Below are 144,179 nucleotides of genomic sequence, written 5' to 3'. Positions count from 1 at the left end.
TTCAGCAAAGAAGCGAAAATGTCACAGCATTTTAGTCCTGTGTCAGCCATCGTAGTGCTTCGAAAGGAAGGGGTGGAGTTCACCGCCAGATGCCGCTTAATTTCATACACTGGACTTTTAATACAACTTTGGATAAAAAGTAATTTTACGAAGTGAGACATCACTTTTGGCCATGACTGTACAGATTGTATGTAATCCCACAAAGCCATTTGCACAGTGCGCTTTTGTCAGTTTGTTTTGGTGTGTATTTCTGTTTGATACGTACATTAATTCCTGATTGGCATGATAAGCATTTTATTTTATTTTACCAGGAAGACGAAGCAGACATTTTGGTCTCAAGTCTTCTTCAGTGCGTTAAAGAAGAAGTGCACCGAAAGGTTTTGAGCCGAAACATCTGTGTTTTGTAATCTTGGTGAAAGATGTCAAATAAAATACTAAAAGAACTCTTCATTTGGTTAATTTTGTGAACCGTGGTTTTATGTACGTGTATAATCAACATGTCTTGAAACGATCTTTTCTGTCTCTCTCTGGCTTCTACCGATGTTAATGTTTTGCAGCATCATTAACACCCAATGAAACATTTCTACGAGTGTCCGTACGGCACCACATTTCAGGATTTCAGTCAGAGTTATTATCACTGGAGGACATATTGATTTAGTCTTTGTTATGGCTGGTAAAAACTTCAGGACAGATGAGTTCCCATTTTCCCCTCGAACACGATCATGCATTCAGTGCCGAGACTCCAAAATATCATCCAAACTACATCTTCAAATAACTGTGGATAAGTGTAGCTAAGCTCTCTGCTGGCTGCGATAGCAAAGAAACGGCACTTTGTTCTGATCATTTTCTCTCTTTTTATTCGTTCAGGAATCCCATTTTGTTGTACATGTGGGTGGCTGTTTCTAACTGCAGTCCGGTGTGTATGCCGCATGTGATAAGATGTAGAGAGAGGACACAAGCGGTTATCGTACGCTGCAGTTGTGCCCGAGTCGCGCTACATCTGTGAGCGCATTCACTTCTATATCGGCCAACATGAAAGGCTTCTTCATTACCTAACCCTTCACTACATCTCCCGTCAGACCCTTCTCCTTCTGTACATACACACACCTGGACAGGTAGCATGAAACAAAGCAGTGCTGTTTACAAGCTGACGGTGTTTGAGCTCCAGAGCCTTCGGGACGTTTAACACCTTGCCTCGGCCATTTTATCACCGAGTTACAGAAATGTTTATGGCTAAGCCTAATGATGCTGTGCTTATCAGAGAAACACGCACACGGCTCATTATTGCTGGTAGTGTGCGATGTTGTACACAGTATTTATGGCTGGACGCGAGCTAAACTCAAGGCTACAAAGTGTAGCTTAAAATTGCCACTTTAGCATTGAATCTTCGGCTGGACTTGAGTGGTTTTTTGCCGGTTTTATTTACATTTACATTTATTCATTTGGCAGACACTTTTATCCAAAGCGACTTACAAGTAGGGTGCAGTGGGCAGTTATCACTGCAGAGCAAATGGGGGTAAGGTGCCTTGCTCAAGGGCACTTCAGTCATTTCCTGGTGGCACTGAGAATTGAACCAGCGACCTTCTGGCTACGAGTCCAACTCTCTAACCACGAGGCCACAACTGACCCTATGTTTCATGTTTTATGATTTGCATGTCATTTTGATAGCTTTCATGCACTCTTAAAAATAAAGGTGCTTAAAAGGTTCTTCACAGCCATCGAAGAGCTATTTTTGGTTCCGATAAGAAACATTCAGTCAAAGGTTTTGGTTCTTTGTAGAATCCTCCCTTTCTTAGCTTTTATAATCTGAAGAACCTTTTTCGAGGCAAAGAACCTTTTGGGAAACAGAAACGTTCTTCGGATGTTAAAGGTTCTTTATGGAACCATTTAGACAAAAATGGTTCTTCTGTGTCATCGTGAAGCACATTTATAAGAGTGTGGTTTGCAACGTGATCAGCTATTATACAAAAGAAACACGGCATGATGAGTGAAAACCAGACTAAAAACCAAAACCATTTGCTGCAACGTGGACACTTATCCATACTTTAGGACATATGGATGAATAAAATTCCAAAGCAGGTGGCTTGCATTCCAAAGAAAGGTTTCTCAAGCAAGTACAACGTTTTCAATGACAAAACAATAGATATACTTCAAAATGTCACTTACGAACATTAACCATGGTTTTGCTACCATTAAAACCATGGGTACTATGGTTAAACCATGGTAACCAGAAATTAACCATGGTTTTGTTAAAGTAGAGATAGTTTTACCCTGGTATTTATAGTGAAACTGTGGTCATACAAATGGTCAACAGTGTAGGAAAACATTCCTACTACACTTTTACTATTGTAAAACATGGCTCATTTAATAAACTACACCTGATGCTGCTCTGCTAGGACACCTGTGTGAGCTTGTTATCATACGTCACCTTTACCACTTTGACGTCAGCCAATTTAAAGTAATTGTAAATGATAGTTTTGCTTTTACAGTTTGTCATGTGGGAAGTTGACAAATAAATGCGTAAATGTGTCTTATGGCGTGACAGCAAAAAATGTAGATAAAAACTAGCATAAGAGAGATTTATATTCTAATATGAAAATATAAATATAAAAAATAATTTCGAGATTATTTTCAACATTTTTGCTATGTCACACTATGGGACACACGTATGGTTGTCAACTAGCCATATACCTAACACAATGACATTTTTATGTACAATAAAAGTGTCCAAATCCTACTCACCTGGGGCTTGTCTCTTGGCATGCTGGGCTAATCGATGAAATGGTCGTTTTTCTGTGATCATCCTCCGGCTGGTCAGCGTGACGGTTGGTACTCTGGTTGCACTCAGAGCGGTGGGGTAGAATGAAGTGGTCGAGGTGGATCTCCTCACACCTGACCTGTTGGGTCTCTTCACATGGACCTCGCCAGTCATCTCATCCCAATGCATCTGCTAACAGAGTTCTACAAATACACACCTTGATATTCCCGGAAGCCTGAGAGATCGTCACTTGCTTGTTGGGATACAGGTAAGATTTCCTCTTTCAGAAACCCACACACAACCCGCTGAGAAGACTATGCCGGAAAGATCTGACCTAACGATCTGCTGGATCCGCTTTTTTGGAACGCTTGCCACAAATCGTTTCCTTTTCCTTTAGTTTAGGGAGTCTTTAAAATGCTGCTGTTCTTCTTCAAAATGTATGGGTTTCTGGGTTAACAGTGACATCTCTGTGACGGCTGACAGCATGTAGTGAGCGCATGATCCTCCCTTCCCCTCTCTCTCTCTCTCTCTCTCTCTCAAGGAAAGGGTGGTGGGGTGGCTGTGAGGTTAGCCTCCGTGTGGGCTGATACTGTACTCAAGTGGGCAACATGTGTGCGCATCGGTTTACATAATTATACGTTGGGGACAACGTTATCTTTACAAGTTTGCTAAATCTGACAAAAACTCCCATGAGGGATGTAAAGCACTTGAGTAGCTGTTCTACGTTACTATTCCGAAGTATTATTTTGGAGGGTAATGCAATCGAATGTTTGTGGTGAAATTAAATTACTCAATGCAAATGCCGCTGTACTGTAGCATGTTTCAAGTACGCCTTATCTACATTCACATTTATTCATTTAACAGACACTTTTATCCAAAGTGACTGAGAGAATGAGAGAGCATGTAACTTTTTCAAAAGTTTTATCTAGAAATTAAGTACTTAACAGTCGTCATCTGAGCTCTGTGGTCTCCATGAGGAAAGTTTTTACTTTTGCTTTATTGTAGGCTAATTTTAATATTTTTTAGGTTTTTTTCATAGCTATTTAAATGCCTTTGTCATTTATTTATTTGTAAATATATTTTTATTTTAATACATTCAATAAATGTAATTGATTTTTAATTCAGTTTTAGTTTAGTTTTGATTTGTTTCCAGTAATAGTTTCAGTGCCTCAGTTTATTGCTAGGCCAACATAATTTTTTTAAGCCTTTCAAATAATATTTAGACCCTTGTTTTATACGATTTCAATTTAAATCATTAAATTTTAAAAGTGAGCGACGCCTGGTTGTTCCATCACAGTGAGGCACCAAATCGCTTGCAAGAACCTTTACTCATTCGGTTCTCATGTGGTGGAATGAACTGCCAGCCTCCACCCAAGCTGCAGCATCCTTCACAACTTTCAAAAAACAGCTCAAAACATACCTGTTCCGCATTTATTTGACTAACCAATAACTGTCTTGTGTCTAAAACAAATTAATCTTTTTCATTCTCTTCCTTGCTTACTTCAGCTTTAATCCTCCTATAGTAGCATGGCCTTGTAAACTAACGGTACTGTTTAGCGTGTTGACAAAAAGCTTATATGCTCTCCTACTTGTAAGTCACTTTGGATAAAAGCGTCTGCCAAATGAATAAATGTCATGTTATACAGTATACTTATTGTTTAATTTTAGTGAACTTTTTCTGTACTTTTCACACTTATAGGGATGTAAAATGGATGTAAAAGTAAATAATGTTTTTTGTAATGGTCTTTCTTGAAGTTAGGGTTTGGGTTAACATTTAGTGATTCAAATTAGCTTAAAAACTTTATGACAAGTCTTTGATATGCCCTCACCTAGATTTCTAGACTCTCCAAAAAATCCGTAAAAAAACGGAGCGACAAAATCAGCTGGAGCAATAAAATTTTTAGGTAAAATTACAGGATATAAAATCTTTTTATGTAATCTTGTTGCTGGGGCGCCAAAAATAAACTGTAAAATTATGGTTTTCCCTGAAAAATGACACGCTTTTACCATTATTCTTGTAAATTTGTGGTATTTAACCGTATTTAAAAAATACGCAAAAATCTGTAAAAAAAACAGTAATGTTTTATTTTACGTGGAAAATCTGTAAAAAATAACTGAACAATTCTGTAAAAATATGTTTTTTTACAGCGTAGGTAAATGCGTGCATGTGTATCCTGTCCCCATGTGAGCGGTCGGTTCCCCAGAGGAAAATAAACAGTGCTGAGGTGCCGTGTCCAGGCTTCCTCCGGCCGGATCCAGCTGTGTCTGTGGGCTTCCTCTTCCTACTGGACAGTAGAGGCCCCTCCTGGCATTCAGACTTCCTCTCTGACACCTCCAGGGCTGAACATACGCTCGGTCAGGTTCAGCGCCTCCACTCTCACTATTGCTTGTTTCTTGAGTTTGAAGGCATATTGCAACATAGACAGGCTTTGTTTCTTATTGCATCATGATGTTATTAATATTCAGAATTGCTCTGCTGAATAACTCTGCCGACCCATATGCTTTACATTTGTTATGCAGTTGGCATCAGAGCAGATTTAGAAAACACAGTTTTACATCATGTGATGCTTGGATGCTGTGGGTAGTTTCCAGAACGTTGTTATGTGGTTGCCAAGGTGTCCTGATTAGTTTTTGGAAGGTTTTGGCTTGGTTGAATTGTTGCTTGGTTATTATTTGGATTGTGCTTCCCAGAGGAAAACTGTATTGTTCAGATGTTGTTCTATTTTAGGAGATTTGATGGAGTTCTCCGTTGTGTATCAACTTAGTCTCAGATGTTGCTCCTAAAATTGCTTGGGAGAAATGAAAACAGAAAAAATGAGACACGAAGAGCACGAAGGTCGATTGTAGAGGTCAAATAATCTGGATTTGGGTTTGACTTCATATTGAGATCTTCAATAATATTGCCTTTTGATTGCAGACTTGACAAATCTGAGCTCAGTTTGCAGGCCCGGTTCCAGAACCAAATCACTGAGGGTGCTTTTGAAAATAGTGAGGTGCTCACTAATATCTAAATATATTATGTTGTAAATAGCCTGCAATCATAATAAACTAAAAATATTACCACCAAACATGGTATTATCCATATACTACAATATGTCACCTAGATTTAGTAATAAGAACATAATCTGTAAAATTCATAAAAAACGTAAACAATGGCACATTACCAAGAAATAGATCACCTCGCTTATGAAAATTTAAAAGCCATAGTTAAATGATGGTTACTGTAAAACCATGGTTTTGCAATAAGTAATCAATACATAAAATAGCAATTTTCGTTAGGGATGAGATTTAACAAAAATAATTTAATTTAAAACCATGTAAACAATGGGTGTATAACTCGCTCGCAGCGGACACAGCACCTAAATGGAAGAGAAATACAAATCGAAGAGCTAAATGAACGAATATTTCCACAGCCACCACTAAATGGTCGATTGGGGTATTTCTGTAAGCATGTCACATGTAAGGCTCTTCATCACCTAGATCACTCGGCGCCGTCGGCGGCACTCGCTGGGATTTGACCAACATCTTGCTTGTTTGGGCTTTATTTAGCCAATTTCTGATGTCCGTAATTACATTGTTTTAGAACAACATGGACGATAAATGTTTTTATTTTTTTACCAGACAGCTAGCAGAGTTGACTTCCAGAGTGGAACGCTACAAACAGGCAGTGAACAATGAAAGAGACAGGCTCACATGCGCTCGCTGAAGACATGAATCAAATAAAACGCCATTAAAAGAATACAGACATAATGAAATTAAGAGTTTAATTCGAAAGGTTGTGTTTATGTGTTAATTAACTAAGTTGTTTATGTGTGCATCATGCTTTTATTGGATAATTGTAGTTTCCATTATTAATAATACGCTATATACGCTATTAATAATTTCATCTGAGGGTGCTTTTCCTTTGGTTTGAGGGTGCACCCTCGTAGAACCGGGCATGTCAGTTTGAGACATTGTTGACATCTCTTCTGAAACTCAGACTCTAGTAACAGAGACATTTGTGAGATTTAGGACTCTATATTCTTGTTGTCCCTAAATGTGGTGTTCCCTTTTATTGTAAATTTACAGGATTTCTACAGCAAGTGAAAAACACGAAAGCCAAGAAACGGCACTTTTTACTCAAGAAGCTGATTCTCATAATCTGAGAATCATATCTGCAGCACAAATACTTAAAGTCTCATTCCTGAACCTAGAAACACTAGACATATTGAAGGCCTTTTTAACACCACTATTGATACTGGACCTTGTTTAAATGATAATAAACAGTAAAAGAGAGTTTAAAATGAACATATGTTTTTCTAAAGGCTGGTGCTTTCAGCCCTCCGGTCAGTCGCTATGTTTCTGCTACTGAGAAATTAGATTGTGTACAGCTGTGACCCACTGGCCCACACACACGCACACACGCACATGCACACACACACACACACACACACACACTCTGAGCGCAGAAGTGAAAGGGGATGTGCACACAGATGTACCGGCTGTCACTGCCAAACTCCCACAGATGGTGGCCAGCAGAGTGGATATGAGAGTAGTGTGTGTGTGGGGGGGGGAGTTTGGCCATGTGTTACAGGTGGAACTTGTGTAACAGAGGCCTGACTGTAGCGTCTTTTTTTATCCCCATTACCACAAATATTTCAGGGACTTTCCTCGGCCTATATGCAAAGGACAGTATTATTGCTCAGAAGATGCTCCTTCATAACTCGGTTTGTCTCCAATATTTCTTTCGGAAAAGTTAAAATAGGCATAAAAGAACGCGGCATGCAGAACAATGAAAATATTAAATGATAAACATTAAGTTTTTATGTAAACAAAATGCATAGACGAGAAATAATTATTTCATCTTTTGCAACTGGTGGTTTGACAAATGAGTAGGATATCTATTGATAACTGTGCATTATAAAGTTACATGCAAATTCAGCATTATCGTTTTGTTTCTTTATAAAATATGTAACATTCCAAATCTTAGATATAGGAAATATATCACGTCCAACTTCAGACTGAGCACTTCAAGAAAATATAAACGGTTTCATTGTCAGATGGTAATGCTAACATCTAGAAAGCAGGACACTAAAATGACAAACTGCGATTATTTTTTAAATGAAATAAATGCCATTGAAATTCCAAGTAATCACTTTGGTAATCTAAAATACTTTTCGGATGTAACTGTAATTTGATTACCACCATTTAAAAAGTAACTGTAATGAAATACAGTTACTCAAATTTTGTATTTTAAATATGTAACTAAATTACATGTATTTCGTTACTCCCCAGCCCTGCCGATGTGTGTGTGTGTGTACAGTATGTAAAGTGTATGTTTATCCCTCAGTTGTTTGTCATCTATTAAATGCGTTTTTTGGCAAAAGTGAGATAATGATTCCTCTATAATCGCTGCGCTCCTGTCGTCTCCTGCACAGGTGTGATGGTGGCGGTTTGTGACCCAGACCTGCTTTGCTCCCGACGATAAGGTCAGGATGGAGGGGAGCGTTATGCGAGCAGCCGGCGTGTCTTATCTCCTCCAGCCCACGGCAGAACCGGACCGGAGCAGGCGCTTCAGTGAGATCCGCATATCAGCGGCGTCCAGGCTCTCCTCTGAAAACAGATAGAGCGCCAGCACAGGGGAGAGCTTAATTAGGATTTTAACCAGGTAGCTGAGCTCAATGACAAAATAACACTGCTTTCCATTTGCACACATGTTGAGCTCACATGAAGCAAGATGAAGGTTCCAAGTGTGGCCTTCTGTATAATCCAGGTAAATCCAGCTTTACATGGTTTGGGTTGACCATCAGCTGGACCATTAGCACTTCCAAGATGGATGGTTGGGTTGTGGTTGAGCTGGGTATAGTTGGGTACATTGATGGGTACATTGATGGTTTAATCGAACGTGAGGAGTGCATTTTTTGGTCATGTGGTTGTGCATTGGCATATAGTTTATATTTTCATGTTTTTATAACGAAATATACACTTACATATACATTTATGCATTTGGCAGACGCTTTAAGCGACTTACATTGCATTATACTACACATTTGTTTCTAAGTATGTGCAGTCCCTGGGATCGAACCCATGACCTTGGCGTTATACAAATGGATAAATTAGGGCCATATAATTTTTTGTTTTCCCCAAATTGGTTTTTTTCCTTTTACATTTTTTTGAGTTCTGTATTTTCAATGCTTTACTACACAGTAATACATTTGTCCATAAAATACTGTATACTATAATATTTGATACATTAAACTGCAGTAAAATTTTTGTGTACTATAGTATATTTAAACCTTACTCTAGTAAATATTAAAGTGTGCTATAGTGTTTACTGCAGTTTACAACATTATAAGTTTATTATTTTATCATCTGGTTCAAATTAAGCAGACTTTTATTTTGGCGGGTTGTCGCGAAGATGCTTGAGTTTCGTTGTGTTTGACAGTAGCTTCACTCAAACAGTGAAATGCTCGTAAAATAAACTCAGAACAACTCTGTGGATGAAGTTCATGCGTTCACATCCTCGTATATTGAGATACAGAAAAATCCACGAGTGTCACGCTTGTAACATGTTAAAGTGTGCAGCTCATTCACTCATAGACATGCAGAACAAGTAGAGGACATATTTAAATAGTAGAATTCCGCCATTAGTTAACCTCACACACGAACAAGCACAACGACAAACGCACTTCACACAAACAAGCGGCACTGTCTAATGCACCTGCCAAACTGTATCGCACGCGTGCTACACACTGTACTGCCCTGAATAGAACCATAACAACAACACAGACACTTGTAATGGAGAATGCTTTACCACCCCCAAATGTCACACAACAAAAAAACAAGCAAAGTCAGACTCCGAACATGATAAATCCTTCTGCTAAACTTCTTATTTTGTGTTCACAGGTAAAACAAAACTATCATGAGGGGTCACTATCAAGGGTGAGTAAAAAATAACATAAGCATTTTCACTTTTGGGTGAACCGTCTCTTTAAAGCCTCCCATTCCGACTCTGGAAAAATGGCTTTTATGAATGACTCCTCGACAGCCCCTGGCTGAACTTTTTCTTTCTCTCCCGTATTTCTCCGCACACCTGCTTGGCTCAGACCGGCCCAGAGAAGCTCAAGATCTTAACCGAATTCTGGAAGTTAAAGCCTCTCCATATGTCACCTCGCACAGATGCACGGCCTCTATCTCCCTCTCGTTTTTTTCACCGCCGACTTGGCGCGAATTCAAGTCTGTCGATGCGCACCTGCCAAATTGAGTGCGGCGTGTAACACACACAAACTCACGTGACACACACACTTTGACTCGTTGTTGATGATGCTCTTGGATGGTGTCCATGCTCGGTTCTGCGAGCGCGTATAGCAACACGTCTATCGTCGCATCTGTCGATAGTCAGCAGATGTCGAGAAGTGCGCATTCCCTCACAAAGTGCGCTGGATACCACCAGCCAAAATGCTGTTAACAAGTGTCATATTTTCACACGGCGCTGGGAGAATTTCTCTGCTCGTAAGAGCTTTTCCATTTAAACCAGGTGCAGGTGGGTAAAATTCCTTTAGCGGCACAAAATGACCATGACAAATGGATGGAGTTGGACAATCTGGAACAGGTGCATGGGAGAGTTTCTCTATGTTCTTCCATACACACTGAACCTTTTTCTCGGGGCATGCGGTGCTCTAGATAGACGCCACCCTGGGTTGCAGACAGATGGAAGTGATGTTTCCCCGCTGAGAGGCTCCTCGCAGCTGTGTGCCATCCACACGGCCAGGGAAGGATGACGGCCCACCGTGTGAGAGAGACAGGCTCTGTGGGTACAATTGTTACAAATGATGCACCGTATGTACACTTACTGTACTGAACTTCAATGTGCACAAAAGTCAAACATTTGGACTTTTTGACTGACTCAATGCACTGTAAAAAGTAATACCTTAGATCTACTCAATAAAATTATGGCAACAGATTACAAGCAATTTTTTTGATTAAATACAACTTATTAGAAATGAGTAAATTTCAATCAATTTTATTGCTTAAAAGTTACACAATAAAATTGAGTAAATGCAAATTGTGACATAATAAAATTGACTTAAGGTTCCAAGGTCTACTTGATTAAATCGCTTACACAATTATACCAGTATTCAGGGACAGGCACTACAATGGTTCAGATCTTACTTATCAGACAGACGTCAATTTGTCCATTTAAATGGGGAATCATCAAATCTAGCGCAAGTAAATTATGGATTGCCTCAGGGATCGGTTTTAGGACCCTTGCTATTCTCCATATACATGCTGCCCCTTGGAAACATTATTAGAAAACATGGAATTAGCTTCCACTGTTATGCAGATGATACTCAGCTATATATCTCATCAAGACCAGATGATTCCTTCCAGCTGTCCAAATTGGCAGAGTGCATCGACGATATAAAACATTGGATGACTTGTAATTTCCTTCTTTTAAATTCTAATAAAACAGAAATATTACTTATCGGACCAAGACACGTGAGCAGAATATTTTGAATTATAACCTGCAAGTTGAAGGCTGCACTGTTACTCCAACAAATACAGTTAAAGACCTCGGCGTTATATTAGACAGCAACCTGTCATTTAAAAATCACATCTCTAATGTCACAAAAACAGCCTTCTTCCACCTTAGAAATGTTGCGAAATTGCGAAATATTTTATGTGTGGCTGATGCAGAGAAGCTTATTCATGCATTTGTGACCTCAAGACTTGACTACTGTAATGCACTGTTTAGTGGTTGTCCTGCAGCATCAATAAACAAACTACAGTTAGTTCAGAATGCAGCTGCCTGAGTTCTAACCAGGTCCAGAAAATACGATCACATAACCCCAATGTTATCAACCCTTCACTGGTTACCCATTAAGTATCGTATTGACTTTAAAGTTCTTTTAATTACTTATAAAGCCTTAAACGGTTTAGCCCCTACCTACATAACAGAGCTTCTACCACACTACAACCCATCACGCTCTCTAAGATCTCAAAACTCCAGACTTTTGATAACACCTAGAATAACTAAATCCACCAAAGGGGGTAGAGCTTTCTCATACGTAGCACCTAAACTCTTGAATAACCTTCCTGATACTATTCCAGGGTCAGACACACTCTCCCTATTTAAATCTAGATTAAAGACACATCTTTTCAGCCAAGCACTCACTAATACATAGCTAATGAACAGCAGCTACGCTAATTATTCTCTTTCTGCCCTCGCCTCGGGATGCCCATCCCGAGGTAGGGAGAGATTCCGCCAGGCCCAGATGAACGTCAAATGCCCATCCCCAACTAGAGATTACGCCAGCTACATCGGAAAATCCCGTGCCATCCTCCTGCGAGAGCCTGCGGACTGACTGACCATACCAGCTCCATCCAAGGCAATTCCATCACCACCCAAGAGAAAAGCGACCATCTGACAGGCCCAGCTCAGACAATTCCATCCCCAACCAAGAGCAAAGACGGACTACTTGTCACATTAATGCTAAATTTACAATACTTGGTATTTAATGCTAAACTTACATCACATGACAGCAGTTTGAAGTTATGGCTGCACTCAGTGACTTTGATTGGAGGTAGCTGGGTGGGTGTTTGTAGGGAGTGGGGGGGCTTGTTGGTTGTGGTTTGGGGCGTTTCATTTGTTGGGACTGTGTGAGTCTGGTCTGGTTGGTCTTGTTTTGTGGTCGATGTCGGACAACAGAGGAATAAAGTTAATTATGCCATTACTACTTTTCCCTGGTTGTTCCTCTGTTGTCTGTTGTTGATCGCGGAATGGGACCGGGTTGGACCTGCACGGTTTCGGCGGGTGGGGCTTCCTGGGTCGCGGCTCGAGGGCTCTCCCTGTTCTTCGTAGACGTTGCTCGGTGGCTTTGGTCGGGGTCACTGAGTGCAGCTATGACACGTCAGAGGAGATCTGGCCCTCCCGGCTGAGCCTGGTTTCTCCCGAGGTTTTTTTTTCTCCATTTATTCATCATTGGAGTTTGGGTTCCTCACCACAGCAGTGCAGTGTTGGCTTGCTCACCGGGAGACTGCATTTATTTATTTATTCATTTATTTATTAGATATTATTTATTATAATGATCTTGCTTGGTCTATAAACACCATGCACTGTGCTGTGTTTTACCTTTCTGTGTTTTTCTTATTTGCTCCTGTAAAGCTGCTTTGGAACAATGCACATTGTGAAAAGCGCTATATAAATAAAATTGAATTGAATTGAATTAAATATTAATAACAAATAATCAAAAAGAATAATTAAACTTTAAATATTATTCAGAGAAGGTAGAATTTACCTAAAAATCATCAGACACAAAAATTTTCTTTTGGGACGAAACTTTTGGAAGAAAAAGTCAGAAACACAGACATTAAATGAAAGAAGCAAAACACACATATAACTCCGTAAATAAGAATAATAACAAATTAATTCTTTCCCTTCTAACACTGTGGCCTAACCAGATGATACAAGAAGCTACGACACTTGAAAAAGCGATTTCGCCGAAGCGGCTAGTAATTCGGCTTTAAACAGCACGGAAAACATATACCCAGCTAACAAAAGTTTGTTATAAGAACTTTCCTTAGAGGTTTTTCATGCTTTTGAAAACGTTTTAAAAACGTTCAGTGTCCAGTTTTTTAATGTTTTAAGAACGTCCCCAGCTAAGAAAAGTCACCATCATGGTGAACAGTGTTTTCTTGAGTTGGGCTCTTGACCCTTGACTTTTATAGGTTGTGTTTTTAACATGCTGTATCTGTGGGCTTTTAAAGTACAATCGTTATGGCAATGCAATGAGAAACTAATTGAGTGTTGATTGGGGATCATTAAAATCACTATCATGTTGTGGTTTGATTCACTGATTTCATCTCATTTGAGTGCTGTGCTGTTGATCATGAAAGAACACTATAAGATCAGGGAGTTTAAGTACATTTTGATATCTAGAAACAGGACGCAAATAAAAACTTAATCTACAGCTGACTGCAACACACAGACATCAAGAATCAGTGTATGAACCTCAGTAATGGTGACAATCACCAAACAAAAATGTTATACTGCAATGCATGCTGGGTAACATCATAGTACAAAACGCATTCATGATTCCCAGCATGCATTGCGGTTTATCTGTTTATCTGAATTAGTCTGTTGATTGTCACCATGTTCATACACTGATTCTTGATGTCTGTGTGTTGCAGTTATGCTGTAGATTAAGTTTTTATTTGCGTCCTGTTTTCACAAATGTTTCTAGATATCAAAATGTACTCAAACTCCCTGATCTTACAGCCGATGATCAGGGCCGATATATCCTGTCAATCAAAAGAGGACAGAAAAATGCAATGATCACCTGTTTGATGTTTAATATTAATAGTCGTTATTTGAATTAATAACATTCAGAAAGTTAACCAATAACTGTCTATGTCTTGTGTGTAAAAATGTTTTATCTTGTTCATTCTCTCCTTTGCTTACTCCAGCTTTAATCCTCTTATAGTAGCATAGCCTTGTAAACTAACGGTACCGTTTAGCGTGTTGACAAAATGTTATATGCTCTCCTACTTGTAAGTCGCTTTGGATAAATGCGTCTGCCAAATGAATAAATGTAAATGTAAGAAATATTAATTCAATCTTCAGAATCCGTATCGATCAGAACCGATCGGTATCGGTGGAGAAATTTAGTATCAGTGCGTCTTTATTGACAACGTTACTTGGTATAGTAACACAATCTCATGGCAATTCATAACTTTTACAAGTTACGAAACTTCTCAGAGAATTTTACGATGTGGCGAATTCGTATAAATTTGGACGATTTTATTCGTTTCAGTATGATCTCCTTTACGATTTTTCTAATAATCTTATGTTTATATGACTCGCATTGTACAAATTGATACGAATGAGCAACCTCGTAAAAAAGTTATGAATTCTAGTGAGATCGGGCTGGGTTTAGTACATTTTTTATAATCACAGTTTTACTCCGATTGGCTCATAGTTGAATTTTTTTAGTAGTATTAATTTAGAAAAACATTGAAGTTGATTGAAATAGTAAAATGATAATGACATATTGATAAAACACAAGTAGAAATGATAAAATATTAAAATGTAAATATTCTCATATATCAATGTTACCAATGTTTTATTCGCATGATTATAGTCAATTGTATGACGTGCTTGGGTGCATCTATTTTCTGTTTCGCTCCCTCATTAAAAGATTCTCAGCTCAGGGAACCTGTTTTGATTCGATCTAGTTTGCCTAAACTGGTTCCTTCCAGCCCACGGCGGGTGAAATAAAATCAATTATATTTTCTTTAATTAGCTCGACTTTGCGTCCAGGCTCATAACTACAATCGATAGTGGGACAGTAAATGAAGCCCAAAGTCATTTGACGTAATTGATTCGCGAGTGGGATCTCAATATCGCATTGCGGGTGTTTGCAAAATGTGTTGCTGATATTATATAGACACGTTCAACGCGGACTGTTCATCTGGCAATGACGTCATGTTCATGCATAGGTGATCTAATGATGTAGAAAGCCTTCATCCGAGCAAAAACTAACCTCTTTGTTCTTACAGTCATTCATTTATAACCATATCGATGCCAGTGTAGTCTTCACAGTGTGAATGTTAATCCTCTCATGTGGAGAGCAGCACTTTCGCAAGCGCTCGGAGAGCATGTGGCCTCTAAAGTCCCCATGTGTCAGGGTCCCGGCACCTTCAGCCCCGTGGCCCCATCTGTCCTCGGGACAGCATGAGCAGCGTCTTGCCTGAGGGGTCTATGGCTGCCCTTCTTCAGAGTGTTTGGTTATCAGACCCCTTCCAGCCACATGGCTCAGTGTGGTTGTGTTTGTTTGGCTTTTCCACGGGCCGTGTGCCCGGAGACAAGCCTGGTGTGAAGAACCCTGATTAAACAACTGCTGGCCAAACTGCAGCCAACCAGGCCCGCGGCCAGAGAAATCTAAATACCCTTCACACCAGCGGATAGGACACACAAACACTATAGAAATGCCATCACGGTCTTCACACACTTGCTACATGAATGTCACAACACATCCCTTTTTTTGTTCGTATGGCGTTTAGAAAACATTTCAAACCAGATTTCTGTAATGATTTTTATCAGTCAAACTGTAAAAATGCCAAAAAACCTAATTCCTTTCATTGCTATACAAGTCCTGCCCCCTGTAACCTCCCTCTCTCTCTCTCTCTCTCTCTCTCTCTCTCTCTCTCTCTCTCTCTCTCTCTCTCTCTCGCTCTCTCTGTCAGACTGCTGTGATCCTCTGCTACAGAGAGACTGTACAAGCGTGGTTTGTGTTCCTGGTCCTGAGGCGGTATATGTCCTATTAACTCTCAGGAGAGCACACACATGAAGAGCAAACCCTCCCCAGACAACCAGAGCTACTGATCCGCCCCAAAACACACACCCCTGCTCCCCTCGCATACCCTTCCTGTACAGAAATCTGAAACACAAACATAATGCTCATGCTTTTTTTGCGAATTTCACAGATATAAAAACGTCATGTTCTTGTACAGGTGCAACGTGTTTTAATACACTACACGGTTTTTAAAAATGCCACATATTGAATTGCCACGTCACAAGTTTAGATACAAAACATTCTGTGTGTTAGATTGTATTATTGACAAAATTATGTTCAACATGGTTGGACATATACATATTTATATAAACAAGTATGTCCACATGTGTTTTTGTGTGTACTGTATATGTATATTAACTGTATGCATATATATATATACGGTATATACATACTGTACAAACTGTACAATTCTGTGGTGCTAATTATTGTGGTAATATTTATTTTCATGTAGCATCAAAGCTTTTCCTGTAGCTCAGTGGTTAGAGCATGGCGTTAGCAAAGCCAAGGTCATGGGTTTGATCCCAGCACATAATCAGAAACAAATGTATAGTATAATGCAATGTAAGTCGCTTGAAATAAAAGCGACTGCCAAGTGCATACCTTGTCATTTCTGCGTACGAGTAATAATACAGAAATGTGTGGAAATATTTTTTAGCTTTTTGGTGTGTACCGTCGATGTATGTGATTTTTGTATTCAGCAAGTTAAACTTCATAAAGAAACAGTAAAAATTAAAGCGAAATAGGGCTGCTCGATTATGACAAAAATCATGATCACGATTATGTTGGCCAATATTGAGATCCCGATTATTTAACACGATTACTCATTAACTTTTAAAACAACATAGAAAAATGAAAACTTGGCTTTTAAACTGTGAATTCAACTGCAAAATAAATGTAAAGAAATAGCACAGCTGAGCCACTGTAAAGGAAAAGGGTGCGCTGTGGATTTATACCACGAGAAAAGAGAGGCAAAAGAGAGACAGCCCTAAAGCGAAACAACTTTAAAAAAAAGTTCATTGTGTTATATATGTATATACAGTATATATATATATATATATAAGATTAATAGACAGTTACACTGTGACGCATTTGTGGCAGAGGTGTGTACAGTCTTTTTTGATTTTGTTTTTTTAAGCAGAATTAAAGGCGAAGTTCACCCCAAAATGAAAATTCTTCATTTCATGTCATATATTTTTGTGAGTTTTTCCAAATCTGTATAAAATTCTTTGTTCTGAATGCTTTGTAACCAAACAGTTCTTGGCCACCATTGACGGAAAAAATGCTTTATACATTTCTTTGTAGAAGATGCTTTGAGGAATGTATACAGGAAAGCAAACGAATGGGGCACTTTTAACTACCATTGTCCTTTTTTCTAATATCCTTCTCTGTGTCTATCAGAACAAAGACATTTATACCGATTTGGAACAACTCGAGGGTGAGTAAATGATGACAGAATTTTTATTTATGGATGAACTGTCCCTTTAAGCATTCCCAATTCTCATTACCTTAATGCAAAAAATAAACGAATGCATCCAGAGATTTCCTAAACATGACAGCTAGACGAGGAACATTGCTGTGCTTCTGAACGCACACGAGACGATGCTCAGTACACGTGTCACTTTAAGACTTTTGAACTGTTGAGAATGAATTGAGGAATGTCATGCATTCCTGTATTCAGCAATCAGAGAGAGAGACGAACAGACAGAGAGAGAGAGAGAGAGAGAGAGAGACAGACAGGAATATGAAAGGCTAAACTCAGGTTCCATCACAGAGACCAATCCAGCCACCCAGCGCTGTTTTGGGAGGTCGAAGCTGGCGGACAAAAGACAGAAAGACAGAGATGCGAGGAGAAAGAGAAATGAGCGACCGCACACAGCATAAAGGGAGCGAGTAAATAGGAGCAGGACTCTAATAGGAATATCAAGGCACTGAGAGGTAAACAGGCTTCTCCAGGCCGACACAAAGGGAATGCGGCGGTTTGGAGAGCGCTGGAGAGAGGTGGCGCTCCTGCGGAGGGCCGATAACGCAGCTGCGTCTGCCTGCAGCGCTGAGATAAGGCTGAGCACTGGCATGTGTCGCCCCTGATCCCAATTTCACACTCAATATTCATCCAGCCTGACAAACAAGCACCATTTAAGATTAAGAAAATAAATATAGACTCCCTCTGCCATTACCTTCTGCGCTCGCCGCTGCTTTTAAAGAGCCGTTAACACACACGCACACACGCAGATGTGCCCGTATAAACATACGTCACATCTGCATGCAAGGGCAGATGCACACACAAAACACAGATAAGGGTGCCAAAGACAGTGTGTGTGTGTGTGTTTGCGGATTACGCAGCACCTCAGGCAGGTCGCAGCTGGCATCCTGAAGTTTCCTTTCCGTGCACACACTCGAAATGTTTTATGTGTACGACCCGGCGAAGAATATATGGCACAGTCTGCTGGGAAATGACTATTGTGGGATTAGTAAACTTGTGGATGCAACAATATCCCACATGTTTTGTAATGGTTACGTTCTAATAGTATAATGGCTTAAAAGTCTGTAGGCTGTTTTATGTCTTGCCCGGCGATGTGGCACATCTTTCTCGAGAGCCGGTGGACTCAGTTCACCCCAAAATGAAAATTCATCCTCATGCGAGTCCAAACCTGTGTGAGTTTCTCTCATCTGCAATACACACAAGAAGATATTTTGAAGAACGTTGGTAACCCAGCAACATTGAACCCCATCGACTTCCATTGTGTGGACACAAAACCACTGTTGACATTTCTCAAAATATCTTCTATTGCGTTCCACTGAGTCATCTACAGGTTTCGAACAACGTGAATAAATGATGATTGAATTTTTATTGTTGTGTGAACTATCCCTTAAAAGTCAACTGCAATGTCACTAACAACCTCTTTTGATCAGACTCGCAAATCTTGAGACACAAATTTGAAATCATTTTCACACATGCACACTAAGATGTGTCTGGTCCAGCTGGAGTTTCCCTCAGTAAATCTGGTCTGGGCCGAGCAGATCTCTAGCGGAGATCCACAGATGGGACGAGAGGTCTGCCAGCTGGCGCGGGGCATCTACTGTCCCACACTGGCTTACGGCCAGAGCTCTGACTGCTGCCCTGATACCCATTCACACTTCTGTTCTGTCTCTCACACACACACACTGAATATTCATATAGTCAGTAAAACAACCCGCGGCGGTTTGTGAGGAGCAGAAGATTTCATTTGGTGTACAACGGCAATTCTGAATAGAATATAGCACACTGCAAAAGTACGTACTACTGTACTGACTACTGTTTTGAAAAAAAAAACACTAAAATAATAACGAATAGCCACCAAACAGTGTTGTAATGTGACATCACTGCGTTAACGTTATCCTTACAAAATAGATTTTGCGTTATTAATCCAACTCGTCTTGACTCATGGGAGTCAAATAATGAGTCATGTCAGGTTGAGCGTATTGCATTGTGGGATACTGTATGATTCACATGCACAGTGTGCTTTAAATGTTTAGTTCGTGTTTTGCAAATTAGTTGATCATCTGGGGAATTTCATGCAGGCAGAAAATTAGCATATTGTGCACAGTGTACGGCATAGTATACTACAGAAACAGTAGGGCGAGTATGGTAGTGTTCCATTCGGAACCAAATGACACACCTGCTGTAATCACCTTAAAGGGACAGTTCACCTAAAAATCGAAATGCTGTCATCATTTGCCTTGATGTCAAATCTGTATGACTTTTTTTCTGCAGAACACAAAAGAAGACGTTTTAAAGAACGTTAGTAACCAAACAACACTGAACCCCGTTGACTTCCATTACACAAACACAAATCCACTAAAACATTTCTCAAAATATCTTCTTTCATGTTCCACAGAAGAAAGAATCATATACAAGTTTTAAATGCCATGAGAGTAAATAATGAATCAATGAACTGTCCATTTAAGGTTCTATATAAATATTTACATCAAAACGGGGACGTACTGTACATAGACATGAGCATTATAGAGATTAGGGGTGAATGTATTTGACTGCAAACATCTTGTTAAACATCTTAAACAATATTTTCCATTTACATTGTACAGATAGTTTATTCTTTTAAACATAAACACACACATGCATGCTTATTTTGGTATCTTTGTGGGGCATGCCATAGACTTCTATTGTTTCTATACTGACCTAATGGTATTTTCTGTCCCCTACTAACCACAAAGCCTGTTTGCATTTTTACATTTTCAAATAAGAATCATTTACATTTGCTCCCCACAAGGAAAGACGAACAAGTCCACACGCACATATATTTTTGCTATGTCACTTAAACATTTGGAGATAAACAGACACGTGCCAGACGGTTGCCCTCTTTCTTGGCTGGCAAATGTGTGATTTTCCCCCAGTGTTGTATACTTGGCTTTCTGGCAGTGTGTTTGAGTGTATGTATGTGTGTGTTTGTATAATTGTGTTTATGTGATCAAACTGACATAGATGTAATGCATACTATCCAGTCAAACAATCAACGATTATGTCTTGTCGTATTTCATTAATCTCTGTTTATTTAATCTGCAGAACATTTGCTGAAATTGTTTTGTGGAAACTCAGAGGATCCAGAAGAACTGCTGATGAAACTGACCAAACGGCAGGAAAAAAACAGCGATGCTTCCATGCAATCCACTTTTACGTGCATGATGTAATGTCTGGTGACCGCGCCGACACGCTCATACTTAAGCATGATAAAATCCTTTAATTATCCAACATCTCAGAATAATTACTTTCCGTGTGTTTGTTGCAATGCATTATGGGATTGTTTTCACAATCAAGCATATATGTAATATGCCCGAATGTATCCAAATGTTGAGAATGTTACTAAGAACATTCTGGAGGAGCTGAACTCAGGTCTGAGGTATAGCTTTGGACGGTCTGTATGGAAATACACTTTGACTTTGTGGTGTGTTTATAAGGCTGACACAGCAGGCAGCTCCACTTGGATTGGATGTGGACGTGGTTTATGGGAATGCCCACGCTTTGCTTTTACGCCCGCTGTGGGTCTGGCGCTCACGGGTCAACTGCAGTCTCACAGACAAACAGAGGCACAATGGAACGCGACACAAGCTTAAAATAGTTTGCGTTGAAAAACACTGATGACTTACTGATGATGTTCTATACATAATATTAATAATGCAATATTTAAATAAATATTCCATATTAATAAAGCAAATAATAATATGATATTTAAATAAATATTCAATATTAATAATGCAAATAATAATATGATATTTAAATACATATTCAATATTAATAATGCAAATAATAATATAATATTTGAATACATATTCAATATTAATAATGCAAATAATATTATAATATTTAAATACATATTCAATATTAATCATGCAAATAATAATATATTTAAATAAATATTCAATATTAATCATGCAAATAATAACATAATATTTAAATAAATATTCAATATAAATAATGCAAATAATATAAATAATCATGCAAAGGAGAGGGATGGCTTGGCTCAACCCAAGTATCATGTGCACATGAGAACCCTAGTGTCATGAATGTCTCTTTATATTTTACTATTTAAAATTTACTTTTTAAAGAATGTGTTTTTTAAATTTATACTTAAATCTGTTGTGGATGTCTCATGTTCTGTCTCTGGCATGGATCCAGATGGCAGCCACAAGGCAGGCGGCTCAGCACAACAAGAGGAGGGGCACACACGCACACACACTCAGCTTAATGAACACTCATCAATTATTCATCACACACACTAACGCACACACATTGATACTACACTGAGTTTATTATTATTAAATTGTAGGGATTTATTTCATCGATTTATCAAGTCGCCTATACAGTGCTAGTACAGAACTCCCTCCAAACATATTTCCATATCATCTTGTGTGGAAGAGTGTATCCTCGGGTTCTGTAAGTGTGTGTGTGTGTGTGTGTGTGTGTGTGTGTGCGTGTGTGTGTGTGTGTGTGTGTGTGTTGTCTGTGGCATTCCCATTTTTGTCTACAAAGCACTATGGTATAGAAGTATGCAGTATGGTAATAGAAAGAAGAAAGGACTTTTAAAAAGCTTCAACTACAAGAATATGCACCAATATGTCCAAACTGTCTATGCAATGTTGTTGGTATTGTGCTCACATTTTCTCCAGCGTTGCATCACACAACGACCGATTAGGATGTTTAAACCTTATTATCGGTTTAATATAATAATATCTGTCCCAAAGAGACAACAGCGGTTAATAATAACAAATAAAAGTCCTGAAATTATGATGTTTGTGGTATTATTTGTTGCTAATTATGATGCAAAAGCGATGCAGGTGAGAGAAAGATTGTGTTTTCCTGATACACGAGAGCGGTTGGGTGGGTGGGTGCGAGATCTGTCCTGTGAAGGCTGATGGGCCGATGACAGCCCCCCCTGAGTGTGTGTGTGTGTGATGGACAGATGGAGCAGAGGAGAGATGAGTGGGCCGCCGGGGCGCGTGGAAAAGGTCGCAGTGCTCTCTAAACAGAGTTTAATGCATCTGCTCCTGCTCGAACCTGCAGGATTGACTGCTCGTGTGTGTGCGTGGAATACGTGGAGAGCAGCGGTGTGTTTAATCGTATGTAGGAATGCTGACACCCCCAAGATTAACTGACCTATGAGGATTCGGAGACAATTATGGAAGGAAGGAGAGAGAGAGAGAGACTTAATGGAGGCTGGTGGTGTTTCATTTCAGTGTCAACTTTGTCTCCGATGTTTTTCCTAAAATAGGAGAAATTAAAACTGAAACAAATAAAACAATTGATCAAACACATGAAGAGTATGGAGGTGTAACATGAATGTAGATTGTAATCTGGATTGGGGTAAATATGATGAGAAATGTTTGAGTTCATATTGAGATCTTCAATAATATTGACTTTTGATTGCAGACTTGACAGATCTGAGCTCAGTTTGAGACACTGTTGAGGTCTTTTCTGAAACTCTGACGGAGACGTTTGTGAGATTTCTGACTCATCTTCTCAGGAGAAATATTTGAGACGCAGATGAGACTTCAGCAAAAGTTTCCATTTGATTTCAGTTGAATTTTATTTGTCTAGGTGATATTAAACATACGTTCTTTCGTGTGGCCCTGTGTAAACCTTACAAGCGCTGATAACCATCAAATGTCAGGTTAATATGAGATCCCGTCTTTAGTGTTTACGTGCAAATGAATAAACCAACAACATGAGAGAAACAGGGTTTTGGTTTTTTGGTCTTAATATGTAAAACCTTCACAAGTTGATAAAGGGGTTTACGTGCAAATCCAAAAACCTATATCAAGCTTTTCATTCAAGACGTAAAGTGAAAACCTGATATTAATGAATTTTTACTTATTTGCACAATGCAATAACACATGGTCACATACAGAAGCATTCGTTGATTTTAGGAACACATTCAAATCGACGAAAACCGACTATAAAAGAACAAAGATGGCATCTTTTCTTTCCGAGATCTTTTCCTACATAGATACCGTGGTAAACAAATACCACACACTCTAAAAAATGCTGGGTTACTTTAAAGGGGACGAGCCCAGCCATTGGGTTAAATTAACCCAGCAAATGGGTTGAAACAACTCAGCATGCAGCCCTCAATTTACAGCCCAACGGTCCGTCCCTTTTTGACCCAATGCTGGGTTTAAAATCACCCAGTGTAGCTCGTACTTGTGTTATTGACGTGAACGTATCGCAGTTCAGGCCCTAAAATACAATAATAAAGAGCCCAGGGGTGGTTTCGGACCCGCGCCAGCATTCTCTAACATAATGTTCACATCACATACAGACAGATTAGTCACCCGGACCAGAGAGTCCGTCTGCAGGGTCTCATTGTCTCTTCTGTGTTCTGCGTGGAGGAATAAGAGAGATTGATGAAGAGAGCCAGTAGCTCAGTACCACAGCCCCGAGTCTCCTCATTAATACCTGAGTGGACGGTGAGAGCCAGAACGTGATCAATAGATCTTTTGTGTGACTGCAGCGTGATTGAGTTGTCAGAGCTGGGTCGCCATATCTCACACCCATCATCAAATCCACAGCACAGCGCTTCGATCCTTCAGACGATGCCTGCAGACGTCAGGTGCTCTGAGGAGAGATCACCGGCTGGATGTCTGGAAGCCGCTGCTCTTTCCTCAGCCGTCAGAGGGATTATTTATGTGTTAGCTGAGGTTTGTTTGACGGGGAGGATCGCCTAGCTGGTTTCAAACTGGTCCACATAGAGGATCAGCTGGACGGCCAGCTGGTGGGGCAGAGGTCAACTGGTCCAGTCATGATATGTGGAGCTGGTGGATCATAAGGTCCAGGACAAATGTTTTATCTGTGACTGTTTTCTACTATTAAATTTGGGCCCAGGACTATATTCTTGCTCCGTATGCCACCCTAATGGTAACAAACCAGCTAGCCATTTAAAAAACATCGCTTAACTGGTTTGACCTGATTATGACCTCTGACCCCATGACCTCTGAGCCACTCTTCGTGTTGTTATTGTGTATGGAGTCAAAGTAATGCCACTTATATTTGCGCAAATAAATAGATATAAATACAAATATTTTTGCAAGCATCAATTAAATAATAGCAAGAGAATATTAAGTTTGAGAAGTTTTGAGGAAACTAATACTGTTTGACAAGCGGCAGTGTTATGTTACACAGTATATTTTTCACCTTTTAGAATAATAGTGAACTCATTAAAACTATCGAATAGGAAAACATGCAATGTAACTCCAAACGTTCTTATATTTCATCATATGTTTAATGTTTGTCATTGCTATTTATAATGTCTTTGTGTCATTTTCTCAGGAAGATTCTTGAGGTCAAACCCTGAGATTTGTTTTTAAACCGTATTGATGGAGTTCACATCTATTCTGACGTCCTACTGACTGCTTTCTCTTCACTATTTAATCCAAGTCATTTATGTCTCATTTTATTCAACATTTTTTAACATTTTATACAAAGGGATGGTTCACAAAAAAAAAGAAAATTCTGTCATCATTTACTCACTCTCTTGTCGTTTCAAACCTGAATGACCAAAGATGATAGATATTAACAAGATGCGCCACTGCCATTCCATGAAATGAAAGAAAGAAAGTCAAACAGGTTTGAAATGGCACGAGTGTGAGTAAATAATGACAGAATTATTATTTTTGGGTGAACTGTTCCTTTAAATAAAATATTCGTTTTTGTAATAAAAAAACGAATATAGATTTACATGTACTGTATAAAGCTAATTTTATAAATGTTAACAAACTCTTTAAGATCAAAAGTGTTTGTATACAACTTCAATAATGTAAACTCATTCTGAATACAAATCTTTTTTTGAATCTTGCATATAGCTGCCGTCAGTCGCATCACAGTGTTTTGTGTTTATGTTGGGATTCTGTGGGTCATTCTCAGTACGACTGTATGTGTCTGATTAGCATCTATAATGTAACAAAGCTTTTTTACAGCCTGCGGTAAGGAGCTGACCCGACGGCTGACCTGTTGTGTGAGCATTGCCTGTTATTCTTGTGTGTGTGATGAATGGCCGTCCACAGCAGGGGAAGCTGAGTTCATGGAGGGATGAGGCTGTCTGCAGGGTGGCTTTGTTGAAGCAGCGGGCAGGTGCCCTATTTAAACACTTGTTAGGAGATGACATGGAAATAAAGACAAATGAAGCCCTGCTGATCACAGAAGCACCCAGTGGAGCAAGTGAGTGATTCTTCACTGCGGACTCTCTTAGTAGTACAGCTCAGCTGTAGATGTGATATTAAGTGTTGTGATAATATCTAGACCGCATCGTGTCCCTTGTTAAAGGAATAACACCCCCCAAAATTAAATTCTGTCATTATTTATTCAACACATGTATATGACTCTTTGTTTTGTGGAACACAAAAGAAGATATTTTGAGAAATGTCTCAGGGGTTTTGTGTTCATGCAACGAAAGTCAATGGGGGTCCGTGTTGTTTGGTTGTCAACGTTCTTCAAAATATCTTCTTTTGTGTTCTGCAAAAGAAAGAAAGTCATGTTTGGAATGACATGAGGATGAGTAAATGATGAAAGAATTATTATTTTTGCCTTTTAACACTTGCATAAATAATAACTTCATTGATAAATAGCCGAGGCCAGCGTTGATCCCGTTAATGCATCACTTAATATTTTTTCTTTAAAAGCAAGAAAAATAGCAACTTTGTTTTCCTTCTTTGTTTTTGCTCTCCATTATCAATCCTGTTTTGGCCTTTTCCCAGTCGTGTCTTTACAAAGTTCCCCCTGCTGCATAAGCAAAATGCCATTATGATTAAAGACGTATATAAAGAAATAAAAGCTAGTATTAAATGTTTAAATATATTACTTTTAAGTTGACAATGCACTTTTATATTTTTCTACATCTTATAAACTCGCTCTTTTTTTTCTTACTGTATATAAATGGAAGAATTTCATCTAAATGACATCTTTATGAATTTCCATCTACTCTAAATGTGCATGTCACATTTATTCACTTTAACATTTATCTAGGTACAAGCGTAAAATCTTACCATGATTTGGTAAACAACCAATTATGGATATTAGTATATTTGTGGATTTCCTTTCTAAAAGCTTGTACTTTTAACGCGAATTTAGATATCAAGCTTGTTACCTTTCTAAAGGCATATTTAAATATTTATTCATATAATGTACAGCCGGTCAGGTCCGGATCTCCCTGTCCCAGTGTTTACATGATAATAGCATCCTTTGCATTGTTTCTTGCAAGATTTATATATCAGTTCTTAAACACAAACTCTTCCATCTCTTCTTTGGTGGTGAACACAAAGAAGGTGCTGTATTCATGATTCATTTTATACTCGGAGGATAAGAGTTCGTGAATTGGAGATTCACACGAGCCGAAGTGTTTTCTCTTCCACCAGTTCTTTGTCTTTAAGGAGGGGCATAAACATCAGCAACAAAGCCTTTTTCCCGCAAAGTTCAGAGGGAATTGGAGAGAAAAAAAATCAGAGTTATTAAAATTCATGTGCGCGGCTCAGCTTCACAGCAGATGTCGGCATAATTAAAGAGAGAAAAAAAGTATGAAATTAATTTCAGGTTTAATGTAAATTTCAGTGATTGGCAGAGCTATGCTAATCACCGCACGTGTGTGAAGAAAATATATACACAAATACACAAACAAACACACACACACACACACACACACACGTATGAGAGCCACACACTCTTGACCAGCAGGTGAAACATGGATGATGCGTTCATTTATCCTGCGTTACGGTGAGAAACACGCTACATGTGTGTTAATGCGTCTTTGTGTCCTCTCATACTCTTCTGTTCTCATGTGCTGTGTCTTCACACATGTCCCCTCACAGATGGAGACAAACAGAAACACCACATGCCAGCTGTCCAGGATGCAATTACGATGGGCTCACTGCCCGAGGAGAAGGGACCGAGTCATTCATAATTCACCACTCATAGAAATAATTCCAAATAGCTGAATTTGGTTTGCTTGACTTTCTTCACATATGAGAAATATTGTAAGTGTGATCTCAAGATTATGCCACGATTTTGCAAAAACTCTTACGAATGAAAAAAACACCAACTAAGGCAAAGTTGCAATTTGGAAGAAAATTCACTCCGTAAATATTCTTCAATTTTATTTCAGACTTCTTTAAAGGTCCAGTGTGTACTTTTTTGGAGGATCTATTGACAGATATGCATTATAATTTACATAACTACTTCTTCAGAGGTGTATGAAGACCTTACACAATAAAGCGTTATGTTTTTAATACTTTAGAATGAGTCATTTCGACCTACATACACCGCGGGTCTCCTTACGTGGAAGTCGCCACATCTTAGTTTTGTGTCAGCCACCTTATCACTTCGATAGTGAGAGGTGAGCGGTGAATTGAGCCGTTGTTTGCAATTCGCAACCTCGCCGCTAGATGGCGCTACATTTCATACACTGGACCTTTTAAACGTTTTCTTGTTTTTCGCAGAAAAAGCACAGATATGCCAGTTTGGGGTGATAGTAGGGTGAGTAGTTTGTGTTTTCTTATCAATAATTTAATAATAAATTGTTTTTCGACATGTTTCCATCTTTACTGCACAATATGTGTGTGTGTGGAAGCAGCAATAATGAATGAATACAGAATATTTTCTTGGGAGCTTTTTAACCTGAATCGTGTGTTTTTCTTTGGTATGCACATACGTGTTCATGTTATCGGTGTTTTGTTGGCACGATAAGATCTTTTTGTTTGTCTTAGCAAAGAATGTTGGAATTGTTAAAACAAAACCTTTTCATAAACATACGCCAGGGGTGGATGCAATCTGTTCCCTTTTAGTGATGGACCTTTATTTGTTTATTAGCAGCATCAGTTAGCATTCAGCACAAATGAATTGTCCTGTTCGCACAGATGTGCTTTCATAAAGCTATAAAACCGGTGAGCATTCCCATCAGCCATTCTGCTCTCAAACTCAGACGGCCTGCCAAATACGGAGAGGTTTTTTTTAAATGCAGTCACCAGCATGATTTCACGGCTGTAATTTCTAAGAACAATTTCTAAAAAAAAGAGAGATAAATAGGATGCAGTTGTGAAAGTTCGTACTTCTGCTTGCATTCATTTTTTTCAGGGTTTTGACACTTTTCTTCGGGTTAAAAAGAGGAAGGACTGTTCTTTGCCTCTAACCCGTCACTTCCTTAACATGTTTGGTTACGGAAGCATTTTTCTTCATTAAAGATAATAAAGTTGAACCAAACCAACCAACTTGATTTGAAAAAAAAAGATCATCACAACACGACCTCAGAACTCATGGCGGCTTATATGTTATGAATCAAAATCTTTTAAGAAAATGAATGACTTTCACTTCTCTTGCTCTGTTTGTGGACCAGACGGGATGCTGACGGTCAGTGCACTCACTGTAGTGCACTCAGTAGAGCTTTTCATCAAGTGTCACCCACCTCCATGCCCGAATTAATTCAGGCATAGCTGAAAGCAGAAAAGTCGAGAGGAGAAGAGCTGGAGAATATTTTCCAATTCACCAGATGTGAGTCATTTCATCTTGTGATTCAAATGAGGTTTGTGTTGTGTGAACAGATGTCCCCACCCCGCCTCCTTTATCAACATTAGCTGATTAGGTTTCAGCATGCAGAACGCGGCGGTGCTGCCTCTCAGGTACAGCCGTCCTCATCTGGGCCCGTGCAGCTGTGTTGTGTGGGTGAGAGAACGAGCGAGCGCGAGACTGTCTCCATGCAGAAACAATAGACGGACCCTTCACCACATCACGCTCTGAATACATCACGTCTGCTAAATAACATCGTCACATTATACAACACATACAAATGCACGCAGGTTTCAATGCAGATGTGCGTTTGGGTGCATATATATTTGGGATGGATACATGTAGAGTTCATGTAGTTTTGAACATATTTCACTTTTTTATTAGATGGTTTTCGGAATTAGTTTTGTTTGGATTAAAGTTGAGGTTTTCAGCAGCACTAGAAATGAGTGCGTTTTCATTTGGTGACGGCAAGTTTAAAAAGCAAACTGTGGTTGGTTATTTTACTTGTCAATCAAGATGACATGTTTTCTCATTGGGCGGCTCTTTTTGACACAATTTTCTATTCATGGTCAGGCTTAGGAGCTTAAATCTGACAACCTTGAATTTTTATGACTTTACACAGTTTTACATGTTTCAAACTGTCATACAGTCGTTGTTTAAAAAGTAAATTTGAACGAACCCACTGCATTTACAAGTAACGTTACTGGCTACATATTTTTGTGCGACATATACTGTTTTTCATAGGGTAACTGCATTCATAACTATTCAAATAATCTGTGCATGTGTATTTCGTGTACAATCAAAAAATTGCTTACCTGTCTATTAAAACACATGTGAGAGTTGGTCGCGAAGCTCTCTCCGTTTAGAAAACGCCACGCCGATATTAATCCTTGTTTTATTTCTTCGTTTTTCCATAAGCCTGCTTGCCTCATTTGGCCTACGTTTACTCTTTTTGGGGTTTCCTTTACTCGCCAAAGCGTAATCGCGATCCATAATAACAGAACAACAGATGCTGCGTCTCAGATGCTGTATAACCGCTTCCGCATTTGCGTATTGCCGTAGTTTCTACAATCGGAAACTGAGGGTAGTGCGGAGCAGCGGATATTAAGTCACTGATATGCGACAAATACAAGGGAGACAAGGGACGGGTCATTATTTTAAATATGAATTTCTCTGGATTTGCACATTCTTGGGAACATTTGGGATACTGTAAGTACACAACTGCATGAAATATATCACACTGTGCAAGTGATTTTTGGATATTTCATTACAAACTTATTCCATATTGTGGCTTTAATTCATTATTTATTTTTCTTGGGTATAGATTTGGATAACAATATGAACCTTGGTAAAATGACCTGGGTCAAATTTTTTCAACCTTTGTCTGCAAGATGGATTTTTAACCATCCTCATTGTAAAAGTTGCAGTGTAAACGGCATCATTTTCACTAGACCTCTTTCAGACATCACACTTTCTTTCCGTAGATCTGCAGACTTCCACCGAGCACACCTGCAGCTGAGCATCACACACCATCCTCATGCGTGCCCTGCAGGGTCAGATATGTGAATATCCCTTCGAGACGGCCCCAACACTCACTCGAGGTGTGTGTGGGTTTATGCACGCGTGTGTTGTGTGAGTGTACTCCGCAGCATTATGTCCGGCGGATGACAGCGGTAACCCAGGGCGGCTAGTGTGCAGGCTGGAGTGCACGTTTGTTTACGCAGCCTGGCGGCACAACAACGAAACCCATTCTCCGTGTGCACCTGTTCAGCAGTGACATCAGCTACACTCACTACACAAAGGCCACCTCTGGCCCGGAGGTCACACCGAGAAAAGAGGCGTGCTGGGAGGAAGAGTGCGGGTGCAGCGTGGAGCCCCCCCCCAGTCCCCCCCCGGAGTTTATCGGATGCGCTCAGCTTTGGCACTCATTAAAAAGCAGCCATTATCCCGACATTTGCACGCATCACATGCAAAACTAATTTACTTTTAAGAAATTAAAAGTTCATTTTAATTGAGCTCGCGCTGCAGTATGCAAATGAAGAGTATATAATGTACACTGATGCAGAGACAACACGCCGGAACTGCGTTAACCCTTTCATCCCTGCAGCAAGAAAAATGTTCTGTAAAAGTCTGTACCATTGAATGAGATGTCAAGCATTTATTCTCCATTTCTCCAACTAAATCGTGTTTTTCGTTTAGAATCTACAGTTTGTACAAAATGAAAGTCATGTCTAAAGAAACATGGAAACGTGTGTGTGTGTGTTTAGAAAATTCATGGAAAAATCCTCTGTAGAATCCTCCGGGGAGCTGTGGCGGACAGGCGTGATGCATTTACTCTCTCCTCAGGTACTGCGTGTGGTCTGGAGGTCACGGCAAGAGGTCATCCGCTGCTGTAAATAACACGCGATGATGTCAGTCGGTCACGAGGCGAGGGTCAGCGCCTCTGATTTGAACCGGTCAGTTGCATCTACATCACCTGGAGTTCAGTTCAGAAAGTCGTGAATTCAACAAGGTCTGTTTGTGAAATGAATTTCTATTGTTTTGTTGATCCGAACGACTCCGGTGAACCGATCTGTAGAAATCGAGCTACAGTCCACCCCGCGATTGATCAATAATCAATACGAAGGCTTTAATGGAGCCGATCGATAAATGCAGGTGATGCCCGCCTGCCTGTTGCGGGACGGAGGGAAAGCGGTGCGCTTAGCTGGCGCGTGCTGGATCTAATGAGGGGAGTGTTGATTTGGCACGGGCCCTAATATGATCAAAGAGCCCATTTGGCTTCCAGCTGACTGACAACAGCGCTGGGCTGGCATGAGACCAGAGGGAGAGACAGTTGAGAGAGACTGTACAGTACACAAACACCCACATGTGCACAACCCGAGAACGTGAGAACGCTGCACATATGGTGGAATGATACTACTGTACCGCTCTCGCACATCAACACGACATGCCATCGACACATGTGCTGTTATGATGACATACACGCTCATAGAAGTGTTATATTCACACACAGGTGTGTGTGTGTGTGTGTGTGTGTGTGTGTGTGGCAGAGCTTTCACACATACACGCGTGAGTAATATTCGATTAGGCAAAAAAAGTGAAATCTTTCCGCAGTGAAGCTGCTCTTCCGCACCTTCCAGGTGTGTGAGAACCTCAGGGTATCACCGCATCTCTGCAGAAATGCCCGCCTCTTAAAACGTCCTCTCATCACGCGCAGGTGTGATGCTTTTTTTGCGTGTGCATTTGCATATATCATTTCTTTCTCTCCTGACCTTTGCTGCGACAGACCAGTGGGACGTTCATTGCCGTGTTTTGCAGCTGCGTGTTTTTATTTGTACGCCAGACTGTTTTGTCAGCATTTATACGGACGGCCCGAGGGCTTCATACGACTGATAGGAACTATTAGTGAGACAGAAGGTCTGATTTCAAATCTAGTGAAATTTCATGAGACGAAACATTATGACACCTCGAAAGCGATAGTTTAAAAGTGCTGCACTATCGCTCTTCTTTTATGAACACACAGAAAATGTTTTTATTGGTACGTTTCTATTGAAATTATATGTGATATGTGTGTATGCTATATATTTAATAATTCTTTCTTTATTTTATATATATATATACTGTATATATGTGTGTGTGTGTGTGATTTAAGTAATTAAATGAATATATATATAAATAAATATATAATATGAATAAATAAATAATATAAATATGTTTCAATAAATAAATAAATCATTTTTATATATTAAAATTTATTTTTTAACATTGTATATAAAAAACTATATATTTTTTCATTATATATATTTTTTTTTTTTCATTGAAAATTCAATTTGCATTTCAATTTTCATTCTGAAGTGTGTCGCAATGCATTCTGGGATTGCTCAGAGCATATGCAACCTTACTATTTAGCCAAACAAGATATCTGAGTAGGTAGCATCAAGGATATTTTAGTTTACTCAAATTAAAAGTTACTGTTCATTGAAATCAAATAAAACATTGACCTAAAAATGATTGGAAAAAACGTAATTAAAGGGAAAATTCTCATGTTAAATAAAATGAAATGAGTTCAAAGCACTGAAGTTATAATAATAAACAAAAACTAAAATAAAAATGAAATTAAAATAAATTAATCTTATATAGCACCACAAAATATGAACCAATGAATTATAAAATGAAAAAACTTTAAATAAAATTAACACAAAAAGTAAACGTCTACAAATAAAAGCTAATTTAAAATATTAATCAGACGAAATAAAACTAAAATCAAAACTATAATAACTCTGGGTAGCATAAGTACCATCTTTTGGAACAGCTTTGCATTTGGACCGTGCATGCATACAGAATGTGATACCTTAAAATAGTTTCGGCCGCTAACTAAATGAGAGCAAGAGAGGAACGGCGGAAGGAAACAAAGAGATCGCAACACACCCTAAAAATACCCGCAACCCCCTCGCACGGCGCAAAACATCCCCCTTTGCTAAATTGGCATGCAAATGTTGTTGGTTTCTTTTTTCATTTTTACCGTCGCTATCTACCCCCCCCACACACCCCCCTCGATCCTTTTGTCTGGAAATTAGTGAAGCAGAGTGCTCGGGCGGCTAATTACGTATTCAAATGAAAGAGGCTCATTAATGTTGCACTGGGGAGAGAGGAGCTGATTGGAAGAGGATGATGGAATCGAAATGAGCGCTCGCTGCATCTGGAACCAGCCGAGCACGGCCCGGCAGATGTCACCTCCCGGGGGTGTCGAGGGAGAGTGTGCGCCTGTGTGTGTGATGGGGGGGTGATCGGTCCGTCGCGAGGGGGGATTTAGGGGGAAGTAGGAATATAAGGGCTTTGTTTTAGCAGAGGACAAAAAGAACGAAACATCCAAGAGCCAAAATGGCCGCTCCTGTACTGTGTGATCAATAGCGCGCAGTGAACCGTTGACCCCAGGCGATTTTAAAGGGGCGTGGTTGAAATGTTTGATAGGTGAAGTGCCCGCAGAGCTATTATGTCGCTGAGAGCATCGCGCTTTGTTGCGTGCATGATTGTGTGTGTGTGTTTGTAGATTTACATGCACTTAGAGGGGCTGTTAGTAATTTCGGATGTAGAGTGCTTTCTTTCCCAATCCGCAGCACTTAGACGTACGCTACACATCTCCGTTGCAGCAGTCAAGAGCCCTGGGGTGACACCACGGATCCTGATTCGTTCAAGAATCAATCTAGGATTCCTTGTAATGCAGATTTGTCAAAAATGCTGAGACAGAATGGTTGAATGTCAATTGATGTCATGACTTTCTCAAGAAGATATTTTGAGGAAATGAAAGTCAATGAGGTTCAGTGTTGTTTGGTTACCAACATTCTTCGGGAGAAGAGAGACTGCGAAATGATGTCCATAATGAAATAATGTTCTTTTTTTTGGCTATCCCTGTAACATATACTGTAAATAACCAAACCTATTGTTTGTCGACCATTTATAAGTGATGCTTTGTGTTTTCAAGTCATCTCATAGTCTGGAAACAGCGACTGGTTTGTTTTTATAGTCTAGCGTCCTCATTCATTTTGACTAGCGTGTAAAACTCTCATTGTTTTATTTCTATTGTTCAGTAGTGCGCATTACGTTGAGCCTGCTGCAGATATGCTTTGTTCCCTGTGTCTCGCTTTAGCTGAAAAATCCGACTGCATCGTGTTTAACTCGCAAACACACACACACACACACACACACACACACGCACACACACACACACACACACACACACACACCAAACCGACCCACCATATGCTCATGTGTCCTTCAGCTGACATCTCCCTTCCCACCTTCCCTTTACACCACACACACACGCACGCACACACACACACGCACACGCACACACACACACACACACAGAGCACTCTGCATCCCTCAGGCCAGGTAAGCTTTTTACACCATTATGCACACAATGCATTTCTGTGTGGATGAATAAATTCATACTACATGCAATAGCCTTCAGTATGTTTTAAAATGTAATGTGCTTCCTCTCTGTCTTCTGTTTACTGTGTTCATGCAGCTTTGGAAGAAAGCATTTTATCCTAGACGTTTTACCTCATAAGTGACTGATGCAGAATATTCTGCATTAGGGATGAACCGGAAAAGCTTCAGACTAGTGACACCAGAAACATCAATGCGTGCTAGAAATATACAGAAATAGAGATGTAGAGCTGCGTGCATAAAAATGCACCTGCCTCTTTAAAAAGGTTGGTGCAATGCATTCTGGGACATCTTTTTCCATTTAGGACTCTTACAGGATATGTTCTGGACACACAAACACACAGCCGTTATACACAAACCATTTTTTCCCGAGCGAGTAAACATTCACAACAGTTCTCAGAATGCTGTATACAGTATGTGCACACATACACGCTCATCCACTATTCATGGCCTCAGCGGTGTGCAGTTCATGGCCCCAGGCGTGTAACCCTGTGCCCTGCAGGTATCATTAGAAAGAGCCTGTAAAGTCATTATTGATCCAGTGGCTGCTAATGTTATTCAGGGCCGTCTCCCAGGGGGCTGCGCTCAGACTGGTGGCCCTACACCTCTGCACTCCGACTCCTCCATCACTGTGTCACTGTGTCCCAGAGGCCCCGCGGTCACAACACCTAATACCAACACATGCACCAACATGCGCTCATATGCACACAAGAAAAACACATACAATTACTTTTGTACAATGACTTACTGCATGGACTTTGTGGGTCATTGCCAGGCCATTTTACAGTAATAGGGCTGCCACTGTGTTCTTATCTTACTAGTCAGTTTAGCATTCAAGGGCGCTGCAAACGATTCTGGGTGATTGCTAGACATTTTTGGGTAGTGGCTATTGTATTGCTAGGTATTCTGGATGATTTCTAGGATGTTTTAAGAAGTTGTTGGGCATTGCTGTGTATAGTAGGTGATTGATAAGAAGTTTTGAGTAGTTGTTATGGTGTTGCTATGTATTCTAGGTGATTGCTAGTAGGCTTTGAGTAGTTGTTAGGACATTGCTATGCATTCTAGGTGATTGTTAGGAGGCTTTTAGTAGTTGTTAGGGTGTTGCTATGCATTCTAGGTGATTGCTAGGAGGCTTTTAGTAGTTGTTAGGACATTGCTATGCATTCTAGGTGATTGTTAGGAGGCTTCGACTAGTTGCTTGGGTGTTGCTTTGCATTCTAGGTGATTGCTAGGAGGCTTTGAGTAGTTGTTAGGGTGTTGCTATGCATTCTAGGTGATTGCTAGGAGGCTTTTAGTAGTTGTTAGGGTGTTGCTATGCATTCTAGGTGATTGCTAGGAGGCTTTTAGTAGTTGTTAGGGTGTTGCTATGCATTCTAGGTGATTGCTAGGAGGCTTTGAGTAGTTGTTAGGGTGTTGCTATGCATTCTAGGTGATTGCTAGGAGGCTTTTAGTAGTTGTTAGGGTGTTGCTATGCATTCTAGGTGATTGCTAGGAGGCTTTTAGTAGTTGTTAGGGTGTTGCTATGCATTCTAGGTGATTGCTAGGAGGCTTTTAGTAGTTGTTAGGGTGTTGCTATGCATTCTAGGTGATTGCTAGGAGGCTTTTAGTAGTTGTTAGGGTGTTGCTATGCATTCTAGGTGATTGCTAGGAGGCTTTAAGTAGTTGTTAGGACATTGCTATGCATTCTAGGTGATTGCTAGGAGGCTTTTAGTAGTTGTTAGGGTGTTGCTATGCATTCTATGTGATTGCTAGGAGGCTTTGGGTAGTTGTCAAGGTGTTGCTATGTAATCTACCGTAGGTGATTGCTAGGAAGTTCTGGGTAGTTGTTAGGGCGTTGCTATGTGTTCTACGCGATTGCTAGTGCTAAGTGGTTGTTTGCTAGCCCATTTTAAAAGCTTCTTTGATATTCTAGTCTCTAGATATGCCTTGGGTTCTTGTTTAAATGTTTTTTAATCCACCAGGTATATCAAATCACAGCACAGACTCAAGTTATTCTTTTCAGTATGGTAAACAGAAAAAAATAGTAACCGTGACGTCAGCCTTAGCTAACAGCAAAAACTGAAACATGTAAAGTCGTAAAGTGCCAGCTCAAAGATTCCAGTGCAGATGTCTGATAGAAATGTGTAATGACCTGTTTTGCACACAGTGACCTCGCTGCAGAGTTGTCTTAGCTGTATCACTTACCTCTGTGTGTGTGTGCGTGTGTGTGTGTGTGTGTGTGTGTGTGTGTGTGTGTGTGTGTGCGTGTGCGTGTGCGTGTGCGTGTGCGTGTGCGTGTGCGTGTGCGTGTGTGTGTGTGTTAGAGTCAGTGTTCCTGTCACCCGCAGGATGTGCTTGAAATCTGTCTGTATACCCTTCCCACACACCCACCTCTCTTTATTGTTCTGACGGAGATGCATGGTGTTTCTAATTTGGCATGCAGACATTAATTCCAGCACAGCTGCTGCCTGCTCTCTCTCTCTCATCATTTCAGTGTCTTCTGTACCCCCCTCTAATGTACAACTTAAGACATACAGTGGACACAAATAGAATTTGTTGTGTAGCTCGTGAATTCTAAAAACAACATGCAGATTTTACATGCTTTATGCTTTAGTCTGAAACGATTTAAAACACATATCTACTCGTTTTTATTGTGAACTGTTATTATTGATATTGTGTATTGAATTGTTTTTGTTCATATTATTTTTCCTGGTGTTATTGTATTTTTATATACTGTATATATTTAATTTTTCTTCTAACTTCTTGTTTCTTATTCCTCTTTACCCCGTCTTCTTTGAGAGGACTTGTCAGTACAAGAATTTAATCGTACCAATGTACAGATGCCTATGAAGGTGAATCTTAAATCTTCTGTGCACACACTTGGTACATGCATTTGGCTATTAGGTGTCCACAACTACATGGTACATTCTTTGGACAGCATGAGGTAAATAATGACAGAATTTTCATTTTTGAGTAAAGTGTTTTTTCCAGTTCTACCATGTGAAACGTAGTAATGGTTTATGTCCTAGATCAGGGCTGGTTAAGGAGTTTAGCTCCACCCAGAGGAAAATGTGTATTGCTCAGATGTCGCTCCTTCATAGCCTGGCAGATTTGATGGCGTTCTCAGTTGTGTTTCATTTAAGTATCAACTAGTCTCAGACGTTTCTCCCAAAATTGCCAAAGGGAAATAAAGAAATTAGAAAATTGTTGAAATTCATGAAGATTATGGAGGTGTAAAATGAAGATTTGAGTTTGATACATTGTTGACATCTCTTCTGAATCTCTGATGGAGACTTTTGTGAGATTTCTGACTCTTTTTTTAAATTTTTTATCTCAGAAACGTTTTCATTTGTTCTCATTGATGTCCAGGAGAGATGTTAGTGAGATCTCATCTGTGGTTTTACTTTCTTATGAGCAAACCTGAACATTTTGTGCATTTGGCAGACGTTTCTATCTGCCAAGTATGTGTCAATGTATACATATTATTTGGATGCATATGTTTTGAACAGGCTTGAGATTCCTTGCAATTTACGGGCAGGTTTGTAAGAGGTGGGAACAGAACTCACCAGCCCTGTCGTAGATGTGTTCTTGTTTGTACACAAACACCAGCAGTGCAATGCCAGCACATGGATGCCACCCACTCGGAGTGGACGGATGGTGTGGTCGGGTGGGTGCCAGTATTAATAATGGCACGAGCAGACCCCAGTATTCCCTCATGCATACAGCGGTAATGACTTATTAGCTGGTAATTAGGAGTGAATGCGGTGGGGAGGAGATTCTGCAGCAGTGGACTGAAGAGTCAGGTGTGTCTCAGGTGAAATCGCTCGCACAGGTGGAGCGAGCGAGAGAGAGAGAGAGAGAGAGGGAGGGATGGGCGGGCAGGAAAAGAGGTGATGCAACTGAAGGAGGGGGAGAGAAACGAGGGAGGGTAAGCGTGGAGCGGCGTTTGGAAAGCTGCCTTCACATCTGCTCGTACATGATGTCACTGATTGGGCTGTCAGCTGTCGGCTTGGACCGCAGTCAAGAACCTCATCGCCTCTCTCTCTGTGGACCTCTGCTTGTTTCTGCTCGCATTCCCCCGAATTCTCGCTCTTCCTCGCTTTCAACACTTCGCCCTCCGGCGGGACAACTTGTTTGTGGTACAAAGGAAAAGGTCACGAGATCATTTCAGTGTAAAAGCTCTGTGATTCTCTTCTGAAGCCGCTGTGATAGTGAGATTGGTCCCAAAAGCAACCTCAGCAATCCGTTTCACTTCTTGGTCCAAGTTGTGAAATTTCACTTAAGTACTGAAAGTTAGTTTGGGTTTAAATCTTTTTAATAAACCGAGCAAAATTGATTCTGCACATGAAAGTCAGTGATTATAATCAATGGACAAGATTAGCTTTAAAGGGGATAGTTCACCCAAAAATGAAAATTCATCATTTATGAATCATTTACTCACCCTCATGTCATTCCAAACCTGTATGAGATATTTTACCACTGAGACATTTCTCAAAATATCTTCTTTTGTGTTCCACAGAACGAAGAGTCGAACAGGTTTTAAGCAACACAAGAATGAATAATAAATTACTAATTTTTTTTTTAATATTTTTGAGCGAACTGTCCCTTTTACTGTATATCTTTAATGTAACTCTGTTAAGATTGTACTACTGTATATAATGTCAAGTTTAAAGATTTAATTGACCAAATGCATACATGTACATGGATCATTTCTGCCATAGTGTTGGACAGACATTTTTATATCTACAGTTATCATCCGATTTACCAGTTTGAAAATATAACTGGTAAATATACCAGTTTGAATGGACATGATGGTTTTGCATATAGTGGTGCAGTACAGCGTTTTTATAGTGAAAATTAAATAAAAAGAATTGCTTGATTTTATCCATTCCAGAATTAACTGGATTGTGACATTATCTCTACAGTATATGACAGGATGTTGGGCAGAAACAGGTGATTTCACATTTTAGGATTATGATATTATTTTACTTAGAATAATGTTCAGTAATAAATCATTCACAATAAAACCAGAATGTATTTTCAAAAAAGTCAAATATCACATATGGGGCTGGAAAGCTTACATTTCTTTATCAGGACATCGTGACCTTTTGCAGTTCTCCAGATCTTCATCATCGCTCCCCATGAATCCCACCTCATCTTCACCTCTCCAGCAGCACAGTGAGGGTTTGGACACATGATCCTCAGGAGACATGGCCTGGTAACCATACGCTGCTTGTTATATATTGGGTCAGGCAGGGAGCCGGGCCCTTGAGCTCTTTCTCCAGCTTGTTTCTGCACCGCAGAGGAGCAGAGCCTCACTGGTCCAAACCAGCAGGAGATTTAGAGATCATCCTGTCAGCCAATACCAGACTCTGTGGGATCCGTGATGGAAAAACAAGGTCCAGGCTGCTCCGCTAACTTCTCGTAAAACAGCGGGCCAATTTACTATAGAAAGCTTGGTTAAGGGAGACAGAACCTATGTGTTAAAGGAACAGTTCACCTCACGTAAAAACTACTGGAGTTGCTGGAAACCCATGTGACGTTTCTTTGTTGAAGACAAAAACGATTAAACGCAGTAAAATACCAGCATTTAAACACAGTATATTCATGTTTAAACACGTTGAAGTGAATTTGATTCATTCCAGATTCATCACCTTAGAATTATAAGGTACCATCTGACAAGGTTATTTTTGTTTACTAAAACTCAAACTTTGAAAACGTTTCTGTTCATTGAAATCAAATCAAATATTGACCCAAAAAGTATTGGAAAAACTTAACTAAAGGAAGAATTGAAATGGTGGTTCAAAAATAAACTGAATTAAGTTTAAAGCACTAAAATCATAATAATAAACAAACAAAAAAAAACTAAAATAAGAACTAATTAATATTATATACCGTAGCAACATAAAAAAAAAAAAAAATTAACATAAAAAATAAATAAATAAAATAAAAGTAATTCATTATCTTAATAAAACTAAAATCAAAATATAATAACTCTGCTATCTGACATTTTGTCAAAATTGAGTCACATATTCTTATGTGACAACTTATTTACTTCTCTTCACGTCTTTTCACGCATTTTTGGGACTTTTTAGAAAAGAAAACGGTTTTGTCTATCAACAGGTATGCAAAAAACTTCTCAAGCTCAATCTCTCAAAACTGCTCAGATATTTGAAACAAGCCTGAAAAAAATCAATGGATGGCAACATTTCAGTCTTTTTCTCCCACAAAGACGTGGCTTTAGAAGAGTTTGAACATTGTGCACTAGGCTTTAATGTTTAAAAACATCTCTTTTGTGTTTTATAGAGGAAATAAAGCCATATTGTGTATTTCAAGAGACAGAAGGATGAACAGCACATCACAAAAATGTCGTTTTGTAAAGAAAAAAGCGCCTTACGTTTTCGAGACGTATGAACAGCCTGTCACTGGAAGATTTGTTTGATTTACTAAAACCAGTTTATTGCCTTCTGTTCTCATGATGGCCAGAGGTGTAAAGAGTACCTGAAAACCATACTTAAGTAAAAGTACAGATACCGTGNTTGCAGTGAAAATGACTCCATTACAAGTTACAAGTCACCAATTCCAAAACGACTTCAGTAAAAGTCTTGAGTATCTGATTTTAACAGTACTTGAGTATTTTACTCATACTGAATGTAGGCTCAAAGCAGCACTAGTCCTCAACACTTAAGAGACACATCAGTGAAAAACTAGAAACAGTTGATTTGTGAGGAGAGCAATCGCATTTATTTTCTTAAATCATAATAAGACTGAACACCTCAAAATGCAACAAATCATGGTCGACACCATAACCTACGTCATTACAAACACCCAAGTCTCATTTAAGCTCAAGTGCTCATAAGTAAACCAAACTCCTTCAAAAAGGTCTCTTCAATATAACGGATAAATAAAATAATGTTAAGTAGAATTAAAAAGTCAAAGCCTTTTTGCACTGGACATGCTGGTTTGGGCCTCATGGCCAGCTGCAGTCATGTCCTCATTTCACATACACTGTTAGCCCTTACCTGCCATTTCTACAGTAATATATTGGCAACACTGTTGCCAGCTAGTTACTGTAGGTGTTTTACAGTAAACTACTGCAATGGCTGTTTGAAGATACATTATAAAGAATCTATTAACGCACTTAAGTCACACAGTCTTAGATGAACACGTGTAAATAGACAGATGAACACAATAAATCTGTCAAGATTTCACCAGAGGAGAATTAAACACAAACATCAATAACATCTTCACATATTACTAGACACCACTTTCACTTTATTTCTGTCACTCTGTAAGATCTTATTTAGGGGCGGTTTCCCGGACAGGGTTAGCCTAAACCAGGACTAGGCTTAGTTAAATTAGGATATTTAAGGCGTTTTTAAAAACATGCTTTACAAACAAACATTACAGTGTGCATCTTGAGACAAAACAATCGCACTGATATATTTTAAGATATGCAAGTGCAAGTTGTTTTCGTATCAAGATGCCACTCATTTTTAAAGTAGTCTGGGATTAGGCTAAAACCCCGTCCGGGAAACCAGCCCATTGAGATTTAACTCTAGTTCATAGTGGTTCAATTATGTTTTAAGTCACCATTATGGCAGATCAGTGTTTGCTTTGGTTGGACTCTTTGACTTTCTTGTAGCTTTAAATGTACACTTATACAATAACACTGAAAGGGACTTTACAGGAACCGCAACTTTATGTTTGCTTAGTAACTGAAGATACATCTGAAAGAATTCAATCATTAAATAATAATAATATAGCATTTAAGATTTATTAGATATGTTTGGTAAAGTGATCACATGTTATAATGGAAAGATCTCTGTCAGAAAATCTTTCTTTGCAATTGAGACACAGTTAGACACTTGACATACAAACCTCATCAATGGTGACAAACAATCATGAATGAGTTTTGTACTATGTACCCAGCATGCATTGCAGCATGAGCTGTTCAGTTGATTGTCACCATTGTTGAGATTCATATGTGGATTGTTCATTTCTCTGTGTCCGACTCATTCTATAGGTTAATATTTTGTCTTATACTAGTGTGAGAGCACTTTTGAAAATTGAAATACTATACATTCTCTTTTACTGGTTTACATCACTTCATGGCAATAGTCCCACCACATGGTCAAATTTTGAGCAAACATGTTATTAAGCGCATCTACTAGAAGTTAGTTCCTTAGTAAGAACTACACAGCTGTTTCGCTAGATGTAGCTGCACCTACACGTACTAGCTGGCACACAGTGTTGCCAATATATTACTGTAGATAGATAGCGGGTAAAAGGCTAACCGTTATAAGACGCCAGCATTGATACATCAACCTGATTACTTCACTCATATCGCTATTAAAGAAAGCCAGTAGTTCACAGAGTTTTTGTAAGTTAGGCAAAATCCACAAGATTGTAGTCACCTCACTGAATGCAGCATCTCGTTAAAAGTCATGGAATATACGTAAAGGTTATCGCAAGAATATGGTGTCATCAAAAGCTAATAATTCATTAGATCATTCAATGTCAGTTGTGAGTAGAAGAGACATTACCAAACACATGTAGCTAAGTCACAGATAAGTTTAATATCTAGACTTAACTAATCATATATGACTCAACAACTACAAAGTAGCCATAAAAGATACTTAAATACAAGTAACTATAGTACATACATCCAATACTTTACACACATGATCGATAGCACATAGTACACGTCCATAAACCTTTAAATGGCCAGAAGAGTCCATAATAGAATATCACCCAGCAAGTATATGACACGGTAGGTGAATGGATCAACATACAGCATTATAACAATTTTATAGTGGCAGGTGTATTTTTGACACCGAAATATAATCACTCGAAGGCTGAGAGACACAAAGAGTTGGAGAAGAGGAGGATGGCTCTGTACATGGCCTGCTGTTGTGGAGGATGATGAAATAAATATATAAATAAATGTCTGCCTGCTTGGCCATGAATATTACATTAGGGCAGCGAGCTGGGAAGTGCAGCTCGGAACATCTGGTCTCATCCGCAGGGACCCTTGTGGCGAGAAACAGCAACTTCCAATGAAAAAGCCAATAAAATAAAAAAGCGCTCTGCATTATTTGCCTGATTTGTTTTGCTAATTAGATTTTACACACCAGAAGCCACCGGTAGGTATTCACTGCAGATATCTCATGTAGGGATACAGGTTTCAGCTAACCCGTGCAAAAAACCAATAGCCTTCGTTTACCTCGAAGTGAAAATTCAGTTCTCGTTCTGAGGTTGCTTTGTTTTTTTGTTTTTTTTGAATAATTTTTCTGATGTTGTTCTCTTTTAAAGAATCTACTGTACGGTTATGGCTAGCTTTGTCCATGCTGAATTAAGTGGACGTGCCCGAGAATTAAACGTTTATTTTCCGTCTGAGAGGTGGACGGTGTTTATGCGGGAAGAGCAGGATGGCCTTGACTCACATTGGAAAGGGCCGCGAGCGGCGGGCGATTGTCACGTGCACAATGGAGGCCAAAGAAAATGTCTTACAGGTGCACGTTGCCAATGGCCTTGTTTATTCACGTTTACACACAGATACTCTTTCAGAACGTGTGGTTTTGTGCGTCAAACTAGAGGTCTTTGTGACGCTGAATGGTATTAAAACGGTAAACTGAACCGTCTGAATGAAAGGTGAACTCATTGCTGAGGTAGAGAGTTATGTCAGGGCCAAACGCCCACTTTAATCTCCGCTGACTTCCAATGTGTAAATAAGGCGGAGGAGCTTTGTGTGAACTCATTCCTCGCTGCCTCACGAGTAAAAGAAGTCATTAGTAAAGTCGTGTGAATCGATGTTGTGATGTGACAGACGGCCCTCAGGACATAGATTCAAAGTCTGTGGTTTTTAGCACTTGTTCATCAAAATTTTTTTTTTTTTTTTAAAGATTTATTTTTTGCATTTTTGCCTTTAATTGTACAGCTGTTCGTTAGAGAGGACAGGAAGCGAAGTGGGAGAGAGAGAAGGGGGTGGGTTCGGGAAAGGACCACTGCCCACTAGGCTATCGGCTCCGACCATCAAAATTATTATTAGATACTGTAGAACTTATACATAAGTTACACTAGAACGTACTGTATATATATGTACACATTTACAATGGTTTGGTTTTATTATAGTAAACGTGAATTAACTATATTTATTTGTCAGATTGGTTACCATTCGTATTACCATAGTTTTACTACAAATACCACTGTTGAGCTATGGTTACTGGGGTGAGACCTAGTAAATTTGTGGGTTCTATGGTTTTACTACAAATAAAATGGATAATTGCTGTAGTTAAACCATGGTAAGTTTTCATACGAAGTGGGGTGGCTTAAACTGTCTTAAAGGGATAGTTCACCCAAAAATGAAAATGGCGGTATCCATTGACTTCAATTGTATGGACACAAAACCAATGCAAGTAAATGGGTACGGCTGTTGTTCCGTTACCAACATGTTTCAAAATATCTTATTTATGTTCTGCGGATAAAGGAAAGTCACATGTTTGAAATGACATAACGGTGAGTAAATGATGAAAGAATTTTCGTTTTTGGGAACTATCACTTTAAACCCCCTTTACCACAGTTACTTTAATGCTTTCATGGTGTTGTGCTTTATTGTTGTTTTTTCAAGTCATTAAGATTATTGCTTTCATTCATATAATTAAATGAGATTATATTTCATTCATATAATCTGTTTAACACAAGCAAGAGTTTCCTTCAAAAAACAATGTAAGTCTATGAGCAACAATGTGACTCTTACATTTATGCATTTGGTGGCAACTTATAGTGCAGTCAAGCTATACATTTTTATTTTTTTATAAACCTCAGTTACTTAATGTTCACATGAAGAGTTCATTTGCAAAATCACATATATCTTTATATTCATTTTATCGTTATAATGTTTGATCGTGTTTGTTTGTATTAGTTAGCTGTTTTTTAAGTTATTATTGATTAATCAAAACAACCCAACTGCATTTTGATTGACATTACTTGGAATGCACAATAAAAAAAACGTAAACTTTTTAAATCGTTAAAAAGTTGTCCGTTTTGCAAATGAACTCTTCACACATCCCTGAAAACTGGACGGAAACAATAGAAACACAAAATCAGGAAGCGGATTCATTAACACATATTGTTCTCTAATGAATCCATCAGGCTGTTAAGAGAGACACAAGAGCTCTCATTGAGATCACATTGATTTTCTTTTGATTGGATCAATTCGGACTTAGTTATGAGGATCGAGATCTCCCGATCGACACGGAGTCTGATGCGCAGCCTGAAATTCTCTCCATATACAGATGAGATTAAAATGCACATCACAAAAGCCTTCTTGAAGTCTTATACAATCATATCTAAAGCACATGCAATCCAATCTCAAAGTCTGTCGACAGCATGGAGAGCTCGGCTTTGATCGTTTCTAGTACTCTGCACTTGCTTTGGCTGATTCTACACGACTCCAGCTTTCTGACACACTCCTAATATCCTCTCTCTCTCTCTCTCTCTCTCTCTCTCTCTCTCGGTACACAGGTGCAGACGGTGAGATAGTGTCCCACAGGCGTGAATGAGATCCCTGGTCAGCTCTTAATCAGACTTCACAGCACGCAGCGGCCACCCTCTGTTTACCAACAGCCTCACAGCTGCCTCCCTCTCTCTCTCTCTCTTTCGCTCTTTCTTTCTCTGTTTTTATCTCTCTATCGTCTCCACCCCTCCTTTCCCTCAATTCTCTTGTTCCAACAACATTTCAAATTAAACCCGTTTCTTTTTTTAGGAATAAATTGCTTGCACTTGGTGAAGCTCAAGCACAAAGCGTAACCCTGCAGTAGTTCAGCCGATAAAACGTTCACCACACGGAGATAGAAGTGCTTTCTGCCTGCGTTCCTCGTGATGGGAAACGCAAACGTGCGTGGTTTCTGTTGTTTAGAAGCTTGTTCGTTTTTAAAACTGTCTTTGGAGCGTCGCTCGTACCGGAGGTTGTTTTGAGACGTGGGGATGTTGCCGGTGGGCACGTTCAATTATTCAGACTAGGTTTTTATACTAGATGCTTCAGAAAATAAGTTGGCTGTTTTAGAGAGGCAGGTTAGTTAGTGATAACTTCCTTCATTAAAAACAGGCTGCGCTTTTATGATCGTAGTCGGTTTCGACAGTTTTTCACTCAACTTCAAAGGACATTGTTTATGTATTCAGTTCTGCACTTTGAGTTTTTGAAGGTTTTCTTTCTGCTATTTTTGAAAACATGCGTGTTGAGTATGTTCAAAAAGAGTAATGATGCCAGATTATCTGAATAGTCATGTTTATAAACTCAGATTCACCATCACTTTACTAAACTGTACCCGGTTTTAGTCCTTTAGATGCTCTAACCTGTTTGTCTGTCTTTATACACTCTCAAAAAGGATGAGTTAAATAATAACACTTTTTTGGAATTTTAACGTATTATGAGTCTTTTTTGTTGAATAAAAGGGGAGTTAAAAGTAACACAAAATATGTTGTTCTTAACTACACAGAGATGTTCATTTTAGGACAGATTGTGTTTCTGTCTAAAGATTTGGATTGATACCACTACCCAAACAATCTTTTTACCCTAGTCATATTTTGTAATATTATTTAAAACTATTCCAGCAGTATATGGACTAGAAAGATAAACTCTTTTTTATTCAATATTTATTGCTGATGTATTGAACCATCTGTTTATATTTTCCCATAAGTCCAGACATCAGAAAAACATTTGTCTATACGTGTTTTCTATTTAAGATGAAGGACATTTACATGGGGTGTGGATGTGACAAAAAAGTACACCGTTTTTGAGAGATGGCACAGCATTTCTGTGAGGAAAAATGACAAACCATAAGCAATAGTTATTAAATAAAAAAATCAAGTCTATAGGAATATGAACCGCTATAAGTGTGACGATTCTGAAAGCATGACTTATCTGATCAGGGAAAATGCTTGAAAATAAACAAAATGCTCAAAAACGTATTTAAAAAAACCTCACATGGGTATCGAAACCACCAAATATTGACATTTGACCTCTCAGCACGGTAAAAACTTTGTTTTCAATGTAAGGTTGACCTTTTCATCGAATTGCCCAAATATTGTTTCATGTATTTGATAAATATTTCAAGACTCAAAGCCTTTTTTGATGCAACAGTATTTTGCCCGATCCTGCTCCTGGAGATCTACTGTCCTGCAGAGTTCAGTTCCAACCCTAATCAAACACACGTGACCCAGCTGATAAGATATTCAGAATTACTTGAACAATAACAGACGGTGTTTTTAAAGATGGTTGGAGCTGAACGGCGCAGGACGGTAGAGGAGCAGAATTGGGCACTCCTGGTTTTACAGTTTCCAGTGCATCAGCGCAGCTCCAGTTGCTCTACAAATCACACGTCTGGGAATAAATAATTGAGTTTAAGTCACCGGTACCAGAGTAAAAGCGCGGCACAGTATGTGCTGTCAGCATGCAGTAATATATGACACCTGCAGAGTCCATTATTAGCCTTTAACACATTACAGCACACAGTAAAGTATGAGTGTTTTTGCTGTTAATGTAAGTTTACACTTATCTCTTTACGTATGTCTCTCTTTTAACCTGTCAAACATTATATACCGTAGCAACATAAAAAAAAAAAAATTAACATAAAAAAATAAAATAAAAGTAATTCATTATCTTAATAAAACTAAAATCAAAATATAATAACTCTGCTATCTGACATTTTGTCAAAATTGAGTCACATATTCTTATGTGACAACTTATTTACTTCTCTTCACGTCTTTTCACGCATTTTTGGGACTTTTTAGAAAAGAAAACGGTTTTGTCTATCAACAGGCATGCAAAAAACTTCTCAAGCTCAATCTCTCAAAACTGCTCAGATATTTGAAACAAGCCTGAAAAAAATCAATGGATGGCAACATTTCAGTCTTTTTCTCCCACAAAGACGTGGCTTTAGAAGAGTTTGAACATTGTGCACTAGGCTTTAATGTTTAAAAACATCTCTTTTGTGTTTTATAGAGGAAATAAAGCCATATTGTGTATTTCAAGAGACAGAAGGATGAACAGCACATCACAAAAATGTCGTTTTGTAAAGAAAAAAGCGCCTTACGTTTTCGAGACGTATGAACAGCCTGTCACTGGAAGATTTGTTTGATTTACTAAAACCAGTTTATTGCCTTCTGTTCTCATGATGGCACATAGTACACGCCATAAACCTTTAAAGCCAGAAGAGCCAGAAAACCAAGATGAACGGGTGATGGATCAACATACAAGCGAATAACAATTTTATAGTGGCAGGTGTATTTTTGACACCGAAATATAATCACTCGAAGGCTGAGAGACACAAAGAGTTGGAGAAGAGGAGGATGGCTCTGTACATGGCCTGCTGTTGTGGAGGATGATGAAATAAATATATAAATAAATGTCTGCCTGCTTGGCCATGAATATTACATTAGGGCAGCGAGCTGGGAAGTGCAGCTCGGAACATCTGGTCTCATCCGCAGGGACCCTTGTGGCGAGAAACAGCAACTTCCAATGAAAAAGCCAATAAAATAAAAAAGCGCTCTGCATTATTTGCCTGATTTGTTTTGCTAATTAGATTTTACACACCAGAAGCCACCGGTAGGTATTCACTGCAGATATCTCATGTAGGGATACAGGTTTCAGCTAACCCGTGCAAAAAACCAATAGCCTTCGTTTACCTCGAAGTGAAAATTCAGTTCTCGTTCTGAGGTTGCTTTGTTTTTTTGTTTTTTTTGAATAATTTTTCTGATGTTGTTCTCTTTTAAAGAATCTACTGTACGGTTATGGCTAGCTTTGTCCATGCTGAATTAAGTGGACGTGCCCGAGAATTAAACGTTTATTTTCCGTCTGAGAGGTGGACGGTGTTTATGCGGGAAGAGCAGGATGGCCTTGACTCACATTGGAAAGGGCCGCGAGCGGCGGGCGATTGTCACGTGCACAATGGAGGCCAAAGAAAATGTCTTACAGGTGCACGTTGCCAATGGCCTTGTTTATTCACGTTTACACACAGATACTCTTTCAGAACGTGTGGTTTTGTGCGTCAAACTAGAGGTCTTTGTGACGCTGAATGGTATTAAAACGGTAAACTGAACCGTCTGAATGAAAGGTGAACTCATTGCTGAGGTAGAGAGTTATGTCAGGGCCAAACGCCCACTTTAATCTCCGCTGACTTCCAATGTGTAAATAAGGCGGAGGAGCTTTGTGTGAACTCATTCCTCGCTGCCTCACGAGTAAAAGAAGTCATTAGTAAAGTCGTGTGAATCGATGTTGTGATGTGACAGACGGCCCTCAGGACATAGATTCAAAGTCTGTGGTTTTTAGCACTTGTTCATCAAAATTTTTTTTTTTTTTTTAAAGATTTATTTTTTGCATTTTTGCCTTTAATTGTACAGCTGTTCGTTAGAGAGGACAGGAAGCGAAGTGGGAGAGAGAGAAGGGGGTGGGTTCGGGAAAGGACCACTGCCCACTAGGCTATCGGCTCCGACCATCAAAATTATTATTAGATACTGGAGAACTTATACATAAGTTACACTAGAACGTATATATATGTACACATTTACAATGGTTTGGTTTTATTATAGTAAACGTGAATTAACTATATTTATTTGTCAGATTGGTTACCATTCGTATTACCATATAGTTTTACTACAAATACCACTGTTGAGCTATGGTTACTGGGGTGAGACCTAGTAAATTTGTGGGTTCTATGGTTTTACTACAAATAAAATGGATAATTGCTGTAGTTAAACCATGGTAAGTTTTCATACGAAGTGGGGTGGCTTAAACTGTCTTAAAGGGATAGTTCACCCAAAAATGAAAATGGCGGTATCCATTGACTTCAATTGTATGGACACAAAACCAATGCAAGTAAATGGGTACGGCTGTTGTTCCGTTACCAACATGTTTCAAAATATCTTATTTATGTTCTGCGGATAAAGGAAAGTCACATGTTTGAAATGACATAACGGTGAGTAAATGATGAAAGAATTTTCGTTTTTGGGAACTATCACTTTAAACCCCCTTTACCACAGTTACTTTAATGCTTTCATGGTGTTGTGCTTTATTGTTGTTTTTTCAAGTCATTAAGATTATTGCTTTCATTCATATAATTAAATGAGATTATATTTCATTCATATAATCTGTTTAACACAAGCAAGAGTTTCCTTCAAAAAACAATGTAAGTCTATGAGCAACAATGTGACTCTTACATTTATGCATTTGGCGGCAACTTATAGTGCAGTCAAGCTATACATTTTTATTTTTTTATAAACCTCAGTTACTTAATGTTCACATGAAGAGTTCATTTGCAAAATCACATATATCTTTATATTCATTTTATCGTTATAATGTTTGATCGTGTTTGTTTGTATTAGTTAGCTGTTTTTTAAGTTATTATTGATTAATCAAAACAACCCAACTGCATTTTGATTGACATTACTTGGAATGCACAATAAAAAAAACGTAAACTTTTTAAATCGTTAAAAAGTTGTCCGTTTTGCAAATGAACTCTTCACACATCCCTGAAAACTGGACGGAAACAATAGAAACACAAAATCAGGAAGCGGATTCATTAACACATATTGTTCTCTAATGAATCCATCAGGCTGTTAAGAGAGACACAAGAGCTCTCATTGAGATCACATTGATTTTCTTTTGATTGGATCAATTCGGACTTAGTTATGAGGATCGAGATCTCCCGATCGACACGGAGTCTGATGCGCAGCCTGAAATTCTCTCCATATACAGATGAGATTAAAATGCACATCACAAAAGCCTTCTTGAAGTCTTATACAATCATATCTAAAGCACATGCAATCCAATCTCAAAGTCTGTCGACAGCATGGAGAGCTCGGCTTTGATCGTTTCTAGTACTCTGCACTTGCTTTGGCTGATTCTACACGACTCCAGCTTTCTGACACACTCCTAATATCCTCTCTCTCTCTCTCTCTCTCTCTCTCTCTCTCTCGGTACACAGGTGCAGACGGTGAGATAGTGTCCCACAGGCGTGAATGAGATCCCTGGTCAGCTCTTAATCAGACTTCACAGCACGCAGCGGCCACCCTCTGTTTACCAACAGCCTCACAGCTGCCTCCCTCTCTCTCTCTCTCTTTCGCTCTTTCTTTCTCTGTTTTTATCTCTCTATCGTCTCCACCCCTCCTTTCCCTCAATTCTCTTGTTCCAACAACATTTCAAATTAAACCCGTTTCTTTTTTTAGGAATAAATTGCTTGCACTTGGTGAAGCTCAAGCACAAAGCGTAACCCTGCAGTAGTTCAGCCGATAAAACGTTCACCACACGGAGATAGAAGTGCTTTCTGCCTGCGTTCCTCGTGATGGGAAACGCAAACGTGCGTGGTTTCTGTTGTTTAGAAGCTTGTTCGTTTTTAAAACTGTCTTTGGAGCGTCGCTCGTACCGGAGGTTGTTTTGAGACGTGGGGATGTTGCCGGTGGGCACGTTCAATTATTCAGACTAGGTTTTTATACTAGATGCTTCAGAAAATAAGTTGGCTGTTTTAGAGAGGCAGGTTAGTTAGTGATAACTTCCTTCATTAAAAACAGGCTGCGCTTTTATGATCGTAGTCGGTTTCGACAGTTTTTCACTCAACTTCAAAGGACATTGTTTATGTATTCAGTTCTGCACTTTGAGTTTTTGAAGGTTTTCTTTCTGCTATTTTTGAAAACATGCGTGTTGAGTATGTTCAAAAAGAGTAATGATGCCAGATTATCTGAATAGTCATGTTTATAAACTCAGATTCACCATCACTTTACTAAACTGTACCCGGTTTTAGTCCTTTAGATGCTCTAACCTGTTTGTCTGTCTTTATACACTCTCAAAAAGGATGAGTTAAATAATAACACTTTTTTGGAATTTTAACGTATTATGAGTCTTTTTTGTTGAATAAAAGGGGAGTTAAAAGTAACACAAAATATGTTGTTCTTAACTACACAGAGATGTTCATTTTAGGACAGATTGTGTTTCTGTCTAAAGATTTGGATTGATACCACACCCAAACAATCTTTTTACCCTAGTCATATTTTGTAATATTATTTAAAACTATTCCAGCAGTATATGGACTAGAAAGATAAACTCTTTTTTATTCAATATTTATTGCTGATGTATTGAACCATCTGTTTATATTTTCCCATAAGTCCAGACATCAGAAAAACATTTGTCTATACGTGTTTTCTATTTAAGATGAAGGACATTTACATGGGGTGTGGATGTGACAAAAAAGTACACCGTTTTTGAGAGATGGCACAGCATTTCTGTGAGGAAAAATGACAAACCATAAGCAATAGTTATTAAATAAAAAAATCAAGTCTATAGGAATATGAACCGCTATAAGTGTGACGATTCTGAAAGCATGACTTATCTGATCAGGGAAAATGCTTGAAAATAAACAAAATGCTCAAAAACGTATTTAAAAAAACCTCACATGGGTATCGAAACCACCAAATATTGACATTTGACCTCTCAGCACGGTAAAAACTTTGTTTTCAATGTAAGGTTGACCCTTTCATCGAATTGCCCAAATATTGTTTCATGTATTTGAGAAATATTTCAAGACTCAAAGCCTTTTTTGATGCAACAGTATTTTGCCCGATCCTGCTCCTGGAGATCTACTGTCCTGCAGAGTTCAGTTCCAACCCTAATCAAACACACGTGACCCAGCTGATAAGATATTCAGAATTACTTGAACAATAACAGACGGTGTTTTTAAAGATGGTTGGAGCTGAACGGCGCAGGACGGTAGAGGAGCAGAATTGGGCACTCCTGGTTTTACAGTTTCCAGTGCATCAGCGCAGCTCCAGTTGCTCTACAAATCACACGTCTGGGAATAAATAATTGAGTTTAAGTCACCGGTACCAGAGTAAAAGCGCGGCACAGTATGTGCTGTCAGCATGCAGTAATATATGACACCTGCAGAGTCCATTATTAGCCTTTAACACATTACAGCACACAGTAAAGTATGAGTGTTTTTGCTGTTAATGTAAGTTTACACTTATCTCTTTACGTATGTCTCTCTTTTAACCTGTCAAACGGTCCTGCAGTAAACCCTCTATTAATCGTTTACTCTTTCTAGGAATTTTTTTAGTATTATACATTAGCGAGTGGGGTTGAGTTTGTTTTGCTTGTGAGCCTGTTTGTATTTTATTGTGTATTTTATTAACAGCCATGTTTATGGTATGTATGTGTGAATATGTTTGCATGTGAGAGGTTATGTTTATTGGATGGATGTTGAGACACGTGTCAGTTTTCTATACCCCGTACACAGTTTGTGTCCGGGTGTGTGCGCTGGAGTTCTGGTCTTCTCCGCGGCTTCTCCTGATTAAATCAGCAATTCAGATAAAGACTCGGTCTGTTTTCACAGCAGACACGATGAGTAAATTAAAAGCAGAGGCTGACAGAGGACCATATGCTCAGAGTGTCTGCGAGAGGAAGGTAAGGCTAGATTAATTGATAATAGCTGTTTCCTTTAACACCTCCAGCAGAGGTTTGGACATCTCAGCAGCTTTACCGAATTTGAAAGGCCCTGGAGACATCAACCACGCACTTTACACGAACCAGCGCAGTCTTTACATTTGAATGTGACGTTTCTCTCGATGGTTTAACAGGAGGCGCGTGCGCTTGAAAGACATTGAGGTGCTTGTGTGGGAAATGAGGGTTTGATTTGGGCACGTGATTCCTTTGTCTTTTTCATGAAGAGTTAAACGAAATATTATAAATAGATCAACTCCAAAACCATCAACAATGTTGCAAATTTATCTTGTAAAAATGGTTTGAGCTGCTTTTTTTAATGGTTTACCTGGTTGTTCTCTTGCTCTCGCACATTTCTGATGTGAATGTATGCTGTCTTCTGAATATGTTTGTACGGAACCAACTTTTTTTATCTTCAGAGAGAGAGAGAGAGAGGTAAAAGAGGTGAGATGAAATTGGATTGGGGGATCAACACTTCACACGTCTCACACAAATATATTTCCCCCCATAGATTAGAAAGAAAACATTGCCGAGGGATACGATGTATAATTTCCAGTAGCTGTAGGGTGAAACCTCTGGGGTGTTGAGGGTTAATAACAGACACGAACACTTACTGTACACGCAGCACTGAGTCAATACAACACTACAGCATTACAACTCTCCAGTGAGGGTCTCGGACCTGTGAAAGATGTAAAAGTGTGAGGTTCAGATGCGGGGGGGCTGCATCATTCATCAAGCTCTGCCCTCTCTCTGTCTGTTAATGACAGTAAATGAGAGATAATTATGGGCTGCCAGTCCAACTGCACTGTTCTGCCAGTGCATTCCGGGGGTCCGGACCGCCTCACACTGCGTACAACACATCCCCACAACCCTCCATAACCCTCCATATCCCATGCTCCTTTATAGCTCAGGAGATTTTATTTTCATTTAGGTATCAACTTTGTCTCAGATGTTTCTCCTGCAGTTTTTAAAAGGAAAATGTTATTGCTCAGAGGTTGCTCTAGGGTGTTTTGAGAGTTCTCACTTGTCTTATGTATAAATTTCAAAGTGTCAACTTAGTCTCAGATGTTTCCCATTAAAATGCGTACAGTAGGAGAAATAAACTTGGCTTGGCAAACCTGAGCTCAGTTTGAGACAATGCTGAGATCTCTTCTGGAACTCTAACGGAGACGTTTGAGACTCTTTTCCTCTGGAGAAATATCCGAGACACAGGAAACGTAAGCAAACGTTTTCCTTGTCGCTCCATTTAATCACATTAAAGGGGTCACATGGCGCGAATACGTGTTTTTCTGTGTCTTTGGTGTGTTATAAGTTGCCCACGCATGTATTAGACATGTAAAATTGCTAAAATTAAAGTGTGGGAACAAAAGATGCGAATGCTCACCCAGACTTGCCTGAAACGCCTCGTGTAACCACACCCCCACAAATGTATACGCAAGTAAGGTGGGCGTACCTGTCAGTACAATTGAAGAGGAACCTGATGTTCCAAATATGGTAAGAGGCGTTACATTTCCCTCACACGCTTGCAGTATTCCACCAATCACTACGCACTGGTGAACTGGCCAATCATAGCACACCTCGCTTTTCAGAGCCATGAGCTTTGTAAAAATATGCGCGTTTCAGAGAGGTGGAAAATACAGCGTTTTTGAACCTTAAATCGTGTATACACATTGCATTACATCTAAAACAAACGCTAATATTCGTTTTAGCCGTGTCATATGACCCCTTTAATGTCATGGTGAAATAATATTTTTTATGGAAATTATTGTTATGCAGGTAGAGACACGATGATTTTGAAAATGATTTTACTTTTGCTTGACTTTTTTTCTGAAATTGCATTAAATGTATAGCGTACACATATAATATAGAGTTGAATAGAATAGATAGCAGTATTGCAAATTTTATTGTCATCCTAAAAAGATCGTGATCTGCTTAAACGGTATTTTTTCTGAGACTGCGGGATGTTTTTGTCAGTGAATATTATTACTTTTCATTAATACTTTATATACAAGATTGTAAGAAATTTCATGGGTGAACTGTTCCTTTCAAAGCATGCAGTCTAAACTTTTTATATGAACTCAAATGATGTACCTCTTTAGTTTTATTGAACAATCGTCTCATTTTTCTTTACCTGACAACTTTTAATACATCAAACATAAATTACATCTCCACTAAAGCTTTATTGCAGTAACCAACAAAACACTCCCTGCCAGGTTCATCCTGCCTCAGCTTGTCATTCGCCTCTTTCTTGATCCTCTCGTACTCCAAAGCCTCTCTTTGATCACTTTGTCTGTTTCCAGGTGAACTCCGCAGGAACCCCTTTATCCAGCTCTGTTTGTCTCTTATCAGGCCGGGGTGCAGGTGCCCACCTTCCCCCTCTTTACCTCTGCGAGGGTCCGCGGTGGTCACAGCTGGTCCCGCTAACACATTCCACCGCAGCCTAATTACAGTGGGGACCGTGGGGCCACTGTGACCTCTGCCTTAACCCCCCTTCATGGTCCCCCCAAGGCCCCGAGCGGAGAGGAGGGGGCTGCGGTGACACAGATCACGAAGGACACTCCAGGTGGTGGGACAGCTCAGGGAATTGAAGTCATGAATATATTAACAGAAGAGCATAATGAATTCAAATTAAATTATACGTGCCCAGCGCTGCGTGACAGGGTCTAGAAGCTGGCACGGATATTTCGGGGGGCAAGTTATTATACCTTTCACGTGGGAGAGACAATAGCTGAAATGCACGCGAAAAGTTTCGGTTGTTAATGGAAGTAGGTGTAGTTTAAGATTCATCAATAGTTTGGTTCGCTGGTGATCAGCCTGACAGGATTTGCGAAAGTCCGGAGGTCAGAAAGCTTCCAGATGTCTCGCTTCGCACGTTGGTCCTATTTGAGGGCCGGACCCTCTGGGATGGGTGGGGGTTATACAGACAGCAGTGCCCGAGCTGACCCTCTGAACCGGAGGGGGATTGTGGAAGTCGGTACCTTCTCCTCAAAGATGTCTCAGGACCGCCCTGCGGGACGGACAGAGGATGTGTGGAAAGTGGGAGGTGGTGCTGCTGACCGCCTGCGGCAAGATGGAATAATTCGGTCTATTGTTGAGCGTGTCCTGTAAACAACCCGAATCCCTCCAGCTCGCTGAAATTCAGCCTATCAGATGAACTCCCTCAAAGTCTCTGAAGTCAAAGGGGTTTTGACACTTTGGCCCACGTGACAGACAAAAACACACCTGAGACCCCTTTAATATTTCAGCGAATTGAGGCTTTTGCTTAACTTGATATATTTTTTCTTAGAAGTTCTAAGTTGTGTTTCATTTAAGTTTTGAAATGAAGTCTGGGATGTTTCTCCTAAGATTACTTGGAGACTGTTGTTTAAATACGTGAAGGATAAAATGAATGTCGATTGTAGAAGTCAAATCATCTGGATTGGGGTAAATTTGATGAGAAATGTTCATACTGAGATCTTCAATAATATTGACGTCTGATTGCAGACTTGACAAATCCGAGCTCAGTTTGAGACATCGTCGACATCTCTTCTGAAACTAACGGAGACGTTAGTGAGATATCTGCTTTTTTTTCTCATGAGAAATATCTGAGACGCAAATGAGAAGTTTCCATTTGCTCTCCTTTTAATGTCTGTAAGAAATAATTGACATAGTTACGTGATCTCGTTTGTGTTTTTTCATTCTTATGTGTGTGCAATCAAAAGCCATTCCGGCAAACTCTTCTGAACAATCAAATCCTCGGATTCTCTCTTTGTTCTTCTAGTAATTATCCGCACCACCTTAACGTCGAGCTTTTGAAAGATCTCTCATTAGACAGCGAGAGAGAGAGAGAATTAGGGAGGGAACGTCTGACACACTTTCATTTGGTGTTGCAAAAGCATAATGTGCAAAATGACAAGAGCAATCGGAAATTGATGGAGAACGATACACAGGCAGCATGTTGAGGCATCGTCTTAATTATGAATGCTGAAAGCCAATTAATCCAGCTCTGCGGCGCTCTCTGTTTTCAGATATTATTTAGTGAAACGGAAAGATGTGGGAATATGACAGCGTGGAGGTAAAGAGGAAGAGCGAGCGTGAAACTCTTCTCTCGTGTCCGCCTCATGCTCCTCTTCTCTTTTCTGTTCTCGGCCTCCCCGGTGTCTCGCCTGCACCTCCTTTGTCTTCCTTCCTGCCCCCTCTGGTGTTCCTCTCTTCTTTTTCTCTCTGATCACGTGGTGCAGCTCGTACCCCCTGCCTTCAGCTCGCTGGCATTACATGGATTAGGGTTTGGAGCGGGTCAAACACAATCTAATTTACCCTGCTTTACTTGGCTGAAGATCCGGGCTTTACAGTGAATTCAAGTAAAACTGTCATGTGGCCGTGTGCGTTTGCTGAATCACAAAAAGCTGTTAACTAAATAGAGTTTACATATGTATTTTGAAAAGCATGTACTGTATGTATACTGCTTTAGGATTCTTATTTTTTATATCATTTATGTAAAAAAGCGTTTTTATATTCTGTAGCTTTTTCTTTTGACTCAAGATGCATAAACATTTATTTAAATTCACTTGACACATGACGCTATGTAGTCATCAGTGTTGGGTAAGTTACTCTGAAAAAGTAATTAATTACTAGTTACTAATTACATATTCAATAGTGTAATTAGATTACTGTACAAATTACTCTCTCCAAAAAAGTATTTAATTACTTCTTACTTATTACTTTCTATATCTTATATCCACCTTGATTAGTTAAGTGATTGAAGGATAGACATGAAACGGCTTATTTAATTCATTCAAATAAATAACATTAAACTACATAAAGTAGTATTATTAACTGACCAAAGTATTACAAATGTGAGAATTATACATTAAATCACAGATTTTAAAGTTAGACTTTGAATTTTTATGTAAATTCCACTATTGCACACACATATTACACAAAGTATTTAGTTTAATTACATCAGAAGTAACTGTAATTAAATTACAGATAAAATAAGAGTAATCCCTTACTTTACTTTTTCAAAGGGAAAGTAATTAAATTACAGTAACTAATTACTTAGTAACTAGTTACACCCAACACTGGTAGTCATGTAAATACACCAAAAACCACACATGAATATTTGGGAAATCACTTTTTCTTCGATTTTTTTCTTTTTAATGGATTTCAATAGATTTCATTAGTATCGAATGCAATGCGTTTATACAGCCGCGGAAAAATTCAAAAACAGTTTTTCTGCAATTTATATAGGTGTGTGTGTTTAGGTCAAATGATCGTTCGTTCTGTGAACTTCTAGGATCAGATCTCCCAAATTTCTAAACAAAATATCATTTCTATTTGCATTTATTTGCAGAAATTGAAAACTGGAGAAACAGGTTAAAATAGCAGAAAAACATGCTCTGTATTATTTTTTACCCCAAATACTGCAAAGAAAATGCGTTCATGTATTCCTTTAAGCAATACAACTGTAATATTTGTACATGTATTTAGGAAAAGTTCAAAAAATATATTTTAATGCGATAACCTGGATTTTCATCACAGTTTACGTCTTGTCATGCTGTCAGTCTTTCCCATTGCTGTTGGAAGGACTTCGCTCCTGAAGTTTGATTTTGTTGAAATTCAACAGACACCGGACTGAAATGGCCACAATACATCTAGAAATTATGACATTTGCGCTTACACGAAGTCTTACAACGCGCAGTCGGCGCATGCTGTATCCCTGGTACACAACGTCTTGGGTAACAGATCTGCTGTTGGGACGTGTGCATGCATATGTGTGTGCGTGTTGGAGGGGGTGTGCAGAACGAAGATTAGAAGTTGTGAGACGGCAGATGGGTATGTCTAAAAAAGCCCAGCAGTCATTGGGGGTATGTAGCTGATAGGGGGTGGGTGCAAAAATGATATCAAACAGATGCAGTAACAGTAATAATCATATAAAACAGCAGAGACATTCACGCACGCAGGTCAATGAGTGTTGATTTCAAGCCTTTAGGATGATGAAACGATTCTGTGTTTTTCAAAAGTGATCTTAAATCATCATTCCCCGCGCTATCCCGTGATCCTCCCTGTCTCCATGATAAAACAGGAGTGGTTAAACGGCCAGGACAAGTGCGCCGTCTTGAAGCCGTCACCATATGTGGGTGTGTATTGTCCTCCATATTTTTGGCACAGATGGCGCCTGCCGATGTCACAATACCACCGTGCCTATTGTCTCGCCATCACACTAATGATGAGACGAGATGGCAAAAATAATAATGGTCAAAAAATGAATCAAGCTGTCCTGGTTTGAGCTGGTATCCAGACGGGACTTTTCCGAAGAGAAAGCAGCCAGTGCAGTAATTAACTTATATGATAATGAATGACTAATTCTGCTCATCAGTGGCCATCAGGACCGGGCCCCCCGTGACCTGCTTTCTTACAAACTGTCAGCCCGTCACGTCACCAGAGGGCTTATCAAATCCTGGCCCTGAAGTAGATGAGAAATCTGGACGGCTTCCCCCGGAGCGTCTGCACACACGCGTTTGGGACAAACAAAAACAAACCCAAACAGACTAAGAAGAAGGTGTGTGTAGGATGCTTTTACACGAGCTGTAAGTGCTGTGTGAGCTGTATGTGTTACTCATCTTAACACATCTCTCAGTTTTCAGCATCTTTTATAATAACAAACAAACAAACAAACAAGGTGATGTCCTACCTTGGAAACGTTTGAATATATTGTTAAAGATGTATTAAAGATTATGTATGCATCTTCTGTAGTTGTGTTTGAAGTGCTTTTCGCTTTAAGAATTTAAGGAGGTTTGGAAAAAATGGCATACAACACAACACATGAGCAAAGCTTTTTGAGTCAAGTGCCATGAGAATGACCGCTGTAGTCAAAAACACTAACACACACCACAAATATTACAAACCAATTAAACTGTATTCAATCTTCGCTTTATTTAAGTCATTTCTTTGTTTTTCTATGCATTTTTGTGTACTAAAATAAAACTGATGTTTCCGGATATACTGTAGTTTGCCAAATAATTGATACCTTCTTAAAAAAAAGGTGCTTGAAAGGGTTCTTCAATGCAATAGAAGAAACTTTTGGTATAAAGAACCTTTAAAATCTGAAGAACCTTTCTGTTTTACAAAAGCTTCTTTGTGACGAAAAAAGAAAGAGACGATCTTTGTGGAACCAAAAATGGTTCTTCTATGGCATCGCTGTGAAGAACCTTTTAAGCACCTTTATTTTTAAGAGTGTAGTAAATACCAAATTTAGCGTTTAGTGACTCAATTGTACAATATATTACTCCTCATATTTTCATTAAAAGCAAATATCGGAACATTGGAACAAATCCTGACATCACTTTTGGCCCGAACATTTGATTACATAAAAGAGATTATATTAGAACTTTTGAAAATTGCTTACGTAAAACAATATACATTCAAATCAGATACAAACTTCTATGAGTGAGGTTCCCATGGTTTCCACTATATCAAAATCACATGCGGCTTTGTTATTCTAGAATGCATTTTATTGGACAGAAATGTGTATGCACCCGTACAAACAATATGAGTCATCAATATTTTTGGTTCATTTTCCTAAAAGTAAAAACTGATTGTAACATCTTATTGACAAATATTAAATATGTTGCGTATAGGTGACCTTAAAGCCACAAAACTTCAATCTTATATTTGGTCTTCAACACCACTGTGCTCAGTATCGCCTCCTATAGGATTGTACGATGTACAGCAGCTGGATCACACAGAAGCAAGTTCCAGTGTGGCAACATCACACAAAAGTCCTGTTCCCTTGTGTCTTTAGCCCTCTTGTTCTCTCACTTTCTTTCAGCACCCACCCACCCATACTTACTCTAATTGTACTTATTTCTCTCTGCTATATTAATCATCCATCTGCAGTGCTTTCCTCTTTTTTTCTCATCTCCGCAGGGAAGCACATCTGGAGGAGAAGCTTCACACACCCACACCTCCTCTCCTCTGCAGGTGGAGGTGTTGAGGAGATGTTGTGATCTCGCCGATGGAGACTCCAGCTGTACTCCTGCGATGTGCCGTGACTCACTCGCTCTGTCTCAGCAGACACACACGTAACGTTCTCTGAATTTAAATCTGTTATCAGAAAACAAGAAATTATTATTTTTATGTATTTTATATTTAAGAATTGAAGAATGTGTTTGGTTGACGTTGACGATGGATGGATGGATGATAGACAGATAGACCGACTAAGGCAGACAGAGAGATATGATGGATAGATAGATATAATGGATGAGGTACAGACAGACAGATAGAGAAAGATATGATGGAAAGATAGAGAGATTTGGCAGGTGATAGACAGACAGACAGACACTAGACTTGATCATTTGTGATGATGCTTCCGATAAATTGTGTTCTGTGTGTGTGTGTGTGTGTGTGTGTGCGTGTGTGTGTGTGTGTGTGCGTGTGTGTGTGTGTGTGTGTGTGTGTGTTGATGAGAGAGAGGTCAGTCTGAGCCATACTGCCCTTAGTATCCAGATGGTCGAGCTTCAACAGGTGTTATCAGAGTGGGGGTGGGTTAGGGGTCTGACATCTGTTGTCCATGAACACTAGCCCCTCACACACCTTATCATCATATGTATGCATTTAAATATGTATTCCTCCAGTCCCCAGCTTCAGAACAGTCACATGACATATGCTGGCCAAATCCTCCATATCAGCTATCCCACAGAAAGAAAAACAATTCTTTAATATCTCTTTTGTTTCTACTACACATGACATTTACATGTCAACATATGACAGAATCATATTCGTAACGTTCCATTCCTAAAAGAGACATTTTATATGTGTTTAAAAGTACAGCAGATGTATTATAAAGTCACTGACAAGATGAAGGTACAATCTTTGCACATTTTTTTCATTGTCATTACCAAGAATATCCTTTTATATAACATTTTATATTAATATTGAACATCAAAGTGAACTTAAATATTAAAATAGAATGTACACAATAAAACTGTAACCTAAACACAAGCAATGATCAAATATACTTCATTTAAATAGAAATGATTTGCAAACATGATATCAATTTCTAATATTTTGTTTGCAATTAAAGTTAAAATAGATTGTTACACAATGAAAGAGTTTCACGTGTTAACATTTTTTACCATGAACTAACAATGAATGAATAAGACTTCTCCAGCATTTATAATCTCAGTTGATGTTCAACATTTACTGTTACATATTTAAAACAAACATATCTGTTCACATTTGTTAACAGTGTTGGGTAAGTTACTCAGAAAAGTAATTAATTACTAGTTACTAATTACATATTCAATAGTGTAATTAGATTACTGTACAAATGACTCTCTCCGAAAAGTATTTAGTTACTTATTACTTATTACTTTCTATATCCTACACCCTACAAGTGATTTAAGGATATAGACATGAAAGGGCTCTTTTAATTCATTTAAATAAATCATTTTAAACTACATAAAGTACTCTTTTTAACTGACCAAAGTATTACAAATGTGAGAATTACACATTAAAGCACAGATTTTAAAGTTAGACTTTGAATTTTGATGTCAATTCCACTATTGCACACACATATATTACACAAAGTATTTAGTTTAATTACATCAGAAGTAACTGTAATTAAATTACAGAAAAAATAAGAGTAATCCCTTACTTTACTTTTCAAGAGAAAAGTAATTAAATTACAGTAACTAATTACTTAGTAACTAGTTACACCCAACTCTGTTTGTTAATGCGCAATGAACTAACATTAACAAAGACGAATAAACGCTTAAAACTATATTGCTCATTGTCAGTTCATGTTATTATAACGAAAATAACTTTTATTGTAAAGTATACCAAAGAATAATATGTAGCCTACTTATGTTTCCAAATCATAAACCCACACTAATTTAGGCTAATCTTTGATTTTTTTTCTCCTTCGAATTAATGGTTGAGAACGTTATTTCTTGTCCATCGGGAGTAAACTAAGGTTTAACAGTTTTAACAGAGACATTGCACTCAAATGAATTCATTGGCACTTCATTACTGCGTCCCCTGTGTGTTAATAGCATCTGAAGGCTGGCGTAAACGTGCGCGTGAGGTGCGAGCAGGCAGATGACTAGTGCTGCGCGTGTCCTTGTTAGCACCACGAGTCTTTGCTTAAATTGGGCAACACGCGTCTCGGCTCCAGCATGCACCTGCTCTCAAACGCACAGCTGTCACTCAACAGCATCATCAGCGCCCGGGACACGCCCACCTCGTGAGAACAATGGCGCTCACGGTGAGCGTATGATCTCTCTCGTTTCTCACGTTAACCTTATTTACATCTTACCTCTGGCTAGCTTCACTCTCACTTGCTTGAGGAAATTCACGGTATCAGATGGCGACATCACGGTACTTTTATGGATACAGTTTGATATGTTAATCAATAGCCTATTGCTGTGTCAGTGTTTCTTCAGACGCACGCGCCTGGCCCAATGTTAACTTCCGGTTTGTGTTTGTTTATTGTTCTGGCTAGCGGCTAGTCATTTATATATTTTTTATTGATATTGATATTTTATTCTTCTACTGGTAACCCAAAATAATACTAGACATACTTTGCTAGCTAATGTAATTTACTTCTATTTCTTTTGCTTGTTATCAGAATAGTCTACAGGGTCTCTATTCTTTGATGTGATTGTTTATGTTGTTGCTTTGAAACCGTCTATACTGTATGCCCGTAAAGTAGGCTATGTACTTCTTATGGGAAGGTAAATACATTTAAGTAGCCTATACGTAGCAAAATAATTTGTACGGTAAGAACTGGGACATACTAACACATAACAAATATGATGACTCCTTGCAGCTTTTCTTCATTCATAAATATTTTTTTCTTCATATGCAACAAATAATTAATTCACTGTAACATCACTAAACTCCTCCCTCTCGCAATGAATTGTGGGTAGTAACTTGTGCACTTCCAGTCATCCAGGTACTTTAAGCATACTCGTTTTAACGTACTACAATTTGAAACGAATAACTAATTCCAACTTTTATTCTAACTTCAAATAATATTTAGGATGGATAGTATGCAAAACAGCACACACGGAAAAATGAAGTTCATTTCATGCTTTTAAGTGCCATAAAAATACATATAAATCCATACATATCAACCCTTCGTAACTGTTTTCAGTATGTACTGTATTGATTCATGGTTTTTTTCTCACCGGCACATAAAGAGTTAATATTCTCATTAAAGATCTTGGTAAACTACGAGGTGGGGGGGTGCTTTTGACAGATGGCATATGGAGTGTTTGTATGTAGGGGGAGATGACAGGGCTGTTTTTAACTAGACCGTAGCCCTCACTGGACAGGGACAGGGATTACATTAACCAGATCAACAGCTTCATGGGAAAGGAGCGTAAGTTACGGCACAAGACCCCCACCGCCCTCTGCAGCTCACACACACACAGCAATGGGTCTTTAGGTAACTGTTTTAAACATATTATTACAAAAAACTACAGAAGAGCATGACACAAATGAATTTCTTTAGAATAATGTTTTGAATACAACTATACTATACTATTCAAAGTATCGAAATATTGCATATGTGCATATCACTCCACCCCTCTCTTTCGCAGCACTATGTTGTCTGGTTTTCGCTTCTTTGCCGAAGGAGATAACGTATTTACGGAACCTGCTCTATAGAGTTATTTGTCCGTTTTTTGGATACTGTAGAAGCAACATGGTGAATTCCATGCAAGGGGACCTACGGTGTATGTAGATAGAACTAGCTCATTCTAAGGTAATAAAAACATAACGCTTCATTATGTAAGGTCTTCATACACCTCTGAACACATAGTAATGTATATTATATTGCATTTCTGTCAATAGATCCTCCAAAAAACTACACACTGGACCTTTAATATTGTGCATCCCTGCATACTGTAATACTTATTTCTTTGCACATTATGCAAAAAAACTGTATGATTTTATACTAAAAATGATGCTCTAAGAAGTTGGAGAAAACAAAAATATTTATTTGCATTATTATTTAAAACACTCTTTAATATAATTTATTACCAAGATGAAAACTGATAACTCAACAAACTCACAAATATAAACGTGTAAAAATAGGTTTGTGACAGCATAATTTAGTTAAAAAATGTGTATTGTTGCATATAACTTAAAAAAAAATTAAAAATCATGTTTTTTTATTGTGCATTCCAATTAATATTAATCCAACTGCAGTTATTTGGTTTTGATTTAAGCCATAATAACTCAAAAAATACAGCCAACTAACACAATAAAAACATGATAACATAATAAAAAACATGTTATCTCATTTTGGAAATAAACTCTTCATATGGTTTCATATACTTTTACAAACTAAAAGCAGAGCATGCAGTCTATTATATAAAAAAGAAACATTGCAAGTGGGTTAAAAATAAGAGGGACATAGGGGTCATTAAAGGGTAAAACATTTTATGGTTATGAGCCGATAAGAATCTGCCCAAAAAACTCCATCCCTGTGTTTAGCTGCACACTTTCATTGTCCTGAACTGTAGTGCCCGATCTGGACTCTCTCTCTCTCTCTTTCTTGTACACTGTGTGTGTAAAACAGCGTGACCTCCATTTCCCCGTCTGGCTCACGGGGGTTTGCACGGCCCTTTGCAATATTGCTTTTAAATGAGCTCCTATAAACAAACAATTACACCAGAAGACGACGTATCAGCCTCAATGGCTTCACTATGGGGAAGCGTTTAATTTTAGATTTCACACTGCCCAGCAAGTGAAGACGGGGGCCGGAGAAACATACATTTACTTTCCCAGGGCCTTTAGAAACACGCACTCACACGGACACACATACAAATGTTTGACAAGATGAACAGAATGCTGATCAGAAAACTGAAGAGACATTTGCTGGCACAGATTGTTGATATGAGTGCATTTGAATACAGTTACAAAGGCAATGAAAATGGATTTAGATCATTGAATGATATGAAGGTGTAATTTTTGCACCATGCAAACACAATTTTTTTGTGTTGATGTTGATGTTTTCAACTGATCAATGTGTTGTTTTCCGCAAAAATGATGACATCATCTTGATTGATCTCAATTGGTAGAGCACGGCGATTGCAACACAAATGTCATGGGTTCGATCCCCAGGGAGCACACAAACTGATAAAAAGGGGTAAAGATGAATGACTGTAAATCAAGATCAGTGGAAGTTTTGATTGGTTCATAAAAAACAACAACAAGTGAGCTAGGGCTAGTGTCCACCCAAACAAACAAACAAACAAACAAAAAATGAAAACACACCATTAACACATCTCTTTTCAGATGCACAAAAAAATGACCTGACAACAAAAGCCCTATAGCTTAAGATAATGAACATTGAATCATCTGAGTTCTTCTTGTATTGTAAGTAGGAGTGCATTAATCTTGTCACATGATTTATAGTTTATAGCATGACCACACAGTAAATTAAAATATAGGTCAATTTGTGGCCCGTGTAGCCATTAAGTTTGACTGGCCACAGCTATAATAATACTTAATGGATGAGCATGCTGGCAGAAAGACGGGGCCTGGCACCGGGATCTGATCGATAGATCCAGAGTGAGTGGTGAGGTGCGGTCAGGCTGAATGATCCGGCGCTGCTGGCCGGTTATCGCACTGCGAGGGGACGAGACTCAGGGATGGACTCGAATAAGCTTTGAACGGATTGGAGACAATCTGTTTAACTGCAGTTAAACTGGCTTGAAAGGTTGTTAGTTGTGTTTGGGGCTTGTTTTGGTGGCGCATTTCAAACTTGCCCTGAACTTTCATTTGCTGGTGGGTTGCAGGTCGCTCAGATGTTTTCGGGACGTTTCTGCTGCGTATGCACACACATATGCCCTCATACATCGGGTAACACGTCTGCCCCTGGCCTGTTCTTTTGTCCCGCTGTTTTTATTGTCCTGGATCCCCCTTGTGTCTGGCTACCCCCGAGGCATCTGCCGAGCTCGCTGTCCCTCTCGTGTCCCTCGAACGGAGCTCAATTAGGAAGTCGTGCAATCTAGAGAAACAGCGTGGTTTAGCCATGTAGCCTGTCACAGCACCTGTCACACACATGTCCCTCATTTTGAAGCCTCTGTAACCGAGCCCCTCTTCCATTACACTGCACTAAAAATAGCACGCGGAGACGTCTGCTGTGCCTGTAATGTTAGAAAGCTTGTGCCATTAATTGTTAAACACATTTGTGAACGTGTAACCCCCTCAGAAGACTGAGGGCTGCCTGGGACAGTGTTTTGCTATTTAATATCATGAATGAGTAAATCGGCGGTCATTGAGGAAAAGATTTGTCTGGTAGATTGGGGTGGACATTAGAGGTGCAAGGGTAATTCAACTAAGTATATTTCAAGTTCATTTTATTAAGTATACTTAAACCAACTTCAAGTATATTTTTAAGTATATGAACTAAGTGCTACTAGTACTAGTACTGTGTACTGTAAGTATACTATTTCAGTACTAACTTGGGACTAAAAGGGCAGTTTTTATTTCATCTCAGCCATAGACACATAAAAGATATTTCTGAAAAGTATATAAAGTAGACTAAAAGTGTACCTTCTTATTTTTAGTTTAAAGAACCATATAGCACACTTGAATAAATGTCTTTGTTATTGTACACGCTAAAGTTCATGTTACGTCATAGAATCCATGCAATATACTGTAAAGTTGTGAATTTCTATTTTAAGTCTATTTTTACAGAAAAACAAGAAAGAATATTAAGGAGATTTTTAACACAATAAAATAAAATAAAGATTTTTACAGAAATCAAGAGAGATTTTTCATAAATATAATGTAATGTAATATAATATAATAAAATATGAAAAATATATATTTTTACAGAAAACAAGGATACTTGTAACACCATAAATAAAATAAAATATTTTTTTACAATAAACAAAAGAGAAAATGAAGGAGATTTTAATCACCATAGACAAAACAAAACAAAATAATCTGAAAAAGAAACCTAATGAAATTCACTTATGTACTTAACATTTTTATTAAATGGACACTTTCCCAAATTAACCACAAATAGGAAAAATCTGAGAAAATAAATGTGTGGATGCTACGTAGTTGTGCAAACACTTGTACACAACCCCAAACAGCAAAACAGACAAGTGCACACAAAACTGATTTATGACACGCACAAAATAATGGAGGTACATTTGAATCCATGCATTATGTCAAGGTCCATTTATCAGCAGGAACAAGATTCTTGCAGTAAGTCACAATATGTAAAGGCCCTCGACGTTGACCTCTGACCCACATGAATGCTATGAATACTGTGGTTAATGGGTAAACGTGCTTTGCCCCGAGCTTCAATGAAACCACTGACCTCATTAACTGGCACCATCAAAGATCTATTTAAGATTGTTTCACTGGGCCTTTTCAAACGCAATGTTAACAAAAAGAGACAAGGACGCCTGTGAATGATGTGCTCCAGTATGTTACGAGGGTTTCAGGAGATGAGTGACTGGGTTGTAAACGGCGTGGAAAAGTGAACGTGGCATCAGAGCCGAGAGCCTAAGGCATGAAGGAAACATTATGTCAAAACTTTATGGCACTATTTAATTCGTCACAGTTTATAAAGTTTATAGTATAGAAACCATACCAATTATTGGAATAGTAGGGATACGGCCATATATTTTAAAGCAATTAATTTAAAGACTTTGTTCACTTAAAAATGAAAATTACAGATGAAATATTACTGATAATAATGTTGTAACATTCAGTTTTCTAGAGCGATTAGCACATTTTCACTTTCTGAGCTCTTTATGCCCAAAGACCAATATCCTTTACATACCTTCAGATTTTCATTTTAAAGGGACAGTTCACCCAAAAATTTAAATTCTTTCATTGACTTCCATTGAATGGACACAAAACATTTCTCAAAATATCTTCTTTTGTGTTCCAAATATAGGTTTTGAACGACACGAGAGTGAATAAATGACAGGAGTTTGTCATTTTTGGAAGTACTGTCCCTTTAACCAGGTCTGAAGAAACAGCTCATATCTTGTCGCTGTTCACAAACTTCTGAGCTTAAGAAGCGCAGCTCATTAACCACACACACAAAACCAAGAACGCATTTAAATATTGATCGTCACACACACACAAGCGGCACGCTCCGGTATTATGCGTGTGCGCGGGTATGATTATGAATATTTTAGCAGCACATTTAACACGGTGAAGCCGCACGGCCCGGAGAGGGATTTGAGCCCACTCATCAGCTAATGACCCTGGGTGCTTCCAGCAAACCTCTTCATATTTTAAAGAAAATCGATAACACAAGCAGCACAGTCAGCAGCATTAAGATTCATACAGACGCCACGGGAGCCGAAAAAATTAATAACACGCGTGCCTAACAATCCATCCTGTGATTTAGAGGAGTGCCGAACTGCTCTGCTCGAGATGCAAAGCGGTAATGAGTCCACGGCCGAGATGAGTTCAGAACATGGCTTCTTTCGTCCTCGTACCTTCACGCACAGAAAAAAACGAGCTTCAGAGGTTTTTTTGACACGAGAGTTGAAATCTGCTTTTGATTTCATCTCTCTCATTGATTTTTGGGTCTAATTTAGTTTTGATAAAAAGTTCATTAAGGGCTTGCAGGACTTCGCACAGTGGTGTCAGTTTTTGCTTTTTAAGCTATCAAAGAGCACATTTGAGGCCTTAGTTACTGTTGTATGAAAGAAGAGATCTATTCTGATGCCAATATTTATAAAATACTCAGTGTTTTCATTTATTCACCCTCAAGTGAAAAGAAGATATTTTGAGAAAATCTGTGTTTTTTGCCCATACAATGGAAGTCAATGGTGTTCAAAGTTGTTTCGTTAGCAACTTTCTTTAAAATATCTTCTTTTGTGTTTTGCGGAAAGAAAGCCATAGTCAGAATTTTCTGGGTGAACTATCTTTTAATGAAATACTTTAAAAATTACCATTAAAATGTACCTACATTGTCTAAAATAAAATGGTAAAATAAAAACTGGTTAAAAACACCTCAAACATCAGCCTGGCCATATATTACAATAATATATATTCTGCAAAAAGTTTTTCGATACAAACTTGAACTCATAGATCCACCCCTACACTTTTAATTTGCCATGAAATTGAAGTGTTGTGTCCATTTGTGTAGTTATGTTAGCGACTGCGCTCCAAAACATTGACAAAATTCACATTTAAAAGATATAAGCATTCAAAACGTGCACTTTTTCACCTCCACCAATATGGACCAACAATGTTTATGACATTCTGCACTTCATCTTCTTAACATATTTTTCGGACCAATCAAATGGCCTCGAAAATCTAAAGGAGGAGCTCCTCAATTTGGAAGAGGAGGAGCCACTCAAAATGTCCCGCCCTAACTTCCTGTTTCGCTGGAAATTACGTGAACGCATCCAACAAATTTGTGCATTTCAAGGCACTTTCGTGGATTTTTTAAAGTCTGTCCTCACTCCAGTCATCAATGTACACGAAGGCTACATAAAAAAAGGACAGCACAAATGTAGTAAAAAAGAGACAGATCTCTATGTTACTTCCAGCTTGTCTCCTCTTCAAAGTGTGCCCTTCACCACATGCAGTCACAGCATCTTCCCCACAGCAGAGCCGTGCCGCCCTCCCAGAGAGGCCAGACAGCATATGGTGGTGTCTCTCAGCACAGAGCTGTGTGACAGTCTCACACGAAGACACGGAACGCTTGGCTGTGGGAGGTGAAGGAAGGGGAAATAAGAACCTGCTTCAAGACAAAGTGTGTCTTTGTGATTTATTTCTCCAGCTTGTGGCCACATCCCAGAACTCAACTTCACCCTATAACAAGAGTTAATACATCTTTAGTCTCTTATAGACAGACCATTGGCATAAAGACCGATCCTCATTGGCCAAGAGCTGCCCATTTAGGAATGTAAATTGGACAACCATAGTTTGCTTACAGTATATGTGGCATTTAAAAAACATAGTTCACCCGAAAATTTAATTGCTTTCATCAACTCACTCTCATGTCTAAATCTGCATTACTTTCTTTCTTCTGTAGAAAACAAAATATATTTTGAAGATCGTTGGTAACCAAACAAGATTGGACCCCATTGACTTCCATTGTATGGACACAAAACCACTGAGCCATTTCTCAAATACCTTCTTTTGTGTTCCACAGAGCAAAGAATCACATTCCGGTTTTGAACCACATTAGGTTGAATAAATTCAGAATTTCTATGTTAGGGTGAACTATCCCTCTAAAAGCAGGTAATTGTTCAATTACACACAAAACGCCACTCTGACATGTTCCACTATACATAAAAGGCAAATACGCTCTTTGTCATTTTAAACCAACTGAAAGCAGCTTTTGTGTGGCGACCTGAAGCATAGATCCAAGTCTAAAGAGGCCAAGCTGCCTGGAAGTTAGACCGGGAAAGCCCTGATTGTCTCTCCCGCGCAGTCATTTCCGTTGCCTTGGAAGAAAGCAAAGAGAAAACAGAGCGATCAATAAGTCATTAGTGAGAGAGCATCAGTAAAGCCAGTGTGCTGCGAGGAGGATAATGACCAGGAGAAATACCACTGCATTTCAATCTTCTGCTCTCCAAAACATCACATCTCAGTAAAACAGTTTGTGTGATGAAAACATCTTACATCAAGATGTGATAGCGGGTTTTTAGGACGCCCCATCTGCAACAGCTGATTCACTAGAATAATTACCTGGGTACCACTTTATTTTATGGTGCCCAAGAGCTGCCCATTTAGGAAGATGCCAAAAATGTATATTCTATCATCGTTTACTTACTCTCACGTCATTCTAAATCTTTATGGCTTTCTGTTTTCTGCAGAACATAAAGGAAATATTTTGAAGAAAGTTGGTAACCGAACAACATTGGACCCCATTGACTTCCATTGTACACTGCAACACGGGCACTGTAAAATAAAGTGTCACCAAAATAAGCATATTTATAAAGTAATTTTTATTAAGTACACAGTATATGCTTAGGTAAAGTTCTTGTAGTATACTGAAGGTATACTAATATTAATGTACTAGTAGTGTACTTGTAAGTGTACTATTTCAATACTAGGGGGCCTAAATTTGCCTACTTTTTTCATTTATAAATATATACTTTAAGCAGAACCGCATTAAACTTTAAGTACACAAGTACACTCGAAAAAATTATTTGTTGGATTTACATAAAAAGGTAGTGTCAAGTGGTTCCAAGCAAATATGTTGAGTAGTTTCTACAATTAACAATTTAGTTGTATGAACAAAAGAAATTTAAGTAAAGTTGACGAAACTTTTTTGAGTAAATCCAAACCGTTCAGCTGGTACCAATAATTTTAAGTTAATTAAACTCAATATGTATCCTTCTCAGTGGTAGTTTTTGCTGTCATACAAAAATTAAATATAGACTACTGCATTTAAGTCAAAACACAATTAGCAAATCAGATGAGAGACATCTCAAAACTGGCATTAGCACAGTTAATGCTCATTGAATGATGCAAAACACATCGTGGGTGTGCTTGAACCTCTCACAGCCTAAGCACATGTACCACTCTTCTAAACAATGGTAACCCTAAAACTCAAAAATACTACAAACTCTTTTAAACCTCAAAGATAAATGAACATTAAACACATATTTACTAAAAAAATCCACTTAAAATAACACTACATTTCGAAGTGTACTGCCTAAATGCAGTCTTGCGCAAAGCATGCTGGGAACTGGAAATCCCCCTCAACCAGTCGTGTTGAATTAACTTGTTTATATTAAGTAAACTGAACAGTAGGTCAAATATTATAGGGTTTTGTGTTTTACTCTACAAAGTTAAGTTGACCAGTTAAACACTTTTTAAGTAAAGCCGTTTTTTAGTATAAATAACATAGTTAACTTACGTTAATGTAGTTACTTGCATTCTTTATGTACTGTGAACAAGGATGGGTTTAGTAAAACTAACAACAGCGACAGTTCTTTTTTTTGAGTGGTTTACAACTACGTTTTTTGTTTGTACTGCAACTTACCTACAAGTGAGCTTATAGTTCACTAGTTCATTACTTGTAGCACATTTTATAGTTTATAAAAGTGTACTTTGAAGTATTATTTCGGTAAACTTCTAGTTTTTAAGTTTTTATAGATCAAGATTTTTTTTATTTGTCACATACACAGTTATATAGAGAATATACAACCAGCAGTGAAATGTAGGTAATGTTTCCTCCTCCGAGCCGGTGAACATATATACTGTAGTAACCATCTACTTTTACTATACGTTTTCTTCTCGTGAACTCAACATCATACTTATATTTTACTACATATGTGTATACATAAAGTATACATTTAAGTATACTAATACTGCACGTACCTATTTTGTATTCGTTCTTATACTTATTCTTATACTAATAGCACACTTGAATAAACCTCTTTTTGTAAGTGTAATGACAAATCAGGTGAAATGTAGGAAAGAAAAGTGGCGCACGTGAATTCACCCCAAAGTGTTACCTTGGACCCAAAACTGTGTTATAGAAGTGTTTCAAGAATTTGGGAAAGCCCCAGCATCAGCTCAACACCAGCATCGGGCACCATATGTGCCGTTCACACTCTTCTCCTGATGGGAACAAGCCCCGGCACTGATACTGTCCACACATCTGCTTGGTTACCAACAGTGCCATCTTCCCAATGCCCTGGTTATGGGAAAACCCCTGGTCCTGCAACTCAAAACTGCTGCTACTCAGATCAGGGTTTCTTGTCAAACTTTTACTGTCAACGTTTTGGATAATTCATGAAAAATGTTTAATATTAGAGATATTTTGAGAAATGTCTCAGTGGTTTTGTAACCATGCAATGGAAGTCAATGGGGGGCCAATGTTGTTTGGTTACCAACGTTCTTCAAAATTAAACTATCCCTTTAACATCCGCAAATAAAAACACACCAAACACGTTCACAATTCAGGCTCAGACACCCCAAACACCAGCTCTAGCGTCCTGATAACACAGATTTTGTTTTCAGTGCCACAGCAGATGAGCTCCAGTGTGAGCTGTGGATCCTGAAGGCCAGTCCCGCTCCTGACATATGCTGTGAGTAGAGAGCAGACAGCAGTGGGGTCCAGTGTCATGTCTGCGTGTGGTGAGGATCGCTTATCCCCCTGCAACGGCACATATGCTTGGGACACGAAACAGTTGGATGTGGCCGTGGGCTAAAGTGGGTCAGGCCAGCACAGATGGAGCCAAACTCCCAGCGGGTCACTTTTGCTGAATGACAAAAGAAAACTGATGCTGATGAGACTTCATTGAAGAACAGAAAAACACAATCCGTACAGTAAATTCAATCCAATGTGCGGATGCCAGCGTCAGGCCCTGGCACGTAACGGATGCTTATAGATCACAACAAAGCCTGGCACGTGTGGCATGATGTTTCCTCCGCTCTCCATCCCTCTCAGTTCTTTGTTTTACTAAAACAAGAAGATGTCGGAGAGCCTCTAGAGGTTTCGCAACTTCTGCAACATTTAAAGAACACGACGGTTACCCTTGGAGAGAGCAAATGATGCTTTCCAAGTGAGAAGCTCTTTCAGAGTGCTGAAATGTGCAGAACAGCAGGCGTGTGAAAGATCCCGGCCAATGAGACATGAGCAGACCTTATGTCGTAGGTCCTCAAGGGTGTTTCTCCATATGTGTTAGTCAACAACTTCCTTTTTACTGTACATCCTAAATGAGAAAGGAAAAATATGGGACAGATTGGCAAATGCAAGATTCTTCTGTAACAGAGTACAAAGGTTTCCAAGTGATAATGAGGGTGAACCTCATCCAGAGACCTGAACGCCAGTGTTGAAAAACCAAACCCAGACGCAGCGTCGTCCTCCCTTGCGTCCATAAACATGTGATGCGAACGTTTGCTTGTGGCATGAGTCTGGCGTGTGTTTACGTTACTGTGTCTCCTGGAAAGAAGTCAAGTTTGCAGCTGCAGCACCAAATAATTTATCGCCCGGGAGAAGCCACAGGTAGTTGATGAAGTGGCAGTGCCAAGCATGCCAACTGGCGAAGACAAAGCGCAGCTGCTGAGAGTCAACGCAGCCAGATGCCGCCGTCGACGTGCCATGTGTTCCAAGAGGGGCATGAGGGGGAGATTGAGGGGCTTGCCAAGATATTCTCATCTGGTGCCAACCTGACACATGTTTTTGGAACACCCTATGATTTCCGCTCCCCGCTCACTCTCTTGAATGTTTCGGAAATAAGGGGGCTTCTCTTGTCAGGGAATCCGGCGGCAACCGAACGGGAGCTGGCGCCCACTGCCGGACACGTTACCTGCCAACGGCGAGATTTCGAAGATGCGGGTTTGGCGGACAGCCATCGTAGCAGCGCGTCGAATGCGAATTGCCGTCTGCTCACCGTCCACCCACCGATCGTCGTTCGAGAGTCAGAGAATCTTCGAAGAGCAGCTGGAACGTCAAATTTTGTGCCAACGCTACGATCCATCGAAAAGAGAACCACTTTCGGTTGCCAGGGTTCCTCACGAAAAGGACGCTCGTGTGACGTTCCAGCAATATATCTGCAACAAAATGCAAAACACACTGTCAAGAATCAATGATATGTTGAGCTCATAAAGCCTTCAGTAGGGTATCCTTGCTTCGAGCTCTTGCTTTGGATGTGAATGGATCGTTCGCTGACGATACTACTTCTCAAACTGGAGGGGAGATTCTCAGACAAAGCTTCTAGTTTGCAGGAACATGCCATCCCTATTTGCCACGGAGGGGTTTAGGGAAGTGAGAACTTTTTGAATGAGTGCCATGTCTGTACCATTCTTATTTGAGGCCCGCGACTGCCAGCTGGTGGCTAAGTGCGCCCGTGCTGTGAGCTGATGCCAAAACCAGTTGGCACGATGAAGCTTGGGTGAGAACAGTGTGATGGCAAAATACCCGCTAAGATGTCAGTCTCCACCACCTTTAATACATCTGTCTGTTTGTCATTCCACATTTTAGAATTACTCATCAAAACTATAAAATAAAGTTAATATAACGTAAAATATGAAATCACAGCATAAAATTATGTAGTATTCAAAAATGTTAAACAACTCGAAACTTACATATTAGCGCCTTTGTTTGGACTCTTAACCAAATTCATGAAATGCATTCTGGGATGTACTGAAGTCTGCCATGCTTGCGTGTGCCTTTTCTTTACTATCTGTTGCACTTCATCCTATCAAACAAACAACGCATAAAATAATGAACATTTTAGTTTTTAAAGAATTTCATACGTAGCAAAAAGTTATATTTTTCCATAAAACTACACTATAATTGCAAGCATTTAAACATAAGCCTTCAATTGTTAAAATCACGAACATAACTTCAGTCAAAATTCTGAATGCTATTTATACTTATATAATATATTTTAATATATACTAATATTTTAAAACAACATTAAAACCAGACTGCTATTATTAACTTACATTGTACGTTTTCTTTGCATAATGGAATCTAAATGGCCTACAGTATATTTCCTCATTACTGTGATGATATACTCTACTCAATCTTTTGTGTAAGAAATTGTATTATTTTTATTATAGATTCATCAAAGTTTACCTTTATGTGCATAAGCACGCCTAACATAAAAGGGAAAGTAAAATTTGCATGTCGGGAGGATATCAGTCTCAAAACATTTGGACAGTAAAGGTAGGACACGGTTCCTTGTGAAGAAGACAGTGAATCAAAGGTTCCGCTTTCGCTCGGTTTCCACACGGATTGTTGTACACGGCGCACTGTGTCCGGCGTGATTGTAAGTAGGATGCGGTTTATTGCAGCATTGTTGTCGTTAATTTGTGTATATTTGATTGACAGCTGTAGAAAATATTATAAACTGGTTATATTTCCATTTTCCCAAAAACCAAGTGCGTTTTGAAGCTCAAGAATGCAATATATAGTGTTTTATTGACCCGAGCGTCCTGTCAGATTGACTCGTGGAGTCGTAGTTCATTTGATAGGGAACTAAGTGTCATTGAGTCAGACACTTCTGATGTTCTCATTTGATTCTTTGGGATGTCAATCACAGCAATACCTAAAGTACAGTATATAAAGGAGGTGTTATCCCGTATGTGAATATTGTTTATGTTTGGGTTCAGTTTGACCCCAGGTGACGAGGACATTGTACTGTGGACAGTGAATACATAAATTAATGCAGGAATAATTGTATTAAAACCACCATTTGACAGGGGTGAACAACGACTGTGTACACTAATCAAAAACATTTTAAAAACTTAAATGCAATGCTGTTTTACACCTGAGGTCTAATAGACACAAAATGTCATGTGTTTTTTTTAATGGAGCATGAAGAATGTTATAAGTTAAAAATGAAAAAATGTCATCAGGTTTACACTGATGTCTACCAGTGATGTTTATTACTATTTACTATAAACTTGTTTTACTAGTAATAAATGACAAGTGGACAAATATCTTGAAAATCTAAAACGTTCGAGGTAACACTTTATAGTTAAGATTCACATTATTATGAGATACAATTTGTAGCCATTAGTCAGTGCAATAAGCATGAATTAAAAATGAACAATAGAACTGTATGTTTTCAACGCATTATTATTAAACTGTATATTAAAATAAATATGAATTAATGTTAATATTAAGAAATGTAATCTTATTGATCAAGTGTTATTATGTTTTGTTTGAAAAGTGTACCTATGACACACCAGTCAACTTGTGACAAGTTACATTTGTTATAACCAAACACATTTTGGTAAAACCACTGTATATGTTTCTAGTAAACCAGTTATTTCTTTGAAAAGTGCTGCCTGCTATCATCTTTTAGTATTATTATAAAGTAAGGACACACAATAAATTATCGGCCAATAAATTGGTCATTTTTAATGTTATCGTATCGGCCGATAATAAAATTTAGGCCGATATATTATAGCCGAATAATCATAAATCATTTCCTCTGGTTAAACTTCTTCAGTTGCACGCTGCTCACAGTTAAATACAGTTCAGTACTATCTTTCTGTCGTGATCATTCATTTACTGCTATTAGCAAAACATTGTTGATGTTGGTACAGTATTTATGAATGTGTAAATTATAGGAACAAAAACATTTCGTTTGAATTAGACTGTCTTGAGGCCTGTTGACGTGTGGCTATTAAGAATATTTTCTGGGTTGCTCTGGAATAACATCTATAATTTGTTTATTAAATAAAAATATACCAGAAAAGTTTGAAGGTTAAAGAATCGTTAACAACTAGTGTAAAATAGGCTTGGTACATGATTTTCAGGGGAATAAAGAGAACTAATGGTTACCTTGTTCAAAATAAAAGCAGTTGTCCATTTTTTGCCTTTTTTTACAGTCTTAGAGAATTTTATATTAATATTTAGATACTGTATATCGGCCAATATACGGGTTATCGACTTCCAATGTTAAAGGATTATCGGTTAGCGTTATCGGCCAAAATGTACATATCGGTGCATCCCTATTATAAAGTCGAATATTTAATTGCCTGTTCTTCCAGATTCTGTGTGTACTGTTTGTAATGAGTAATGCGTTCATTACATTTCTTTGATGTAAACCTATGAGTTTTAAATATGCAAATAATACTTTTTGTGTTCATTTTTTTGTGTGTTCCCACGTTTAGACTTTATAGTCGGATGATAACATTTGCAGACTCCTCCTGTGCAGTCGTGTGTCATGCTGTCCGTCCGCGCAGCATCTGTCTGGATCCGGTCTTCAGAGTGGTCTCAATGTAGGGACGGCCGAAGACCTTTGAAGTGGCTTTTTATAAATGTAGAACAGAGAGCGCCAGCATCATCCAGCCTCAAAATCACTTCAGCCGGAGGAAACGTGGCCCCCGTTTTCTCCAGAGCTCCTGCGTACGGAGACAACGTGGCCATTATAGATCACAGCGGGAGCCACACCTACCGCTCCCTCTACAAAAACGGCAAAGGCCTGGCGGGACGAATTACCGAAGCACTCGCCTGTCAAGCGGGAGACCTGCAGGGTAAGCGTATCGCATTCCTGTGTGGCAATGATGCCTCTTACACGGTGGCGCAGTGGGCGTCCTGGATGTGTGGCGGCATTGCCGTGCCGCTCTACCGGAAGCATCCACCAGCGGAGCTGGAATATGTCATCACGGACTCCCAGAGCTCACTGTTGGTGGCCGGACAACCTTTGACTGGCTCCCTGCAGCCATTGGCCCAGAAACTAGGGCTGCCCTGTCTGGAGCTCCCCGCCACGTCCAGCCTGGATTCTCTGCAGTCCGAGGACACGTCCATGGTATCCGAGGAGAGCATTTCAGACTGGGCAGAGAGACCGGCCATGCTGATCTACACCAGTGGCACCACGGGCAGACCGAAGGGCGTGCTTCACACCCACAGCAGTCTGCAGGCCATGGTAAATGAGTAACTATTCTAATACCGATACCATTTTTTAAAGACTGATTACGAGTACTGATATTTGTTTTCTGGTACTCGCCGATAACAATGCCTGTACCTTTTCAAAACACAGTGACACTAATAAAAATAGAATAGCTTCATAATTACAAACATGAAAAAATAAATAATGTAATGTGCTTTTCACAAACTTTCAAAGCAAATTTCTGTCAGTTATGTCACATTAGTGCTGGGTGGTATATATCGCGATTCAGGCTAATTATACATGTCTAAATCGATTCTGAAATCGATTCGATGTTTTATGCACAGCTCTTCTGTGAACTACGGCTGTTTGATCAGTAGGAAGTACTGCTCGTCTGCTCGATCTAAAATCACTGAGTTTGAGTCGTTTATAACGTGTATTTGAAAAAGCAACACTCGTCTATCATCATTACTATAAACATACTTTATTATCATGAAAATACCTGAAAAGGTTTGAAGAACAACGATAGAATATGACCACAGGCATTTCCTGGAACTAATCGTTCTTCTTCTGTTTCCCATATTCTGAGTTTCTGCACAAGAGCGCCCTCTGGCTTTCGGATGTGACGGCATTTAAACGTTAGTCATTGAGAAACTGAGAGCATAAGAATCGTACGATATATCGCCCAGCCCTATGTCACATGAGGTATCGGTGCATTTTTAGGAGTAAGAGTACAAGTACATGGTCTTAGTATCGGGCCCGATACTGGCATCGGTTTCGGTGCATCCCTACTTACGATTATTATGATATTATACGATTTTGTTGTTAACCGCCAGATCAAATTTTGAATCGAGCAAATCTGTGAAAAAGAACTTGTTGAAAGTGCATCGGCTGAATTCTGTAATAATTTGTCATAAAGTCGATGCAGTTCGTTTCAACATCATGACCACCCGCAAATGAGCAAATGGTGTTGGTGGAAAAATAGTTTTTTAGTGGAGTTAATCATGATATTAGAATGTCCCGGGTATTGCCAACAAGGTCTTCCTATGCGGTTTAAAGGTTTTCTGAATGGTTTTAACAAGTATTGGGACTCTCCTTCAATTTGTGTAGATGGATTTTTTCCTCTAGTTTTCATCAATCGTGTGAACAAATCAAGTCTAATCAGTTAGAAGAGCACAGATCTCCTGAACTTGCTGCAGGATTTGAGAATCGTCCATGTCTGAAGCGACTGTGTGAAATGAGTTTTGCACAGGCCCAGCCCCTCTGAAAATATCATTGTAGCCTTTGTTTTAAGTTCCATTTCAGTTTTTGTGAATAATTGCTCATTTCATGCCGCACTCAGTTCCTTCAATCAAAACCTAACCTGCATTTCTAATAGGGCGGAAAATTAAGTCAATGGAATCGAACCCATGACCTTTGTGCTGCTACCTCAGTGCTCTACCAATTGAGCTACAGGAGCAAGTCAACATTTTATCATCCCCAAAACCTATAAACAAAAAAATATTTTTTTTATTTACACGCCCTTTATTTTTATTTACAAATCCTTTATTTTCTTTAAAAGTAATTACACACCCTTATTTCTATCATGATCTAATTAACCCGGTAGTGACAGTAAAGGTACCTTTTGATCCTTTTATATTTTTTTGTTTGCCCTGAAAAAATTCAATTCTTGCTCAATATGCACTTTAAAAGTAAAATGATACGTCTTGCATTCAGAGTTCTATGTAAACTTTTAGGAAGTTTTGGCTTAAAACAAGAAACAACAATGGGAAAAGAAAAGCAAGCTCTTTCCTTTTGAATTAGATTTTTTTCGTGTTTTCTTGTTTTATGCAAAAACATCACAAACGTTTGTTCAAGTTTTCTGAAAGCACGACATAAAATATGAAGAAAATATATAGTGCTTCCTAACTAAACGTGTCTTGTTTCAAGGATGTATAAATGTATCAAGACAAAAAAACAGATCGTTAACTGTGTATTGTGGTCATTATTGAATATAATACAATACAGAGTATGGTAGGTGTACATCATTTATTCACAATAAAGTTGAGAATAAGTTGTGAATTTATAAGTGGCGGCAAACTGTTACAGCCATCATGAGAAATGTACATGTGATTTAATGCCAATGTTTGATTTTTTTATCGACGCAAATGTTTAAGGAACAGACATGTCGACCTAATTCAGGACTGCGTGATATTGTGACCGCATGCATCATCTCTGCTGCACACGGCTGAATAATGATGTTCATTCTCGAGCTCATTGTGACTGGAAGAACTGCATGTGTAGATCCTTCAGCACACTGTGAAATCAAACTTTGATTAATATTAAATGCACATCCATGATTTAAAGGGGTCGAGCACAAAAGCTTTAGTTTAGCCTGTTTCTGACCCCTCAGTGCCTCCTCGTGTTTCTGTCATGCTTCAACTGTGTGGACTCATGAAAACTGTATATGGGACCGCGAGGTCAGAAATGAACCGGGGAAGGCCTACAAATGTCCATGTGGTGAATTTTGTTATCAAACAAAAGAGGATTTGCTTGTGCTGTCTGTCTGAGTTTCATCTTAACAACATAAACAAACGTTACTGCGCATGCGCACTTTTGTTACCCCCCCAGCTTAACTTCCGGTACACATTCACAAACAATAGAGTGCCTGTAGATTATCTCTGATAACAAGCAAAAGAAACCGTGAAGAACTGTTACTTGGTTAAACTTGTCTCTCCAATATTTTGAACTTGGACTGCGATACCAAGATCAACCGCTAGATGTCAGTGGACCGTTCAGTTTCTTTAAATGCGACCAAGCTACCCATTCAACAAATCATTTATTTAATACAACCATTATACAGTAAAATAAAAATTAATATTAACATCAATTAAATAAAATATAAACAGCTATATTATTAGACCCTAGCCAAACACAAACTGGAAGTTAATTGGGGGTCAGACTCAGGCGTGTGCGCGCATCCGATGAAACGGTCTATAGAGTAGGATGGTATGATGCCGTGCAATAGTAGACAGTGCGCACTCACACAACACATTTATTCAGTCTATATACATTTTTTTTCATGAGTATGTGTGACCTTTGCGTTGCCACCACAATGCTTTACCAGTTAAGCTACAGGAATTGTTTAAAGCAGCAACAACAAAAGCTCAGTTCGGGCATTAAATCAGATGAGTTAAATCAGGTGTGTCAGATGAGGCTTGAGAAGCACTGGTTTAGAGCGCTGTATGAAGTGAATGTAGCACTACTACAGTTAAATGAAACAACCTGCAAATGATTCTTGATTGTAATGCGAGTGATTTTATTATAATTCAACTTCTATGTTTCGTTTTGTAGGTTCAGGGTTTGGTCTCGGAATGGGCGTGGAGTCGAGATGATGTCATCCTGCACACGCTGCCTCTCCACCATGTACACGGCATCGTAAATAAACTGATGTGCCCACTGTGGGCAGGTGCCACCTGCATCATGCTGCCCGAGTTTCAACCTCAGAAAGTAAGTTCACCCACCCACTTTCAAGTTATAAATGTGCAACAAAAAAACAAATCACTTTTATTGTCACATCACAACTTGTGGTGAGTGAAAGTCTTGGGTGCGTACATACAAAGTACAGTAGAATGCAGTTGGACAGACAACTGTATGACTATACGAACGTAAGTGATAGTATGTAGTGCAGACAAACAGTGCAAAGTATAAAAAGACAGACTGTACAAAAAAGACAATATACATTATACACATATGGGACAGTATATACACGTGATATACACATTTGACGTTGAATATACTACTATGGTAGTCAATGATGCCCCAGAATTGTCCGTTGCTAACATTTTTCCAAATATCTTTCTTGTGTTCAACAGAACAAAGACATTTATACAGGTTTAGAACAACTTGAGAGTGAGAAAATTCATTTTTGGGTGAACTGTCCCTTTAAATACTAGTTTAAACCAGTGCAAACACGCCTTGATTATTTGTAACTAGATTATTTTTTAACCAACAAGAAACACTTTTAAAAAGCGTTGGGTCTTAAAGGCACAAACCCCACTGTTGGGTTGTAAATTAACCGAAGCTGGGTTCATTCAAAACAAAATGCTAGGTTGTTTTATCCCATTGCCGGGTCAAATATAAACATTTTCTGGGGTTAATTTAACCCAGTTTATGGGTTTGTCCCTTTTTGAACCAACACAGAGTTAAAAATGTTACTTAAATTCTTTAAAATCTAAACTTATTTGTATAAGTAACAGCAACTCACCACTGGTGAATATTGAAAATAGTCAATTGAAATGAAGTTAATTTGATTGTAATGACACTGTATTGTATTGCATATTAATTTATTTTCCATATTCTGTATGTCTTTTTTATTATTTAATACAAGATGCAATATTCAAGATTTAATCTTTACAAAATCTACTATACTAACTTAAAAGGAGATTAAAAATATTGCCTTTGTATTTTTTACTGTATCTAGTCTTTCTCATTATTTATCACTTTCAATTCAGATTGAAATCGCACATCTGTTGTTAAATGTGATTTGAATCGTTCCTATTTCATGAATTCTTCTGTATAACAGTTGTTTGAGGTCTAAATCTAAATCTCTTTTAGAGGTGTGACTACATTTCCGAGTGAATGAACTGATGTAATTCCTTTGGGTGGAGTAAATAATATAATAACTGAGTGCTTTACGGGTAATCGCATCACACGTCTTCCTGGTATCACTGTCTGTAGGTGAAATTTATGAGTTCAGAGATTATAAAAGTATACATGTAATTCTATTAAACTAACACAGCAGAATAAGTTTGTACAGTAAGTGTAGGGTTTATAAGGAAACAGATTCCTACAACATTGTTTTGTTCTTATTTTTAAGATTAAGGGCCCTATTGTGCAATGTGGCGCAAGGCGCAGCGCAAGTGTTTTTGCTAGTTTCCGCCCGACGCTGTTCTCATTTTACCGTCCTGCACCGCGTTGTTTAAATAGCAAATGCATTTGCGCTCATTTGTGCTCACATGGGCGTGTTGGTCTAAAAAAGAGGTGTGCTCAGGCACATTGTAGGCACGTTGCTATTTTGAGGAACTGAAAATAGACTGCGCCATAGACCAACTCAAACCTAGTCTAAAGTCAATGGCGCAATATTTTTTTGGGCGGGTCCACATACAACGCGCTTTCACTATTACACAGAGGGAAGCGTAGCACACAAACATGCCAAATATAAAAAATAAATGGATTACAATGTAAAAGGTTATTGTTGTGTACATAAAGATAAAAATCCGGCTTGTCATGTAGATGATCTGCTCGCACGCTTTAACCTCACACACGAGCAGATGCGTTTCCTCGCTAGAGAAGCGTCCAGTCTTTGCTCTTTTTCATTTTTCGCCGTGTAAGTAGCGAATCCGCCATGGCGCGAGATGAGACTCTGTTTGGTTTACTGCACGTTACGCCCAAAAAACACCCATTACGAGAATTGGGACAACCCATTTAGACCATGCGCCCGGGCGCGCCGACCATTTTCCCGTCATTAAATTAGCAAAAGTGGATTCGGACACACCCTGAGTGCACTTGTGCCGTGCGCTTAGATCGTGAAAATAGGGCCCTAAATGTTATTCATTTTCAGTACCTTTAAAATCAAAGTAAATTTTGTTTTACTAGAATAGAATAAGAAGAATAAAGAATAAACTTAAAAATGAACTCAATTCAATATGTATTCTCTAAAATCCAGTCATAAATAAGATTCTGAATATGTAAGAGGGACGACCCATTACAGTAAACGTGTTTCTCATTTTAAAGGGATAGTTCACCCAAAAATGAAAATTCTGTCATCATTTACTCACTCTCTGGTTGTTTCAAACCTGTTTAAATGTCTTTGTTCTGTTAAACACAAAGAAAGATATTTGTAAGAATGTTAGCAATTTTCAGTTCTGTGACATCATCCACTACCATAGTAGGAAAATAAATATTGTATATTTTGTTGTTCTGTTGAACACGTAATGCGATATTTTGAATACTTTTGAAGAAGTATTTTGACAGTTCTGGGGCACCTTTGACTACTATTTAATTTCCCCCACTATGGCAGTCTATGATTTCACAGAATTGAAAATCTCTAACATTCTTCCAAATATCTTTCTCAGTGTTCATCAGAACAAAGTCATTTATACAGGTATGAAATGACATGAGGGTGAGCAAATGATGACAGAATTTCCATTTCTGGGTGAACTGTCACTTTAATTTCTTGTCTGTGGGAATCGACAGCGTGCTGCAGATGCAGTTCTCGGACCTTGAGTTGTAAATAAGTCGTATCTTTGTCCCTTTCTGCGATGTGTGAAACTTTCTCTACAGAGGTGAAATGGGTTTGCGGGAGTCAGGCATCAGTGAGTCGGGTGTCTGCTCGGGTCCCATGAGAAAGAGCTCCTGAGACCTGCACAATGAAGTCGTGTTGGAGAGAGCCGATCGCCCTTATCGGTTACTTGTCAGAGGGACGCGCTAATTGTAGCCGTGTTGCTGCGTGTCAGGACCGCAGCCGTCAATACCAGGATGCAGAACCTGTCAGATACTGCCTCGAACCGCTGTGTGTGTAAAAGAGAGCACGGACTGTCGCGCTAAGCGTGACGTTTGCGTGATGGATTGCCCAGTGTAGCTTTGTATCTGGCCACGCCAACTCTCGGTATGGGCTTTAGAAGCAGATCAATGGATGCAGTGACGTTGAGAAATGATACCTCGCTTTGTAAAGGGCGGGGGCGAGCCTGCAAGCGGGCGAGCGCGCGGAAGGGCTTTAAGGTTCAGGAGAATTTAATGGGAGTCAAAGATCTGACTGACAACAGAGGTCTGGAGAGGACGACATAAAAAAAGTGATATATATATTTTTTTGCAGATGTGACCTTAAACGCACACGTTAAAAACCAAATGCTATCTTCGAGCGATCAAGCGCTTGCTTCACCACAAGGGTTTTATAATTTACAACATGCGGTTCAGTCATTTTTAATGAAGCGGAGAAATCGATATTTGAACCGCCATTACTTGGGCTTTGAGTTGTTTGAGCGATGAGCGCTCGGCTCGGTTCTGTTGGGAGTGTAGATGAATTTATTGTGTTATGAATACATTAGACAGCCTGCAGTCAGAGACTGTACCATTATTAATGACACCATGTAAACGCTATCCATCAAAGGATGAGGCAGGGCGGGTGTTTTACACATGGATGTTGCGTCTTATTGGACAACAAGGGGAAGAACTTCAAATTTGGGGTTATAGAATTTTCAAAAGTTGCATTTTTGAAGTCTGTGAAGTGTCCTGGGTTCCACGCTTCATTTATCGGTTGAATAAGTGCATCAAAGTGCTCTTGTTTTCACTGGAATTTTCATCTTGAACACACTGCTCACATTATTTATACTACAAAATGGTGTCGAATAGAACATACCGTAAGTATGCAATTTGGGACACAGCTTATGTCTGAAACGAACAAATAACATTAAAAAAAAAAAAATTTCAGTTTCTCTTCAGGCAAATATTTGCTGTGCTACTATACTATAGGGATGTATTTGTTAACATTAGTTATTACACGGCACTCTGGAATACTTGATTCTGATTGGCCAGTTGCGACATTCCAAGGGTTGTTGTTCTCAGATAAGAACCGCTCGAAACTAATAACACCCAGCAACCCGGATGCTGCAAATCATTTTGACAGGTACAGTTTAATATTACACTAAATTAAATGTAAATATGTCTTTTAATCACATATATGACTTTATATTTACAAATGATTAAACCAAATTGTGTTTTTTTACATGGCATTTGAAGGTCGTGTCTTACCTTAAAACCGAAAGTAAACGTGCATTCGTTAAAAACGAGCTAATAAAATATTTCAAATCAACATTTAATGTTCCTTACCTTACTTATGAGGTAAATAGCCGTGTAATAAGTGGGATAATACAAAAGGAGTCGGCTGTTATCGCATAATAAGCCGCTTCAGTATCACTGTCAGGGCTTATTTCTGCGATAACAGCCGGCTGACTGTACATTATCCCTTACTTAATGCATTACCTAACATTAAATAACAAAAAACTATACTGTTAATTTCATGATTTTCTAACATACTTTTAAAATCAAAAGTTGGATCTGTTAAAATTTGCTAACTAACATGAACAATTGTATTATAGACAGGTTTTTTTTAATTATCGGTAATAATCGTATCGGTTGATAAAAGCAATTCTTCACACTATCGGCCGAGGACTGTACAATGTAATGAATTTTCGCTCTGTATATAGAACATGTTAAGAAATGTCACCAGTTTGATGTTCAATATTAATAGTCATTATATGAATTAATAACATTCATAATCAGGTTTTTTTTAATTATCGGTAATAATCGGTATGGGTTGAAAAAAGCAGTTCTTCACACTATCGGCCGAGGACTGTACAATGTAATGAATTTTCGCTCTGTATATAGAACATGTTAAGAAACGTCACCAGTTTGATGTTCAATATTAATAGTCATTATATGAATTAATAACATTCATAATCAGGTTTTTTTTAATTATCGGTAATAATCGGTATGGGTTGAAAAAAGCAGTTCTTCACACTATCGGCCGAGGACTGTACAATGTAATGAATTTTCGCTCTGTATATAGAACATGTTAAGAAACGTCACCAGTTTGATGTTCAATATTAATAGTCATTATATGAATTAATAACATTCATAATCAGGTTTTTTTTAATTATCGGTAATAATCGGTATGGGTTGAAAAAAGCAGTTCTTCACACTATCGGCCGAGGACTGTACAATGTAATGAATTTTCGCTCTGTATATAGAACATGTTAAGAAATGTCACCAGTTTGATGTTCAATATTAATAGTCATTATATGAATTAATAACATTCATAATCAGGTTTTTTTTAATTATCGGTAATAATCGGTATGGGTTGAAAAAAGCAGTTCTTCACACTATCGTCCGAGGACTGTACAATGTAATGAATTTTCGCTCTGTATATAGAACATGTTAAGAAACGTCACCAGTTTGATGTTCAATATTAATAGTCATTATATGAATTAATAACATTCAGAAAGTTAATAAATATTCATTTAATCTTCAGAAGGGGTATCGGCAGATATCACTCTAAATAATCAGCTATCGGTATCGATGGGGAAATTTAGTATCGGTGCGTCTCTATATTTTGCTCATTGTTAGTTCATGTTAGCTAATTAGCTAACAAACCGCATGCCAAGCAGAATATCATGTTTTTTTAGTTCATTTTTTAAAAAGATCGTTTCAAATTTTATTCACCTCCTATGTGCCATAATAGCAAATCACAATTCTTTGGAGGCACTCCTTACAAAAAGTTATCCGACAAAACACAAATTTGCATGTGAATCGAAGAAGGAGTCTTGGAAAGATTCACACACAAAAGCATCGCACACACTGAAACCAAACAGAAGTTGAAACAAATGCGATGACTGATGAAACGAAAAAGAGAAACGGGAGAAACTTGGGTACCAAAGTGAAGAGGAGGAGGTGCTGGGATGAGAGATGGGTTTTTGACGATGAAAGAAGTGTCACTCTGTGTGTGTGTGTGTGTGGGGGGCGGGGGGTTGATGGAGAGAGTGTGAGACACGAGGAATGATAAGAGCGTGGAGCTAGTGAAGCAGGAAATAATGAAATGGAGAGAGAGAGGGTGGGTGGGCGAGCAGGGGAGATGTATGCCTCCCAGGAGGGACAGAAGCAAGGAGAATCTGTCGTTCACCTTCAATTAATTCACACGTTTCTCCCGCTGTGTTCTGAAGGTGCAGCCAGGCGTGTCGCCCGTGTGTGTGTGTGAGACGAAAAGAGAGAATTGTTATATTGTAACTTTTTAATGCATTTTTATTTGATCATTCAGTACCTCCTGTAGTTCTCACATGCTTGTATGTTGCGATGAAAGAATGTGTTTGAAAAGAAAGACTTAGTGTGTAGTTTATAGTGTTATTGATTTGTGTGCCTGCACGAGAAGTGTGTTTATGCTGCTTGTCTACATGCATTTGTTTCTGTGTGATAGACTGGTGTGTGTTAGAGAAAGAGATAAAAGTGTTTTATTGTAACTCTTGTAAACATTTAAATTTGATCATTGTTCTGCACTGCATTCTTGTGTACCTTAAAGGGATACTTCACCCAAAAATGAAACTTCTGTCATCATTTACTCACTCTCAAGTTGTTCCAAATGTGTATAAATGTCTTTGTTCTGATGAACACAGAGGAAGATATTTGGAAGAATGCTTGTAACTAAACAGATCTTGCCCCCCCATTGACTCCCATAGTAGGAAAAATTACTTTATCGGTTTTTTTGTTCTGTTGAAGAATGTAGGACAGCAAACAGTTCTGGGGCACTTTTGACTACCATTGTGTTTTTTCCTACTATGGGAGTCAATGGGGGGCAAAATCTGTCTGGTTATAAGCATTCTTCCAAATATCTTTCTCTGTGTTCATCAGAACAAAGAAATGTCAGAAAATAGAAAAGTGCAGTGCATTTAGGCATTTAGAAAAGGAAGAACAACTTGACAATAATCCTAACAAGCAGTTATAAATGATAATATGAACATACCTCTTTTCTATCATTATTATTCACCCGTATGCCATTTAAACCCTGTATGACTTTCTTTCTTCTCTGAAACACAATTGAAGATATCTTGAGAAATGTCTTAATGGTTTTGTGTTCATACAATGAAAGTCAGTGGGGTCCAGTGTTGTATTCTCACCAACGTCCTTCAAAATATCTTCTTTTGTATTCTGCAGAAGAAAGCAAGTCATACAGGTTCGGAATGCCATGATTCATCCAGAGCGCTATTTGTATGCTGCCCATGTAGTGCGATTCAGATCAAATTAGAATGCTGCCTATGAAGACAGTAGACAGCACGGCAGCTCACTAGGGTTTAGAAGAGAGGTTTAGTATGTAATGTAAGTTCTGTAATTGACTGTTTATATCGACTGTTATGCTGCACGTCGACATGCATTCATGTGATGGTGTGTGTAATGAATGTGTGTGTGTTTCTGCTGTCCTTCACCACGCTTCACTCAACACATTCATCAAAGCAGAGAAACGCTGTAAAGGCACATGGAGTCTTCATCCTGACCTCAATAGCCTCTCTACAGGGATTGTGTTTCTCTTCTGCTGCACATCACACTGACCTTTACGAATCTATACTGCCTTTTTCCTTTTTTAACTGCATTTCTTCTGTCGGCAACCTTTCCCCTCGAAAACCCAAAGAGTCACTAAGACAGATACTGCAGTGATGTATGATACAGAATATATGTGACTGTGGTGTTATTAACTTTAGCGCACTGTGTATTTATGTATCAGTTACGATAGCACTCAACACCAAATCCTATTTTATGGACTCGGTGCACAAGCGTTAGTGACGTACATCCGATGTTGTCAGGTCGGGATTTCAGTTTCCGATTTAATTTCTAAAACGACTTGACATACCTAAACAATGACTGGGGAAAGCCACATTACTGTCAAATTTGACTTGTAATAAACACTAGCGGTTGTCAAAAGAACGAGCCTTTATTCCACTGATGCGGGAGAAAATGCTTAACGTGAGATTATTCACTTTTATTATTTTCGTGTGAGTGATAGGAGCTGACTAATATTTTTTACTTGCGCGGAATGCGCGATTGATGCACGTTCACGCAATCATGCCGCTCGATTCGCGTCATTTGCATTCGTTTCCGTCTATTCACATCTTTGCATTGACTTTGTATGAAATTTACTCGCGCAAAACGCTTAATTCGCGTATGAGCTGACAAATATTTTTAATTTGTGCAGAAGACGCACGTTCACGGCAATCACGCCGCTCGATTCGCGTCATTCGCATTCACATTCGTTTGCGTCTATTCGCGGCTTTGCATTGACTATGCAAGTTAATCGCGCAAAACGCTTCATGTGAACACAGCATAAGACCTCGTTTTTGTTTGACAGCGGCTAGTGTTTATTACAAGAACATTTTGACAGAAATGTGGATTTCCCCAGTCGTTGTTTAGGTGTGTTAAGTAGTTTTAAGAAATTAAACCGGAAACTGATATCCCGACCTCTGACAACATCAGAAGTTCTTACTAACGCTTGAGTCCATTTAGTCACTTTTAGTCTTTTTTGTAAGTAGATTGTTTTAGTGGCAGTATTTAAATATTTCTAGCAGTTATTCAGCCATGGGGAAAAAATGAAGAGACCATTCCACATTTTTATTTAATTGGCATTTCTAGAGAAATTGTGGCCATTCTAGTCCAGTGTCTGTTAAATTAAAAAAAAAAACTTAGGAGTGACATTAAGTCATCCAACAGCAATGTGAAAGACTGGCAGCATGACAAGACACATGAAAACTGTGATAAAGTGGCAGTTTATCACATAATCTTTTTTACTTTACCTAAATACATGTAGAAATATTAGCTGTATTGCTTAAAAGTGAAAATGGACTTTGCAGTATTTGAGGTCTGAAAAAATACAGAGCATCTTTTCTGTTATTTTCACCTGTTTTCAGTTTCTGCAAATAAATGCAAATAGAAACAATATTTTTATTTGAAACATAAATGGTGAATTCAGTAAAACTTGAGTTTGAAATGGTAAAATATACATTAACATACATGTACTGTATACATGTACATTTAGTCTTTCAGCAGATGCTTTTATCCAAAGACTTACAAAAGGGCAGAATGCACAAGTACATCAAAAACTGAACTCAATTTGAAGAGTTTATTTGCAAAAACAGATAAATCTAATATAAAAATGTTCAAAAATAATGTGATTATGTTATCATGTTTTTGTTGTGTTAGCTGTATTTTGTTAGTTATTATCACTTAATCAAAACAACCCAACTACAGTTTGTTTGATTATACTTGGAATGCACAATATAAAAACAAGATTTTTTAGTTATCTGTTTTTTATTTTAATGAACACTTTGTTTGCTAAACACAGTATACTTGACTATTTTTTTTAAAATCTTTTTGGTAGTAGTAGATCAAGTCCATCGGTGCTCTTAAAGCCCAGTTGTTTACTGTATCTCAATATACACCAATTTTTTTTTTCAAGATTCAAGATTTTTATTCGTCACATACACAGTTATATAGAAAATATACAACCAGTAGTGAAATGTAGGCCAGGTCAGCTCCAAAGAATTTTTATAAAATAGAAACACAAAAGAAATATAATAATATAAAGGTAAAGGTAATATATAGTCTATGATAGAAAGTTAACGTCTTGGTTACGGATGTAACCTCAGTTCCCTGATGGAGGGAACGAGATGTTGTGTCGAGCCAACAGATGGGGTTTGTCCTTGAGAACCAATCGCTTCCGACTACTTAGAAAAGGCCAATGAAATTGGTGAATGAAATTTGCATGCCGGACTCCGCCCCCGGATATCCGGGTATAAAAGGGAGACGGCGTGCCTCATTCATTCACCTTAGTTCTGAGGAGCCTGAGACCTCTCACGACTGCTGCAGTGGGCAGCACGTGTTGTGGCAAGAAGGACACTGAGGTTACATCCGTAACCAAGACGTTCCCTTTCTGTCGGTCTCTCGACGTTGTGTCGAGCCGACAGATGGGGTTCCTATGGAAAACGCCACAATACCGTGCCCTGTCACAATCTCTAGCGAAGCGACGGTGACTGGCCTGGGCGTGTCAGCTGTGAGCGCTACCGTGAAATTGTAACCTACCAGTGGGTAGGTAGGGGGTCCCAGAGCTTTTTAGAAAGGTGGGAAGGCCCCTGCCTTCGGCCTCACAGGCGGCGGCGTTGTTTCTCTAACAGCGAGAAGCCGCCCGGTACCGTAAGGCCACTGGGTAAGCGCTACTTCCTCAAGCGGGGGATGCGCTACAGAGACCACTTCCTACCGTAGGGAGGAGTTTAGTGGAGATACCAACATGGTCTCACCGTTAGGGGAGAGCTCATGGGAAGAATGTGCGGACTGAAGGAGTTAACCGCGAGGTGGAGGTCCACCTAGGGAAGGTCATGGGTTACCAAGGTGAGAACCAACATGAGGATACATCAGACGGAACCGCCCTGCTGGGGGGTTACAACGTCTGGCAGCACTAGGTCCGGTTAGAGCTATGTTGCGAATAACTCAGGTGGTACCTGGCCTAAGGGGCAGGGCTGCTCTGCCCAGCCCGCCCACAGGAGGTGCTTGTTTAGTGATGGATGGAGTGCCTGTTCTTCTCCCAGTGGGGAAAGAAGGGAGGCTGAATTAGTACGCTGACCCACTCGAGAAAGGGGGGAAGGTACCATCATAGGCGTACACCCTACCGGTTGCGTGCTGACACCGGTTCTACGCGGAGGTTGTAGAACCTCGCGACTTAGCCTCTAGCTGCCCCACCATCGAGGGAAGAAAGAGCGCCGGAACTGGTTTGACGTGTACGAGCCGAAAAAGGGGCGTTCCACGTCTTCGTCAGTTCCTCATGCACCTCCGGGAAGAACAGAACCGGGGTTGGGCGCGGCTTGGAGTTGCGCTCAGAGCCCAAGAACCATGTGTCCAACCGTGAGCACTGGGGGAGAGGCACCAGAGTGCACTCTAACCCAATGCTCACGGCGGCCCGGGAAAGCATGGCCGACATCTCGAAATCCGCTTCTTCCTGAGCTCGACCCCCCGTCCGATGCTGCGATAGACATCTCATTTTCTTCACGCTCGCCTTGGCGGATGGTATGGCCTTAGCCATTCTCGTCACAGCCTGGAAAACATGCGAGGTGGTGGCTGGTTCTCGAGAGAAGACAGCCACCCGTGACCACAACATCTAAATGACCATGGGGAAGTCGCCGCAGGAAGGGACAGTCCGCTGCACCATGTCGTAGAACCGGCAGTCTGTGTTGCTAAGTAGTAGCGAAGGTCTGCAATTCATGAGTGAAGGCTCCGAAGAACAAAAGGTGAATGAATGAGGCATGCCGTCTCCCTTTTATACCCGGATATCCGGGGGCGGAGTCTGGCATGCAAATTTCACTCGCCAATTTCATTGGCCTTTTCTAAGTAGTCGGAAGCGATTGGTTCTCAAGGACGAACCCCGTCTGTCGGCTCGACACAACGTCGAGAGACCGACAGAAAGGGAACTGTAAAATGAGAAAGTTAACTCTACACAGTTGTATTTACTTATCATGGTTTTTGAACAAAAAAATCTTTCAATGGAAGTTTCATAATGAGTAATTTTTTTAAACGGTGTTTATCTGAAAATTGTTGCGTTCCAGGTTTGGGAGCATCTGATTGGTTCATCGAGAGCTTCAGGGGTGAATGTTTTCATGGCAGTTCCCACTATTTACTCCAAACTCATTGAATACTACGACCAACATTTCACTCAACCCCACGTCCAGGACTTCATCAAGGCTGTGTGCAAAGAGAGAATACGGTACTCTCTCTCTCTCTCTCTCTCTCTCTCTCTCTCTCTCATTAATGTATCCAGAGTCATGACTAAAGGCTTCTGACGTTAGATCCAGATAATCCCTCAGTAAATCCACATCAACGACGAGCCACCTAACTTTCGTTCAACTCAACAGACCCTCTTGCGGGCTTCTGTCTACTTTACCTGTGGGTGCCAAAATAAGACATTTGTAAAAAAAACAAGATGTTTTCATCATTCCATAACACAGAATAATAGAAGATGTGATTCTCTTAAACAGGTTAATGGTGTCCGGTTCTGCTGCTCTTCCTCAGCCGATTCTGGAGCGTTGGGCGGACATCACGGGTCATATACTGCTGGAGCGTTACGGCATGACTGAGATCGGCATGGCCCTGTCAGATCCACTCAAGGGACCACGTATACCGGGTACTGCTTTAGTTATAATAACATTAAAAACGTATATATTATATCAAGTGTGTACAATGTAAGTACTGTAAGTTGTTTTGTATAAAAGGGTCATTCTGTAATGCCTAAAATTTTTAATGATTAGTGTTCACTGGCATGATTACATTGTTACCAATAATAATGGGCAACTTGAATCTTGTTCCTTATTTAATTATTTTATTTTACTTATTATTTGCATAGAGTTTTCTGTCATTGGTGTAACACCAGTGACAAATTCCCATGAAAGGCTAATTTTCCAAAATGGTGGCTAAGTCATCTCAAAACTAGCATGATGAGAAAGGGACACTCACCATGTGTGTGCTTGAACAGAGCGTCTTCTTTGTTGACCTTTGACCTTGTAAGTACTTACTTGCATAGTTTTATTCTTTCAAAATAATAGTTTGTGTGACACAAATTCAATAATAAATAATTATTTTGGTTTGCGTTTTTATGCATGTATTAGGCCCTATACATTTGTGTAAAATTGGTTAACTTAATCAAAAAAATCATTGAAAGGGAAATGTTTATACACCATACAAAAAACCTCAAAGAAGGGGGTTGCATTAGTCTGTTATTATTGTCATGCCTTTGTTACTGATTCTCATCCTTTGATATTTCAGCACAGGATCTAGTTTTTGCTTTGTCTCCGCTGTATTAAGATGGCGAGTTGTCCCAGATCAAACTCTCGTTCTGAAACTAGTTTGTTTGTCTTTGTTTTGTCTGTGTTTTGTTTACATGAGATTATCTTCTGAGAAACTCTCTGGGTCTTCCTCAGTGCTGTAGCGTTGATCAAACCTCTCATGTCAACCGCCACGTCGTCCGTGGATGTCAGTATCAAAGCGGCTTTAGCGTTCTTCTCGTGAGTGTTTGAGGATTGTTTTGTACGTGCGTGTGAAGCGTAGTGTGATTTTATCAGTTTGAATCACAGACTGAAGTTAAAGCTCGGAGGGGATTTTTTGGAGCTCAACATTTCCTCTTAAGCCCCATGAGATGCCAGTGTGATTCGGAAGAAGGTTCGAGCTGATCAATAACAGTCACAGAGTTGACTGTGATCATTCTAACCCCCCTCAAGAGGAAACGCCCGTGAATTATGATGCGTGTCACAGTCAGCATGTGGCGTCAACGAAATCATTCTCGAGTCTTTGTTGTTGGCACCGTGTTGATGTTATAAGACTTCAAACTTAGATGAAATAGGGTTGATTTTGTTTTTGTTTGTGACACCTCTTTCTGAATTGAATAATAATATGGATGTTTTGGACACTGTTTTGGATACAGTCGTTCAGCTGTGTAAAATACACAATATTGTACCAGATCAACACAAATTAGGGCTGTCAAACGATTTATCACGATAAATCACATTCAAAATGTCTTTGTACTGTGCATATTAATTTTGTATTTATAAACACATAAACATACACGTATACATATTTAGGAAATATTTAGGTGTATATATTTATATATACCTATAATTTAAATTATATATGAATGTTTATATTTAATCTTTTTCTTAAATACATGCATGTACAGCAGTGGTTCTCAAACTGGGGGCCCCCAAGATGGATCCAGCATTTTATGAAATATAGAAATTTATCATAGATTTTATGCAATCAAACATCAGAAAAATGACACCACCAACCAAACGAATTGAGGTTCCAGCATTGTATAACTGAATGTTTTTGGTTTAATTAAAATTCTAAGTTTAAGATTAGAAGTCTTCATATGGGGGGCCGCAAAGCGATGCACTTAACACAAAGGGGGCCTTACAAAGAAAAAGTTTGAGAACCACTGATATACAGTATGTGTATAAATATAAAACGAATATAAATATAACTAATATATAATTTAAATTCTATATAAATGTTTATACATTTTTATATTTATTGTTTTTCTTAAATACATGCATGTACAGTATGTGTATAAATATAAAACGAATATAAATATAACTAATATATAACTAATAGTGTGCAACATAGCTAAATATAATAGAAAATAGTGCAAAAGAAATCACTTTTAAGATGTTGAACACGCGCTGAAATATTTAATTATTTAAAAGTTTAATAACGTTTCCCTTAAAAAAGTAAAGTAAGGGATTACTCTTGTTTTTTCTGTAATTTAATTACAGTTTCTTCTGATGTAATTAAACTAAATACTGTGTAATATATTCAATAGTGGAATTGACATTAACATTAAAAGTTTAACTTTAAAATGGACGCATTAATGTATCTTTCTCACATTTGTAATACTTTAGTCAGTTAAAACGAGTACTTTATGTAGTTTTGCATTAATTATTTGAATGAATTAAGAGTAATTTCATGTCTATTCTTGAATCACTTAACTAAACAGGGTTGATATGGGATATACTGTAGATAGTTATTAGAAATAAGTAATTAAATACTTTTTGGAGAGAGTAATTTGTACAGTAATCTAATTACACTTTTGAATATGTAATTAGTAACTAGTAATTTATTACTTTTTCAGAGTAACTTCATCATTGTATACTGGGTTGTACATTCACACTCAAACCTTTAAGGTCAGAATCCATGTATGTGTGTATGCAGGAGTAAGACATAGCAACTTCTCTCTTGTGTCTCAGCTTTGATTTGATAATTTTTTTATATTCTATAAATTTCTTTTATTTTATATTTTGTTTTATTTATATATATATTTTTTTATTTTATCAATAGCATGCAGCAGATACAGCACATAGACAATATAATCTGAGATATTTCTTTAATGTCTCTTTGTTTATTCCAGGTTCTGTTGGAGTGCCGCTCCCGGGCGTGGAAGTCCGGATCATGATGACAAACTCCACCAACGCTGTCATAGCCGAGGGCAACAGCAAGAGGACGCAGGTACCTTATTAACTCCGTATTATTCACTATAATAAGCAAGACATTGACCTTACACTTGTCTGTGTGTGTTTGTGCCGTCAGGTGAAGGCCGGTTTAGAAGGGAAGGAGGGCGAGCTGATGGTTCGAGGATCCTCTGTCTTTCAGAAGTACTGGAACAAACCTCAGGAGACGTCAGACGCCTTCACTGTGGACGGATGGTTTAAAACTGGTACTGCTCTGTGGCACAAATACAGAATTACACGCTACACTTGCGTGTTGTGGGCTTGACAGGTCATTGTGATGCGCGTTGTTAAGGTGTTTTAAGTGTTTTTACCCATTATATCACACGTCAGGTGGAATTTGAAGTCTCACTCTTTATAAAAAAAACCTTACACTTTTGCACAACAGGAGGTGATGTCATTGTGATGTCATTTATGCACAGAGCACAAATGACGTGGGACAGGTTATGCACGGACGTTTAACACTTTGAGGTTTGTTTAAAATATTAACCTCGATTATAAACATTAGTAACAGTGATGATGCAGCAAGAAAACATATTGCAGACGAGGAGAGAAAGAGAAAAGATGATGGAGAGAAAGGATGATGAGAAAGAAAGAGAGAGAGAGCAGGAGAAAGGAAGGAACGACAGAGTTGCAGTGTGCTTCACGCCTCTGTCACACTCCATTACACACTGCCATCCCATAATGAGAGAGAGAGCAATCAGCTCAGCGCACACCAGCCTGCAGACATTGTGTGCGTGTGTGTGCGTGCGTGTGTGTGTGTGCGTGTGTGTATATGTGTGTGCGTGTGTGTTTGTGTCCGTGCGTGTGTGTGTGTGCGTGCGTGTGCATGCGTGTGCATGTGTGTGTGCGTGTGCGTGTGCGTGTGTGTGTGAGTGCGTGCGTCCGCGCGTGTGTGCGTGTCTTCATATTATCATGCTTGTGCTTTGAATATATGGACAAAACCAACTCTCCACCTCTTATTTATTTATTAATATTGTGTCTTTTTGGGCATAATTGTCCCACATTACAAGATTTTTAACTATAGGCATGAAAAGCAAAGCAATTAACACCTTGTTTTGGTTAGAAATCACTTAATTTTACATGAAGTGACCATCTGACACAGATTATTCACCTTCTGAAGTGAGTCTTGATCTGAAAAGAGTGTTAAAAGAACAGTGCACCCAAAAATAAAAATTCCTTCATTATATACTTTCCAAACTTGAGTGGGAACACAAAAGAAGATATTTTGAAGAATGTTTGTAACCAAACAACACTGACCCCCATTGACTTCCATTGTATGAACACAAAACTGCTGAGACGTTTTTCTCAAACATCATCTCTTGTGTTCCACAGATGAAAGAGTCATATGCAGGTTTTCAACCACATGAGGGCGAATAAATGATGACAGAAATGCTTCTGATTTCGTTTTCATTTAATGAGTCTGGCTCCTTAAAGGCAGGGTTAGCATTTTTTCAAAAACGCTTTAGAAACTGAAGCGGGCCGAGTACCGAAACAAACTTATGGCCAGTCAGCAGTAAGGGACATGTTCGCTCATGTTGACGGAGGGAAGAGAGCAAGCGGGCATTTGAAAGACTGTAGAAAGATTATTTATTACATAAAGTATAGGGTCTGTGTATTTTAAGTATAAAAAGAAGGCTAAAACTCAGGCAGGAGCTAGCGTTAACATTACACAGACTTTCCAGCGGAGACGCGTTAGGACCCGCGGTATGGCGAAGGCTTTTAGCGGAGATACGTTAGCACCCAATACTATGAAGGCTTTCCAGCAGAGAGACGTTGGTCTAAAAATCACTCCGAGGGGGTTGCTTTGACACGGATCAGTGTGTGAGTAACATTGCTTTTGCTGTTTGTCAGAACCAAGATATGTTGTTGTTGTAATATTAGCTGTGTGACGGAGCAGTTTTGAGCTGGAACCAGTGTGCTGCTTGTATACTCGTGTTGTCTTCACTTATTTTATTCATTTGCATTATTATTTGCGTGGTCTAAGCTATGATAAAGCTAAGCGTTTCATGCGTGCGTTGCACAGCACGTTTGAGGGCAGAGCTATGCATGAAGGGGCGTGTTCCTGTTGCGTTGTAGTGTGTTTTGTTGTTGATTTCAAATAACAACAACAGTTTTCAGAATTCGATTACCCTGCCTTTAACATTGAACCTCAAAGAGGTTCAGCTTGACATTTCACAAGTTAAATTCATTCAAGAAGAACTGTCTAGTACTTTTTTTTAATCTGTTTTAAGATCCGGTTCCCGGCTTCAACCCTCCTTGGCCGTCTGTAGCCTGAGGCTGCGTGTGAATCTTCTTTCTCATTCTCTCTTCGCTTTCATGTCCCTCTCCTCCCCTGCTCCTGAATTCGCTGAAGTCCATCCGTCACCTGCTCGCCCTCACACCTTCCTTTATCATCATCACACTTTCAGACAGACAGACAGACAGAGAGAGAGAGAGAGAGAGCGGATCAATGTGGCCCGTGTCTGTGTCTCAAATACTGTAAGTGTGGCCTGTGAATGGCACCTGTATAGCTCATCTGTCACCCGCTGTTGAGCGCTCACCTTCAACCAATCCAAAATCATTGATTTTCATGCATGCCTCTCTCTCTCTCTCTCTTGTTCTGTCACACTCTTTTGTTGTTGTGAATCTCAGGCCGCTGTTCTCCATCAGTAATCCGCACACGCACTCTCATTATCTCCACTTGAAGGTCATTAGGGCTTCATTATGAAGATCTGGGATCATTATCTTCATCTGTATTAGTTTCGGCTTTCGCTGTGTTCTGTCTGTAAGTGAAATATGAACACACTATCTCCTTATTAGGTTTCTGCACCTCTGGCGTAGTCTAGTTTCACGTAGCCAGTACGATATCGCAATGGGTGTAAAGTCGGCCAATCAGATTGCAGCTTGCCATTTTAGAAAAAGGTTTGCCATTTGTTTGCACTAGTATGCATGCGATAATAAGTGAAAAGTCGAGAGTCTTTCTGGTTGTACGCTGGGCGTTTCTTTGCCGATACGATTGCTGCCTCGTATTTAACGTGTGCGTAAACAGTATTTTTGTTTATTCTGGCAAACACGTGTTGCGGAGACGAGCGAAAAGATGGAGTGAAATGAATGGAAAGATAAACGAGGTGACGCCTTCCTGGAATGAATTACGCTCGGGGAAACGATAAATAAAAATAAATAAATAAGCAACGCGAGGCTACACGCAGAGAAGCATTAGCAATTTTCCAAATGCGGCGCGCACGTAGTTATGAGTAATGGAGGCGTGCTAAAAGTCGGGCGCGCTCGGGTAAGCACTGGTTAGGGAATGCACATTAGACCGGCTGCTCGTAAATAACACGAGTGGGGTGGTAACAGGGTTGAATTCCGTGCACCGGAGCGCTGGGAGAATGTTAACTAGCTGTTTCACTCTCTATCTCCACCGGTGCTGGTCCGAGATTAGTCTGTGGACTGTTGTTAATGATATATGGAGCGGTTTATTTGCTTTGTTAGGTTCATCAGTGAAGTTTCAGTCTGCGGGGTGGACGATTCATCACTCCTGGTGACCTCAGCCATCGCATGCGTACGTGTGATTCCTGCATCAGTCCTTTCATTCACACACACACACAGGTTTGTTTTACTATATTAGCAAGGACATCTTTAAGATGGGTCATGCATTAACAACATGAATCTAACTTTACCTCTCTCTCTCTCCATGGTGGAGTGCAGAGAGACTTGTCATCAGATCAAGTGATGATCGTCTTACTCGACATTAAGGCCCAATTCTATTTTCTACCCCTCGCCCCTTGAAACAAAGTGGCAAGGGACATGCGCCGATGCACCGGGTATATGACATAAAAAGATATTTTCTAATATCGTGCAATCAGTGCTGTCCGCTAGCAAACTTTAGCGATTTTTTTTGCAAACGTTAAAAGAACATCACCGTAAATACAAACTCAAGATTGAATGTAACATACGTAAAATGAAAAATTGTCATGGTTTGACCATCCGTTACCTAATGGGAGTCAAACTTAAAGGAGTAGTTCACCTTCAAAATGAAAATTCTGTCATCATTTACTCTCCCTCTTGTCATTTCAGACCTGTTTGACTTTCTTTCTTCTGCAGAACACAAAAGAAGATATTTTGAAAAATGTTGGCAACAGAACAGCACAGCCCCCCTTTCACTTTTATTGTAACCAATGCAAGTGAATACGGGGCTGTTAACAACATTCTTCAAAATATCTTCTTTTGTGTTCTGCAGAATAAAGAAAGTCATACAGGTTTGAAATGACAAGAGGGATAGTAAATGATGACAGAATTTTCATTTTGAAGGTGAACTACTCCTTTAATAAGAGAATCAGGGGTGTAAAGATATGTTGTGGCATGAAATTGCAATCCATATGTCAAATATTTACAGTACGATATAAAAAATAACATATAGTATATCATAGAGCTATTGTTACGATATTGTTTTAGAGATCATTGCTTCAATGCAATAGGTTGAGCGGCCAGCACGTCAACATTTACGTTTAAAATTTTAGTTTTCTTAATTTTGTGCTTTTACGGATTTAGGAACTTCTCTCATAGGAGCGTGGCAATTTAATGTTTTATTTCTCAATTTCTATTCAATTTTTATGAATGTACATACTGTATAGAACGTTCTCTTAAACCTTACATGTTGTCCATTCAATAACAACATATAAAAATGTAATAAAAAGTTGTTCATGTTCGATTTTGAATTTCATTTTAATTTTTATGTTTTGTTCAAAATACTGTGATACAAATAGTGAGCTGAGAGTATCATCACAAGCCTAGTGAGAATATTAGTTGTAAAAAGTAGTTTTGCATCGCTGCATTTCTGTTCTTGAAATGATCTTAATGGTTCAGAGAGAATGACTGTGTTGTGTTCAGTGTACATTAGGCAGGTGTGATGTGTGGTGTATTCACATGATGCTTTTAGCCCCAAAGAACAGGTGTTATTTTATCCTGAAATTAGAGGCGAATGTATGATGTTAACGTACTGTAGCTCTCAGAACCGACGAACTACAGTAATTACAGCCATAACATATTGAGAAAGTCTGTCCATCCGTTGTGTTGTTTCTGGCTGTACACTGCAAAAAAATCCGTAATTTGTCTGTTATTTCTTTACAGATTTTCCACGTAAAATGTAAAAAAACTCAATTTTACTGTTTTTTACAGATTCTTTATGTATTTTTGAAATACAGTCAACAAAACGTAAAACAGGTACAGAACAAGACAGGAAAAAAACGGAAAACCATTTAATTTAATTTTACAGGGAAAAAACGTTATTTTACCACTTATCTCATTTTACAAGATTGTATTTTTTACAGTTTATTTTTGAAGTACAGTCAAAAACTGTAAAATTACAGAAAAGACAACAAATTTATAAGAAATACGGGAAAACAGTTTATTATAGATCCTTATATCCTGTAATTTTACAGGAAAAAAATATTATTTTACGGTATATTTCTATCGCTCCAGCTTACAGTGTAGGGTAGGGGTGGGCGGAATGACCAAAAATCTATTTCACGGAATTAATCATTTTATTTCACGGTAACAATCTCCTGTTTTAATTCTATATCTTATACCTCATTTTTCTTTGATTGATTTATCTTATTTATTTATTACAGTTCATTTAAATGCTCACCATAGTTAAAATGTAGGCGTTATAAGATATTAAATAAAGTTCTGATAATCAGATTTATTATTTATTTATTTAGTAGGAAGATAGACAGCATGTATAACAATGAAGTATGAACACACAATGCACAAACAATGAGAGTACAGTATATGACAGGTATTATAACTGGTGTTCATGGGGTCTGTACTGTAGGTCTTCATCGCTCTTTACTCTCTATTAGATGCGCACTTTGTTGCGACTGTCTTAAGGTTTGTTTATTCTTGCACTCCACACGCATCTCCCAGTAGCAGCGCGTCACGTTAAAAGCCCTCACGCGGTGATTCAATGCAAGTTTCACCTTGGCTCGCCTAAAGTTAAACTTTATTAAAACTATTAATAGCTTTACAAAGCGACCTGACTTCTGAAATACGTGAGAATGAGCTTTTTTTATGTGCACGCGCGGATCCCTGCACCCCTGCACGAGCACTGCGGGTGAGAGAGAACGCGCCGGACTGGAGCAGATCACGAAACTACCGACTGAAAGAAGGTCAAAAGAATGTTTGATTTGTTATGTTATGTTGTTTTTTTTTCATCATAACGCCCAACTTGCAGAGCGGTGAGTTAACCACGCCTACTTATTTACATGCCACGGAATAGAAAAATCTCTTACGGTTGACATTTTATTCCGCTGTAACGACATATTCCGTCATTCCGCCCAGCCCTAGTGTAGGGTAACACAGCTCTTCGTATCCTTCTGACACAGACACAGACACACACGCCACGGTTTGTTGTGTGTTCTGAGGCTCTTTAGTATGAAATATGTGCACTGGCGCTAAACAGCTCTTAGGTCTTCTTGAAGATACGTCCGCCCTGTGACCCGCACACCCACCGAGGGGCCGACTGCCCTCTCCAGCTGTTGACCTGGCCTACTTTTACTGTCCTTCTCAACTCTTGAGCTATGAAAAGATTGTCCTCCTCCCTCTATTAATATGAATGGATATGATCTGATAGCTGTGGACATATTTATCCTGTAATGCGGTCATGGAAAAATAGAATCGAATGTAGCAGCGGTGTAGTCGGACTCTTCGAAATGAATTGTTCAAAAAGACTGCGTGTTATTGATTTGAATCTGGCAAATGACTCACTTGTGGACTAAATAAATCTGTGTTTCTGTACTGAAAACATGTACTTAAAATGTACTCAAGCCTCATGTCAGTGACGTTTTAATGCTACAATACAAAATTAAATATGATGGAAGTTTTTGTTTAATTTAGTATTTTATTTTAATTTAATTTTACAGGGAAAAAACGTTATTTTACCACTTATCTCATTTTACAAGATTTAGTTTATTTTTGAAATACAGTCAAAAACTGTAATATTACAGAAAAGACAACAAATTTACAAGAAATACCGGAAAATAGTTTATTATAGATCCTTATATCCTGTAATTTTACAGGAAAAAATATTATTTTACGGTATATTTCTATCGCTCCAGCTTTCCAGCTTACAAAATTAAATATGATGGAAGTTTTTGTTTAATTTAGTATTTTATTTTAATTTAATTTTACAGGGAAAAAACGTTATTTTACCACTTATCTCATTTTACAAGATTTAGTTTATTTTTGAAATACAGTCAAAAACTGTAATATTACAGAAAAGACAACAAATTTACAAGAAATACCGGAAAATAGTTTATTATAGATCCTTATATCCTGTAATTTTACAGGAAAAAATATTATTTTACGGTATATTTCTATCGTTCCAGCTTTCCAGCTTACAAAATTAAATATGATGGAAGTTTTTGTTTAATTTAGTATTTAATTTTAATTTAATTTTACAGGGGAAAACGTTATTTTACCACTTATCTCATTTTACAAGGTTGTATTTTTTACAGTTTGTTTTTGAAATACAGTCAAAAACTGTAAAATTACAGAAAAGACAACAAATTTACAAGAAATACGGGAAAACAGTTTATTATAGATCTGTGTTTCTGTGTTTTGTTTAATGTTTTTTGGGGGATTTTACATTTTTTTGTTAGGACAGTATAGACAGACAGAAAGCAATGGGGAGGAGAGAGGGTAGCAGGATCAGGAAAGACCACGAGTCGGGACTGGAACTCGGGTCGCCCGAAGCGCAGTGGCGCTACATGTTTGCAGCACTTTCCACACGGCCACCGGCCACAGGCTCCGGCCTGTTTAGTATATTTAAACATTTACTGAAATAGTGAATGTAATTGAACAGCAACCAGAAGCGTTACACGAAATTAAAAACGGAACACAATCAATAATTGTAATTTCCTTTTCTTGTACTGAGAAATCACAACCGACATGAATTACTGTTTTAGAAAGCGATTTATTTTGCATTTGATCGATCTAGATGAATGCAGTTACAGTGGTGGATAAGGGTGGATTTCAGTTTTAAATGAACTCTGTTATCAGACCCAACCTGAGCGATCGCAGACATTTACATAAAACACTCTGTCCCCTCTCATTTCGTCAAATTAAATAGACAAATTAAATGACTCGCTCTGCATACTGTCCGAAGTATGTACAGTATGATTAGAAGTACCTTAGCACATCCAAAATGATAGTATGTTGAAAACATTGTGCCTGGATGCATGTGATTTGTTCTCTTTTTGACTTTTTTCATATTTAAATATGTTTCCTATTTTCACAAACTCAAAGCCAGCCAACGTTTGATGCCTAAAAGCGCAGTATGTTTGTGAGTCTGTGTTCTTCAGTTTTGCTTTCATGGCTGTCAGGGAATATAAAGTCACACACACACACACACATATACACACGCACACACACATGTTGAGGTGGATCTCACGGCGTGTCAGAACGTTGTGTTTGTGCACTGATGTGTAAGTGTGCTGGACGGGGAACATGGCCTCTTTCACACTGCCCTTTCTAGAGCTGTCAGCTCCACTTCAGCCTCTCATGCAAGCGTGTACGTGTGTGTACGTGTGTGTGCGTGTGCGTGTGTGTGTGTGTTGCATTTGTTTACAGCCTCTTTGTGTTTAAATGTTAGTCTGTGCCAGGAGTCTTAAGGGGTGTGTTTGTTTGGGTGGATCTGCAAGAAAGACACTTCCTTCTTTTATATTGAAGATCTGTAAAACACCGTCGTCTGATGAAGAGCGCGAAATTAAAGAGCTTGTGAATATGGTAACTTTTTTGTGGTTTTAGCTTTTTAATGTTCAAATGTGCCCCCCTTCGGAAAATGCTGAGACTCCTAGGCTCCAGGTCAAAAATGTTCTTATATAAAAGCAGGTCTCTCTGGTCTCTAAACATCTCATGCCATCATGTGTGAATGTATTGGGAGGGATCACTTTGATCACAGTTCTTTCTCTCTGTTGCATCATGTGTTGGTCCTTGTTTATCATGCAGCACGGCCATTTCTCCTTAAACATCTCTCAGTGACTGATTTGGTCTGAAAAAACTTGGCAGTAAAGCTTCTTATCATTTTAATTAGGAAAATCAGTAGCCTGTGACTGCGGTAGTCTGAGCTCTTTACTGCCGCCGAGCTCCTGTCGCATCTCATCTCAGGTCTTTCACCACTGCTCGGTTGTTGGCTGGACTAGCTGATCATGACTGCTCATTTGTTTGAACTTTTCTTGCTGTTCACGCGTGCTTCTTTATGCTAGCTACTTAGTTTATACCAGTTAAAGAGATACTTCACCCCAAAATGAAGTTGTGTCATCATTTACTCACCTTCGAGTTGTTCCAGATCTGTATGAATTTCTTTGTTCTGATGAACACAGAGAAAGATAGTTGGAAAAATGCTTGGAACCAAACAGATTTTACCCCCCTTTTTGACTCCCATATTCGTAGAATTACTTCATTCGCAGAATTACTCACTCTCAAGTCATTTGACAATCCCAGGACATCCGTCTTTCTTCGGAACGCAAATTAAGATAGTTTTGATGAGGTCTGGGAGCTTTCTGACAAACAGCCAAAACGCGTAAAAACTTTTCAGTTTTAGTTGAAAACTGTCTCACGTAAACGGCCTCTAAAACTGCTCATTAATACTGGTTAACTGTTTATAACTACTCGTTTTTACTAGTTTAATGGACTGTTGTTTATAGTAATTAACTGAACTAGCTGTTCATGACCACTTGTTTTTGCTAGTTAACTGGACTAGCTTTTAACAACTTTCAATTTTAGTTAAATATAAAATGAATGCACATAACTTGCCAGACACACTTTAAAGGCCCAGTGAAATAAAAAATGACAATGCCTATTTTTTTCATGAAATATTGCAGCGTTTATTATAAATAGTTGATCAATGTGGGTCATTCTCTTTTTTTAAATCGTGTGCCCTCATAAACTTCTGTTAAAATCTGAAAATTCACTTCCGTCCTGTAATGACTATCCATCTTAAATGACGTAAGTTAGACGGCTTGGGCGGAGCATCCGTTAACTCCTCCCCTTCAACCGTCAGTCTGCTGCCAGTTCCATTTCAAAATGCAACGGCTGTTTTTATACATCCAATCAAATCGCAGCGACAGACGAAAGCCACGCCCACTATTTTTCTCATTCAAAATTCCATTTCACTCGGAAATGCGTCAAAATACGGAAGTAAAAACGATCGCAACTTCCGGTTCACGGGGACTTTAAAGTCTGGATTCTCTTGCATGTATATTAATGATCATTTGGATGCTAATGCTTCCCCTCATGTCAATTACATTTCAAGACAATAAAGTTTGTAATAGTCCTCAATGGCTCACCTCAGTTATCCATTTTATATTTTATGCTCATTATTAATGGTAATTTTTAATGTAGTAACTCAAATATCACTTAATTTTCCATTCAAAGTAGCAGCTGTAGCCGTGACGCCGCCCGTCCGCTCACGTGCTGTTTACTGTATGTGAGGATATGTGTATGACATCCACACATTAACATCAATCTTCTTTCTCATCTAGTCAGCTGACACGAAGGTTTAATATTTCCTGCGACCTTTGATTCCTCCCCAGGGGCATTATGGATTTTCTAAATAGGACAAAAATATCCGTAAATGGCGAGCCGCCCCTCTCCGCTCGCGCACTAACTGCTTATCCGTCCCCACGTCAAACACACTCTCCAGTTCATTTCCATGAGAAGGGATGCGCGGCGGCGTGACCAAATTACGCCCTGGGTTTGCGGGTGGGTTTATTTTAAAGAGGGCCCGGGCAAGTGTAAATACATTCTTATTGCTGTTAACACCCCGGCATTTTTCTGCACCGTCCTAATTCCGTGTCCCCCCCCTCTCTCTCTCTCTCTCTCCGTCTCTTTCCACCCACCCGCTTCTCCTTCACCTCTCCGCCCCCCCTCCTCACCCCAGCCTATCACTGCTGTGCAGTGGTCTGTGAAGAAATTCCCAATATCTAAATTTACACACTGTATCAATCTTGTTTAATAGACTGGAAAGCTTATTGCTCCGGTGCCGGGCGGCAAGAGAGGGCAGCGCTGATAAATTGCACCGTCCCTGCGACAGCCGCCCGTGATGTATAATGAAATATTTATGATTTATCCCAGCTAATAAACTGAAATGAAGAGGCTGATGTATGGGAACAGATGGGCCCTCTATTGATGCCGCGCTCCTCACTGGAGAGAGCGAGAGAGAGAGAGAGAGAGAGAGATGGGGGATGTGGGGAGGGTGATCGGAGAAAAGAGAAAGTAATGAAAAGAAGTAAATTTACTGATTTTTCAGACTTACACGAAAAGATGGTTGTTTTATGTATGACACTTTGTATACAGCAGTATTTTTTTCATCCAGCGGTCTGGGGTCTCCCATTTTTGTAAATATCCTTCCTAGTCCCTCGAAATAGCGAATGAGTTCGGCACAAACGTTTAATATTTATGGTGAGGGGTACGGTCAAATCTCAGCTGTAGGAACCACGATGCTCACCTTAGAAAGCATCACGCTGATGTATCGATCGTGGTCGTGTGGATGAAAAATCCGATTCCAGTGTCACCCATCAACAGCATCTCGCCTCCAACCAGTCACGGCCTGCTGATGTGTGTCCAGTTGCCCTCGCCCCCCCCATCTTAACCCTTACAACACACACACATACACTACAAGCCATTACACACCATCCTTAACCTACACACTCACTCTGGTTTCTCGACTTCTCATAGCCACAGCTGGGGCTCAGCACTCAATAATGATCCACGCTGGACTTCCAACACCTTCGTCCAATTCTCTTTCCTTCCTCTCCTTCACACTCACCTGCTATGAGTCATTACTCGTCTGTACCAGATGAGCCCACGATCAGTGCAGGGTTAAGATGACGGTTCGTAAACCTAAAGCAGTTCTATAGCTCAGTGGTAAGAGCATGGCGCTAACAACGCCAAGGTCATGGGTTTGATCCCAGGGATTGCACATAATTACAAACAAATGTATAGTATAAGGCCCGATTCACACTTCGCGTCTTTTCCGCGCGCATATTCGTTATTTTAAATGTATAGTAGGGGGCGCAAATAGGGGGCGACGTGGTCGCGACGCGCACGCGGTAATGGAAATAGTTCAACTTTTCGGAGTGCCGTGCACGCACCGCGGGTCATTAAAGAGAGAAAGAGTTGCGGCTCGCGTTTTCCGTGCGGTTTTAGACACGAAATGTGAATCGGGCCTAATGCAAGGTAAGTCGCTTTGGATAAAAGCGTCTGCCAAATGCATAAATGTAGATGTTACGATACGATACGATACGGAAAAGAATATGATCGTCACTTCCGTTTCACGCCAGCATTAAAATGTGTTTTTGAAATTCATGACTTTGACTGTAAAAAAGCCGATAGTAAGAGCTTAAAATATAACTTCCTGAGTACTTTTTTAAGAGCATCTGCTTGACAAAATGACCAAAGAACATTTATGCAAATTCTACACCGAGAGAGACTACAGTAAAGATGAAAAAATATATCCTTTTTAATATAAGAATTTAATATATCTTTATGCACAATATAATTGTTACTTCACACTTTTGATGAGCTTACTAACATTCCTAAATGTGGAAAAATACTATTAAAGATTGAAACTAAACATTTGACCAATATTGTACGTTCACTATTGAAATAAAAAAGCAGCAATGTTGACTTTGCACCTGGCTTAGGTTTGGACTCTTTATGGTTTCGCTTTCAGCGATGTAACTCCAGGATGGCAGACGCGTGTCGCCGCACCTGTTTTGGACCGTGTGTAACGCACACTCCTGCTGAAGACTGTGGTGCGTGTGTTTCGGGGTGTAATTAAAGCGTCTCCAGCTGAGCTGCTCTGTGCTGTTAGTTTTTAATGTGAGCAGAAGATCTAAAGCTGACTACAGCCTATTATTAGAGCTCAACCGAGAATAACACACACACAGAACGCTCGTGCCCTTATGAGAACACTTACTAGTGTGTGTGTACCGTCCCCTGTCAACAGCTGTAGACTACACATCCATTTCTATCACTCTCTTGCTTACATCCCGGGTGAACTTTTGAACATTAAATACACCATGAAATTGCTTGACGAGTGCTGCTTTCTGTCCTGCGTTGATACATTTCCTATTGGAATAGGAAGTGTGGGTGGGACCAATAGGAAATCTAAACAAACCATTAATCGAAGCTGTAAATCGTAATGTACATATGTATATTATATATACAGTATATATATTAATTTGCTGCCAGCGTCAGCTGGGAAAAAAACGAAAGTTCCCAGCTATACTGTTCTTCTTTATCCATTACAGTTGTGTTGACTTTTCTTCATGATGCTTTTGCAGGTGACACTGCGCTCCACAGAGACGGCGTGTACTGGATCAAGGGCCGCACATCCGTGGACATTATCAAGAGCGGAGGATACAAAATCAGCGCTCTAGATGTGGAGAGACATCTTCTAGCGCACCCTCATATCACAGGTACACACACACACATTCACACGCTCAGGCATATAAATCCAGACGAGAATCTGTATCCTTCATGTTTTTGTGTAGATGTGGCTGTGATTGGTGCTCCAGATGCCACCTGGGGTCAGAAGGTCACAGCCGTGGTGCAGCTGAGGAAGGGCAAGACGATGACTCTAGCCGACCTGAAGACCTGGGCCAGGTAACTCAGAATCTAACAGAGCCTTAGCATAGGCATCACATGTGAAGTGACCGGGGCCCAGTTGACTGTGTCTTAACAACTAGTCTCATTGACTAGCAATTAGAGAGGACTAATCAGTCTTACTTTTCATATTTCAATTAGCCCAATCTACCTTTTTACAGTATGCAACTGATTTAAAGAAGTTATGACCAGTCTTAAAGATAAAAATTAGATCTACACCGGCCGCGCCGTGACACGATAAAAGACAATAGGGTTGCACGGTGTGCCAGTGCTAAGTTAGCATCGCGATGCTAAAGCTTCAAAATACTTGCGATACCGCTCTATTTTTCAAACGGTAGCATCGTAGTGCCGTAAGGAATGTTGCATGCGCATTAGCGTTCATATGAACACTTACATCTCCCCTTTTGATGCGTTTCTCTCCTAAATGAGATAATGATTCAGTGAGTCATTCATCAAGTCACTTGCTTCATTCTTGAATAAATCAGCCGCGACTTGATAAAAAATTGCCGCCACCTACTGGCCATTTTAGTTTCACATTTAAAGCAATCCTAACATTTCCCTTTATAAACATTGCTGTATAAATTAAATTTCTCGCACATTTGCATTAGTTCCCACATAAAAACATTTCCAGTGTGCTTTAGTATTTACTATAGTAAACTTTAGTAAAATTCCTTGCCGCTAGTGTTTTTTAGTCTTACCATAGTAAATATTACCATAGTAAAGTATACTTCAGCATTTGCTACAACTTATCCCATTTCTATAGTTAATAATACAAAACATTGTAGTGTACAGCATAATACAGTTCACTATAGTAAACACAAATTGTTTTGTTTAAATCTGTGTATTTAGGAAATTTGATTCATTTCAATTATGAACATGACACAGCAGTGACAGCACCGTGATAGATACTTCGTCTGGTATAGTATCGTAAGATATGTTTATGGTACCGTGACAAACCTAAAAGACAACAGAATGCATTAGAACCCATTACAATTTTTTCATTTTGTCCACACTGGATGCGGTCGCGTCCGGTCTAGACACGGTGTAAGACTAGTGCAGTAGTTCTCAAACTGGGGGCCGTGGCCCCTGGGGGGCCCCGAGATGGATCCAGGGGGCCACAGATTTTGTGGCATTTTATGTAATATAGAAATTGATCATAGATTTTATGCAATCAAACATCAGAAATATAAGACCACCAGACAAAAGAATTGATGTTTCAGCATTGTATATGTTTTTGTTTAAATAAAAATGTTAAATTTAAGATTATAAGTCTTTATTTGGGGGGCCGCAAAGCGATGCACTCTACACAAAGGGGGCCTTACAACAAAAACGTTTGAGAACCACTGGACTAGTGTATGCAGTTTATGGCCCCAGTATTAGTCTTTATGAAGAGGGTCAATTTTAAACTCAAAGTGGAAATGTGACAATGTGAAAAGATGGTTAAATATTTCAAAATGACGATTTTGTATGATTTTCTTCTGCAAAAAAACAAAAGAAGATATTTTATTGGTAACCAAAAAACGCTGGTCCCTATTAGCTTGTATTAACCAGTGCGAGTCAATGGGGACCAACGGTTTTCATTTACCAACATTCTTCAAAATATCTTCTTTTGTGTTCGGTAGAAGAAAGAAAGTCATACAGGTTTGAAATGACAAGAGGGTGAGTAAATATGACAGGATTTTCATTTTGGGATGAACTGTCAAAAGTTTCCATTAGCTCACCATTTAATCTCATTGAGATGTAAAAGAGCATTGCTAACTGATTTGCTGAAAGGCATACATCGAGAAACAAGTTGATTTATAAGTGGTAGTAACAAAAAGACAAAACATTTGTCCCATGTGCATCACCAACCTAGCCAGAAACACTTGAACTTACACCATCTCAAAGACAGGTGATGAAACGCCATTGCTGGTGTCCATGTGAAGTGCAGGGCTTGCGTCAATTGTGTGTTGCATGTTGAGTCAGACGGCCAGACTCCCTCAGGAGCACACATTACAGACACCGCTAAGGACATTCATTCGTTTCGGAGCAAGAACAGATGTGTGTTTGGGTGGGAGAAGGTTTGAGAAAGACAGGTGAAGGTGGAGACTAGATGAAGGTTGCTGCGTCTGGCACGCTCTGTTTTTTTATAGTCACTTGCATTTTATTTGCCCCCATGCAAACATGGTCAGAAGACCATGATGTCTCTTAACATGAAGTAGCTTGGGGCTTTCCTGTTCTCTGTATGTGTGTGTGTGAGCTCCATATGGTATGTGGGTGTTGGCAGCGGTCCTCTGCCCTGCTGGTGCTGATGCTGCGGCCGTCCCCCTGACCTGCTCCTGCCCCCTCCAGCACGGCCCGGAGAGGACTGAGATGCGTGGAGCAGAGAGAGAGATGCTCACTCCTCAGTGCTGGACCTCCAGCTGTCATCCTGCATATTCTTCACTCTGTTTGTGTCATACGGAGTCGAGGCAGGAGATGATGAGCTGGAGGTGACGCGGCTCACAAACACAGTCAAGTACAGAATACTCGGCACGGGAGGGTAGAGAGAGAAAAGAAGCAGCACTCACAGAAACTAACAGAAGACAGCTTCTATAGAAGAAAACACATTTCAAAGAAATCTCTTTGCACACGCACAGAATGTTAAATGATAAAGATGGCTTCAGGCTTATAGACACCCGTGACTGTCAGAACACAAAACATTCAATTAACACGACGCTTAACTCTGCCTTTTAGTGTTTGTCTTTATTTCACTCTGATGTTATTGTTTGCGTTATTAATTGATTTACATGTATCTGCAAGCGCTTTGTGAAACATTATATTTCATCATTGAGAGCTGTGTTATCATACGCACAAAGTGTGTGTTTGTCATTTGTGTATGCATGGGTGTTTTTCACATCTTCCTGTTACAGTAACATCTTTATATATACTGTATATATTAGTAATGCACCATATTTAGTTTTTGCCGATAGTTTTCAAGTCATTTTAGACGATATCCGATACCGATATCATATAGTGTATGTCTATAAGTCTTTTTTGATGATGATAAAACAAAAGGTGCGTTTCTTTTAGTTTTTTCTATCATGGCATTTCCAAAAGTGGCCACTAGGGTTATTACCCAAACCTTTCAGTTATTACCCAAAATTGTTAGTTTGTAATAAAAAAGCAATCGTTTATTTATTTACGTGTCTCTGTTATATTTTACCTTATGTAAATACCTGCAAAACTTTTGTTAAATTGAACATTTTACATAATTACATGAAGTTCGTAAAGGGAGTTTTACAGCAATAAAACAGCACATAGTAATGTCTAATAAAACCTTAGAGCATATATTTTATAAAACTGTGTTCGGATATCAATGCAAAATGGTATGTGATTTTTATTCCAGTCATTGAACAAAAATACTTAGTAAATTTAAAAGTTGAAAAACAAAAATACGTAGGGCTCTTAATAGTATATGTCAGAACACCGGCTTAACCTAAAACCTTGTGTGTTTTTATGACAGTTCAGATGCAATTAGACACGAAAATGAACTTTAGTACTCATGTGCTATTTGACAGCTGCTGTCTTTGCGAGTACACGCTCATGTCAGAATGCTATCAGCGTAGTTTTTCATATCAGGCCGATGCCGATATTTAATTTATAAGCAAATATCGGCCGATAATATCTGCATGCCGATAATATCGTGCATCCCTAGTATATATATACAGTATGTGTGTATATATGTGTAACGGAGGCCAGCGAGAGAGAAGCTGTGCGAGTAAACCTCACTCCCCGACCAACAGACACGCTCTAGCGACAGACGCTAGAGGCTGTGGTCCTTAGCCTCCTCGTTAGAGAGCCCGTCTCCCATCCGGACCGACGTCGATTCGAGGCCCGCACAGNTGCTCTAGCGACAGACGCTAGAGGCTGTGGTCCTTAGCCTCCTCGTTAGAGAGCCCGTCTCCCATCCGGACCGACGTCGATTCGAGGCCCGCACAGAGCGGGTCGAGTAGGCCCGGTAACATATGTATATTAGATTCAACTTTATTGTCATTGCACATGTACAAGTACAAGGCAACGAAATGTGACCTCTGCATTTAACCCATCCAGAGAGTAGTGAACACACGCACAGCAAGTGGTGACCACACGTACACCCGGAGCAGTGGGCAGCTATATCAGTTGCAGTACTTATATCACAATGTTGCCTTTCATTCATAAAATGATGTTGTTAAAGAAATCTGTTGTTTCTACATTAATTTGGAGATTAAATGTGAAATTATTAGAATGTAAAAGTATATTTAAAAACATTGATATTATGTGTGATTAATCAGATTACTTTTTTTTAATCGATTGACAGCACTAATATATAGACATAATATATACATATACACACACACATATATAACTACTGTATATATATATATATATATATATATATATTTACATACATTATAATTAATAGTAAATAATAGTAAATTAATAAAGCATTATAGATAATTACATAAAAAGTCAAACTAAATACATTAAAATACATGGTACATACAGTACATGGTTATTCTCTATGCAATGTACATTATTGAAGCTAACTGTATCAAGTACTATATCAATTTTTAAGGAAAATTATGAACTGTCAATTATTAATTTAAGCATATTCTTCATACTATTATAATGTGCTTAATATTAATATTTACTTGACTTAACATTTAGTACTCACAATTAATATCACAGTAAGAGCTTATGAGAGTCTCTTGTTTGCTGTGAAGGACCTTTTAAGCACTTTTATTTTTTAGAGTGAAGGTTTGAATCTTCATGGAGAGGTTTTTTATTCTTGGCTGTGTAACGCTTCTTCGTGATGTGAACTCATATGGGCAAGACTTAAAATCCGTGAATTTATATGTATACAGTACAGCATGTGTGTGTAGACATACGTTTGTGGCCAGCTTTACCTCGATGGAGTCGTATCTTACAGTTTGATCATCATCATCAACAAATAAAGTTCTTCTCTGTTCTATTCCTCTCCTAGAGATCACATGGCTTCATACAGCATCCCCACGGGACTGATCGTAGTGGACGATATGCCCAGAAATCAGATGGGCAAGGTCAATAAGAAGGACCTGCTACGACAGTTCTTCTCCACTTCGGTCTGAATGAAGCACGCCTGATCTAGGATCAGCACACAGAGATGGGAATAACGAACGGAAGCTGTATCTGGATCAGTTATTTGTTTACGAGACGTTTTAGAGAAATGTGTTTTCGGTAAGGGCATCCAACTTTTCCCACAATGCAACACGCTGCATTGTTTTTTATGTGTGTGATGACATCACAAGAGCATCGTCATTGTTTGGTTTTGTGGGCTGCTTCACTTTTTACCTCAGTTTTGCAGATGATAGAAGGGAAAGGCAAAATGTGTCAATCAATGAATATTTTTGTATGATTGTATAATAATAAATTATTTTGATCAATAGACGGTGTGTGTAGTGTTCGTATGCAGGTGTGTGTGCACAGGTGCGGTCGGCCCCAGAGGCAAATGAAGCTAGTGGTGAGGTAAGTGATTGAATCACAGATGGGACCTCGGTTCTCTCCTCTCCGTCACTGATAGTTTGTCTGCAGATAAGGTCGTTGCATTGGTCTGTAAGAAAACAACTGTAGAAGTTTCCATGGTTATGAAAACCCAACATACACTTGATTATTCTCTGTTAGGTTTCCTGTATTTTCTTCATTTCTGTTTCATCTAAAGTGATCTGATATTTACTATAAGATGCTACATATATTATATATATAAATGAACGTGACAAGCTTTAGCTTGTAGTTTGTCTGCAGCAACAAAGTACTCTCTTCAAATTCTGGCTTTGGGTTTACCCATGGTTGGGTAAAATATGGACGAAGCCAAACGTTGGTTGATATTAACCTAGAAAATGCATTACCCAAGCATGAGTTGAAACCAATACTGTTTAAAGCTTAATGTCAAATGAGGTAAAACTGACACTAGTAAGATTGAACTCAACAGCTCAACTCATAAATCATTATTGTAAGCCTTAACATAGTGAATTTGGGTAATGTAAGGAGACACAGAATTACAATTTTTATTCATCACATGACAGCAGTTTGAAGTTATAGCTGCACTCTTGTTATCGGTCACAAAATTATACCTAAACAGTTTCAACAAATAACATTTCCTAAATCACAACTAAAAAACTCTCTGTTATGTAAGGGATAATTGACGACGGGCCGTTCAATTATCGAAAGTTAATGCACACCCCGAGGTGGTAATGCGGCCGCGACGCGAAGCGGAGTACACCTCAGGTGTGCATTAACTTTTGATAATTGAACGGACTTGAGTCAATTATTCCGCTTATACCACGGTCACAACACCACAAGACGTTGTTCCGATGTTTTATCTCAAGACATTTGTATGTTATTTTAAGTCCCGTTTACCCATTCCACAGACGAATTTAACATGTTGTTTTTGTTATTTTTGTGCTTCGTGTTTTATCTTTAACCCGCTGATTGTGTCATGTAGTTTGCCGTTACCTTTGATATATGCTTTAGTTTTCGTCTGAACAGTCCTGTACAGTGCTCTCGCCATTGTTGTTCAAATGTTCATGCTGTCCATAAATATTAATAGTTATTTCTTCTCAGACAATGGAATTTGCCTGTCACTTTGTCTGTTGTTAGATACGTATTCACAGGTGGACAGTAGGCTACATTTAAGTTAAACTTGGCGAAGTGATATGGAACTGTAATGCGGTCAGCAGACCTGCACACCAGGTGTGCATTTACCGAAAGTTAATGCATACTCATAGAACGTTTGTCAGCCAATCAGATTTAAGCATTCAACAGCCCCGTGGTATAATAAAGTAATAAGCCCCGCGAAGCAGTGGGTTACAGTGCATTTTATAACAGCTAAGGGCGTTGTGGCTCGAAGCGGAGTGCCTAAAACCCTGTAGCTGTTATAAAATGCACTGTAACCCACTGCTTCGCGGGGCTTATTGCTTTTATAAAATGGTTATTCCATATGCTTAGCAAGGTTTCATTAAATAAAGTAAATAAAATGATATTTAGGCTATGTGGTGCGGTCAGCCGTTATATATTGAGGTATTTTATAACGGCTTAGAACTCCGCTCAGCCAATCAGAATCAAGGACCAGAACTGACCGTTATATAATAGATATTAGATTAGCTTAAATGTTCGGTAAATTCCGTTAACATCGTTTTCTGTGTTTCTTTCTATTTTCTCCTGTAAAGCTGCTTTGGAACAATGCACATTGTGAAAAGCGCTATATAAATAAAATTGAACTAATGTACTCGCTGAACAGCATATTTTTGTTTATTTATAACCAAGAAAGTTATACTGCAACTTTGAAACAATGTTTGAATCTGCTTTAAAATCTTGAAAGTTGTATTACTATGTGATATTTAGGCCACTAACAGTGTAAAATTGGATACAGTATGTATATCTGCATCTGTTCTGATGACCTTCTCCCACTTAAAGAATGAAACTCATGCATACTGTGTAAAACGGCCTATAGAGTCTCCTGTCGCCCCAAACACACACACAATCCATCCACCAGTGCCAATGCAACCCACCCGACACATCCATCCTTCTATGCCAGGCCTGAGATCAATAGAGGCTGTCTCTTAATCAGCTCTCTGGTGACTGCGGGCGGTGGGGAGGGGGATGAAGTTAGGGCTCTTGCTCACCTCTGTTCATTCACCATGTATTTTATCAGAGTCCCTCCAGCGCTGGTGGGGCCGTCGTGTTTCAAGAACCCCGGCTGGGGGAGTCGGTGCGTTAGCGTCTCTGGCAGCTTTCTGGACGGTCGGAGATCTCTGTTCTCTGGCTCAGAGCTGCAGCTGACGTCTGGAGTAATTGTGGTGATTTATTGTAGAGGAACTGCAGACTAAGTTCATTTATACACAACAACTTCCAAAGTCACAAACACCCAGGAGGAGATGCTCTCTCGGCGACTCAGACTTAACAGGCAACACTTTGTGTATGAAAGGTAGGCTACTTTAAAAGAACACTGCCACCCCAAAAATGAGAAGTCTTTACTCACTCTCATGTCATTTCATATGTATAAAATGCTAATAATTATCATCTGCCTAAAATTTTGTGAACAGCAGCTACACTTTTTTTCTGCTCTTCTGTTTCCACCTCAGAATGCCCAGCTCCAGTTCAGACACAGCCTCTCACAAACGGAAAAAAATAGTTTTGCTTTTAAAGAGATACTTCACCCAAAAATGAAAATTTTGACATCGTTTACTCACCTTCGAGTTGTTCCAAATCTGTATACATTTTTTTACCATAAAAATACACTGGTACAAAAATGCATACAGATTTGGAACAACTCGAAGGTGAGTAAACGATGACAGAATTTTCATTTTTTGGGTGAAGTATCCCTTTAATCAGTATTTCTGCATGTGTTGTGATTATTTGTTGAATTTCATGTAAAACATTAGTATTGTGTTGTTAATGTTTTCTTTGCAGTCATTATTCCAATTTTTTTTGATCGGTTTGTCCCGATTCAATTTTGTGCAAATAAATGGTAATAAAAACATACTTTTGTTTGGAATATGGAAGAAATGTTGTCACTAATTCACAGAATAAACAAAAAACGAGCATTTTGCTTAAACAAGCACGTATTCAGAAAAACTAAGAACAATTTTGGAGTGGCCCGTGCCTGTAACGTTAGATATCAGATGACCCAACAACAATGGAAAGAACATACAGCCCATGCAAGGACTGGTCGTTTCATTTTATTTGTGTTTCATACGCTGTACATTATGTCTTCGGGGTTTGACCCCTATAATAAAAAAAGATCAGAGAGAGGGGGAGTAAAGTCCGTCTACAGAGGTCGTGCCACTTAGAGGCCATGTTTTTTTTCTTAACGGCCATGTTTGCAACTCCAACGGGCAGCTATTTACGTCACAGCAAGTCAGAGCTGATCCGATCAATTATTAAAGGTGTCATATGACACGGCTAAAATGAATATTATGGTTTGTTTTAGATGTAATGCAATGTGTCTACACGGTTTAAGGTTCAAAAACGCTGTATTTTCCACATACCGTGCATGTTTGTATCTCCTCTCTGCCCCGCCTCTCTGAAACGCTCAGATTTTTTTACAAAGCTCATGGCTCTGAAAAGCGAGGTGTGCTGTGATTGGCCAGTTAACCAGTGCGTAGTGATTGGTGGAATACTGCAAGCGTAACCAGTGTGAATGATTCATTGACTTATTTAGATTTGTTTTCTTTTCTATATTGTGTTTTTTATATGTATGCTGTTTATACTGTTATAAATTCTATGTGTTTCATAATAGGATGGGTTGGTGATCTCCACGAAATTTTGTTCCTCTATTATTGTTTGCGAGTCAAAATAATATAACGTTAATGTTGTGGAACTTTTCTTCGGGAGTTTGTCTGGGGAGGGAATGATATCAGTGGAACACATCCGGGGTTTCCCTATTTTGCGATAGCCTCAGTTTGTCTGTGTGTGAGGCTGATGAGCACGCTTACTTTTTGGCTCTCCCCGCAAGTGACTCTGATCAAGTAAAAGTAACACCGGTATCTCGTCAACGAGTGGTCGTGTGGTCTCTGTGTGTGTGTGAGGGTGACCGGTCCACACATGCTACACAAGTGTGTGACGGAAATGTAACGCCTCTTACCATATTTGGAACATCAGGTTCCAAAGCAATTGTACTGACATGTACACCCACCTTACTTGCGTATATCACGAACTGACGTAGATTTGTGGGGGTGTGGTTACACGAGGCTTTTCAGGCAGGTCTGGGTGAGCATTCGCTTCTAGATAGAATGCATCTTTTGTTCAGACACTTTCATTTTTGCAATTTTACGTGTCTAATACATGCATGGGCAACTTTATAACACACCAAAGACACAGAAAATCACGTATTCGTGCCATATGACCCCTTTAAACCTGACAAGAACTGTACCATAACTTTGGTTTGCGAAGAGCGGCCATATTGGGAGTTGCATTCCACATTCATTTTAAAGGTGCAGTGAACTGGCCGTTTTTATTGTTTTATACTATTGTCTGATGTATACTTATGACGTTCGCGTGGTTTTTACATTCAAAAACATCAAAATCAATAAGTCAGTGGTTCCAAAACTTTTTACAATGGCGTACCCCCCCAGGGACTTAACATCATTCTGCGTACCCCCTTTCTTACAGTAGGGCAATTCCAGCGTTATGGATGTGACATTTTGTGTTATGGATGTGACATAAAAATGCTCAGAGAATGAATTTGTTACGATTATATTGAATCTGTTTATATTTTACTGAACCCTTGTGATAGAGTCTAAACATTAAAAAATGTCAGTCTATGAAAAAAAATTCTATTTAAAAAAGGGAAATAAACATGCGTTATGGATGTGACAAAAAAAGGACGTGGTTTTTGTGAGACGATAAACTTTGTAGGATTTCTGTAAAATAAAATGCACAAACCTGAAGCAATAATACCCAATGAATGGAGAAGGGATGCCTCTTTATAGAACATACAATAGTTACTTTATAATCATTTTCATGTGTCCATTTATGAGGAATATGTAGCGTTATGGATGTGACAATCCTGAAAATGGCACTTACCTGACTATGAAAAATCATGCACTAAAAATAAAACAAATGCTTTACAAATTTGAAGAGAGATCTCGCGTGGGTATTTGAACCTCCAAATGTTCAAATCTGTGCTGTTACCATAGTAAAAACCACTGGTAAAAACTAAATTTTTTCGTGGCTAGGTTGACATTTTTGCGGAATTGCCCAGTAACAATTGTGGTCTCAAACATTTTTTTATTTGCATTTTAAATACATGTAATTTTCTTTTATCAAACAATAAATGATATATGACTCATATATAAATAAATGACTCACTGCTTAATGAGATGGATGTGCTTGAAATGACTTGCATAACTCTGTGATGTTTGGTTGTATCGGAGAAAGTCTAGAGTCTCAAATCATTCTCTATGCAGAGTCTGTGTCGATATTTGTTCTTTATGTGGGCAAGTGCTGAAAACCCACTCTCGCAAAGATACGTTGTGGAGAAGGGCAATAATGTTTTCAAAGCGCGATCGGCTATGGCAGGATACTCTGCTTGCAAAGCTATCCAGAAGTCTGTCAGTCATTTTTGTGTGAAGTCACATGCGGTACGTAAAGACGTGCGCTTACGCATGAGTGGACGCATATTTTTTGATTGGATGTCATGAATTTGACCTTTTATGGCACTACGTGACTACTTTTTTGCTATGTGTACACTATAGGGAGCACTTCTTTATATTTAGCTTGTGAGAAAAACATGCCTTGATTGTCAGGTGCGTTATAATTAAGTAAACAGTAGATTTCAGGATTTTGTTCACGTACCCCCTTCATCACCTGGCGTACCCCCGGGGGTACGCGTACCCCAGTTTGGGAACCACTGCAATAAGTATTAGGCTATTTTCTACCCTGGTTTTGAGGCCGGCTGGAGAAACGCTGGGTTTTTAAGGGCGGGCCGCATAGAAGACTTGGAAGTAAACGCCCACTGCTATGATTGGATAGCAGCTTGCGTAGTAAACTTAGTTGGAGCCTTCTGTGAATTTGGTTAGACACGTAACGTGATTTACTCAAATTTACGGACTTATTTCCCGGATGTGATGGCAAGGCTTTGCCTATAGTTCGTATATCCTAAAGTTGTATGGTGTTTAGTGATATATGACCGTACATGTTAGCATTTAAGACCCGCGAACATGATGCTTAAGGTCTTTGCACATACAGTCCGAAATTTTCGTATGCGTTTTTTCGTATTTGCCTCTCGTTTGTACGGTGTCTCTGAAAGGCCACTCAAAATGCTTGACGGATGCGAAAACCGCAGAAAATCGAACCAGTCCGAATTTTTTATGACGGACGAAAATATCGGAGGCAGTGTGTAAATGTGATTGACACAACGTGAGGTCGTATTTATTTTTTAACGTGCGGAAATTTCGGACGCAAATTTCGGACTCAATGTGCAATGGGCTTAATAACACTCGCTCTATTTGGTTCCATGCAGCTTGTGTTCAGTACTGTCATGCGCGAACCAGTGGGCGGGGCTCGAGAAGTAGGCGTTGATATTCTTCTGTGGAGGCGGTGTTCAACCTATCTATGATAGGTGCATTCCAGAACCTGCCGTTCGCTGAGCCTGGTGTCAATAACAGTTGTTATTTCAGTAACAAGGGCGTTTTCAGGTCTGACACTTACAGGATGTTCGCTTGAATACGATTCCCTCTTATATAACAAAAGCTCGGGTTAAAATTGTGTCCTATTCATCGCCCCTTTAAATGACAGCGGCTCGCAGCATCTTGTTAAGATCTTATCTTTGGTAAAGCTTCCATGGGTTGTTTACGCACAGAGGAACGCGCCTTCCTCACCCAGCAACAGAAAATCTTATTTGCTGTTTGCGAGTAGACGCGCTGTGCGAACGCTCCCTTTTCACAACTTTATCAGCATTCTTACAAACTTTATAAGGTAAGAACATTGATTTTATTAGTAGTTTCAAGTAGGGCTGGGCGATATGGCAAAAAAGTAACTCGATAGTTTTTTTCTATATTGATGATAACGATATTTATTTCGATATATATTTAATTAAAAAACGTGTTAAAAGAATCTATTTTAAATACAGTTTATTAACAAAGTTAACCTTTAACCAGTTAAAATTCAATTAAATTAATGCACTGTTGCAACACAGAGGATATTAGGCCATAAACAACATGTACCAGTTCATTCAGTCTCATTTTGACTCAATGCACTTTTCACATGACGTCACGCATCTTCCGTCTGCCGCGAAGCAGTGTATCATTACTTCCGCTAGCACTCCAGTTCTAAGGTGGCGGTAATGCACCTATAAGCTGATTTTCCAACCGCCAGTAAAACTCAAGAAGAAGAAGAAGTTACTTCCGCTAGCGCCTCAGAATGGAGTTTACCAAGTGGCTTGCACATCTGCCACAAATACGTATGATGTACAACGTCTTGCAGACAAATTTTCGCTAACGACAAGATCAAAGCTAGAGAAAGGATACAAATTCTTCGTTGAACAGTACCTGTTTGATTATGAAGGTAAGTGTTTTGTTTTCTTTTTGTGTTAGCGAAGGTGCTAGATAAGTACTTGAATACGTGTTCTGTCAGCTTTTTTTCTCACTGTTGTTAAATTCCAGCGCGACGGCAAAACGGAAGTTCTTCTTCTTCTTGTTTGTTGCAAGACGGATGTTATGATGCACTGCTTTGCAAAAAGGCGGAAGTTAAGTGACGTCATTGTGAAAAGGGCGTATTGACTCGTTAAGTAAAGGGAGTGTTCATTCAGTACATTCAACCAATGAAAGGGCTCCGTTACTGGTACATTCGAACGCTATTGGCTCAGCACCTGCGCAGTGCGCACATACATAACGCTGCAATAATGTCTTGCTCGAGTAGTGGGATTCATTCAATGTATTCAGTGAACCTTAAAGACATCTCACATAAACTGTAGTACATTTCTTTAATCATGCAAGCATCTTACATAAAGGTTCAATATTTTAATGTGCACACAAACTCACTTCATTACATCTCTAATCTGTACAGGGCAGCGCTGGTTTGTTTCATAAGCACCAGCTCATGTTAGCAGATATGTTAACGATGGATATAAAAACGTTTGTGCTTGAGTTTCGAAGTAACTCGCTTGCAATTGCGCCTCAAGTTTGTTTTGTTTAACCGGCGATTGCGAAAAAAAATAAGACACTTGATAAACCGCGTGATGACAACTTGAGGTCAGTTTCACCTTTGTTTCCGCTTCCAGTCATGTTTTCCTCCTCATGTCGAGTTTTCTTTGCCAAGTGCAGTATGAAATGGACTTTGTACATTGACGCGCATGATAAAAGCTGCACGCTGACTGACTGTTGTTGCGTTTATTTCTGTGTTCTGTTAGACTGTAAGATTAGTTCATATCGAGTCAAAATGCCAATAGCTTATCATCGTTTTTGAAATACATTCTATCGCGATTCGATATGATATCGTTTATCGGCACAGCCCTAGTTTCAAGCAGTTATGTTAACAAGCGGTCATGCTAACAAGAATTTATTTTGTATTCGCGCTGCCGTTCATGAGAAAACAAGTTCCGCGCTGAAGGGCAACATACTATAAATGTCCCACCCAATGTCTGTATTTGAACAGTAATCTATATATTTCGCACAAAATACTGTGTATCTTGACATGTTTACCTCTGAAATGCACTCGCAACACATTATTATGCTATTACGTGTTGACATGCTAGCATTTCAATGACGCATATTGCGGTCACATATGTGAGTTAATGATGAGCTTTTGCTCAACACGTTCTGGATATTTGTTGCATATGGATGTTTGCGAGCAACTGTTGTTTTTTAAAAGTATGGGTAAAGGTCTTTGCACATACAGTCCGAAATTTTCGTATGCGTTTTTTCGTAGTTGGCGCTGGTTTGTACGGTGTCCCGGAATTGTCAAAACGCCTCTCAAAATCCTTGCTACGGATGCGAAAACCGCAGAAAATCGAACCCAGTCCGACTTTTTTTATGACAGACGAAAATATCGGAGGCAGTGTGTAAATGTGATTGACACAACGTGTGGTCGTATTTATTTTTTAACGTGCGGAAATTTCGGACGCAAATTTCAGACTCAATGTGCAATGGCCTTAACGTTAGTTGAAAATAAGAGTGTCCTGTGGTGTGACCACAAAAATGTAGAAATAAAAACTAACAATGAAGATCAATCTCTCTTATGCTATTAGTAATCTAAAAAATATATATTATTAACAGTTTGTTTTCTAAAGTTTTGTTATGTCACACCATAGGACACATGTATGTTGTATTTGTCAACTACCCACATATGTTGTGTGGTTTCTTGTTTGATTTATGATCAGTCTTGTTTGACTGGGAAATGTTTTGTTCACCATTGGGGCCTAACAAAAGTATATAAAACATGATCAATTATTTCTTTTTCACAGTTACAGCATAATGAATTTCACCGTTACAATTAGCGGCGTAACAATAGACGTGAGCAGCGAACAGGGTGTCTACAGCGGGCTGGGTATTTTTCTAGCTTTACAAGATGACCCCAACTATGCGAACCGCGAAACAATTATATTGGAGATATCCAGAGCCCAGACAAACCCTTCCACAAGTGAAGATCCTGTAGAAGAGGTTCTCTCTGAGGTAAGGAAAAACATTACAACAAATCACACAATGAATGAAGAACACTATACTTCATTGTATTTACATTTCTACTCGCATATGTTTGTAGATGAAGTCCTCTGATGAACCGATGTCTATATTCAATGCAATAATTAATATTTTGCAATAATAACCATCATGAGTCTTTAATAGCGTTTTCTCAAAATCTGTTTTTATCTACGACAGGCCACAGATCAGCTTCCTCAGAATGCTGAATCTCACCATGTAAGAGTTTTTACTACAAGTGTTCTTCCCAGTGTCTGTATTTAAACAGTAATATTTCGCACAAAATACTGTGCATCTTGACATGTTTACAACTGTAATGCGCTCCTAGTAACATTATTATGCTATTACGTGTTGACAAAAAAAAAACAATAATTAATATTTTGCGATAATAACCATCATAAATCTTTAATAGCGTTTTCTCAAATTCTGTTTTTATCTTCGACAGGCCACAGATCAGCTTCCTCAGAATCCTGATTCTCACCGAATCGGAGTTTTACGTGACCAGTACTCAGGGGAACATGCCGCTACAATAAGGCTGAGATATGGTTTAATTATGTTTCATGACCTCTTGTCGTCATCATCATCCGGCCTACGGAACTTCACTTACCTATCTTTTATACCCTGGAGTGATATCTTGAGCGAAGTAAGGAAGGAATTTAGTACAATAAATCACACACTGTCAGCTAGAGAATACGACAATTAAAATACAATTATTTATAAATGTATGAATGGAGGGCTTCATTACTTCTTGCTTCTGCTTCATTAATGCAATTTGTTTTTTTTTTACAGATTGTTGAATCTCGCCTTTCATTCTTCTTCAAGAATGATTTGTGGTGTTTTTTAAATGACCTGATGGCGCTGGCCAGGGACCTTGACAGGATGCCTGATGAATTTCAAGCTTCAGTGTACTGTCCTCTCTCTAAAGAGTTAGAAAGGGTCTTCACGAGGCTGGAGCGTCTTGTCTGGAATCAAAGTCCAAGTGAGCGAGCTTTGATGGAGGTAACTGGATATATTTCAGATGTCAGGCATATTCTCAGATCTCGTACTGAGTTTGTTCGGGAAGCTCGGGACAATTCCTAAAAATGTACTGTCTTATTATTAGGCATTCTGGCTTGTTCGTAGAATATTTTGGCTGGTGACTAGGTTTTACTGATCCATTCTGTTGCTTTGTGTTGTTAGGGTCATTGTTTATTCTGTGTTGCTATGGTGTTCCAGCTTGTTAGTAGAATATTTGGTCACACTTTATTTTAAGGTCCAATTCTCGGTATTAACAAACCATTAACTACGACTTTTGCCTCAGTAAACTCCTAATTTGTTGCTTATTAATAGTTAGTTAGGTAGTTGTTAGGTTTAGGTATTGGGTAGGATTAGTGAAGTAGAATATAGTCATGTAGAATATGTGCTTTATAAGTACTAATAAACAGCCAATACGCTAGAAACAGGCATGCTAATAATCATCTAGTTAATCGTGAGAATTGGTCCCTATACTAAAGTGTTACCGAATATTTTAGCTGGTAACTAAGTTTTACTGATCCATTTTGTTGCGTTGTGTTTTTAAGGTCTTTAGTTATTTATTCTGTGTTGCTAAGGTAATGTCGTGAGAGTGTTTCGACTGGCATTTAGGTGGTACTAGTGTGTTTTAGCTTGTTACTAGGGTATTTCATGTGGTTGCTAGGCGTCGTTAGGGTCGTTAAGTTGTTTATTCTGTGTTGCTAAGGTGTTCTCGCTTGTTACTAGAATATTTTTGCAGTTTCTCTGTGTTGCTAAGGTGATCCATCTGGTTGCTAGGTGTTGCCGGGGTCTATAAGTTGTTTATTCTGTCTTGCTAAGGTGTTCTCGCATGTTTCTGGAATGTTTTGGCGGTAACTAGAAATAAGTACTATGTTGGATTGTTAGAAACGGTAAATTGTTAATTTAAACATTCTTTATAATATTAAATTTAGTACATTTAGTAATATGACAGTTAGTGCTTTTGGCAAAATGACAATATTACAATGTGCGGAGTAGCAATGTGATAGTAATCGTTGCGGTCAATAATATATTACTGACACTGGTCTATTTACAATATTATAATGTACAGTGTCAACATGATATTAGTCATTACAGTTAATGAAATTAGAGTTACTGATGATCTGGTCTGTCGAGTAAGTCTGCACAGAGTGTCCATGCGATTTCAGCCGGTTAATAATGTTAGTGCTTTTTGACGCTGGTTTGTAGTTTACTGAGGCAAAAGTCGTAGTTAATGGTTTGTTAATACCGAGAATTGGACCTTAAAATAAAGTGTGACCAAATATTCTACTAACAAGCTGGAACACCATAGCAACACAGAATAAACAATGACCCTAACAACACAAAGCAACAGAATGGATCAGTAAAACCTAGTCACCAGCCAAAATATTCTACGAACAAGCCAGAATGCCTAATAATAAGACAGTACATTTTTAGGAATTGTCCCGAGCTTCCCGAACAAACTCAGTACGAGATCTGAGAATATGCCTGACATCTGAAATATATCCCACATATTCTACATGACTATATTCTACTTCACTAATCCTACCCAATACCTAAACCTAACAACTACCTAACTAACTATTAATAAGCAACAAATTAGGAGTTTACTGAGGCAAAAGTCGTAGTTAATGGTTTGTTAATACCGAGAATTGGACCTTAAAATAAAGTGTGACCAAATATTCTACTAACAAGCTGGAACACCATAGCAACACAGAATAAACAATGACCCTAACAACACAAAGCAACAGAATGGATCAGTAAAACCTAGTCACCAGCCAAAATATTCTACGAACAAGCCAGAATGCCTAATAATAAGACAGTACATTTTTAGGAATTGTCCCGAGCTTCCCGAACAAACTCAGTACGAGATCTGAGAATATGCCTGACATCTGAAATATATCCAGTTACCTCCATCAAAGCTCGCTCACTTGGACTTTGATTCCAGACAAGACGCTCCAGCCTCGTGAAGACCCTTTCTAACTCTTTAGAGAGAGGACAGTACACTGAAGCTTGAAATTCATCAGGCATCCTGTCAAGGTCCCTGGCCAGCGCCATCAGGTCATTTAAAAAACACCACAAATCATTCTTGAAGAAGAATGAAAGGCGAGATTCAACAATCTGTAAAAAAAAAACAAATTGCATTAATGAAGCAGAAGCAAGAAGTAATGAAGCCCTCCATTCATACATTTATAAATAATTGTATTTTAATTGTCGTATTCTCTAGCTGACAGTGTGTGATTTATTGTACTAAATTCCTTCCTTACTTCGCTCAAGATATCACTCCAGGGTATAAAAGATAGGTAAGTGAAGTTCCGTAGGCCGGATGATGATGACGACAAGAGGTCATGAAACATAATTAAACCATATCTCAGCCTTATTGTAGCGGCATGTTCCCCTGAGTACTGGTCACGTAAAACTCCGATTCGGTGAGAATCAGGATTCTGAGGAAGCTGATCTGTGGCCTGTCGAAGATAAAAACAGAATTTGAGAAAACGCTATTAAAGATTTATGATGGTTACTATCGCAAAATATTAATTATTGTTTTTTTTTTGTCAACACGTAATAGCATAATAATGTTACTAGGAGCGCATTACAGTTGTAAACATGTCAAGATGCACAGTATTTTGTGCGAAATATTACTGTTTAAATACAGACACTGGGAAGAACACTTGTAGTAAAAACTCTTACATGGTGAGATTCAGCATTCTGAGGAAGCTGATCTGTGGCCTGTCGAAGATAAAAACAGAATTTGAGAAAACGCTATTAAAGATTTATGATGGTTATTATCGCAAAATATTAATTATTGTTTTTTTTTTTGTCAACACGTAATAGCATAATAATGTTACTAGGAGCGCATTACAGTTGTAAACATGTCAAGATGCACAGTATTTTGTGCGAAATATTACTGTTTAAATACAGACACTGGGAAGAACACTTGTAGTAAAAACTCTTACATGGTGAGATTCAGCATTCTGAGGAAGCTGATCTGTGGCCTGTCGTAGATAAAAACAGATTTTGAGAAAACGCTATTAAAGACTCATGATGGTTATTATTGCAAAATATTAATTATTGCATTGAATATAGACATCGGTTCATCAGAGGACTTCATCTACAAACATATGCGAGTAGAAATGTAAATACAATGAAATATAGTGTTATTCATTCATTGTGTGATTTGTTGTAATGTTTTTCCTTACCTCAGAGAGAACCTCTTCTACAGGATCTTCACTTGTGGAAGGGTTTGTCTGGGCTCTGGATATCTCCAATATAATTGTTTCGCGGTTCGCATAGTTGGGGTCATCTTGTAAAGCTAGAAAAATACCCAGCCCGCTGTAGACACCCTGTTCGCTGCTCACGTCTATTGTTACGCCGCTAATTGTAACGGTGAAATTCATTATGCTGTAACTGTGAAAAAGAAATAATTGATCATGTTTTATATACTTTTGTTAGGCCCCAATGGTGAACAAAACATTTCCCAGTCAAACAAGACTGATCATAAATCAAACAAGAAACCACACAACATATGTGGGTAGTTGACAAATACAACATACATGTGTCCTATGGTGTGACATAACAAAACTTTAGAAAACAAACTGTTAATAATATATATTTTTTAGATTACTAATAGCATAAGAGAGATTGATCTTCATTGTTAGTTTTTATTTCTACATTTTTGTGGTCACACCACAGGACACTCTTATTTTCAACTAACGTTAAGGCCATTGCACATTGAGTCTGAAATTTGCGTCCGAAATTTCCGCACGTTAAAAAATAAATACGACCACACGTTGTGTCAATCACATTTACACACTGCCTCCGATATTTTCGTCTGTCATAAAAAAAGTCGGACTGGGTTCGATTTTCTGCGGTTTTCGCATCCGTAGCAAGGATTTTGAGAGGCGTTTTGACAATTCCGGGACACCGTACAAACCAGCGCCAACTACGAAAAAACGCATACGAAAATTTCGGACTGTATGTGCAAAGACCTTTACCCATACTTTTAAAAAACAACAGTTGCTCGCAAACATCCATATGCAACAAATATCCAGAACGTGTTGAGCAAAAGCTCATCATTAACTCACATATGTGACCGCAATATGCGTCATTGAAATGCTAGCATGTCAACACGTAATAGCATAATAATGTGTTGCGAGTGCATTTCAGAGGTAAACATGTCAAGATACACAGTATTTTGTGCGAAATATATAGATTACTGTTCAAATACAGACATTGGGTGGGACATTTATAGTATGTTGCCCTTCAGCGCGGAACTTGTTTTCTCATGAACGGCAGCGCGAATACAAAATAAATTCTTGTTAGCATGACCGCTTGTTAACATAACTGCTTGAAACTAGGGCTGTGCCGATAAACGATATCATATCGAATCGCGATAGAATGTATTTCAAAAACGATGATAAGCTATTGGCATTTTGACTCGATATGAACTAATCTTACAGTCTAACAGAACACAGAAATAAACGCAACAACAGTCAGTCAGCGTGCAGCTTTTATCATGCGCGTCAATGTACAAAGTCCATTTCATACTGCACTTGGCAAAGAAAACTCGACATGAGGAGGAAAACATGACTGGAAGCGGAAACAAAGGTGAAACTGACCTCAAGTTGTCATCACGCGGTTTATCAAGTGTCTTATTTTTTTTCGCAATCGCCGGTTAAACAAAACAAACTTGAGGCGCAATTGCAAGCGAGTTACTTCGAAACTCAAGCACAAACGTTTTTATATCCATCGTTAACATATCTGCTAACATGAGCTGGTGCTTATGAAACAAACCAGCCTGCCTGTACAGATTAGAGATGTAATGAAGTGAGTTTGGTGCACATTAAAATATTGAACCTTTATGTAAGATGCTTGCATGATTAAAGAAATGTACTACAGTTTATGTGAGATGTCTTTAAGGTTCACTGAATACATTGAATGAATCCCACTACTCGAGCAAGACATTATTGCAGCGTTATGTATGTGCGCACTGCGCAGGTGCTGAGCCAATAGCGTTCGAATGTACCAGTAACGGAGCCCTTTCATTGGTTGAATGTACTGAATGAACACTCCCTTTACTTAACGAGTCAATACGCCCTTTTCACAATGACGTCACTTAACTTCCGCCTTTTTGCAAAGCAGTGCATCATAACATCCGTCTTGCAACAAACAAGAAGAAGAAGAACTTCCGTTTTGCCGTCGCGCTGGAATTTAACAACAGTGAGAAAAAAAGCTGACAGAACACGTATTCAAGTACTTATCATAGCACCTTCGCTAACACAAAAAGAAAACAAAACACTTACCTTCATAATCAAACAGGTACTGTTCAACGAAGAATTTGTATCCTTTCTCTAGCTTTGATCTTGTCGTTAGCGAAAATTTGTCTGCAAGACGTTGTACATCATACGTATTTGTGGCAGATGTGCAAGCCACTTGGTAAACTCCATTCTGAGGGCTAGCGGAAGTAACTTCTTCTTCTTCTTGAGTTTTACTGGCGGTTGGAAAATCAGCTTATAGGTGCATTACCGCCACCTTAGAACTGGAGTGCTAGCGGAAGTAATGATACACTGCTTCGCGGCAGAACGGAAGATGCGTGACGTCATGTGAAAAGTGCATTGAGTCAAAATGAGACTGAATGAACTGGTACATGTTGTTTATGGCCTAATATCCTCTGTGTTGCAACAGTGCAATAATTTAATTGAATTTAACTGGTTAAAGGTTAACTTTTGTTAATAAACTGTATTTAAAATAGATTCTTTTAAATACAGTTTTTTAATTAAATATATATCGAAATAAATATCGTTATCGTCAATATAGAAAAAAACTATCGAGTTTACTTTTTTGCCATATCGCCCAGCCCTACTGAAACTACTAATAAAAACAATCTCTTACCTTATAAAGTTGTAAGAAGTGCTTGATAATAAGTTGTGAAAGGGAGCGTTCGCACAGCGCGTACTACGCAAACACAAATAAGATTTCTGTTGCTGGTGAAGGAAGGCGCGTTCCTCTGTGACGTAAACAACCCCATGGAAGCTTTACCAAGATAAGATTCTAACAAGATGCTGCGAGCCGCTGTCAATTAAAGGTATGTAGTGAACAATAGGACCACAATTTGTAACCCGAGTCTTTTGTTATATAAGAGGGAATCGTATTCAAGCGAACATCCTGTAAGTGTCAGACCTGAAAACGCCCTTGTTACTGAAATAACAACTGTTATTGACACAGGCTCAGCGAACGGCAGGTTCTGGAATGCACCTATCATAGATAGGTTGAACACCGCCTCCACAGAAGAATATCAACGCCTACTTCTCGAGCCCGCCCACTGGTTCGCGCATGACAGTACTGAACACAAGCTGCATGAACCAGATAGAGCGAGTGTTATAAGCCCATTGCACATTGAGTCCGAAATTTGCGTCCGAAATTTCCGCACGTTAAAAAATAAATACGACCTCACGTTGTGTCAATCACATTTACACACTGCCTCCGATATTTTCGTCCGTCATAAAAAATTCGGACCGGGTTCGATTTTCTGCGTTTTTCGCATCCGTCAAGCATTTTGAGTGGCCTTTTTACAATTCAGAGACACCGTACAAACAGAGGCAAATACGAAAAAACGCATACGAAAATTTCGGACTGTATGTGCAAAGACTTAAGCATCATGCCGTTAAAGTGACATATGTGATGCTGGTTTAAAACACACCTCATAAACATGCATACAAACTATACGCAAAGCCTTGCCATCACATCGGGAAATAAGTCGTAAATTTGAGTAAAATAAAGTTACTAACGTTACGTGTCTAACCAAATTCACAGAAGGCTCCAACTAAGTCAACTACGCAAGCTGCTATCCAATCATAGCAGTGGGCGTTTACTTCCAAGTCTTCTATGCGGCCCGCCCTTAAAAACCGAGCGTTTCTCCAGCCGGCCTCAAAACCAGGGTAGAAAATAGCCTATTCTTATTGCAGTGGTTCCCAAACTGGGGTACTCGTACCCCCGGGGGTACGCCAGGTGACGGAGGGGGTACGTGAACAAAATCCTGAAATCTACTGTTTACTTAATTATAACGCACCTGACAATCAACCAGGCATGTTTTTCTCACAAGCTAAATATAAAGACGTGCTCCCTCTAGTGTACACACAGCAAAAAGTAGTCACGTAGTGCCATAAAAGGTCAAATTCATGAATCCAATCAAAAAATATGCGTCCACTCATGCGTAAGCGCACGTCTTTACGTACCGCATGTGACTTCGCACAAAAATTACTGACAGACTTCTGGATAGCTTGCATGGCAGAGTATCGTGCCTTAGCCGATCGCGCTTTGAAAACATTACTGCCCTTCTCCACAACGTATCTTTGCGAGAGTGGGTTTTCAGCACTTGCCCACATAAAGAACAAATATCGACACAGACTCTGCATAGAGAATGATTTGAGACTCAGACTTTCTCCGATACAACCAAACATCACAGAGTTATGCAAGTCATTTCAAGCACATCCATCTCATTAAACAGTGAGTCATTTATTTATATATGAGTCATATATCATTTATTGTTTGATAAAAGAAAATTACATGTATTTAAAATGCAAATAAAAAAATGTTTGAGACCACAATTGTACTGGGCAATTCCGGAAAATGTCAACCTAGCCAGAAAAAATTTAGTTTTTACCAGTGGTTTTTACTATGGTAACAGCACAGATTTGAACATTTGGAGGTTCAAATACCCACGCGAGATCTCTCTTCAAATTTGTAAAGCATTTGTTTTATTTTTAGTGCATGATTTTTCATAGTCAGGTAAGTGCCATTTTCAGGATTGTCACATCCATAACGCTACATATTCCTCATAAATGGACACATGAAAATGATTATAAAGTAACTATTGTATGTTCTATAAAGAGGCATCCCTTCTCCATTCATTGGGTATTATTGCTTCAGGTTTGTGCATTTTATTTTACAGAAATCCTACAAAGTTTATCGTCTCACAAAAACCACGTCCTTTTTTTGTCACATCCATAACGCATGTTTATTTCCCTTTTTTAAATAGAATTTTTTTTCATAGACTGACATTTTTTAATGTTTAGACTCTATCACAAGGGTTCAGTAAAATATAAACAGATTCAATATAATCGTAACAAATTCATTCTCTGAGCATTTTTATGTCACATCCATAACACAAAATGTCACATCCATAACGCTGGAATTGCCCTACTGTAAGAAAAGGGGTACGCAGAATGATGTTAAGTCCCTGGGGGGGTACGCCATTGTAAAAAGTTTTGGAACCACTGACTTATTGATTTTGATGTTTTTGAATGTAAAAACCACGCGAACGTCATAAGTATACATCAGACAATAGTATAAAACAATAAAAACGGCCAGTTCACTGCACCTTTAAAATGAATGTGGAATGCAACTCCCAATATGGCCGCTCTTCGCAAACCAAAGTTATGGTACAGTTCTTGTCAGGTTTAAAGGGGTCATATGGCACGAATACGTGATTTTCTGTGTCTTTGGTGTGTTATAAAGTTGCCCATGCATGTATTAGACACGTAAAATTGCAAAAATGAAAGTGTCTGAACAAAAGATGCATTCTATCTAGAAGCGAATGCTCACCCAGACCTGCCTGAAAAGCCTCGTGTAACCACACCCCCACAAATCTACGTCAGTTCGTGATATACGCAAGTAAGGTGGGTGTACATGTCAGTACAATTGCTTTGGAACCTGATGTTCCAAATATGGTAAGAGGCGTTACATTTCCGTCACACACTTGTGTAGCATGTGTGGACCGGTCACCCTCACACACACACAGAGACCACACGACCACTCGTTGACGAGATACCGGTGTTACTTTTACTTGATCAGAGTCACTTGCGGGGAGAGCCAAAAAGTAAGCGTGCTCATCAGCCTCACACACAGACAAACTGAGGCTATCGCAAAATAGGGAAACCCCGGATGTGTTCCACTGATATCATTCCCTCCCCAGACAAACTCCCGAAGAAAAGTTCCACAACATTAACGTTATATTATTTTGACTCGCAAACAATAATAGAGGAACAAAATTTCGTGGAGATCACCAACCCATCCTATTATGAAACACATAGAATTTATAACAGTATAAACAGCATACATATAAAAAACACAATATAGAAAAGAAAACAAATCTAAATAAGTCAATGAATCATTCACACTGGTTACGCTTGCAGTATTCCACCAATCACTACGCACTGGTTAACTGGCCAATCACAGCACACCTCGCTTTTCAGAGCCATGAGCTTTGTAAAAAAATCTGAGCGTTTCAGAGAGGCGGGGCAGAGAGGAGATACAAACATGCACGGTATGTGGAAAATACAGCGTTTTTGAACCTTAAACCGTGTAGACACATTGCATTACATCTAAAACAAACCATAATATTCATTTTAGCCGTGTCATATGACACCTTTAATAATTGATCGGATCAGCTCTGACTTGCTGTGACGTAAATAGCTGCCCGTTGGAGTTGCAAACATGGCCTCTAAGAAAAAAAACATGGCCTCTAAGTGGCACGACCTCTGTAGACGGACTTTACTCCCCCTCTCTCTGATCTTTTTTTATTATAGGGGTCAAACCCCGAAGACATAATGTACAGCGTATGAAACACAAATAAAATGAAACGACCAGTCCTTGCATGGGCTGTATGTTCTTTCCATTGTTGTTGGGTCATCTGATATCTAACGTTACAGGCACGGGCCACTCCAAAATTGTTCTTAGTTTTTCTGAATACGTGCTTGTTTAAGCAAAATGCTCGTTTTTTGTTTATTCTGTGAATTAGTGACAACATTTCTTCCATATTCCAAACAAAAGTATGTTTTTATTACCATTTATTTGCACAAAATTGAATCGGGACAAACCGATCAAAAAAAATTGGAATAATGACTGCAAAGAAAACATTAACAACACAATACTAATGTTTTACATGAAATTCAACAAATAATCACAACACATGCAGAAATACTGATTAAAGGGATACTTCACCCAAAAAATGAAAATTCTGTCATCGTTTACTCACCTTCGAGTTGTTCCAAATCTGTATGCATTTTTGTACCAGTGTATTTTTATGGTAAAAAAATGTATACAGATTTGGAACAACTCGAAGGTGAGTAAACGATGTCAAAATTTTCATTTTTGGGTGAAGTATCTCTTTAAAAGCAAAACTATTTTTTTCCGTTTGTGAGAGGCTGTGTCTGAACTGGAGCTGGGCATTCTGAGGTGGAAACAGAAGAGCAGAAAAAAAGTGTAGCTGCTGTTCACAAAATTTTAGGCAGATGATAATTATTAGCATTTTATACATATGAAATGACATGAGAGTGAGTAAAGACTTCTCATTTTTGGGGTGGCAGTGTTCTTTTAAAGTAGCCTACCTTTCATACACAAAGTGTTGCCTGTTAAGTCTGAGTCGCCGAGAGAGCATCTCCTCCTGGGTGTTTGTGACTTTGGAAGTTGTTGTGTATAAATGAACTTAGTCTGCAGTTCCTCTACAATAAATCACCACAATTACTCCAGACGTCAGCTGCAGCTCTGAGCCAGAGAACAGAGATCTCCGACCGTCCAGAAAGCTGCCAGAGACGCTAACGCACCGACTCCCCCAGCCGGGGTTCTTGAAACACGACAGCCCCACCAGCGCTGGAGGGACTCTGATAAAATACATGGTGAATGAACAGAGGTGAGCAAGAGCCCTAACTTCATCCCCCTCCCCACCGCCCGCAGTCACCAGAGAGCTGATTAAGAGACAGCCTCTATTGATCTCAGGCCTGGCATAGAAGGATGGATGTGTCGGGTGGGTTGCATTGGCACTGGTGGATGGATTGTGTGTGTGTTTGGGGCGACAGGAGACTCTATAGGCCGTTTTACACAGTATGCATGAGTTTCATTCTTTAAGTGGGAGAAGGTCATCAGAACAGATGCAGATATACATACTGTATCCAATTTTACACTGTTAGTGGCCTAAATATCACATAGTAATACAACTTTCAAGATTTTAAAGCAGATTCAAACATTGTTTCAAAGTTGCAGTATAACTTTCTTGGTTATAAATAAACAAAAATATGCTGTTCAGCGAGTACATTAGTTCAATTTTATTTATATAGCGCTTTTCACAATGTGCATTGTTCCAAAGCAGCTTTACAGGAGAAAATAGAAAGAAACACAGAAAACGATGTTAACGGAATTTACCGAACATTTAAGCTAATCTAATATCTATTATATAACGGTCAGTTCTGGTCCTTGATTCTGATTGGCTGAGCGGAGTTCTAAGCCGTTATAAAATACCTCAATATATAACGGCTGACCGCACCACATAGCCTAAATATCATTTTATTTACTTTATTTAATGAAACCTTGCTAAGCATATGGAATAACCATTTTATAAAAGCAATAAGCCCCGCGAACAGTGGGTTACAGTGCATTTTATAACAGCTACAGGGTTTTAGGCACTCCGCTTCGAGCCACAACGCCCTTAGCTGTTATAAAATGCACTGTAACCCACTGCTTCGCGGGGCTTATTACTTTATTATACCACGGGGCTGTTGAATGCTTCATTCTGATTGGCTGACGAACGTTCGACGGGTGTGCATTATTTTTCAGTTAAACGCACACCATTCTATTTCATCACTAATAGAAGAAAACCAGCACAACCCTAGGTTTTTATTTAACACGGTGGCTAAATTAACAAAAAATAAATCGTCAGTGACTTCTGATCCTGTATATCAGCATAGCAGTGATGAATTTATGAACTACTTCACATATAAAATCCAAGATATTAGAGAAAAAATTATAACAATGCAATCAGAAGTGAAACCCGCTGAACAAACTAACTACAGCGCCCTTAAGGAGAAAATGCAATTATTTTATACCGTAGATCAAGATGAGCTGTCTAAAATTATTAGATCATCTAAATCAACAACATGCATACTAGACCCTATACCTACAAATCTACTGAAAGAGATGCTCCCAGAAATTATAGATCCTCTTCTTGGTATTATTAACTCATCTCTGACATTAGGACATGTGCCTAAAGCATATAAGGTGGCTGTTATAAGGCCCCTTGTCAAAAAACCCCAACTCGACCCTAGAGAACTAAGGAACTACAGGCCTATATCGAATCTACCTTTCATATCNCCTAATTTGTTGCTTATTAATAGTTAGTTAGGTAGTTGTTAGGTTTAGGTATTGGGTAGGATTAGTGAAGTAGAATATAGTCATGTAGAATATGTGCTTTATAAGTACTAATAAACAGCCAATACGCTAGAAACAGGCATGCTAATAATCATCTAGTTAATCGTGAGAATTGGTCCCTATACTAAAGTGTTACCGAATATTTTAGCTGGTAACTAAGTTTTACTGATCCATTTTGTTGCGTTGTGTTTTTAAGGTCTTTAGTTATTTATTCTGTGTTGCTAAGGTAATGTCGTGAGAGTGTTTCGACTGGCATTTAGGTGGTACTAGTGTGTTTTAGCTTGTTACTAGGGTATTTCATGTGGTTGCTAGGCGTCGTTAGGGTCGTTAAGTTGTTTATTCTGTGTTGCTAAGGTGTTCTCGCTTGTTACTAGAATATTTTTGCAGTTTCTCTGTGTTGCTAAGGTGATCCATCTGGTTGCTAGGTGTTGCCGGGGTCTATAAGTTGTTTATTCTGTCTTGCTAAGGTGTTCTCGCATGTTTCTGGAATGTTTTGGCGGTAACTAGAAATAAGTACTATGTTGGATTGTTAGAAACGGTAAATTGTTAATTTAAACATTCTTTATAATATTAAATTTAGTACATTTAGTAATATGACAGTTAGTGCTTTTGGCAAAATGACAATATTACAATGTGCGGAGTAGCAATGTGATAGTAATCGTTGCGGTCAATAATATATTACTGACACTGGTCTATTTACAATATTATAATGTACAGTGTCAACATGATATTAGTCATTACAGTTAATGAAATTAGAGTTACTGATGATCTGGTCTGTCGAGTAAGTCTGCACAGAGTGTCCATGCGATTTCAGCCGGTTAATAATGTTAGTGCTTTTTGACGCTGGTTTGTAATGTAAATGATACATTATGTGATATCGGTCAGGAATGCAGGCCAGCAAATTTTTTTTCTCTAGAATGTAAGGAAACTTACCTGGGTCTGTAAGCTTACAGTACAAGTGTACATGACGTTTTAGACGGGTTGTGATTAAGTAAAACCGCATTTCTCCTCTGCCTGCAAAATACTTTGTAATCAACACAAGCAGATCTGCCTTGGTTTTATGATTTAATGCATTTATATTTTTATATTTAAAGTAGGGCTGCCCCTGACTAGACATTTGTGAAGTCGACTAGTAGTTGTTCAGTTAGGCCATTAGCCGAATATTCGCATGTTTATGATATTAATTAAAAAATTTAAATATACACTGGGGAAAGGGGACATCAGATGATAGTTTAAGCTTCATGAATGAGAAAGATGTTTTATGTAACATTGCTAACATTGTTCTATATTACTGAGATATAAAAAACCGTTATAATAAGCCCTTAAAATATAAATTAAGTGCTCAAGCGCACACATAATGCAATCTGCTGTGACACCGCCACAAGTTATGATTATATGTCTCAACATAATATTTCACTACAACTAGTGAAAATAAAAATAAAAAGATGGAATAAACTTCAATTTTTCAGCAAACGAACCAAAACAGCAAGCTAAAATATTAGTGCAAAAAATAAAAAGCCCTACAAACACATGACAAAATCTTTTTTCTCTGGATCAGACAGCAAAAATGTGAAATTTTCTTCAAAAACGAAATTGTAGCAATTTTTTTAAACATAGAATATAAAATAAATTGCAAATAAAACTAATAAATAAATTAAAAAAATACAGCAAACTGAACAACTTAAAATAAATAATCAGTGGAAAAATCAAGCCAACGGCCTTCGCACCAGAAGAAAACTCAGAGGTCAGAATACAAAAATAGGAATAAATTAATATATTCAATACATTATATAAACGATTTAATAAAATATAAAGCAGTAACTAAACACTACAACAATATCTTAACTTGCCTCACTTTTCCTTCGATTTCTGCATCTCCGCCATCAGTGCGCTTCTTCCTAAAGAAGGCTGCACCGGTTCTGTGTTAATACAATTATTATACAATCAAATAATAATATAGATTAATATTAGCATAAATTAAATTAAATATAAATAGTTATATTATTAGACGCTAGCCAAACACAGACCGGAAGTTAACTGCAGTCCCGCCACGCACGTCCGATGAAACAATCAATAATAAAACTTAAATGCAAAGCGCTTACGCTTTGTCTTGTCATCCTTTTTTGATGCGCTTTACGTTCACGTTCTAAGCCATGTAAAGCGACTAACCTGGTGCATATATTATACGCTTTTGAAATGATAAGCTGGGACAATCGACTGATTAAAATTTGTTTGAATAAGTGTTATTTTAATCGGATAACGAATAGTCAACTGTAAGGGGGCAGCCCTAATTTAAACAGTGATGTTTTAGAAGGATTTCTTCCATTGATTCAACTTTTTACTGGCTCTACCACAAACCTGTGTTTTTTAACCTACCGTTTGTTAACCTGTAATCTTAATAAATAAGGTTACGACAGCATTAAAATATTAGCCTCTCACACAGAACTAATTAGTACGTATTAAAGCAGTAGTTAAAATAATCGAATGTAAAACAACACTTCATGGTCTTCACTGTATAAATTAAATAAATTCAACTTGAATAAAGTTAATCAGTCGGGAGCAGTGAGTTCTGTGAGCGTTTGTCTTTGTTGTTTAAAGAGAAATAAAAAGATGTTTATCTAATATACTGTTACACATGCTTTTTGTTTCCAAACTCTTTAAGTTGACGTAAGACATAACACACTACTTTTACAA

The 144,179-nt window shown here is 38.8% G+C and overlaps 2 protein-coding genes across 4 annotated transcripts in view; one reads left to right on the top strand and one right to left on the bottom strand.

Annotated features, from left to right (window-relative positions):
- Positions 1 to 3,241, bottom strand: part of cbfa2t3 (CBFA2/RUNX1 partner transcriptional co-repressor 3) — a 55,517-nt gene extending 52,276 nt beyond the window's left edge. The window contains exon 1 of one of the 2 annotated variants that reach the window (XM_057341243.1): positions 2,743 to 3,241. In XM_057341243.1, the coding sequence (XP_057197226.1) occupies positions 2,743 to 2,947 (205 nt within the window). In that variant the 5' untranslated portion in view covers positions 2,948 to 3,241. The remainder of the gene's footprint in view (positions 1 to 2,742) is intronic. The other variant, XM_057341172.1, reaches the window with a different exon arrangement.
- A 74,126-nt stretch (positions 3,242 to 77,367) lies between these two features.
- acsf3 (acyl-CoA synthetase family member 3) lies at positions 77,368 to 118,542 on the top strand. 2 transcript variants are annotated; one of them, XM_057341703.1, is made up of 10 exons: positions 77,368 to 77,386; positions 80,124 to 80,878; positions 84,173 to 84,328; positions 96,010 to 96,167; positions 96,439 to 96,584; positions 99,357 to 99,454; positions 99,536 to 99,662; positions 112,782 to 112,916; positions 112,992 to 113,103; positions 118,088 to 118,542. In XM_057341703.1, exons 2-10 carry the CDS (start codon positions 80,177 to 80,179, stop codon positions 118,209 to 118,211), a joined length of 1,758 nt encoding a protein of 585 aa, XP_057197686.1. In that variant the 5' UTR covers positions 77,368 to 77,386; positions 80,124 to 80,176; the 3' UTR covers positions 118,212 to 118,542. The 2 variants fall into 2 exon arrangements, with proteins under 2 accessions (XP_057197686.1, XP_057197602.1); XM_057341619.1 differs by lacking the exon at positions 77,368 to 77,386 and adding an exon at positions 78,229 to 78,268.
- Positions 118,543 to 144,179: the final 25,637 nt, after the last annotated feature.

This window comes from Triplophysa rosa, linkage group LG1 (assembly GCF_024868665.1).
Source record: "Triplophysa rosa linkage group LG1, Trosa_1v2, whole genome shotgun sequence".
In the NCBI taxonomy this organism is placed as follows: Eukaryota; Metazoa; Chordata; class Actinopteri; order Cypriniformes; family Nemacheilidae; genus Triplophysa; species Triplophysa rosa.
This window is presented reverse-complemented; position numbering and strand designations above follow the sequence as displayed.

What these genes read in the sequence shown, in the direction of transcription:
- acsf3 (XM_057341703.1), top strand. Translation starts at nt 80,177, where the DNA reads ATGCTGTCCGTCCGCGCAGCATCTGTCTGGATCCGGTCTTCAGAGTGG. An exon ending in GGACGGATGGTTTAAAACTG is followed by an intron (nt 99,663 to 112,781) that starts GTACTGCTCTGT and finishes ATGCTTTTGCAG; the next exon opens with GTGACACTGCGCTCCACAGA. An exon ending in GACCTGAAGACCTGGGCCAG is followed by an intron (nt 113,104 to 118,087) that starts GTAACTCAGAAT and finishes TTCCTCTCCTAG; the next exon opens with AGATCACATGGCTTCATACA.